Source organism: Sinohyriopsis cumingii, chromosome 7 (genome assembly GCF_028554795.1).
Source record: "Sinohyriopsis cumingii isolate HCF-2022 chromosome 7, ASM2855479v2, whole genome shotgun sequence".
Classification (NCBI taxonomy): Eukaryota; Metazoa; Mollusca; class Bivalvia; order Unionida; family Unionidae; genus Sinohyriopsis; species Sinohyriopsis cumingii.
The window spans coordinates 117619742-117751803 of record NC_142967.1 but is presented as its reverse complement, the minus strand read 5'-3'; the positions used below and the strand labels follow the sequence as shown (position 1 = coordinate 117751803).

The 132062-nt window shown below is 36.8% G+C and overlaps 3 protein-coding genes across 4 annotated transcripts in view; 1 reads left to right on the top strand and 2 right to left on the bottom strand.

Annotated features, from left to right (window-relative positions):
- Positions 1-31936, bottom strand: part of LOC149796005 (ATP-binding cassette sub-family C member 1-like) — a 155144-nt gene extending 123208 nt beyond the window's left edge. Inside the window, exons 1-4 of one of the 2 annotated variants that reach the window (XM_089965927.1) lie at positions 31764-31936; positions 29851-30134; positions 6086-6433; positions 1141-1320 (exon numbers count right to left, since the gene is read on the bottom strand). In XM_089965927.1, the coding sequence (XP_089822053.1) occupies positions 1141-1320; positions 6086-6115 (210 nt within the window). In that variant the 5' untranslated portion in view covers positions 6116-6433; positions 29851-30134; positions 31764-31936. The remainder of the gene's footprint in view (positions 1-1140; positions 1321-6085; positions 6434-29850; positions 30135-31763) is intronic. The other variant, XM_089965926.1, reaches the window with a different exon arrangement.
- Positions 31937-70516: 38580 nt separating this feature from the next.
- On the top strand, positions 70517-78576 carry LOC149796004 (uncharacterized). Its single transcript, XM_089965925.1, has 2 exons — positions 70517-70632; positions 76666-78576. The coding sequence occupies exon 2, from the start codon at positions 76683-76685 to the stop codon at positions 77775-77777; it is 1095 nt and encodes a 364-aa protein (XP_089822051.1). The 5' UTR covers positions 70517-70632; positions 76666-76682; the 3' UTR covers positions 77778-78576.
- Positions 78577-84456: 5880 nt separating this feature from the next.
- LOC149796003 (28S rRNA (uridine-N(3))-methyltransferase-like) lies at positions 84457-131697 on the bottom strand. The gene is made up of 11 exons (XM_089965924.1): positions 131549-131697; positions 126084-126114; positions 122762-122893; positions 113507-113595; positions 109550-109620; positions 106836-106975; positions 103069-103199; positions 100121-100190; positions 94784-94985; positions 93254-93401; positions 84457-87963 (listed from the first exon to the last, which is right to left on the bottom strand). The coding sequence occupies exons 1-11, from the start codon at positions 131588-131590 to the stop codon at positions 87883-87885; spliced, it is 1137 nt and encodes a 378-aa protein (XP_089822050.1). The 5' UTR covers positions 131591-131697; the 3' UTR covers positions 84457-87882.
- Between the last annotated feature and the right edge of the window lie 365 nt (positions 131698-132062).

Sequence of the window (132062 nt, the reverse complement as noted above, 5' to 3'; positions counted from 1 at the left end):
AAACTTCTTTGAATGGTTATTGCTTACATTCAAAATCATCCTACGTCCATCATTTCCACCTCAAATACAATATTTGACCGTACTTATTAAAACTGGGTTGTCAGCTGTCTTTGGCACATGCATGTTTTTGCAAAAAGTATTTGTATATAAAAGTTCTGGCATAATACACATGCTATGACATTATATTTCCATAACGGTTATTGTATCCTGAAGATCATTGTCTGGAATGACTCTTTCAAGGTGACAAGCATAGGGATATCACACAAAATACTTTTTTTTAAAAGACAATATTGTCTGTTTGCATAAAAAATAACTGTATTTCTATTTGATAGCAATATGCACAATTAGTTTAACTTCACTCTTCTGTCTTTCAATATAAGCCAGGTATCTTATTTTTATTTTTATTTTTGTGCTATAGGGGCACATAATTTCATATATAATCTATGTATCGTTTTGATTCAGTAAATATCCTAACTGACAATTAAATCTGATTATTATCTTGAATATACGTGATGACTTGTGTTGATAAAGCTTTGTTAGGGACTCAAAATGGCGGTGCAAGGTATGCGCTCGTTGCATTGTAGGTATTTGCATACACAATTGTGACGTCTGTGAAAACAACCATTACTACTCTTGTTCTTACAGTGCATGCAGTAACGGCAGTACTTGTAGTTGTGATTATTATCATTCTTGTTTTCCAGAATATATGAGAAGGAAAATTTTCATGAATGAAAACTGCATCTTACCAATAAGTTGCCATAATTACATAATGTACTCTGAGCAAGGAAAAACACAAATTTGATCAGCAAATCTTAACTTTAGCGGGTGATGCTCTATACATTTCTCTTTTCTTTCAATCCAAGTAAGAAAAGGGGCAATTTTTATCTTTCAGGTTGTTGTTTAAAATCAGAGCCAAATGAGCCTTTACATTAAATCATGTTTAAACTTAGCGAAATAAGGAATACTATGTAAATATATATGTTGTCTTATATTTCCGTAATATTAATTTTGAAAAAATATGATGCTACCATGATCTTGTCTTGACATTATCAAAATGATCACTGGTAGTACAAGGAGATGAAGGTAATCTGTGGTAGAGTCAATTAACACGGAATGGAAATATGGCATGCATATACTTACTGTCTTGGCAAGATTAAGAAGAGTGAGGGGTCCCCGACTGCCCTCAGCCTTGACCTTGAGGTAGTATAGATAGACTGGTAATGTGATCCATAACCAGCCACATGGCAGATAGACTAAAACTGTATTCTGGAAACAGTCTGTAAACTGAGGCCATGAGTTGTTAAACAGAAGTTGATTGTCCTGAAAAAAATATCTTCAGTTAACAAGTAAAATACATGCAGATTTTCTTTACATCAAATAATACTGACTTATAAATAGTCAAAATTATTGGAGAAAAAAATGTATGACAAATATCCTGAACCTAAATTATTTCTAAATATGAATGTTATGGAAGGATTAAACACTGAATAATATATTGGAACCACTCATTTCAGTGGAACATGTCTGAGTGATTCTGTCCCTTATTCCCCAGTAAAATATCCAAAAAGTGGGAGGGGTAGAAGCAAAGATGCTGGTGTGGATTTACAGTGAACAGCGTTTAACACAAATATTTCTAGAGCATTCCTGTAGTTTACATCATACAAATGAAAGAGAACTTACTTCTTAAAATACTGTACAATTTGATTTATTTTATAGTATATGCTTCTACAGATCTCAGAATTTCTGTATTTTTGTAAAGTCTCAAATACTACACAAGTCATATGACTTATATAATAGTCATATTTTATCATTAAATAAATTAATTTTATAACATGGCATCAAGAGTAATAGATCTACAAAACTGTATTCTGCCACTTGCTATTTCCTTGAACTACAGGCTAATTCCGAGTAATAATAATAATAACAATAATGAGGACTTTGTATAGTGCCTAATCTTTAGAAGCTCTAAGCGCTTTACAACATTAGACAACACCTATAAGATAAAAAACATATATAATGATATGATTACAAACACAAACACCATGAAATCAGAAAACATTAAAAAACATGCTGAGAATATTTAAGGTAGGAAACATTATTAGGTCTTTAAGTTTGTTCTTTCAGTCAAAACAAGTGAGTTTTGAGAGCACTCTTGAATGTGATCACTGTGTCTTTGTGCCTAAGTTCAGTGGGCACTTCATTCCACGTTGCTGGGCCCTGGTATGCAAAAGAACGCTGTCCATATGACTTTGTTTTCATAGTGGTAATATTGAGTGTACGATTGTCAGAAGAGGAGCATAAGTATCTTGCTGGTGTGTACACATGGGTGAGGTCGGATAGGTATGTTGGACTAGAGTCCATCAGTGAAACGCAGCACAGAGAACAAATTTTGTGTTTGATTCTGGATCGAATGGATAGCCAGTGTAGAGTAGAGAGCAGCGGGGAGGTGTGCTCTGATCGTGGTACTCTAAGAACGATCCGAGCAGCTGTGTTTTGAAGTTTTTGGAGTAGATACTGAGATGAACCAGACAGATTTGAGTTACAATAGTCCAGTCTTGAAAGTACTAATGAACACACAAGTGATTTAGTGGCATCAACTAAAAGATATTTGCAAATGGAGCTGATGCGTCTCAGCTCAAGATATGCAGCCTTGCATATGTTCATGACATGTTGGTGCAATGTGAGAGTACTGTCCAGAATAACACCTAGGTTTCGTACTGATTGTGTGAATTTAACATTGGTGTTGCTGATATTTATTGTTTGAGGTAAAGGATGTGAATGAGAAAGTCTTTGTGTTGTAATCAGAATGGCCTTAGTTTTATCATCATTCATCTGCAGCTTGTTGCATGTCATTCATGATTTCACATCAGAAATGCACCTCTCTATACATGGATGGTAGCATCAACTTCAGTTGGGTGGCTAGATTTGTATATTTGGATGTCATCAGCGGACAATTGGTGAGACACTGGATGATGATCTATGACACTTGAGAGGGGCTGAGTGTATAGAATGAAGAGAACAGACCCCTGTGGAACATCACAACATAGATCAACTGGGCTGGAGTGTATTCCATTTGCAGACACAATTTGTGTCCTGTTGACCAAGTAGGACTTGAACCACAGTAAGGCTGTATCATGAATGCCAACTACATGCTGGAGATGGTGAAGTAATATATCATGGTCTATTGTGTCAAATGCTGCAGACAAATCAAGGAGGGTGAGGACTGTAATCTTTCCACTGTAATCTTTCCGCTATCCAAAGCAGAGAAAATGTCATTAACTACTTTTAGAAGAGTAGTTTCAGTACTGTGGCAAGGGCTATATGCAGACTGTACATTGCTAAAAAGACTGTTTGAATTCAGATGAGATACAAGCTGGGATAGAACAACCTTTTCTAAGATTTTTGATGTGAATGGGAGATTAGAAACTCTGTAGTTCTTTAAATTGTTATGGTCTAGTGTTGGTTTCTTCAGCAGAGGCTTCACAATGGCAGTTTTGAAAAATGATGGGAATTTCCCGGATGAGAGAGAGGTATTAATAACATCAGTTAGTGAAGGCAATACTGGATCTAAGTACTACTTTACGGCGGTCTCTTTTAGCAGTGCGAAGCTGGTGTCTAACACAGCTATACCATGGAGAACACTTTTGAATTGATACTCTGCACTTGGTAGCTGGGTCATGTTTATCGAGCAATGAACGCAGGCAGTTATCGAGTTGTTCTGCTGTAGGAGGTAAGCAAGTTGTTAGGTTTGCTTGGATGTCATGCAATAGTTTGGTTCTATTTATCATACAGAGGTTTCTCTTAGTAGCAGATAAAGGTGGAGGGTTTGGGGCTGATACGTCAAGATGGCATATAATTCAGAGGTGATCTGATGCAAATTCATGGGATACCAGGGAGGACCGTAGAGTAATATCAGACTGGAGCAACTGCTGTAATTCACAAAGAAAAATCCTCATGTTTTTCACATACAGTATTCCTTTGTTATAATGCTGTATATGGCAGCCATTGAGTATAACATCTTATAGTGTGAAAACCTTATAATGAAGTACATGATACTGTACTCTATCACCATAGCAATATCCATGGAAGCCATACAGTTTACTGCCAGATGGTGATACTACCTTTTAATGAAGTACATAATACAGTACTCCCTCACTATAACACTGTCAATGTGAGTCATAATACAGTACTCCCTCACTATAACACTGTATATGGGAGTCTTAATACAGCATTCCCTCACTATAACACTGTCCATGGGAGTCACTGAGTTTGCAGAATTATAGTGATACCACCTTAGAATGAAGTACATTATACAGGGTACATATAATTATACTACCAATTAATGAAATTGGATCCATGACATTATAGCAGAAGACACGTTATAATAAAGGGCCATATAGTGAGTGAGGGCTGTACTGAATTTTAAGGCCCTGTAAAATAAAAAACCCACATACAGAATCAAGATTCAGGGATCATACCAGCCAACTAGATCTGAGTTTGTATAACATGCATGCCCTTCTTGAAGATAAAACATGTATAAATCAAACAAAATTCACAAATGATCACAAAACATGCCAGGATGGAATTAAATTTTAATTTGGTTATCTACGTATCCATACAAACAGGACTAGCAAATTTAATTTGTCTACCTCAGACTGATTTGTCTTAATCATGTCAACATTGTTCCACCCAAGAAGTCAAAGTACACAAAATTCTGGACTGTATATAACATTGAAAAATTGGTGAACTGGCCTGAAAATCTAATCAGGTCATCTGCTGATGACCATTATAAAGTGAATGTAAGTCATGGCTCACAGTGGGGATTACTAAATCTTGCATACAGTTTGTGTCTTCCTTCTTTGACTGTCAATATAAAATTAGCAAGAAAATATCTGCAAATGTCACCACATGTAATTCAAATTTAGTGCAGTCAACCTTTTGACCTGTCCCTGGAGAGGAAACCAAACCAATACACCAACATTACTTTTTGTAAATGGCTATCCTACATGTATGACCTAGACATTAAATTTTTTAACCCACAAATTTTTCTGCCTTTAACTAAAATTCCCAAATCAAATAAGGAATTATTTTTAAATAGTTTCCAATACTCTGGAACTTTGCTTTTGAATAGTATTCCAGTTGAGATTAGAAATGCCCACTCTATTTCCTTCTTCCAAACCCAATATATCCAGTGGCTTCAGAGATACAGCTAAAATAAATAAATTCCCTTGTATGAGGGCCTCAAGGTAGATTATTTCTTAGCAAATTGGGTTACCCTCTTTAAATAAAGTCATTATTAACTAAGACCAGTTCCACTAGCATTGTTTAATGCTCAGTAGCCTTGACTTTAAATTTATTTTTATCCACCAATCATTATTGTCTTCCTTTTGAATAAGACCAGTCTATAATGTTTAATGTAAAATGGCTTCTGGAAACTTTACTTAATGTACACAAACCAAAATCAGTTTTAGTTCAAGGTACATAGACCTTAGAGCTTTATTACATTATATCAACAGAAAGCTTCAGCTTCCATTTGTAGTTCAACTCTAAACTTTAATGAGAAATAACTGCAGCAATTAACTTGATTTTTCATGTGAAAACTAAAACTATTTTGGGTTCCTGTGACCTTAAACCCTAAATCAATATGTACTATTTCTAAGTCCATTGCATATGGGAAGTTTCATAAGAGATCAGTACTAGGTCCACAAATCAGCCCCCAACTTATGATGATACTGAATGGTAGTTTAGAGGCAGTTGAGGGCCAATTTATTGGCCTAGATCAGTACAAGAAATATGATTTATCACGCAGAAACAAAAATTAGAATTTGGGCTCAAGTGTCCTTGACATTCGGACCTCCATACTAATAAACACCTAATTCCCAAAAGGACAGATGGATGGACTGATGGACAAATGACCATAACTTTAGCCCAAAACCAATCAATCATCACTATGGCCTGCAAACCAGTCAGTCAAGGTAACTAAAACGGTGAAAAGAATAAGTTTGGAGTTTAAATCAAACTTAAAATCGTAAGTATGCATGTATGCAATTTGGTAAATCTATCTGAATTTTGAATTTATACTCACAAGCAATGGAGAAGCACAAAAGTCAACCATTTTCAGGATGATATTTTCTGCTGCCTCTTAAAGTTCTGTATATCTCAGGAACAAAGTCATGTTTGAACGTCCAGCTGATGATGACTCTGATGTCAAACCTACTACAGTTGTCTCTCAGTCAACACCTGTTCCTAGAACACTTTTGTAGTTGTCACATCATGTAACAAACACTGCCACAATTTCTTATCACAGGTAATATACAGAACACAACATGTAATTCTTGGATAATGTATTAAAACCCTGGCTAAACTTGGTCAGGAATGTTTGGTTTAGATCTGTGAAGTTACAGCCATGCATCAAAGAATAGGAGACAAGTGCCTGAAATACAAAGAGTAAAACTATTCAGTAGAAATTTTCAGCATATTAAGGTTGTTCAGAAGACACTAGCCATGACCCTGCATGGTTACGATGACTCTTACTAGCCATGACCCTGCATGGTTACCATGACTCTTACTAGCCATGACCCTGCATGGTTACCTGGTTACCATGATTCTTACTTTATTGTTCAGAAACCTGTAATTATAGAATTATAGAAGAGACCTGGCAAAGGAATAAAATAATTGGGATTGAGTTGCAAATTTGGTTTTCAATGACCAAACTGAAGTGGAATGTTCTTGACTTCTGATTTATAAAATATCTCAAACTCAAATGTCTGAAAGTAAATAGGCCAGATTAAGTAGAATGTTACCTGCAAATGTCTGAAGGCAAATGAGTCAAATAAACTAGAATTCTACCTGCAGATAAACTAGAATTCTACCTGCAAAAGTTTGAAAGTAAATTGGCCAGATAAACTAGAATTCTACCTGCAGATAAACTAGAATTCTACCTGCAAAAGTTTGAAGGTAAATAAGTCAGATTAAGTAGAAATCTACCTGCAAAGGTTTGAAGGATCACTGCCATCTCACCTCTGCGTGGGTTTGAGTGTTGGATTCGGCCAATGTGGGTACGTGAGAAAGCTTGCCAGTAGTTTCTCGTGGGTCGGTGGTTCTTCCCGGGGTTTTCCCGGGTTCTTCATCCACCATTAATACTGTTCGCCATGTATAGCTTATTGTGTGCTGAAAAATGGCATTAAAACCCTACAACAACAACAACTTTAACCACTTTAAATTTTAATGCAAGGGGAAGAACTCTGTGCAACCCCAAACTTGTGCCTCTTATTACAAGTCACTTTACTCAAACAAGAAATCAGGACCTGTATGACAATTTCTTTGAGAAAAAAAATTAATGCTGCTGAAAGTTTATGTTATGAAAAACGTTTCTTTCAAGGTTTCTCTAGCTTTGGTATCTACAACCATATGTGATGGCACATCTGCATCAAGCGTCCAAAACTGAAAGGCCCCGTTAACAAGATGGTTTGCGTCAAACTTGGTCAATTCTGTTTAGCAGTTTATTTTGGGTAAAGTGTTTAAAATGCTTTTCACCTTTTACTAAATGGACTGACATATCTGATTGGCAAACAGCATCATCTACATAAATCATGCTGTCAAAAGCTATGCAAATTCTATTAACTGGTGTTTAAGAACAGTTGTCAAAGTCTTTTTGGTTTTTTTACTTTCATAAATAATCAGTTGTTGACTTAATCACTTTCAACATGTTTCATTCATAAAAGTTTGAGGAGTTATGTTTGTATGAGAAAAGTCATGCATAAGACATTTGAATGGGCTGAATAGAATAAAGGAGAAATACAGCAAAAGACATTTGAATGGTTTGAATATAAGAAAGGAGAAATACAGCTGTTTGCGTGCACTGATGATCGATCCAACATTTGTCTGGTCATTTAGAATAAATTGTTAGTTAAGTTTTTATTTCACTAAAATACATATCAAGTGATACGTATCTACGACCACTGACTCCATGCTGCTCAACGTTGTACGTTTCCAATGAAATATATTTCTTAAAATAGCATAGCATATCACTAATAAAAAATATGTAGGCGGAAACAACAAAAGTCGAATTTTCATGACCAAAAGAAGCGTTTAGGCCAAGCGACATGGGCCAATAGGTTTTGGGCCAATGACTGTAAGCCGCATACACTGGGGTGAATGATGTACACTAACCCCAAATTAAATTCAACTTGCATTTCAAAATGCAACATCTTTCTCAAGATATGTATATAAAATAACAGTGTGAAATTATCAGTTGGCAATAATCAAGCATTTAATCAGCAGCAGGGAGGGCCAACTGACTCTAATTGGTTCACCTGTATTTCGTCAAATTAAGCCTTCCCACAAAAACACAAAAAATCTTTAAAAAAAATGTGCGTATTCAGCGTAAAACAACTTCGTTTACCTTTATCGCCAATGAGTTTTTTTTTCTCTTTGTCACAAAAAGGAAAGTATGCGCGATTGTCGGTGACAATTTGGAGGCATGCCCTCCCGCTGCTATTATCCAAAAATTGTATCTAACCCAACTCGATACCGTGTTCGAGGATCATGTAAATTTATTGTTATAAATCCGTGCGGGGTTGACTGAGCCTGACTAAATAAATTTCTAAACTTATTTATATCCATATTGCCACTGCACCAAGTCTGATGAATATTTCGTAATGTGTGTGTATCAACACCGTTAAACACAGCAAGAATATTACAATTATCTCTGATCACTTTTGGTATTTGGGTGTATCTTTGGGTTACATAAATCACATCTGTGTTTTTGTGCCTGCCTCTGGAAAATATCCTGGCAGGATTTGATTGTTTATCCAACACGACATCATCATACATGACTAAATTATTAATAAATCCATCAATATCATCAATACTTGGTGCTTCATTAATGTCAGTTATAAATTCAACAACATCATCGCCGTTTTCATTTAACGATTTTGCACTTTCATTAAAATCTTTTAACACTTTGTAGCATCGTTGATCGTCTACACTTGGTGCTACCAAATACAACTTATCCCACTTCATCCACTTCATTATTAAATTAAGTAACAACTGTGTCTTACCACTCCCAGATGGTCCAGTTATAATCATACAAACAGAATTTGGTAGCGCTGAGTGATGCTTAACTGGTTCTCATTTCCTTGTTGCAGAAAAGTCAGCGATTTCCATTAAAGTAATATATAAATAAATATCGATTTATATTGTGTGAAATGCAGGGCGTGCACGCCAACAAGTCATCTAACAACCATTACAACAAAAAATAATAGATCTGCGGTTACGGGCAAGTGTGAACGATGCGGTACAAAGAAATTTAAATTTATTTCCCTGACGCCGTCAGGTGGCAAGTCAACACAGTCAGCGCCAAAACCAAAACCAGCACCAAAACCAAAGCCAGCGCCAAAACCAAAGTCAGCACCAAAGTCAGCGCCAAGTAAAAAAAAAACAAAGGAGGTGATATAGCAGCCAAGTTAGGAAAACTTCCAGGAGCTCTGTGGGTGAAATATCCAGGAGAAAAACATCTTCCAGGATATAATTATTGTGGTCCTGGGACCCGACTTGATATCAGACTTGATGACCAAGATCGACCAAAACCCAGAGAAGAACCAATAAATGCTATCAATAAAGCATGTCATGATCATGATGTAGCCTACCGAAGTAAGGACCTGCAGCAGCAACATCTCGAGGATGTGAAATTAATTCACGCGCTAAATTCCATCACTGATAAATCTTTCAAGGAGAGGTTAGCTAGTTGGTTAATAAAATCTGCGATGAAATCTAAGCTTGTATTAGGTGCTGGTAATTAATTATAATGGAGTCGATTTATTATTCCCCAAGAGGATACTGGAGGGGTAGCGCAGCAATTAGTAAACTTGCCAGTGCAGCAAAAGTCACACGTGATACTGCTAAGAATTGGTTATCCAAACAGGCAATATGGCAAATTTATCTACCGCGTCCTAAGAAAATTAATTTTGCACATTTTGATGTTAGTGTTCCTAATGAAGTTCACCAAGCTGATATATTATTTCTACCACATGATACCGTTCGTCGTCAAACATATAAATACGCGTTAACTGTCGTTGATGTTGCAAGTCGATATAAAGAAGCAGAACCATTAACGACTAAAACAGCGTCTGAGGTTTCTTCTGCTTTTGAACGAATTTATCAATGAGGTGGTCTGCGATGGCCACATCTCTTACAAGTTGATCCTGGCAAAGAATGTCAGGGTGTAGTATCATCGCTGATGAAGCAACATAATGTCACCATCAGACAAGGGCATACTGAGATTCATCGTGATCAGGCAATTGCTTAACGATTTAATCAAACACTTGCTGAGCAGTTATTTGGACATCAGTATGTGAAGGAATTCATTCAGGACAAGAGATCACGTGAATGGGTTGCAAGATTACCAAGTGTGATAACTGCATTAAATAATGAAATAACTCGAACAACCAACATGAAACCTATCAATGCAATTGCCCAAAAAAATATACCCGTACGACGTGATTTTTCATCACAACCAATACTGGGCAATGTCACTGTGAGATATTTATATGAACCAGGTGAACTTGAAGGTGGTAAAAAAAAGAGCGACAGATCCTATCTGGAGCATCACCACACACATGATATCTAACATAACTAGATCCACTGGTAGCCCAGCAATCTACAGGCTGGATTCAACTGCTCCTCAACGTGGATTCACACGTGAACAATTACATGTAATTCCCGAAGACACACAATTACTGCCCAGATCACTTAACTAGCACCAAGGGTGCCAGCACCATGACGTCGATTACACTCAAGACATGTCAGCATCACATTTTGTCATGTATGACCGCAACTATTATCTTTTCTATCTGCGGTGAATTGTCTTGGATATATACCCGAATACTGCCACAACATTATACAATTACAGCTCGCACAGTGATTATTCTGCTGTTGCTTCAGTGTCACGATAAATTCAACATCGAGGTCAAATTCTCGATTATTTTTTTTGTCACTCTGTTTGTAACCAGCTAATTTTTTTCTTATTATATCACTGTTGTTTTCATTATTAATTTCATCAGCCATTGACTCTTCCAAGACAATTCTCCGCAGTTGAGATATTCTTCTGACTCTGGACACTGCTAAGTAAACTAAGTTTGACCACTCGATGCAATCATCAACTATCCAAACAACTGTATCAGAGATGGTCAATCCTTGAGATGAATGTATCATCATTGCATATTCTAGCATCCACGGGGATTTATCAGCGCGTAGTGCATCTTCAACAACATTGACATCAACTTTGACAATATCATTTAATACTAAATTCTGTTTTCTTGACTCTGTCAAGGGTCCTAGTATATCAACGTCGATATTCTGTAACTGCGTATCAGCTGGTCTATAACACAATGGCACTGGCAACATTGGAAACTTCTGCCGTTGTAACTGAAACAGCCATTGTTGAAGTGGTCTCTGACTATCTTTCTACTTGCCACTATCAAATCGTTTGGTTTCTACGTTTGCAGAAAGTCGCTCATTGAAGTCTCTGAAATTATTTTACGCATAATTTCACACTGAATTTTATTCGGTTGTAGTCTGATTAATTTCTTGAACTCGTTTAATTCTGCATCAAGAGATCTTTAATCATCAGACACTTCTTCATAATAATCAACAAAATCTTTTAACCACAAATGTGGAGATGGACCAACAAAAGGTGGTTGATGACCGTGATTGCCGCACATAACAACTTAAGTATTTTTTGTTAGCAGCCAATTAAGAACTATTTTTAATATATCTAACGATACAGTGCCTATTTCATCCCAAATAATATTCCGCGGAATATATTTCTCTCCCATTCAATCTGGAGTCCACACACCACTGCTATATTTGAAAAAGCTGTGATAAGTACAAGATTTAACTCCTCGTTGTTTCATCTCCCTGGCGAGTCTGTGTGTTGGTGTTAGCACAATCATATCTAAATTCCAAAATAATTTGATTGCTCACGTTGTCTTACCAGAACCTCCCGGTCCGTTCAAATAAATGGTTTTGTGTCTGGTGATTGGATCATTCACAGATGGCCCCAACGACATTTCTGATAATTCTGATTTGCAATAACTGTCTTTGATAGCAACATCAGCGGATTCACAATAACAATGTAACATTTCCTTTTTTATTCTCCATGAACTCCATGATTCATCATTGCTTGTAAAACGAGCCAGTAATTCTGAATATCTTTTATCGATATAAAATGAATCCATTGCAACTGTAACTGCAGTGTCAGGAAATCGATTTATCACTGATAGCAAATTTATAGAAGCATAAGCCAGCATCGAAGATCTTAGATGTGTGTACTGAGGTGATTCTCCATTAATGTAACTGACAATTTTACCCAACCATGTTCCATCGGACAAGAAAGCATCTTCAGGATTGCAAAGTATATTTTTAGCAGCGGCATCAGCAATTATAAAATCTAATTCAGCATCATCCATAATCAATCGTGAGTGATGCCGTTTATGACGATATGCACCACCTTGAGTAAATTTACCGATTATTCTTCTACCGAGATCTTTTGCTGTTTTTTCACTGTTGCTGAGTTTAATCTAAAGAATATTAGGAGCGTTATTAATAATGACATCAGCAGAAGTATTTGGACATTCTCGTGCATATTCTTCAATAACTTCATCGAGACTGCTATGCTCAGGTGCTGGTAACCAAACCGAAGTCTGCGGCCGATATGTTATGATCACTTCACTGTCTGTCAACAATATCAGTATTCGGCTGTCAAGTATATATCGTAATAACACTATTGGTACCCAACGTTTCTCTGAGAAGTGTCTACCAAACCAAATATAACAGCACGGATGAAGATTTTCAGCGAATTCAAACAATGTCACACGAGCAAATCTGGTCAGCTCAAAATCGGGTAATGGACCATTAATAGCAACTCTGGCCATCTCATGACAAGGATGACCAAATCTTTTAAAATATTCAGCACACTCGCCCATCCCAAGAAAACTTCCCGGATAGCACGCAACCATGTCAACGGAAATAATATCCTTGTGGTCATATTTGGTATTCCACAAACTGCCGTGTCCATATTCGATACAACTTAACTGAACATCTTCAAGGAACTCCGCGCGTGTTGGTCTACACGAATTTCTCTTTCTGGCGGCATGGGCAGCAACTGATGGAACTGTAAAACAATTGGTTAATAACTGCTCAGTGTTTTCTGAGTATTTCTCTGCGAGTTTTTTCATTTCCTCGTGAAGAGATTCTTTATGATATAATTCACCGATAGGTCTTACAAATTGATGATACTCACCTTCTTTGGAACTTTTAAATAACCACACTGACACTGGGTCGTTTTTACTTATCTGACTGATAACATCAAACATTCAACTGCTGGAAAATTCAGAGAACGAGTAATATTTCACAACACGATTTCGTGGAAATATTGTTACTGCGTTAGTCCAAGCATGAGCTCCCATTGACTTATTCGCTGATTCATATAATACCTCTCCGGTTAATGTTTTTATGGTTATTGGAAACTTCAATTTACTTGATAACTCAGCGACATCGTTTACTGACGCTCCTGTATCCTTAACCAAATCAGCCCATTTGTTTATTTTTTCATGTCGCAGATCGGTTAAACCGTTTCCACGTTTTGCATTTTTGAAATGTTCCATTACTCGCTCAGCTACACAATTTAGTCTTGACTTTGTCAAGGATGAAAATCTCATTGGGGCAAGTTTATCGATGTTGGTTTTTTTTATCAGATAAATTCCATAAATGATGCGGTGGCACCTTAGGAGTTTACAGATGTAAATAGTGTTATGTATATATCTGTCCTTATATGTATTCCTCTGAACCCGCTAGCATATCATTTGGTAAGCTAGAGGTTCAACATGGGGAATGTTTCGTCTTTCGCAAACACACCCTCTGGGCCTATAGACTGTTGTTTGACAGGTTAGGGGTCACATGGGGGTTGTGTTTCCGCTCCTGAGTTTGGTAGCCTATCATTTGATAAGCTAGAGACTCAAAGGAGATGTGTCATCGCTGGTGTACAATTTTTTTTTCTTTTAAATATATAATATTTTTATATATATATGAATTACGAAAATATCAATGATGTGATTGTTGCTATTAAAAAATTAGAAGAGCGCGGATTTAATATATCTGATGAACTAAATCCTGAAAAAATCATGTCTGATTTTGAATCACTACATGAAGCTAAATGCGCAGGGCGTTATATTTTGCCTGCTCAGTACAGATTTATAAAGAGTATCCAGATGAATTTATATAAATCGCTGGTTACAGTAGAAGAAGCACAAATAAATTAATTTGTTTCGTTGTCTCATGCAATTGAAAAGATTAGGTTGGAATTAGCCCAAGAATATGAAACAAGGAAGGTGATAAATACTCGTGTAAGACAACTAAAAAATTGTATGTCCCTTGACAAAGTCAAGGAAGTAAATACCTAGAAATGAAATCGAAAGTAAAAAAAAAAGTGATACAGATAATTATTTTTTTTTACTTCCTTGATTTTATCAAGGTGATAAAAATCAAGGTGACTTTGTCAATCTGATAATCTTTCCCTTAGTCGATCGGATTTAATGCAAGAGTGCGCATAATTGAGAATTTGATCTCGGTCACATACAACTGAAATAATATCCTTGCGTCTGAGACTATCTAACTGTTCTGTGTTAGTAAGAAATCTTCGTCTCCGTATTCGTCAATAATAAATTTAACGTTAATTTCTTCTTGGGTAAATGCAGCCTTAACTGCTTGCTCGAGCGCTTGTTTGTCATACACGAAAACCTTTATGTGGTGGTACATATTTAAGATCTAAAGATCTAAGATCTAAATATACGTACATATTCTAAAATTTGACGCATACTGCAATGCGCGATCACAATATGGTCTTTTTTTAGTCTTTTTAGTTGCGTATCAGTTAATATAAAATCGTCAGTGCCGTATTCATCAACAATTATTTTTTCCGGGGTAACTTTTCCGGTTTTGACAGCTTCATCAAGAAGTTCTTTGTTATGTATGAAACATTTTACGCGGTGGTACATTATATATTAATTGGGAAGTCTTTGACTTCTTGGATTTAAATCGTTGTTTGTGAAAAAATATAATTTTTTTACTAGTAAAGTACCCGCTAAAAAAGTCAGTGTGAAAATTAGTTATATAATTTTAAGACTGAAAATCTTTGATTTGAAAGTGGAAATCTACCATTTCTACGAGTTCTACGATTGAAAGTCTTTGAAAATCCTTAGGATTTCACAAGTAAATTAATATGTAGTGTTTCATTCCAAAAATCAAGAAGGTGACCAGACTGCTCTGTTAGTTTGAAATTTATTCTGGTCAGCCACGGATTATGACATCGTAGATAGACTGGAATGTTCGGCTCTTGCACAATCAGAAATCCAGGTGGTACATCTTTCGGGGTGAATGAATAAAGAACAAATCCTTGCTGTACTTGATTTGATACTGTTGTGTCCGTGCTGTAGCTGCCATCGATTACATCACACACAAGATTGACTGCGACCACTTCGGTTATATTTACGATGCCCGGAGATACATATCTGCCATGCCCTTCGGGGTCATTGTTATGTCTGAGGATAGTTGCCGGTGGAAGTGATCGTCTGTGCTGTGCGAGTATGTCATCAAAGAACTCATTGATGAGATCGCTGACTGATTTTTTTAGCTCGGGAACATTATACCCGGGAAGTTTAAAATTCGGCAAATCCGCCTCTGTTATTTTATATTTATCTAAGAAACTTTGTTTATAGCGATCTGAGTCGTCAACATGATCGATTATCGCCTGAATTACTCGCTGGTTGATATATTCCATGTCGGATACAAGCTGATTTAATATTTCTATTCACGTGATGATTTCGCTGCGTGAACTTGTTATATCAAAAAGATGTTCTTGGAAACTTTGCCGTAGTCGCTCTAGTTGTGTTTTATGTTCTTGATTAATGATTTTAAAATATTCAATAACTCGAGGTAGGTCAAGAATCCAGGATTTATCTCCTCCGGTGGGAATTAGTTCATAAATAAAAATCCACAAAATATAGTCCCTACTGAAGCTAAACTTACTACCCAACGTTGCTTTTTTATGTTATCCAGATGTTGTTTGTATGACGGTGTAATTTCATGATATGATTTATTGGCAGTGACATAGTCGGACTTCTTCGGCGTTGGTGGTATTGGTGGTGCCGGTGGCGGAGTTTCAGGCCATCCTAACACTGTTCTGATCGAACTTTGATATATGTCCACGGCGTAGTCTGGGGTGCTTATTTCGATGGCAGAAGACAGCGTTGGCTCATGAACAGTTATTGTTATCTTAGATTCTTTTCCTGTGATATTTTTTATTCGACGTTGTAATTCTTCATTGATTTCTTCCATTTTATAAGACCCGGTTGGTAACCCAATGACATTCTAGTCGTTTGTACCATCTTCTTTATTTTTATGTGCAAACACAAACGAATAAATGTTTCTTCGGTTCCCTTGTTTAATATGATAGTCACAATCCCGGAAAACTTGTCAGTGGAATGTTGCCAGGGATATGTTGTGAAAATTTCAAATTTTTCAGCACTGAACACAGACAGCCTGTACACTCCAGTGACTGTTGCTGTATATTTGATAGTATTATTTTGTTTAGACCATGTTGCAAATCGAGATGATACCGTGTATACTATGTTGGTAATATGCCCGGGAGTAACTCTAGATGGGATTTGAATCAAACTGGTTTTGTTAACGATCTCAGGAATCCCACTTACGATATCTTGCTGTGTTTGTTTGATGGTGTCAATGTTAGTTTTGATATCAGAAAGTTTTGCGTCAACGGAGAGTGGATCACCAAAGAATTCCTCTGCGGTTTCATTAATTTTCTAAAGTTTCTACGGAGATTTGCAAACGCGTTTACATTAACGTCATACTCGGCCCACAACGTGGATAATTTACTTTCAACGGTGTCAACATACTTTTTCGTCGTGGCATCTTCGTCGGATGTTGGATCTATTAACACGGTTATTTTATTTCCGTTCATGCTGAGTTCACCTGTTATTGTGTCGCCGGTCTTTTTTACGCGTTCCCCTGCAGCTTTCTGCATTTCATTTCGCAATTCCGCAATTGATATAAACGAATCTTTGATTTTTCCGCTATCAGTAAGCACAGGGATGTTACCCGGAGTAGCTCCAATAACCCTACGAATTATTTCATGCCATTTGATATCGCTGGTTTTTAGTTTTCCGTGTCGGTCCTAAAAAATAGCAACCTCATCTGGGTCTATCCCGGTCAGACTTAAAAGATTGTCGATTTCATCTTTGGTCGCATATTTTGATAAATCTATATCGGTGCGCTTCACTTTTCTGTTGAGAAGAGATCTTCCGTAAATATCAACCATTATTTGATAGGAAACTGTTTAAATTGACCCGCGGTATACTCGTGCACGGCTTTGTGAGGTGGTTTGATTGATTTTGATATCACGGTGAGAACATTTAACACTTCACGACCACATATCGGAGGATCGGTTAGTGTCTGTGTTGGTAGCGTTGAGTACCAAACTTTTGATGGAATGTCTTTTGTATATTTGAGGAATTCAACTGGCGGCGATAACCCATACGAATCGAAATAGATAATTCCACGTGGATGTATCGCGTAAGCAACCCAATGAGTTCCTGGACTGTTACTGTTATCGAGATTAATAATTCCAGTTTCTGGATTGTTTGGTTGTTGCGGTAACTGATCTCTCATAAAAACGCCTCTGAAATTCTTTATTCGCAATTGTTTAACATCATCGAGTAAATCAAAATCTGACATTGGTGTGAAAACACTTGCGTTTTGTTTCAGAACCGTTTTGGGTACCATGATGGTGGAGTTCCTGGAAGTCTTAGACCCCGTCCTTTCTTTGTATCCTTTTCCAGTTGCTTTCTTTAATGCCATTCCAGCAGCGGTTCCAATAGCTCCTAACGCGGCGGCCTTAGCGACAGCTGGGGTAGCAGCAGCTATCAGTGATGGTATCGCGGCGAGAAGAGGAAATATACTGCCGGTTTTAACCATATCTTTGATGGCTTTTGGAACGAAATCAAGTTGAGTTCCAGTTTTCGCTTGCTTTGCTTTATTGAAATGTTTTAGTTGAGTTTTAGTCAGCGATAACTTGTTTGGGCCGCCATTAGCGATTTGATCATTTTTTAGTGTTATCGTTGCCTCACATGTGCTCGCGTTTTTCCATTGTAATTGTTTCGCCTGACCAGGAGTCAGAGTGACATTAACGTGACTGTATGACATTTTATTTAATACGAGATTGATCTAATTGTCTACACATTATTAAAATAATGTCTACATGTTTTCTACTGGTGCATCAATGACTCTCATTCGACCACTAGTGCCTTCGAGTAACATCGCTTTGTCACTGAGAATGACCGCGACTGCTCTATAGGGACCATCAACAATTGGCGGACCATCCGCGAGTTTTGGTGGGGCACCTACGCGAGCTCGAAAGTGTATATCAACGACAGATTGTTTGGATAAATCAAGATGCTCCAGCGAAAAGTAATAAATCGGGTACAAATTTGTAAAATCAAACTGTGATATTTGCGTCCCAGTATCTATATTTATATTACGCGACAGAAACGTCAGCCAGCGATTATATGCACGCGCCACATGATTATTTGTAAAACTTAACGATATATCCTCAGACGGTTCTTGTTGTCCATTTATCCTCAACGAAACCTCGGTAACATCGAGTTTGTCAAATATCATATGCGAACGTTCCTGATTATTCAGTCGACGATTATCCTGCAGCGCAATAAAAATATGTCGTGGCGCAGAAACCCCTTTTTGAGATGCTATATGCCAAGTAAATATATCTCTGACGAAACTTTTTTTGGATAGCGTCTGTGGTTACTGTAAGCCATGATAACAGTAATTTACCGCCTTGATTCATGAAAGAGAGCAATCGCGGTTCTTCTGTGACCGATGGAGTTAATATTGGCATCCACAGTGAAAGTTTTGTTATTCTTACCATACCAGCATCGACACCAGCTCCTCGCCAGATTGCATCACTGTCATCATTTTTTCTTACGAGCACAACTGTGTGTTTAGCTCCAAAGATAACCTTTCTAACATCTCTGCAAAATCCGAAGATGTGAGACAGTGGAATCGCGCACAAAAAAATTTCTTCGTTCTCCTGACAACATTGTTTGGCGTGTTGCAAATCCTAATTTGTAAGTCGCACTATTACCTTTTATAATATCAAAAACATCAGCTGGTCTAGCTTCGTATACAGGGTCAGCAGGTGGCTGTGGATCAGATGCAGTATTTCGTGGTGTTCGTAACTTAATATACTGAATATGATCGGCGCTGTCGGTAATATCTTTGGGAAACATCACTGATGGACCAGATGATCTTGTAAAGTCGTCAGAATATCTGGCTAGACCAATTATTGTTGTGGCAACATCGACATCATTTTGAATCGATTCGATATTTTTTCCATCAATCACATATATGGCGCTACTAAATAGTTCCATAATTCCATTATTGACAAAACCAACTCGTATATTGGGATAGTATGCAGTATTATCCGCCTTTACAAGTTCACCTTGTACTTCAATAAACGCCTCAGATGGCAAGAAATATCTACTTGTATCATGAACTTTAAGTTCGATACGCCCTCGTTGATTTCGCTCTCGTACGTCATAGGAATAAAATTGATAATCACGCACTGAGTTATCTTTTTGAACCGGCTCATCTATGTTAAATGCTGGGTCGGATATGTATTTGAACATTTGATACTATTGCGTATTTTTTCAAATAGTGATTATCTTCGTCGCACACGAAGTCCACTTCCTGCTATCAAATTTGCTGTGATATTTCTTTGTGCGTCAGATTCCTGATCTATCAACGCCGCTAGTTTCTGATTTGCAGCCTGATTTATCACCTTACTAACATCCACGGGCATAATCTCGGTGCTTAGTAATTTCACCGGTGGTGGTGAACCTCTTTGAGGTTTACGCATTAGTCGCGCTAGTCTTTCTTTGATTGCCGAAAGTGCCTTACCAGCAGCACTAACAATTGCACCAGGAGCCTTTTCACCAACAACATTAATGGCTTTCATCGATAACTGTTTTGCAAGAGGACCCACTTTTGGTGCTAACCCCGCAAATAAACCCTGAACCACATCGCCAAGTCCGTCTCCATAAGTTGCTCTATAAACTGGTAACCGTGAGTTTACTGCTCTGACCTGCACGGGTGTATAATGTCTGTTGTATATGACCATGTTATGTTATTTGCTACTGTTTAATCGCTGTAATCGTCAACGAGTTCATCAATGAGTTCTTGGTAAATACTAGCATCCATGACACCACCTTGAAATAATCGCCGACAAATATTAGCGGCTTCATTAATTATTTCTGGTGAGTTATTCCCAGCTCGTTTTCCTCCTATGAGAACTTCTAACCGCGAAACGTCATTGAAAATATTATCAGGGCAGGGAATAAAACCTCCCCAAACCTTTGCCGGATGTTTTTTTTATGCTAGTCGGCTGTGTTGTTATTATGGGTGTTTTTAATGGTGTTGACGGATCTGCAGTCACAAGAGGACCTACAACCATCTTTGGTTTAGCATCTTTCTTAAATTGTTCAAAATCATTTTCGTATTTTGCCGTGATTCGAGTAATACCTTTATATGTTCTAAACAACAAACCTTCCCATTGGTCACGGGTCAACGACCGTGAACCCGGTTCCATATATTTTTCATAGTCATCATATTTATTTACAAGATCAACCGCATTATAGTAATTTTTCAACTTAATATTTTCTGCTATATCATCTCTGACTTTTGCTTTACCAGGTTTGTATTCCGGCGGAGCTTCGGCTCCAGGTAGCGTTTCTGACGCATCTACAAAAACTTCTTCGGGTGGCCTTGTTGCAACTCTCATGATAGCACAGTGACCTCCCTAGTAGCTGCTTCAGCGGATCGTTCAGCTGCGGATGCTAACCGTCTTGTTGCAACATTTTGTTGTTGAGCAGTACGCGATAATGATGTGGTAACAGGCTTAAACAATAGTTCAGTTGATTCTGTAAAACCTTCCTTAGCTTCTTGTTGTAATTGTAAATTTTTTGGGAACTCATCTTTTACAGGGATATATTTCTTAAGTGCTTCTTCTCGCTCTCTAGCTAGTCTAGCTGTGTAAGATTCCGAATGTACCATTATTTAGTATAACAATTAATTTATGACAACAGACGTGCAAATATTTTTTTTCGTAATCATTTTTTGTCTGAACACAACAAACATTTAGACAAAACCATATACATATATGAACGACAAAATTGTAGCATCAATCAAAACACACCTTGAAAATTTACACAGTAAATACTGTCTCAATTTGATGGACCCGGAAAAACTAGCATGTACAAACGCGTAAAAGAGTTGCGTGACAATCTCGCAAAAGGAATGCGCGACTACTACGAGAAAGAGACTGAACATTATGTCTGGAGAGAGAGAGAAGAATTTGTTGTGACGAACTTGCAGATTTTCATAAACTCGAAAATGAACTTTATGAATTAGAAATGATTGATAAACGTATATGCCATACCAACTAAGAAATAGAAATCTCAGAGTGGGAAATCCTTAAAATGCTTACAACACAGTGTGAAATTATAATTGTTAGATATAATCAAATTCACGATATTGAACCGTTATACAAGATACTCGATAAAATCAAACTTAAATTAAGAGATCGTATACGTGAATTTCATAAACGTTTTAAGATTTTTATCGAGGAGGTCAATCCTCCTGAACATTATGGAAAAATTTAGTGGAATGTGATTCTCCAACAATTTTTAATTTATGGCAGCAGACGCGCAAATATTTTTTTTCGTACCTTGATAAAGGCCTTGGGTTTCGAAAAGGGACGCAGGAAGCAGCAGGGAGGGCACGCCTCCAAATTGTCACCGACAATCGCGCATACTTTCCGTTTTGCGACAAAGAGGAAAAAAAACCATCGGCGATAAAGGTAAACGAAGTTGTTTTACGCTGAATACGCACTTTTTTTACGATTTTTTTGTGTTTTTGTAGGAAGGCTTAATTTGACGAAATACAGGTGAACCAATCAGAGCCGGTTGGCCCTCCCTGCTGCTTAATCACTCGCAGGAGCCTGACGTTTTATCAATATGTACGATGAAATCTCTGACAACACGAAATTTCCTACTCGGTACCATAAATTAATTTGAATCAATCAAACCTGCCCATGGTTCGTACAGTCGGTAAGTCAGTTCATAAAATGCACATGACATAGTTTTCTGGGTCATTTTTCGGACAATTATATTAATTTTGCAACAATTTTTTCTGCTACTTTCGCATTCTCTTCTGTTGATTATATTTACGATCTCGCGGTTTATTGTCATCGTCCAATTCCCTTTTCCTTCGTCACCTTACGGTATTCTCTGGTGCTTATGAACAACGATCTAAAAATAGCGTTATTCGGTATAGATCTGCATTATACGTTGATTCGGCCTACTAGACCCTACCAATGTATTGGCAAAGTTTTCGTTCTGATAGTATTTTTTTTTTTTTGGGGGGGGGTGTTGTTTGCTTGGGCGGGGGGGGGGGGGTCGGTGTGTTGCGGGTCCACTTTAAGTGGCGAAATTATCATGTCCGTCAGCAATACCATACTATATAACTATTTCAGGAAGTCGAATCTGGGTTGTTCCACTCCAATATTTAACGCATGCGCAATCAACGTAGGACAACTTTTAAGTAATTGTCATGAACGTAGTATATGTTCGTGAAGAATGTTTCAAACAACTTATTAAAAGGTTTGATATCTGTACACCCTTCACAGAAATAGTGTGTTTAAAAATCACGAGTACATAGTTCAGTTACCTGCCTAAAACAGAAAAGTAGACATGAGCACAAAAAGCATCAGAGAGGACTAGGGCAGCGGACAGGATTTGAAAGCCCCATGAAAAATTATCCAATAAGCCCCAGTGAATCACAAATTGAAACAACGGTGGTCCCAAGTAATTTGTCCTACACTGTCCGCGGTCCTGGATAGGACTTACAAAGTTGCATGATCCATTTCTGAAAGGAATGTGGTGGGTGGTTTGTGACCAGAATTACCATTTGTACAAATCTACGTTTATTTAGATGACTCTTCAAGACTATATACAAGTCACATGGGTCATGTATGCGCATTTTCTCATTTTAAATTAAGTATATATTGTTCTTTTAAAATTTAACGCTAATTTTCATTAACCAAAGTCTATTCAATCACGATCATTGAATGTTCTACGCCTTAACTGTCACCAAGAAACTTCCAGAAGAAAATTACCGCTGTGGACTTTCACAATGGTAGTCATGTGCTAAACTTGGGTCAAATAAGTGCGCGTCGAGTGGAATCTTCACAATCGAGAGTAGTACGAATTTGTTTATCAATGTGCATTGCTTTCACTGTGACATAACAGCGCGAAACATATAATCCAGATTGTACTGGATCACACCTTTAGGTTCATTTAGTCAAAAAATGTCTACGTACTTTAACATTGATTTTGCCGCATGCACCTATCGGGGTGTTTAATTAACGACCTTCCAAGGTAATATGGATGTAGACGAATCCAAATGAAGTGAATAATTGCCACTTAAAGATATGTAGAATCAAATTCTAAAAAATGACACCTATTACTGAAATAGTCGGTGTTGAATGCCTACGTGACCGGTGTGACTCGCACTATAGTTGCTGTACACGACGAATCTTCCGGTTATCGGCAGTGTTATATATGGGTATGGACCACGTGCCCATTTGGGCTGCGAGATTTCATTGTATCTTGTTAAGTACCGTGTTTTGGCAGGTATTTTTTTTAAATTAACTCCGGACCTGTTATCCAATCAATAGGCACAGTATGAACAGTGGATGGGGCCTACGAAGACTTAAGAGCCTGTTGGGAGGGGGGATGACATATATACGTACGTGTGTGTGTGTGTGTGTGTGTGTGTGTGTGTTATGACTATGTTACTGAAAAGTGTATACACAAAGAGGCAGAGGCATGTCAAGAATGCATCCGCCAAATGGCCTACAAAACAAAGTGACTAGTAAAGACAAGGACCTTAATCCGACCCCGAATTAACTATTAATTAACCATGACTACCATCCCATGTGGTATTAAATACATTGGACAGAGGAGACTAGTTAACGTATGAACGTTTCCTACCAAGTGCAGATCGTCTACAGTGGCCAATGACAGAACTCTAAAATAACGGAAACGTAAAATTACCATACTGAGCAGACCAGCTGACAACTGGACTGTCCGTTATAAAACCCGACTGAATGGCCACCCCAAGTTCGTCTCAAGTTAGTTCCACACCCTTTATTTTTCACACTTCTTTCCCCTATATTTATGTATTTTTTTCCCCAAAATCGTGTTCGTTCCGTTCTTCATTTGTAAGACAGAGATCCGGCCGATGTGCTAGTTAGTAGCCACCGCTGAGGACATTTCACCTTGTCTAGCTTGATACACATTGACCAACATTATTACATTTCGCTTTCAGGCGCTGCTTTTCATCGCGAGTCTTTGCAGCTCTGGTTGTACATCGACGAAAGAAACAACAAATTTAACCATTTTAATGAATATCTGATCAAAATGCCATTCCTTTTTATTTAAAACCAGACATGTTATATGTGCACCAACTATACTAAAAGTGCAAGCAAACCGATACATCGGTCAATTATTCATTCTTTTTATTTTCAAGACATGCGGTGTTTTAAGGTTAAATAAGAACTGTCAAATGTAAATATATTATAATTGCAACAACATCATCATCATCATCAGTGCTTCTATGAAATGGTTTGATACCAAAATAAATAACATCATGTTAGGTATATTTGATTTAATTATATCTGATTTAATATATATTTATTTCAGTTTAATTGTTTGTCGGTTTTAAAAAAATTATTTTTCAATACATGATGTTGTAATGTAAATTTATTAACTAAAGATGATACTTTTTTCAGAAAATAGTTTGACCTTGACTGTTAGTTTATAAACACCAGGTGTTGATCTAAATTCTGACCTTGTTTCAAAATTTGTAGTAACCATCGTAAACAAGTTCTATTTTATTTTAAAATGATTGGTTGTTTTCGAGGTCATGATGGGACTTTGTCTTTAAGATGTAAAAAAATGTTATTTCTTTTTTATTTCTTAGAATAAAATGATTGGTTTTCGTCAGGGTTTCACTGGGTAAACGTGATCTCTAACAAGCACTTGCCTTCTATAACCTTCGAGAAGATGATCACGCGATCCCCTAATCTCAGGAGAAGCTGGACTGTTAAACAGTTGTATGTTGTGCTGTTTGGAGTTATTTCAAATTACTTGTTTTGGAATTATTTAAAATTACTTGGATTCATAAGAATTAATTCTGTTATTTTTCTGGAAAATACGTGTGCTCATGAAATATTGTGGAACAAGAACAGTTTTTTTATAAAAATGTATTCAGCTATCAGAAACCGGAGGGATAATTCTTGTTTTCACAAGGAACTGCAGACTTCAACACTACAGATTGCAGCATGCGTCATCGTCTTCCATCTTGGATTTTTCGTCGGGATTCGAACGTGAAATCTATAGAACATTTTGTTATTAGGACTACTAAAATTTTATTCTTGGATTATTCTTGGATTATTTTTGGATTTGATTCTATAAAACCGTAAGTTCTTATTTTTTAATTTTTACATAATTTTTCCAGGGAAATAAATTATTGTACTTTTTTTCTTCAAAGATTGTTGTTTTCACTCTTTCTTGTGTTGCTGTTTATTCGAGCCTAAACACGTGACATAAGAATCCGTATAAAATGAATACGTTTTCTGTCGTTAAAAAATAAAGATGATGATGATGCCGATGATGGGAACCGCGTTACAGCTCTAATAAATGGCATGAGCAGATTTGTACACATTACTGACTGAAACAAGTTATAAATGTCAACTGAATCAAGCAAATTCAAGCTACAACTACTATCGTAATTAAACGTAGTTCAGCAATACCGTATATTGAGATAAATGTTGGGAGCTAAAACATTAAGTGATTTACGTCCACGTGTCTCTGAGGAAACATTGGTACTCAAATGTTTTATATTGCTTTGTAAATTTTGTTACTTTAAATAATATTACAAAATGTAAACGTGACTAGAATTATAATGTTGTTAGTCTTTTATTTTCCATTACACTCGATATAGTTACCGATAGCGGAACATTTATCTGGAGTGGATGCCGATACCTCACTCTGCCCCATCACCACTAAGTCTACGCCTCTGCAATCTGGCGATCTACTATCCAATTTCGGATAGTACTATCCAATTTTGGATAGTACCCCTACCCCTAACAGCTTGGCAGAGACGTACATACGGTATGAGTCGAACAAAATGGTTCGTAACACTTGACCATTTTAGGACTCACTGTACTAATTCAGCTCCGATTGTAACCGTGATATTAAAAATTTAATGAGCATAATTTTTTGAATGAATATATTTATCGGTATAGACACATCCTTGATGGAAGCTTCTATGTAGAGAAAACCATGAGCCGCAGCATTTTCTGAATGTACACGTGTCTGAAACGTGTTTTCAGTTCGCACAAAAAGTCAGGTGCTAATTTTTGTAATGAATTTGTCAAATATTCACAACTGCAGCTTTATTATCATCGGGATAGGCACCGGATTCAGTGTGCATGCGCAAACACTGCCTGCTCACTGTGACGACTGGGCAAAAGAAAGCAAGCGCAGTATCGCTCCATACACATGGTCTTGTACTTATCCCACTGATCCATATATTATACATCCAATATTGTTCGCACCTTGCATATGACACGGTCTATATGAGCTAAAAGTCGTACATTAAGCGATCAATACTTTCCTTTTTTAATTTCTCCAAACGATCTATATCTGTAATGAGCAACATAACATTCAGGGGAATGATAAATTTACTTAAATGGAGCTCCAGTCGAAATGGTGCGAACAGTACATTCCTGAGTAATAATACCGGGAGCGCAGGAGGGCACCTGGCATCCCATTCATCACTTCCTCTCATAGTATAGTTGCAAACACGATCACTATCATAGGTACATCGCCCAAAAGCCGTGGGAACGACTGCCTGTTGCCTGCTGGTGTTGTGATAATGACTCCGTCAATAGCCGGTCGTTGTATTGGTACTTCAGTGGTTTTTAATCAGGCGAGGAAACACAAACAAAATTGACCCAATTCCACCCTGAGATAACGACAGCGACCAGGGTATTTCGGTCACTCGAATCCAGTTCCCAAGTATTTCTTCTGCTATCAGCTTCAACATTAGTATCTTTTGGATAGTACTTCTTCTATCAACCTTGTTCTTCGCTCAAGTGTTCTTCGATCGTTCCTCATGTCCGTATCACGCTAAACTTGACCTTGCACGTGTGAGGGATGAGGGCTACTGACCTGTAATTTGCACAGTTCTTCAAGTTTCCTTTCTTCGGAAGCATTATGAGGATGAATGTACACCAATCTTTAGAAAGATTAGACCATATACCATCTCATATTTGGTAGATCTCCTGCAGTACTCTTCGGCCGCCTGCTTTTATCGGCTTCTCAGCTATATTATACAGCCCATAGCTTTTGTTGTTCTTAAGCTTCTTGGCAACCTTTTCCACATCTAGCATTATCCCATCAACTTTCACGTACCTACACTCCTCGAGTTGGCTCTTTTCCTCAGGTTATTCAGGACGCATCGTGTTCTTGTCTGTGAAGATGCTCTTACGCATCTGCCCATCATTCTTTCATCGTCTTGTTGTCTGTTAATGTTTTGCTTTTTTATCGTTTATCGTTTTTGCTATTAGCTTTAAGTTTCAATACAGTTGCCGGATGATGCTGTACCTTATACTCGTGCAATTTAATTTCAATTATTTCAGTATAATTTCAATAGCTACAATGTCAGTATAATTTCAGTTACTACCTTGTCAATCTAATTTCAATAGCTACAATGTCAGTATAATTTCAATAGCTACAATGTCAGTATAATTTCAATAGCTACAATGTCAGTATAATTTCAATACCTACAATGTCAGTATAATTTCAATTACTACCATGTCAATCTAATTTCAATAACTACACTGTATGTATAATTTCGATTGCTACATTATTAGTTTAATTTCAATAGTTACAATGTCAGTACAATTTCAATTATTACAATCTCAGTATAATTTCAATAATTACAATGTCTGTAACATTTTCTGTGCTGCCAGCTTCTGATGCAGTTTGAGATACTCCTTTGTACCAATGTATTCTGTGCTGATCAGACTTCTGAGAGACGTCTGATAGATTTCAGGACAATCTAATGTAACAATATCCTTTGTTTCCCAGACTTATGATGACGTTCGAGTATCGTTTTTATGGTCCCTAGTATTATGTTAGAGACTATGTCCCATGTTGTGCAGGGTTATGTCCCCTGTTATATTAAAGAGATTAAGACCCTATAACCTGACCTGTGTGCTTTCCATTGTACAAAAGAAATCCAAATATATGAAGTGACTTTAACAATGGGCAGTGAATTTACCAACAGAGTTGAATCGATTGGGTGTTTGATATATGTACATTTCTCGCCACAGTTCACAGATTTTGAAATTTAAATAACTCTTTGCGATATCGTACCAATTAGTGCCTTTCACAGTTCAAAGTACAATAATCAACATCGTCTTGTCAACGCGTTTATGTAAATAAGCAATCTGAATAAAATCGAGACCTTCGACATTAAGGCTCTCAGCTCCCATTTCTCCGGCCCGATATAGCCAAATATGTGCTGAAAGTGCCATTAAAACCAAGAAAAACAAAACTGAAAACAAAAACCAGCAGCAGAAATGAATAATATTATAAGCAGATACTGAGGTTTTGGTTTTAACCGTAACTACAATAACTCGACTTGTTTACACAAGTTTGCTGTTTTGTTTGGGGGCGGGGATGCGGAGTGGCCGAGTAGTCTTTGGCGCTGGCCTATTCAGAAAACTGACATCACGCCTCTGTCCGCGAGGGCTCGATTCACGGGTTCAGCCAGCGTTGGTATGTGATAAAGCTTGCCAGCATCTTCCTGTGGGTCAATGGTTATTCCCAAGACTTTTGCGGGTTCTTCCTCCACCAGATATACTGGCTGCAGTGTATAACCCATAATGAGCTGAAAATGGTGTAAAACCCACAACAACAAATTAGGGACAGACCATTTATTTTTCGGGGGGGGGGGGGGCATATTCGAACCCGGATAGTTTTGTTTTCATTAACCACAAGAGATATAATAATATATATATATAATACATTTTTGCTTTCCAAGAAATCTGAAGGAAAAAAATATATATTTCAAGTTATTTGTGAGCAAGAAATGTTTCGCAAAGATACTCCTACCCCACCCCACCATCAACTCCACATTTAAATGTTGGGTCTTTTATGGCGGAAGGCGGTGGTGCCGGTCGGGGAAATCTAATTTTGAACATTTTTTAAAAACTGTATTCTTGAAAAAAAAAAAAATGGTAGTACGCTAGTACATACATCTTTGGTCCTGCCGGTACTAAGCTAAATCGAAGGATGTGTACGCTAGTACATACATCTTTGGTCCTACCGGAACTAAACTAACTCGAATGATGTGTACGCTAGTACATACATCTTTGGTCCTTCCGCAACGAAACTAAATAGAAGGATGTGTACGCTAGTACATATATCTTTGGTCCTGCCGGTACTAAACTAAATAGAAGGATGTGTACGCTAGTACATATATCTTTGGTCCTGCCGGTACTAAACTAAATCGAAGGATGCATATTATTCACAATTAATGTTGTGCACACGTACGAATCACACTTACTGCATTATTCAAGGAACCACTCCAGTGATCTGCTTACAGCGTCCGTCTCTGATGCGAAAGGTCGCTGGTTCGAACACCGGCCGAGTCGTACGAAAGACTTATAAAAAATGGTACCAGCAGCTGCCTCGCATGGCCCACAACATTTAAATGTTAGTTTTAGGACTGGTCGGCCTGGTATCAGGATAACGTGACTGGGTGGGACATAATGCTACATGTCTGCAACATGATGCCCAGTGCTAGACATCACAAGAAACTGCCACACTGCACATATCGTAGCGATATGACTGAAAAATTGTTAAAGCTGCGTTCAGATTAAAAGTCACACATACAACACACACACGCGCAAACACACACACACACACACACATTATTCAAATGCAAATCTAAACAGGCACGCGTAGTAGGAGGATTTGCAGTAGAAACAATGGTAGCAATAAGTATAAAAAAGGAAACAAAACACCTAATATCGATGAATCGGTGTAATTGGACAAATAATTTGGTTTTGATACCGAGTTTTCAGAGCGAGTGAATTCAGTACGTTTATTGTGTATTCGACACTTAAAGTACATGCGTCTAATTCATGACCTAAGAATTTTTTTAAAAATAATTTTAGTCTTGATCACGTAAAAGCAAAGTCGTGACCTTAAGCAAATATATTTTGCACAGCTCAGAAATATCTCTAAACATTTATTTATTGCTCGACAGAACGCATTCAGCGGATATGACCAAAAAGTGGATATAACCAAACAGCGAAAATTAGCTATAATCCATAGTCAGCGTTCGTCTTGACATAAATCACACTAAGTTACGCACCAGCGTATTATCTTCAGTTTTACGCGGTCATTAGTGATGTTTTCACCTTGAAGTAGAAGTCTCCAAATCCTGCATGACAACTGTTGTTCACATATTTAATCGGTGCTCGCGACGACGATGATAGCCGAAAGGGGTTTTGGCGCCCCAGGACCTCTAGCTGCCGCACTTTAGGCGCGCCAAGTCCTTTGGCGCCCGGAATGGCGGACCCATCAGCCCCCGCCCCCCCCCCCCCCCCCCGTTAGTACGCTACTGACCGTTATCACCATCCGTTCACTCTTAGGGTTTGACTTGATAATGCCAGTGACCTTTCGCTACTTTTCCTTTCGCTACTTTTATTTTGAGAACACATATACTGGGCCGGATTAATGGGGGGGGGGGGTAATGTGAGGCACAAGCCTCACCCCACCCCCATAGTTATGAGGGCCCTCTGGTTGCCGTGATAAACACGTGTTTAAATAAACCGTATATATGGTCATGAACTATCTAATACTTTACCGTAACCATAAAAAGCATACTCATAACAATGACAAGTTATGGCCAGCTTTCAGCATGTATTTAACGTGTAGGTCTATTAAGGGACCCTATCTTACGTGTCCAGGACCCCACAAAGCCTTAATTCGGCCCTGCATGTATACCATTGAAATAAGAAAATATGGTATATGTGCATTACATGTAATATGAAATCTCTTACAATCCTCACACATAATACTCCTCTCTCTCTCTCTCTCTCTCTCTCTCTCCCAGAAACAAGTGTATTTTATCGTCAGTATGACTGTAGACACTTGTTGAAAAGAGGTTATACATAATGGTGTGTGTTACATACAAGAATAAAACAGGTAAATTACAAGTATATTAGCATATTTAGTGACGTATATACATGTAAGTTAAAAATACTGACTAGGATATGTTTATACAGTTCAGCAAAGTGTTGTTAGTAAACTTTCTGTTACAGAGACTCGTGATAGTAACTGACCCATTTCTAATGACCTGAAGATCGAATTTTCACACTACTCTTGATAAAGACAACTCCACAAATCAACGTTAAAAAGACAGTAATGTAGTACAAACACTAATTAAAAATATGACCAAGAATGGCTTACCTTTCTGAAGAAGATCTTCTACTTTCGATCAAGCAGGACGGAACTGCGCTAAAATGTACATCTACCGTCAACACGGCTGCGAAAGGCGTATTTATAATCAATAGCTGGCGCCCGACAACGTAGAAAATGCGTGGAGGGAAGGGGGGTCAAGAAACAGAACACTTTAATAGCAAAACGCTGAATAAATAGCTATACCTCGGGGTAACCTCAATTATCAGCATATTTGTATCACTAGTTACGCTCGATAAAGTGGCTAAACTGCCAGGAGGTAACGGGGTTCAAGAAACAACACTTTCATAGTAGAACACTGAACCTCAATTGCGTAAACTTCGGTGCTGGGTTGCCATATAGGCTGAGTAGGCACCGGCCTAGAGGCCCAGCGACAACGGACCAAAATATTATTGATAAAACATATTAGGAGATAATTTGTGAGGGGGAAGGGAGGTCCAAGATTTCGACTGCTTAAGGGCCTAAGGGCCTCCACTGGGTTTAATCAGACACTGGTAAGCCTCAATTATTTAACTGTGTTCATTATAAAGGGGAAGTTAATCAGTATGAAAGTGTGGGAGAACGAACCGTCGTAACGTGGAAGTTGGATATTTTTCCGCATCACCCACAACAAGCAACACATCTGATTAAGTTAGCCCCCATACCTGTACTAATTTAATCCAAGTGTCTTCTGACCCTAACCCCCCCCCCCCCATTTTAGATATTTTGACATTTTGTTGGGGTGCAGGGTCAGAGCCAACTGCCTATCGAAAAGTTTTAATTATGGAGCCATACATAGCGAATATTGAACTCGCAATTTCTGAGAAAATAAATCATCGATTTCAGGGCCGAATCGAGGGCGGGGGGGGGGGAGCAGAGTTTCCCGAACCCCTCTTACGGGCTTAAACAAAAACAACAACACACACACACACACAAACGTGCAGGCACTTGTGAATTTAAATGTGACCATCGCTTTATTCTTGCGCACGTTAATTGGGTATTATGCACACTTTTGCTCTGGTGCCCTTTCGAGGAAATTCAAGAAACTTTTGAAATATTGGAACCACCCCCACCCCACCCACCCCACCCCCAGCACTTGACCTGGTCTGGCAATGTGGTTTTGTTTTCTTTTTTCTGTAGGTGTGGATCTATGTAAATCTTAAGTTTCTCCTCTATGAGTTAAAACCTACATCTAAAATGTATATTTCTGAGTTATTTAACATTTATAGTTTGAGGAAGAGGTTGAAAGTGAGCGAATTGCAGATAATTGCACCTCGAGGCCATACTTTCATTTCTTTATTCACGAGAGAGAGAGAGTACATTACAGAGATGACGATTATGTTTATTTTCTCAACCCTATGTAATTAAATTTTACTGTTCATCTGCAGTTTACAGTGGCAGTTTCATTATATATATATATATATATATATATATATATATATATATATATATATATATATATATATATATATATATATATATATATATATATATATATATATATCAGAACAACGCAGTAACTGCCTGCGTACATTGTTCGACAAACATGCTCCAGCCACCAAGTGCAGAGTATCAATTCAAAAGTGTTCTCCATGGTATAGCAGAGTTAGGGACCAGCTTCGCACTGCCAAAAGAGACCGCCGTAAATCTGAGAGGCTTTGGCTTTCCACCAGACTCACTATTCATAAGCAAATCTATGAAGCCGCTAAAAACAACGTTACAAACATAGTCCAGTGCTAAGATCATGGAAAGTTCCAGCTGCAAAGAGCTCTTCGAGATTGCTAACAAGCTAACGTCAAGGTACACCACTTCCAACTACCTTCTATCTAGTCGGCCTTCCTGACCTGTTTGCAAGTTTCTTACGTGACAAAGTACAAACCATTAGAGATAAACTTGACAACACAATTTCAACTGACTCGTCGTCACCATACAGTTGGGATACAGAATTTGAGCGGCAACCATTAGCAGCATTTGAACCTGTCTCTATGGATTTAGTCGTGTTGAATTGTGTTGAAGGTGCACCAAAGTAATGTGAACGTGATCCAATTCTAACATCACTGCTGCTTGAGTGCTTAGATCCAGTATTGCCTTCACTAACTGATGTTATTAATACCTCTCTCTCGTCTGGGGAATTCCCATCATTTTTCAAAACTGCCATTGTGAAGCCTCTGCTGAAGAAACCAACACTCAACCATAACGATTTAAAGAACTACCACCCAGTTTCTAATCTCCCATTCATTTCAAAAATCTTAGAAAAGGTTGTTCTATCACAGCTTGTATCTCGTCTGAATTCAAACAGTCTTTTTAGCCACGTACAATCTGCATATCGCCCTTGCCACAGTAATGAAACTACTCTTCAAAAAGTAGTTAATGACATTCTCTCTGCTTTGGATAGCGGAAAGATTACGGTCCTCACCCTCCTCGATTTGTCTGCAGGATTTGAAATAATAGACAATGATATATTACTTCACCGTTTCCAGCATGCATTTGTCATTCATGATACAGCCTTACTGTGGTTCAAGTCCTACTTGGTCAACAGGACACAAATTGTATCTGCGAATGGAATACACTCCAGCCCAGTTAATCTATGTTGTCGTGTTCCACAGAGGTCTGTTCTTGGACCTTTTCCCTTCATTCTATACACTCAGCCTCTCTCAAGTGTCATAGAACATCATCCAGTGTCTCACCAATTGACGACATCCAAATATACAAATCTAGCCACCCAACTGAAGTTAATGCTACCATCCAAGGTGTAGAGTGATGTGATGTCATGTGATTTGGATTTTTAACGTAGCTTTAACAATTTTTCAGTCATATCGCTCGCTACGATGTCTGCAATGTGGCAGTTTATAGTGATGTCTAGCACTGAGGCATCATGCCGTAGACATGTGGCATGATGTCCCACCCAGTCACATTATCCTGACACCAGGCCGACCAGTCCTAACACTAACCTCTTAACGCTGAGCGCCAAGCGAGGCAGCTGTTAGTACCATTTTTGTAAGTCTTTGGTATGACTCGGCCGGGGATCGAGCCCACGACCTCCCGCTTCCGAAGCGGACGCTCTAACCACTAGGCCACCGGAGCGGTCCAAGGTGTAGAGAGGTTCATTTCTGATGTGAAATCATGGATGACCTGTAACAAGCTGAAGATGAAGGATGATAAAACTGAGGCCATTCTGATCACAACACAAAGACTTTCTTAGCCACATCCTTTACCTCAAACAATAAATATCAGTAACACCAACATTAAATTCACACAGTCAGTACAAAACCTAGGTGTCACTCTAGACAGTACTCTCACGTTGCACCAACAAGTCATAAACATATGCAAGGCTGCATATCTTGAGCTGGGACACATCAGCTCCATTCGCAAATGTATTTCAGTTGATGCCACTAAACACTTGTATGTACATTAGTACTATCAAGACTGGACTATTGTAACTCAATTATGTCTGGTTCATCTCATTATATACTTCAGAAACTTCAAAAAGGTCAAAAGACAGCTGCTCTGATCATACTTAGAGTACCACGATCAGAGAACACCTCCCCGCTGCTCTGTACCCTATACTGGCTATCCATTCGATCCAGAATCCAACACGGGGCTCCGAGTGGCCGAGTGGTCTAAAGCGCTCTCCGTTACGGATCACTGCCAACTCACCTCTGTCTGCGTAGGTTCGAGTCTCAGATTCAGCCAATGTGGGTATGTTAGGAAAGCTTGCCAGTAGCTTCTCGTGGGTCGGTGGTTCTTTCCGGGGTTTTCCCGGGTTCTTCCTCCACCAATAATACTGGCCGCCATGTATAGTCTAACGTGTGCTGAAAAATGGCGTTAAACCCTACAACAACAACAACAACAACCAGAATCAAACACAAAATTTGTTCTACGTTTTACTGACGGACTCCAGTGCAACATACCTATCCGACCTCACCCATGTGTACGCACCAGCAAGATACTTACGCTCCTCTTGTTTCAATCATATACTCATTATTCCCACTACGAAAACGAAGTCATATGGGCAACGTTCTTTTGCATACCATGGCCCAGCAACGTGGAATGAATTGTCCACTGAACTTAGACACAAAGACACACTGATCCCATTCAAGAGTGCTCTTAAAACTCACTTATTTCGACTGCAAGGACAATCTTAAACACCTAATAATGTTCCCTACCTTAAATATGTTCAGTATGTGGTTTATGTTTTTTAATTTCATGGTGTTCGTTTTTTTTGTAACAATATCATTAAATACGTTTTGTTTGTTTATGTTATAGGTGTTGTCTAATGTTGTAAAGTGCTTAGAGCTTCTAAAGATTAGGCGATATATATATATATATATATATATATATATATATATATATATATATATATATATATATATATATATATATAACAAGAAGTAAGGTAAATAGTAAAATTATACAGAATTCTTATATATGTATGGCATGGATGATTATGCAATAGGCTGCAAGTATTGTCACTAGTCACTAGTTGTCCATGAGAAGTATGTCATATCTCTAATTTCATTTTAAATCTCTAATTCCAATACAATAGCAAGAGGCAAATCACTTGAAACAAGGACATCACATACAAAGCATAAATGCTACAAAAATATGAACTTTTTTCACTATATAAGATCTTATGTCACTTGTTTAGGCTCGAGAAGGAGTGAAAACAACAAGCTTTGAGAAATACAATAATTTATTTCCCTGAAAAAATTCTGTAAAATTGAAGAAAGAAAATGAATCAAATCCAAAAATAATCCCAGAATAAAATTGTTGTAGTCCTAATAACAAAATATTCTACTGATTTCACGTTCGAATCCCGACGAAGAATCCAAGATGGAAGACGCTGACGTATGCTACAATCTGTAGTTTTGATGTCTACAGTTCCTTGTAGAGATAAGAATTATCACTCCTGTTTCTGATAGCTGAATAAATGTTTATAAAAAAAACTGTCCTTGTTCCACAATATTACATGAGTACACGTATTTTCCAGGTTAATAACAGAATTTACCCTTTTGAGTCCAAGTAATTTGAAATAACTCCAGACCAAGTAATTTGAAATAACTCCAAACAGCACAACATAAAACAGTTTAACAGCCCAACTTCTACTGAGATTAATTCTCTAAAACATGGCTTATATGGGCTTTCTAAAACATAAACAAGAGTCACGTGATCATCTTCTAGAAGTTTATAGAAGCAAATACTTGTTACAGATCACGTTTACCCAGTGTGACCCTGACGAAAACCAATCTTTTTTACATTAAGAAATAAAAAATAAAAAAATTGTTTATATCTTGAAGACAAGGTCCCATCATGACCCTGGAAACAACCAATCATTTTAAAATAAAATAGAACTTGTTTACGAAGGTTACTATAAATTCTGAAATAATGTCAGGATTTAGATCAGCACCTGGTGTTTATAAACTAACAGTCAAGGTCAAACTATTTTCTAAAAAAAAGTATCATCTCTAGAGAATAAATTTACATTACAATGTCATGTAATAAAAAATATTTTTTTTAAACTGACAAACATTTAAATTGAAATAAATATATATTAAATCAGATATAATTATATCAAATATGCATAACACTTCCCCATATAGAAAAAGAAAGATTTATACATAAAGTTTTCCTTTTACCACATATTAATTATACATGAGGTTTAAAAGAACTTATATAAATTACACAGTCTACATGAAATAATATATTGTTATACACGGGAAAGTGCGTCTGCTATTAAATTATATTTTCAGAGAATTTCCGAATAGTTGCTAAAGTCCTTTCCAGGTGTTGTTGTAGATGATGACATCATCGATGTAAGCATCACACTTGTCTAGACCAGAGGTAATCATATTCATGGGACGTTGAAATGTACTTGGCGACCGTTTCATCCCAAAAGGCATTTCTTTATATTTGGTAAAGTCCATCTGGAGTCACGAATGCCGAAATTTCCTTTGCTCTTTCCGTTTGTGGAATCTGCCAAAATCCTTTCAGAAGGTCAAATTTGGTGACATACTTAGCATTCCCGATCTTATCAATACAGTCATCGATTCTTGGTAATGGGAATGAATCTGTTCTTGTCACACTATTCACCTTCCTATAATCAGTACACATACGGAAAGTTTAATCTGGTTTTGGAATAAGTATGCATGGTGAACTGCAGTCACTTTTACTGGGTTCTATAAAATCGTTCTCCAGCAAATATTGAATTTCCCTTTTCAAGTATTCCTGTTTGAGAGGGTTCATCCTGTACGGGTGTTGTTTGATAGGTTTGGAATTTACAATATCAACGTCATGGAAAATTTGTTTGTTCTTGTAGGAACATCTGGAAATAAGTGCTCATATTCAAATGATAACTGTTAAAGTTAATTTCTTTCTTGCTCTTGCAAATGTGAACGTTTCTGGTCCAAATCTTTCATAATTTCTGAATTCCGAAGATTTGTCACTCCAATGTCAGTAGAATCTATGATATTCCTTCACTTAACTCTTCACTAAGCGGGACAGGTACAACTAAATGAATTGCATGTTTAACCTGGCTATCCCTTTCAATATACTCTTTTAGCATGTTAATGTGACAGAGTTGTTTTTGTTTAAGCCTCCCAGGAGAATTTATGATGTAATTTAAATAATTTGTTTTCCTGTCAACTGTGTAGGGATCATACTACTTGGCCTGAAGAGGATTTTGTGGTATTGGCGAGTGAGCCAGGACTCTAACACCAGGCTGAAAGCTCCTTTCCTTCGAATTCTTATCATATCTTGACTCCATTTTGGATAGAGTAGAGTGCAGATTTGCCCTTGCGACCTCACAAGTCTTTGGCAACTTGTATTTAAAATTAGAAACATAATCAGTAAGATTAATTTCAGAATCTTCATTAGAAAGAAGTTTCTCTTTCAATAGCTTCAATGGTCCACGCAGAGTGTGTCCAAAAACCAGTTCAAAGGGACTGAAACCTAGATTTTCTTGAACTGATTCCCTAACAGCAAACAATAGTAAATGAATGCCTTCATCCCAATCTTTACCCGTATCAAAACAATATGATCGAATCATATTTTTCAAAGTCTGATGGATTCTTTCTAATGCCCATTGGCGCTCAGGGTGATAGGCAGAAGACTTCAATTGTTGAATGCTTAATTCGTACATAGCTTGCTGGAAAATTCCAGACATGAAATTTGAGCCTTGATCACACTGTACGGACATGGGAAGACCAAATTGAGTAACAAAACTTTATCAAAGCTTTTACTATTGTTTTAGATTTTATATTCCTCAAGGGAATTGCCTCTGGAAACCTTGATGATGCACACACATAATCCTCAACATGTATTGGTTACCTGACTTGGTCTTAGGTAAGGGACCAACACAATCTACCATAATTCTACTGAATGGTTCGTCAAAGGCAGGAATAGGTTGTAGATGAGCTTTGGGAATTTTCTGATTTGGTTTTCCTACCATTTGACAGGTATGCCAAGATCTACAGTAATTACCAACATCACTTTTGAGTTTTGGCCAATATAAGTGAGTTAAGATCTTGTGCTGAGTTTTATAGATCCCTATATGACCAGTCAATTGAGTTTCATGGGCCAGACTAAGTATTTCCTGTCTGTAAGGTTTTGGAACTACAATATGATAGTTCACTGACCATTCATCATCAGCAGGTACCTCGGGAGGTCTCCATTTTCTCAAAAGAATTCCATTTGTACTGAAATAGCAGACAGTAACTTCAGTAGCTTCAGTTTCACTAATGGTCTTTTGAAACAAACGAGATCTCACGATCTTTTTCCTGTTCAACGACAAGTGATTGTCGTTTATCACCCTGGTTAGAATGAAGAGAATGAGTCGTTAAAAGATGATCACTGTGATTAATACCTTCTGATTGATCCAAACAAGGAGTGAAAGTGACCTCACCAAAAGCCTGACCAATATATGTGTCAGTTAAAGAATACTTTCCTTATCTACATCATTCTCAAGAACTTTCTTTGCCATAGATCTGGTAACTGCACAAGCTGTAAATACATCAGGGAATTCTTTTTCAATTGGATCGACTTTCTTATCCAGGCAAGGCTTGTCAGTTACAAGTGGATTAACCACAACCTTGTCTCCAGCTAGGTCGTTGCCTAGTAATAAATGAATGCCATCAATGGTAAAACGGAGATCGTTCCGACTGTCACGGGTCCTGAAACTAAGTCTGATGACAAATTTACACAATGGAGATGAACATTACAAAGCCGCACTCTACTCCCTGAATAAGAACACTCTCATCAGAAGAAGACTTCTCAGAAAAAGACAAAGTACCCGACAATAAAACCCTCTGAGAAGCTCTTGTGTCCCTTAAAATATTCATAGGGATATGATTGGCCTTTATCACCCAGGAATGATAATAGAACCCTTCGATATGAATGGTTCATAATTCTCCATAATCAAATCAGTCTGGGGTTTATTAGACCCAACAAATGTATTGCTTTCAATACATGACCGTGATATTGACCTCTTAGAAATAAGAGCATTTGGAATAGGTCTGTCTTGATTATGATGCCTATTTTTCAGTTTGTAGCAATCAGAAATAACGTGTCCTTTTTGCAATAGGTACACGTATGAAGAGACAAGGATCTTGAATCAAGCTTCTCCGAAGTTTGATTTTTAGAAGTTGTGCCATTTTGAGGTTTAGAAGGGCTTATATTAGACTGAAATACTTTTCTGCCAGAAGACTATTGAGTAGAAGACTTATTTACAAAATGAACTTTATGAGTCAAAGAACAAAGAATACTCATCAGCAGCTCGAGCGGCATTTTCCAAGGTTTCAGTCTGATGCTTGTCAAGATAGACTCTAATGTCACGATGAACACAGTTCTTGAACTCTCCAACCAATATGAATTGTCTGAGACTTTAGTAATCTTTATTAACCTTTCTAGAAGAGCACCATCTATCAAACTGCCGAGCTTTTTCCCACGCAAGTTAGACATGGGTCTGGTCAGCTGATTTTTTCTTTATAGTTCATGAATTTTTGCCGATAAGTCTCAGGGACTAAATCATAACCCATCAAGATATAGTCCTTAACTAAATCATAGTCAACGCTCTGCTCTAGTGACAGTGAAATGAAAATATTTTACTAGCTCAACCAGTGAGTACACATTGCAATAATAGAGTCCAGTACTCTCTTGGCCACTTAAAACTCTCAGCAATTCTTCCAAAACGAAAAATATATCTGTCTACTTCTTCTTCCAGAAAAGGAGGTACTAACTTGATATTTTTTAAAACATCAAAAGTAGGAGAGTGTTTTCCTTTTGTTAGCTTTCTTTTAACCGAATTTATAATTCTTTCCATCCTTTTCTTTTTGCATTTGCATTACTTCAATCTCTTTTTGTAACTGTATTTGTTCTTTATGTAATTGCATTTGTCTTTCGTTCTCTCTTTCTTCCAATTGTATTTGTTTTTTCTTTCTCTCTTTCCTTTCTCTCTCTCTCTCTCTCTCTCTGTCTCTCTCTCTCTCCTCTTTCTCTAATTGTAACTGCATTTGTCTTTCTCTCTCCTCACTCTCTTTTTTGAACTCCATTCGTTTTACTTCCATCTCTTTCTGAAACTGCATTCGTTTGACTTCCATCTCTCTTTCCATTTGTATCTTTTCTATCTGAAACTGAACCTGTCTTATCTCTAATTCCAACTTTTTAGCTGTATTTCCATTTTCAAAATTTCCAACCACTCCCGAGTACAATTCAAAGGACTTCTCTACTTTGATGATATTTTACAAAAAGCTTGCCGATTTCACTAAGAACACTTCCATACAATTATGAGATGCTTTATTTCGACAGATATCAAACTGTATTCATCCATATATAAAGCAATATTTATAGTACAGATAAGATGACTGATTGTATGGTACCTCACTGATAAAACATTAGACTCCTTTGATAGCAATTATAAAAATATAATATATTGAATATAAATAACATTGCTACCGCTACCAGTAACCAGCTCAATTTGTTTGTATTATTACTGCTACAATACAGTACTAAAGGTGCTTGATATATTTGGATATGAAATTAATGTAGTAGTTAAAAAGAATAAAACAAATTTTTACATGTATCTTCTACAGATGTGATTGTTTTCTGTTAGAAGCATAAGACACCCCCACATAATTTTCTAAAATATCTTGTAAAGTTTTTAAGGCTAGTCACAGCTCATGCTGTTGTAGCATCCACCCACCCCACCACCACCACCCCACATGAACATCTTCATTTGTCTGTGATTTTATCATTATTTTATCCTGTTTGAAATATAAGTTAATATTGTCATGACACAAAAAATATCAGCACAATACAACTTTGCAATAAAGCAAAATAGATGAATAAAAACAATAAATAGTCATATGTTTAACTCGTCATAGGAAATGTAAGAGAGAAAAAAGTTTAATTTAAACCGGTATTCATAAAAACAATACTGTTAAATGAATTAGTCTGAAACAAAAATTATCATACAGGTAGCCAATTATAAGGAACCTGGATTGCATTGTTACATTGTCCTTATAGATTTATTTGCCAATCCCTTTTGTTTTTCACTTTCTGGCTTTTAGATTGGACATACACTCATCATTGCAAATTCTGAGGAATTAAAACTGTAAATTCTGGATTGGCCAAGACACATTACCTTTTGCATATCACATACCTTTGTAAATTATGACTCACGAAAAGTCAGTTTATATTCCCTAGTGTCTGTTTCAAGAATTAATCACCATAAAAGTAGTGCAGTGGGGCGATATGGGGCAAATGAGAACAAAGAAGGAAAACAGCCTGGGCCTGTATAGGACAAAACTTTATAGGGCATGTGAGAACAAAGAAGGAAAAACACCCTGGGCCTGTACAGGGCACAAATGGGAATGGAACATGGGGAATAGTGGGTCTGTATAGCGACATGGGAAAGATAGCGTCTGACGTCACGGTACGGGAGATTGGTAACAATGTGGCAACTAGGGAAGGTGACGTCACAGGATTGAGTAAAGAGCGTGAGTGTACAGAGAGAACACAGACAAGAAACAAACACTGAAACAACATTTTTTTTAAGATGAGGCAAGAAAATCAATTTCTTTTCGAGGCAAATGATTTGGCCCTGAAAAGGGCCTTTGGGTTCTTCTTCTTCTTCATCTTCTTTTATTTCCTCCACTTCTTTAGACATTGCCTGACTTTTTCAATGATTCCTTTCTTCTTCTTCTTTTCCGTTTCCGGCATCCAGTCTGGATGACCCATCGCTCTAAACTTGTATTGTATCTTCATCCAGTTCTGATTTAGTTGTTCAAAGTCCAATTTCTTCTTTATATTCTCTTCTTCATTTCTTTCTTTCGACCATTTTTCTTTTATCTTCTTCACCTCTACCTCCATCACTTTTCTCATTAATTCCTTTATTCAGCCTGTCCAGACCCCTCTTCACATAAGACCACTCTGTCCCATACAACATATCTTCCAGAAAGCACCTGACTTTGCTTTCATTGTCAAGTGCATGCTTTAAGCTTCCCACTCTGACATAGGGGGGATTAATCAAACCTCTCAACCTCTTTTCCTCCTTTTCTATCATTCCTTCTACCATGTCTTTCGCTACCTTTAGGCTATTAGCATAGTCCAGGCACTCTGGTAACTTCCATTCTTTTTCTAACCTTTCCACTACATAGGTAATATCCATTATCCAATAATATATATTTACCAAATTATTAAACAACTCCGTCACTGCCACCATTTTCTTTCCCTTATTCCGTAGAATGGCGCGAATGACGAACACTGTGAGTTTTATATGTAAAGCACGGACGTGAAGGAAAACATCCCCATTTTTTTCTCCTCTCATATTATCTACTATCCACACAGAGGTGAGGAGATAAAGAACATAACCATAATTTACTATCCACGCACGGGAAGGAGCTAAACTAACCCAAACTATACTATCCACATACGCGAAGAAGCAAAAAAAAAAAAAAAAAAAATAACCATAATATACTATCCACACACGGGAAGGAGCAAAAACTAACCACAAATATATTATCCACACACCGGGAGAAGCCAAAAAAGCATAACCAAAATATACAATCCACATACGCCAAGAAGCAAGATCATAACCATAATCTACTATCCGCACACGCCAAGAGGCATAAACATAACCAAACTATACTATCCACACACGCCGAGAAGCATACCAAGCCCAAAATATACCATCCACACACGCGAAAAAGCAAAATCAACCATAATATACTATCAAAACATGCGAAGAAGCAAAAACAAAACCCACCCAAAATCCACACAGAAGAGAAGGTTAAAAAACCTCACACGCTCTACTATCCACACAAACGTACGTGAGCGCTTACAAACACAAACACTCACATAAACACACACAATCTCACCAGGAAATGAGTGAGTGTTTATATTCACACCACTTCACATTCACACATTGGCAAATTAAATAGTGTTTCTTTTCTAGAGCTTTGGTTAGCCCTGTACAGGGCTGTTTTTTCTGGAACTTCAGATGCACCTGGCTAATGATGATATCTCCCAGGTCTAGCACCGCAGACACATCGACGACTCCAATCGTGATCCCAATTGATACGTGTGGCTGGGATCGCAGAGGAGGGATGATTGGCTTCAGAATCCCAATTTTCCGTTTATGGGATTCTGAAGTTTTCCTGCCGTCTGTGCCACACCCGTGGATGGCGAATGTGTGGTACTGCTACAGGTTGTGGTACTAGTAGTTGTTGTCGTTCTTGTGGCTGCAGCTGTCGTGCTGGTGCTACCTGTGGATGTGTCCTTACCATTGGTTTTCCTTCACTTTTTTGCCTCATCATTACGTGAAGCAAAATGGTTCTCTTCTTTTCCTCCTCTTCTTTCTTTCTTCTCTCTTCCTCCTCCTTTCTCTTCAATGGCCTCCGCCGCCAGCTCATCCAGGAGTCGCCTGGTGTATTCCAGGTGCATCTGGAGTTCCAACAGTTTTGCGATTCTACTAGTCATCTTCAGTGTTGTCTCGTTGACAATGGGTAGCCAGACTGACGACCTTTTTTCTATAAATACTTTAAGCACGGACGTGAAGGAAAACATCCCCTGATACGAAAACTTACATTCTCCATATTATCACCAATAACGCGCGGACGTAAAAGAAACACTCACTTCTTTTACTGACAATCAGTATTTTAAATTTTTTGACAAGCGACGGAAACGGAGGGCTTAGAGTCACACTTTCTAACCACGATAAAGAAATCATGTACTTATAGACGCACTTATGTTTTTTCTAACTGACTAACATACCATTGGCAATTGAATGTCTATTTCTTTTCTAGAGAATTGGGTAGCCCTGAAAAGGGCTGTCTTTTGTGTGAACGAGGAGCTATGGCAATCTTTTATGGTCTAAGATTGCGACCTCCTCTGGTGGCAGACTTTCTCACAGGATAAGGTCTGCTTCTTCGGAAAGAGAAGGAGAACTCTGTGGTGTCGACAGGACAGTCTACAGGTCTTCAGTGACTTTTAACATTCTGACATTCTCTATCTCTTCAGGCTTAGGTATCAGGCTTTGCCTGACACGATGCAAATTCACGTAGGCTTCGTTCAGCTTGGCTAATCTTGAGCACATCTTCGTAGGAGGATGAGTCGACAAATGGATGGTCAGACTTACTTACTTACTTAATTGAATTATAGTGATTTTCGTTCATTAAGAACATGTATCACTGGTTTATTCACGCACTGCATGATTTTTAATTATTCCTGGGGGAAGGAAAGAGAGCCTCATCTCCCAGGCTTTTATGTACTCACATAGTACTTATTAATTGAGCCTTCAGATTGTAGGACTAATTAGTCCTTAACAACCTGACTGATTGGCTATTGCATGAGAGGGAATAGAACCACACAGCTCATGTTATCAATAGATTCAGTTACGATTGAACGCCCCAAGTGTCAACCCAAGCAGTATGTGACGCCCGCTACGATTGGTCGGCAGCGATGACGTCACATTAGGACACCTGGTCTGTGGCAGGTGGAAATCGTTCCACATACTGCCACGTGTACGATGTCCGAGTGTGGTAAAGGAGGAAAAGGCACTCTGCTAGCCAGTCATGGACATTGTGTACTTCCCGAAACGCTAGCCTGTACTTAATTCTAGTCCAGTTGTAAATATGGACAAACTAAAACCAATAATGTGTAAGCCACCTCTGCAATTAATAAATAATTCAAGTCAACAATTTTGAATTTGATTCCGAACAAGTTTGAATTTAGTGTACATAGTGTACATTTTGTATACTAATAAAAAACCAGTCAATTAAGTCGAAATGACTTAGAAAAGTTGAAATCACGCATAAGTAAATATGAGTATAAAAATTTTGACGGCGGTACCAAAATAAGTCAAATTAGGATTAAAATAGAGATATTATCAAATACGGCTTTCTGCCAAATGAAAGCCGCGTACATTAAGGCAATGGTAGCAATCTTGTATCCCTCAATCTTTTCATAGACTGCTATTGGTGTGCTGCAGGCTTCAACCGGAATTAGGTTAGCTGTTATGGTGTAGAAGGTAGTCACATAAGTTTATCTGGTATCCACTGGGCTTGCGTCTTCCTTTTTTAGAAGACTGCCAATTAGACTTCCCATTAAACTCCTGTAAGTCCACTCATTCTTCGTTCAGCTAATTGTTGTCTTCACCGTTAAGCAGACATGGTTCAGGTGGTGCGCTTCTCACAGCTTACCCTCCATTTTGGTAGGCTGCCACGTGTAAAGCAGCACCCTTCCTTCGCTCTCTGTCGGTTTCGGTGAAATTCAAATCAGCAACGTTTTTAGTGAAGGTCTGAGGTAGAGCAGTTTAGAGTATTTTACTCTGCTAATTTCTAGTGCTATGGCCACATTCTTTGTTCCGTGATCCTACTGCACGTGTTTCTTGCTCTTCCCGCCCATTCACCGCTACTGGTTCACCGGTCCTGCTTCGAGCGTGTCCACTGCCTGAATGGAATGCTGGTCAGACTGGAGACTACTCCGCTTTTATGGAAAAACGCGGACTCTAAGGAAAACATCCCTACACGGTTTCGAGTCGGAACGCTAAATTAGTGTATTGTCAGGGATAGAGAGAAGTGAAAGAGCATGGTTCATGATACCCATGGCAAAACAAATGACAAACGCATTTTTCAAAAATACAACAATTTTATTCAAATAACTTACAACTAACACTTAACAAAAAAAAGAATTAAAAATTAACCATTCAATTTAAAAATAAAATTTTTTTCAATAACTATCTATTTTGGACATGGTTGACAACGTTGTGAATGAAATTGAGATTTCCACTGTTGGAAGTCATTTGGCCATTGATGTACACTACGTTTCCTAGCTGGAGACAAAAGATAACCATAATGGTCAAAAAACCATCGATCTACTTTCTCATCGTTTCTAGAAGAATGACGATCAAAATAAGTCACTAAATGTTCTAAAGAATATCCCAGACTGCGTTGATGTAGAAAATACACACAATATTGTCCACACAACAAGGAATCTGTGCCTTTAATTTCACATTATTGAATCGTGTTGTCTCAGCATTTCTTCTCATAAAGTCAATGATATCGTCTTCCAAAGGGGGCAATCTATACGAATCAAAATACTCCACACATCCTTCTTGAGGAAAGTAGACGGCTACCCAGTGGGTTCCTGGGAGATGACTGTCGTCCGTGTTGTTCACATAAGCTTAACGTCTTGAGGTTTGCGATGCGGCAGTTCATCTTTTGCGCACACGACAGGATTCCAAGAAGCTGTGTACGAACTGTGGTTTAAAAGGTAATAAAGTTCCCAGGTATCCATGTTTGTGTAGTTTTTCTTTTTCTTGTTTTTCTTTATAGGTGATAATAAGTGATCAATTCAATCCTGACTTTTTGCTTGAAAATGTCTGACAAGTAACAGTTTCTTCGCCTTGTCTCCCAACTCTGAGCCAAGAGAGCTTCAATGGGTTAGATCTCTAGAGTTGTTAATGGAGGACAAGAATGTTCACGTAAGCCTTTATACCACTGTTGCAACACGTCTTCTTCCCAGATGAGACTCCAAGCTTCCTCCAGATATTCATCCAATTTTTCTTCTTGACTCAACATCAAGCATTTATCGTGTTGAATTTGACTGGGATGATCGTTTTGACATCTATAGCAATCTTTCTTGATCAATTCCTTAATTTTTTCTGACAGGTATGTAGCAAAACAGGAGACTAAATGCTGTTCTTGTTCTGGCCATCGGGACTTCATCATTATGACTTCTTCGTCTTTGTCTTAGGGTTCTACTTTCATGGTCCCCTCACTTTTCATGTCCAAAGATTCTGCACTATGTAAAGAGGGATAACAGTCTTCCATGGCTTCTAATAGCCTAGAATGACATCTCTCAGACTGTTGATTTCTAGGGTATTATCGAATTCGGCATACAGGATGACGTTCACTGTGTTATCTGGGGGTAGTGGATTCGCAAACTGAAGTTCCACACGAATCTGGCCGGATTTTATACAGTGAAAATGTCCCTCGTCGCTGCCTTGGTCTGGAGTGAAATCAAAAGCCCACAAAGCATAGCCTCCTGCATAATCGTCGTACGAAATACCGTGACTGGTGTTGGTCCCTAACTGTCCGGTGGCTTCGTACAGGGACAAGTACGATCTCAAATAATTCCTGTCACCAAACTTAGGCTCGAAAGGTCTGGTACACAGTGTCTTGCCATCGCGACTGACTTCGATTTTGGCTACGTTGTAATGTTGAAACTGGAAAGGGTTTTCGTTGTGAAGTCCATTGAAGGCTGAATTCTTGACCATGCCAATGATCAAACGTTTGGGTAATTGTCCTTGGAATAGATGATCTTCGATCATGGATCACTGTCCAGCAGGAATAGTGAACGTTTTCACTTCCACTCTTCGTATCGGATACTTGGCGGTCGTTCTGCTCAAAGTGTGAATGATGTCATTTCCCACTTTAGGTAACACTTCCACACGACGCACGTAAAGCCTGGCTTCTTGGATGATAGTTTTGTATTCGTTGGCATTGGCCATCAGATGGAAAGTGGAACTGCTACGATTCAGTCTCAGGCGGATATCCACTCCGTTCAGCAAATACTTTTCTTGTAACCACATGTCCAAAGCAAACGATCCAACAGTTCTAAACTACGTCCTCGCATAATTTTCTTACGACGGTTATTAAACCCTACATTGTGGTGATCGTCATCTGACGTCAGGACTGTGTATTTAAACGTGTTCTCACCCGCTGTGTCAGGTTTCCATAATACGCAAGCATCCAGATGAGTATTCTTGGCTTCTTTTCCGTACGTCAAGAGATTTTCCAGGTACGCTAGATAAGAGTAAGTATCCATGCTGCTACTGACCAGTTTGTTATTCAAGTACTAGTCCACTTCGCTGAACAAGAAATGCATTAAATTTTTGACAGGAGCTACTCTAGCATGGGTTCCTGGGTTAGTGTTGTCCGTTTTGATCACTTTGACTTTCAAGTACAGGTAACTGCTATTCAGATCAATGTAATCTTCGGGCTGACCTTTGATATCAAACTCAATCGGAGGTGAATCCGTCAAAGAGGAGACGGGATGAAATTCGACCCACTGGGGTTCTTGCATTGTCATCATGGTGGGTGGCATGGCAAACAGATCCAGTTCCGACTTAGAACAGACGCAAGACTCTCGGCGCATCATTTTTCTGTTTCTCAATAATTTAATAATCAAAAACGTCTAAGTCTCGAGCAGTTCTTCTTTTCTTAGTCTTTCTAGCTTTAGGTGTATGAAGTCTTCTGATGGGGTGTTTCCTTCGTCGTCTTTTTCTGCTGTGTCCTTGCTGTGGAGTCAGAGAAGCGGTAATGCCTGACTAAGTATCGTTTAGGGCATTTTTAGGAGTTTCTCGTCGGCCCAAAATGTCGTTGCCTATTTGCAACAAGACACTTTTGCCTGCTCTCAAGAAAGCTTCTTTAGGGTTTTGTTTGTCGATGATGACATTTTGGAGAAATTCTTTGTTTTGCGTCAGTGCGGCATCTTTCAAGGCGTTGAATCCTCATCTCACCATCGGTTTCAACATTGGAGCCACAGAACGAATGGCCGATATTAATATATCTCCTAAACCATGTCCTCGCTGTCGGGCGACACCCCGGTACACTGGATACATGACTTACAACTCGTTAGAGAATCGTTTTCGAAAATGGAGTTTCACCGTGACTTTTCCTTTGGTGACTGGAATATTTTGATATTAAGATCTCCATTTATAGCAATGTTGACAGTGTCAAAATACGACTTACTGACGGGCAAATAATGAGAATGTACAAATTCGAGGTGAACGTAATAGGTGCTTCCACCTTCCTCGTCAGTGGCCGTGGCAGAATCCACTTTGAAAGGAATGACACTCAGTAACAGTATGGAGGTGTGTCCCACCACATTCTACTCCACCACATCGGAATACACAAAGATCAAATTCAGTCCTTGGTTCATTTCTACTGTGGAACGAAATAACTTGGTAAAAGAATCGTTGTCGGAAATGACTGCTAATTCGCCTTTTTCCTCTACTTTCTTTCTTATTTCCATGTCCCCGTTCGATGTCAAACAATTCAGGACAAAATAAAATAGACATCACTTAACCCCCTCAAATTTCATCAGGAAACGACGAGCTACTTTGTGGTACTCAAGGGTTTAAGAAAAACGACATTAAGCCGTGATGCAATGGTGGTCACTAAATGTTGACCACTAAAATAATTGGGGGAATGATCAAGTGATAGGTCCACTTTTGAGTTTGTTCATTATATGTTTTATTGTCATATTTTAAATTATTCAAGTACTTTTGCATTCGCTTGTAATGAACTTCGACCGTAAAAAAAAATCTGATTTGGAAGGACATTGAGGACTTGGGTCGGGTGAATGATTTCCACCAAAGCCACTTCCCAATAGGCTTCGTGATCTAATTGAATGGCCTGAGGGAATTTGACTGTGCAACAGCACAACGTGTTATTGGGAAACACCTCTATGGAACTGTCACTGGGTAAGGTTAAGTAAAATTGGTTATGGTGACTCATAATTCCAGAGTTCTGTGGCTGTCCGAGGGGTTACTGGAAGTAAGAGGCGTGTCTCCGCCCAAAATGGGGTTGTTGTTGTTGGAGTGGTGACTGGCACTGGACACAAGATTCCCGTTGTTCCCGTTCGAAGTGAATGTCAGGGATGGATTGGGAAGAAGGTAACCGATGCAACTGCTCAATACAATGGTCCACAATTGTTTGTCTCCTTGTTGCAAACTCAGATTGGCAATGGCTGCACCGATGACACAATATACCACAAAGATTTGGCAGAAAAAGACGATTTCCGTTTTAGGCACACGTTCTCCACACCGCACCCACAAAGGTTGTTTTTGTAGATCTTGCAGAGAAGAACTGGGTGAAGGAGTAGTCACTGCATTGGTAGCAGTAGCTGAGGCTGTGTGAAAGGGCATGATGATCACTTCTTTTTATACTCGATGACTTGCGAAGCGTCGATCCCAGAATCAAAACTGGGTGGATATCCTTTCCAACGTACTTTGACTTCTTTGACACGTCGTTTGCCCACTTTACGGGTTCTGCGTTCGAGAATGCTTTCGATGTCGTACACGTAGTCTTCTTTTTTTGGTGACACGTTGTAACTCAGGCAAGTAAAACGTTCCCATTAACACTTCTCCGTTCATGTCTTCCAATTTATAGACGGCAGGATGACGGACATGCACTCGTCCAGTGACACGAAACAATTCGGTGGTCCAGTTAGGTAAGTAACCTTGGTCGAAAGTGCGTTTAGTTTTGCCAATGCGCACCCAATCTCCTACCGCCAACATTCCACTTTTCTTGGGGACAGCTACCGTCGTGGACGTACCAAACAGGCGACCAGAAACCAGCACTTTGTTGTCGGGAGTCACATTTTGCGGGGCACGTCCAATGCTTCGATGGTAAGATTGGTTGTATGCTTGAACTAGGTACGGTACGTTGCCGATGTACTTGAGAGTGTGGTGATGCGTAAAATATTTCCACATGCGTTCTTTCAAAGTGCGTTGAAAACGTTCCACGATACTGGCCTTGGTTTCAGGATTCTCGTTGGTAAAAAAAATGAATGTCACGTTTCTTTAATTCTTTTTGGAAAGCTTGGTTCAGAAATTCGGTACATTTGTCAGTTTGCCATCGAAGAGGGTGACGACCGCTTTGTTTCAACACCAGTTGCAGGGCTCGCACTAATTCGCCGCTCGATTTGGAAGTCAATGCCACGACCCAAGCAAATTTGGAAAAAATGTCGATGACACAAAACAAATATTTGTAGCCGCGATTGCAGGTGGCCAAATGAGAGACATCGGCTAAATCGGCTTGCCATTGATGATCGATGCCTTCAATTTGGTTGCGACTTCTGGAAAACTTGCGTCGAATGGGTTTGTGTAAAGTGTAGGAGGCTTCTTCTTGTAACCATCGTTGCACTTGAGGTAAACGGAGACTTTTCAGTCGAGTTTTGGCAGAACGATACAATTTTGGAACTCCTCCGTAACCTGCAGGATGGGATGGATCGTAGTAAATGCAGGCTAACACCTCCATTTTTTTTTTGTTAATGAGTCACCCACTCTTCGCTGATGCTACTCATTTTCTTGGTTTGTAATGCTTTGCGTGTCAGGCCAGCGATAGGTGTCGAGGAGGAGGATGTCTAAACAGGGGTAATCAGTTCTTGTTTCACTTATATCTTCACCTTCTTTTTCTCTTCTGATAAAGAAGGGGTGGTTATCATCTTTTAATTCCATCCAATTATGGATGTAGGTGGTGTTGTTAACTTGCGTACTTTTTCTGGCGGAGTTTGAAACCCTTTTTCTTCTTCTTCTTCTTCTTCTTCTTCTTCTTCTTCTTCTTCTTCTTCTTCTGTTTTGGTCACTGGCAGTAGTAGTGAAGGTGGTGGTGGTGATGGACTTTTATCAAGGTCTTAAAATCTTTCAGAGTGAGTAGAGCTGTTTCGTCTAAAGCTTTCTGGTGAAAGAGTTGAGTCGTTGCAAGAGTTGACCGCACTTTTGTAATTTTTCTGTTTCGGACAAATCGTGGTGATCCATCAAGGACTGCAATTCGTGTTGTAACTGGGACATCTCGCTCAAATTGGGATTGGGAGGCAAATGCGGGGTTCATTGTTCTTGCCAACGATGGTATTCCATCCATCGTTTGTAAGGCACTAAAGCTAGTTTTATTCCTTCCATTCGATGTCAAGGGTCACGTCTGAGATCTTGGGACTCCAGAGGTCCTTTTTATCTTTCTCCCACGAGTCCTCCCAGCATGGTTCCCAAGACTCCTTTCAGCAAAGGTCATAACAATAGAGGCAAAATTCCTCCGCGTCGGACCAACATCTTCTTCTTTTGACGAATGGGGATTTTCTTTTGAACCATTTGGCGAAGAACGTGACGATGTTTGCCTAAGCAATGTTTCTGGTGTTTCGACAAAGGTATCGTGTCTTTCAAGACGTTCAAACAACATTCGCACACGATATCGGTGACATCTTTGGAGGCCGTTTGAATGAGTGTTTCTCGCGTCGAGAAGCTGTGGACAGGACAGACAACATATCCCCATGTTTGACTAAACGAGGAGGCAGTCCTTTCATTTTCTTTCTTTTGGATTTAGAAGAGGGATGTTTTCTGGGGGTGACATCTTTGCGTCTTCAGGAGCACAAAAACACTGATACCCATACTTTGTCTCAGACCTTTTTTATACTGGAACGCGTCGCCACTGATTGTCTTTACGTCGTATGAACTTGATTACAGGCAATAAACGTAGAAAGGTGGCTCGCAATGGACTAATTCGAGCCAGTTCTTGCTTGGACAAATCCAGTAAACTCTGTAACATACCCGATCACTCTTGGACTTTGATTTTGGGAGCAGGTACTTTGTGAGCAGCTGCCACTGCAGCTAAAGAGGAGGAGGGTGTCACCACTGGAGGAGAAGTTCTTGGAGACACGGGCTTCCATGGTGTCATTAACGGAGAAGTGAATGAACCTGATGTTACCGGAGACGCGGTTACCGTCGTTGCAGGTCGTGGTTTGCGAATGTAAAGTTTGGTCCTGGCTGAAGTGCCTCTCTTGCGAGTAGAAGCTGTTTTCTGTGGGCTTTTCTTTTTCTGGGGTTGTGACTTGGTCTTGACACCGTTGCTCATTTTCTTCTTGGGGCTTCGTTTGGCTTTTTTGGGAGTTGCTTTTTTCTTGGGGAGAACTTTGGGAGCATTAGGATCCCATTTTAAGAGGGAGCGAATGATGACACCTCCTGTAGTACCGTTCCCTCCAGGTTTCAAAATGATTTGCTTTTCAGTTTGAGTGTCATTGCGGAGATCGGCCAGTTGGGTCAAGGATACTTTGTTTCTATCAAAAAAGCGTTTGGTTTGATGAGGAATCTGAATGATGCCTTGCAGTAATTGACGTGCTGTCACCGTAAACCATCGTAAGACTTCTTTGAGACTGGCTTCTAAGACACGAGCAGTTATTTGTGGATTTTTCTCGCGACTGATGCCATACAAGGCACGAATCAATTTGACGGGAAGATGAGACTGAAGGGACGTCATGTTGACGCTGTGTGAGACAGACGAAAAGTGTCCGATGTCTTTATAGATTTTGTTAGGTTAAGTCGAGGACGCAGACATGTACAGGACAGGCCCGCCGTCTTGACACCAGTGGTAAAACAAATGGGTACGAAATCGCAAATAATCGGGGGTAGTGGGTTTCAAATCGACGAGTATATAGGCGTGTGGAGTTTGAGTGGCATCGTCGTACGCCTGTGTTAGCCAATGCGTTCCTAACTGTTTGGCTAAGACTTGCACTTGCGATTTATCTCGAGGGCTTTTAAACAAGACCACGTAATGAGCATTGAGACTGATGGTGCGATGGGCTTTACTTTGTTGAAAAACAAATTTCGAGTGATATAAATGACACTGGCATTACAATGATACCCTTTGCGCGTAAACCACAGTTTAATTTCTTCTTCGTCTTCTCCTAACATGTCGTCAAAAATTACCAGATGGGTTTGACGGGGGTCAGACACGATTCCGTCGTCTTCGTTAGGAATGCCTTCCACAAACACGATGGAATCGCCTTGACTTTCTCTCAAGAGGCTGTACGCCGATTGCCACTCTTTGTAACACCACACGATGCGTTGAGGTGGACGATCGATCAAATGATGTTTATGTTCGATCAAACGTTTGACAAATTCGGTTTTGCCTGAACCAGGAAACAAGTCACTAAGACACACACCACAACGGATACAGTTCTCGTACTAAGTGTTGGTAATCTTCTACGGGTTGCATAGTGTCATTGAGTTTCTTCCACGGAATCTGTTGAATCACTTTTGATAAAAGCCGTGGCATGGCAGCCTGTTTTTATACCCTCTTTATTTCGGAAGCAATAAATGTACTTTCTGCCCAGAGATATTCGTCCTCCAGTTGGGAATCTAAATGCTCCAAACACTAACCTACAGTTCAGAGTTCGTTCAGAAGTTTCCACTTCCACTAAGCAGATGTTGCGTAAAAGATTTTTGAAATCCTTCAACGCTTCTTCCTCAATTCGTTGCAGTAGGTGTATCCCAAAGTAAAGAAAATAATGAACATGTTGATCCTTCTCGTCCTCGAAGTGTTGACAAGGTCTGACCACTGGAACACTTTCTCATGAATCAGTCCTCCTATAGCATTCAGGTACCAGTGGTTAAAACACCAGTGACGTAACGGATTCAATTGTTCTTTACGTTTGACCAGTTTGACCAGTTTTCGGTAAATGAGTTCACTCAACTCCACAGGCGAGCCACGAATGTTCTCTTGTAAAGTATCCATGATGAGGTCATACTAAAACCCTCTTTTGTCGGAGGTAATAAGTGTACTGTCTGCACAGACGTGATTTTACTTCAGTCGCGAATCTAAATAGTCTAGTCACTAACTTGCACATCACAGTTCGTTCAGAAGTTTCCTCTTCCACTAAGGTGACGATGTGTAAAAGATTTTGGTAACTTTCTAACTCTTCCTCTGGAATTCGAAGCAGTAAATCTACCTTGCAGCAAATAGAAACATCAATAACAAACAATCCTTTGAACCAAGGGGTAGTTGATGAATGTCTGACCACTGAAACGCTTTCAAATGAATCAGTCCTTTTATAGCATTCAGGTACCAGTGGTTTTTAAACACCGGTGACGTAACGGATGCAATTGTTCTTTACGTTTCACTTGAATTATGACCAGTTCTCGGTAAATGCGTTCTCTCAACTCCACGGGCAAGCCACGAATGTTCTTTTGTAAAGTATCCATGATGAGATTACTGATATCGTCCCACTAAAGGTAAATAGTGACAATTCGGGGACCATCGAGCATGTTCCAGGTAGGCCGAATCGTGTTGCTCCCAGTGGTGAAGTGACACACAGCAACTGAAGCACTTCACTTTATCCCCTTCGCCCAAGTAGAAACGTCCGGCGCTGGCTAATTCTTCGGGGGTCGGTCCTCCCAGATATTTAGGCCATTTTCCTTTGAACGATTGAAAATGATTTTCAAAGTTGCAGTATTCAGGCAAACGCACAGGGAACGAATATTCGTCTTTCGCAGGTTCGTTTCGATGAGGGTAGGGTGACATCGACAGGAGTTTGCTCAGGGCTGGATGACATCCGTAGGGTGGTAGACGTGAAGGTTGACATCCACAATGAAAACCAGTAAAGTGTCCACGATAAGGAGTGGCATCACTTTCGCATCCGTCAGGTTTGACACGCACATAATCTCTTTCCATGATAGGTGTAGTGGTAGTAGTAGTGAGAACAAAGTTCCCATGATGCTTTACTGCATTGCTCACATCGCAAGGCTCAGCATCGCACTCCACTTCAGAGGCCCCAAACTTGAATTGTGCCTGCCTGAACTTGTTTTGTGTTTCTCTGAAAGTATTCATCTTGTTCGCTTGGTCTTGGTAGTCACAATGAACTATCGATCTTGCACTTTGTCCCTTTTTATACTAATCGCAATGAAGTCTCAAGCTTGTACATCGTTCCTTTTTTATGTCTAGTTTTGGAAGTCTTCGTTTTTTCATCCTTGAAAACGGTACTACCTTCTCTAAGGTACCGTCATAATTGTACCGTAGTGTAATGGGTGGAAAGGCCATAGAAAGGTAAGGACAATGCGGAGACCATCGAGTATGTTCCAGAATAGCTGAATCTTTATAGATAGATAGATCCATTCGTAACTTCAGGCCTCAACTGAAACACTGTACTTCGTATCCCAATCCAGTCTCAGGTCCCAAGTAGACAAATCCTGTTCTAGCTGAAACATTCGAAGTATGTAATCCTTCCCTATCCGTGGGCCATTTTTGAAACGTTTCCAATCTACGGGCACAATCACAATAGTCAGGCAAGAAGACCGGAAAATGGTATGGTTTGAACTTGGAGTTCTTATTGGGTTTCTCACTCGATTCTTGCTGTGGCGAAGTCATCCTTCTTGTTGATGGCTATCCTCTTACAACCAATTTTTTATACCGACATGTCCATACGGCAAAGTGAAGTGGTTGGGAAGACGTACTCGCTTCTGCTACACGATTTGATAGACTTTTTCCAAGGGTCGACTGACGATTTGGTGAGTGGGTAAACGTACAATTTTGTGAGGTTGGTAGGTGGTCACTTTAAAGTTCCCATCCTCTCCAGATTGCAAGGCTTCTTTACCACTCGACTGGTGCGATAATTGAGAGTCAATCCTTTCACTTTACACTCGATGTGCACTTCTCCTTGTTTGTGATAATATAGAACAACAAATATTTTTGTTACCTTTTGTTTTATGGGGTGGGTTGGGGTATAAATAACGAGGCCTCAGCACAGGAGCCCACATTAATTTAGTTTTTTTCCCGTGAATTTAATATTCATATGTGGGTTTCAGACGGGTTTGCAACATGGTTTCACTTTATAAAGTATATTGTTGTTATGATGAGGTTTGTATCATAACCTTCTTCTCATCTCTTGCTATGAGAAGGGATTACTCATAAGTTAATAAATGACTTTGCCCATGGTTAGACAGAGAGAGAGAGGAGTTCAGGCTCTCTAACAAGGTGTCACCCATAACCGTGTAGATACGGCTACATCCTGGGGAATGAGATACGGAATCGCTGTAAGGAAAAGACAGAGCTGTTCTGACTCGAGGAACGAACTTTATACATTCTAGAGATACATTTATAAAGCCTTTATATTTAAAATACACGAAATACATATAAGATTACACTTTTCCTTCGAGCTTTCCAACTTCATACATTTGTATAATTTCTGCCTTTTAGAACGTAATACAGATAGTTAAATCTCGATTACTTCCTGATATCCAATGAGTATAAAATTCAATAGTTTCTATTAATGCAACAATCGTTTTGAAGAAATGTATTTTACTAAATTTACAATAGAATACTAATGTGGAATAGGTTACTAAACAATACTCATTATTAATTAATCTTTTATTTCGAAATTAAATCTAAACATGAAGTTGGCAGCGAATTCATCTTGAACAATACTACATACCACAAATATAATTAAAGTGTTAAGGACAAAATCATTGAACTTGAAACATAGTTTGATGACAAGCTACAAGGACTGAAAAATTCACTCTAAAATATTTTATACTTTGTAAATAGTGTAGTGTTATTAGAGTCAAATGAACATTATTCAGTGACTACATTATTCTAATGCCCAGATGTAGGATGTTTAGTGTTAATTAGAATGACAGCAATGATAATACTCTTGACTTCATCTTTTATTTTTTAAATTGCAAGAAATGTTCCTCGTATGAAATAATAGTAGGCCTTGGTAGTAACGTGTGTTTACATGCAGTTTACTTTATAAATCCTTAAAAAAATAATGTAATAATGCACCTTGAAAAACATGATTTTGAATATGAGAAACCTTGAAGAAAAAAAAACATGGAAAATTTTAAAAGAAATATGCTATTAATCCTGTGTTATCATACTACTATACACGTCTCTAAGACTGTAGAATAAACTCCATCGGCGTGACAAAGACAAATACAAATACATACTCGTCCACAAGCATGTCCACCATATATACGTACACATCGATTTAAGGCACACTGTACTCGAGTTTGTAGATGGTTGCTGATTATTCAGATTTCTAGCCTGTTTTTGTATACGTCCGTCATACAGTATTTCAGATTCCCATAAATGAAGAGCTTACTTACAAGGTACTGTATTATTACCCAATTAGATAAACTTTTCGCATATTTTTGTTTATAGGACGAATCACTACAAATGTGTATGCCTTGGAAAATATTAACGCAGAACATGCCATTATGAATATTGTAAATTGTGCTTGCGTTACAAGTTGGTTTAGATGTTCGGCCATGTCTTAATGTGATATTGGAGTTAAGTCGCGTCATCAGCTATGCCGTCCATGTGGAACCTAGAATTGTTGAAACACTCGACGATTTAACTCTGTGAAGAAAACACTACAGAAGTCAAGCAACTCTAGTGAGTGCGCATGATATACTTATAATGTTAGACTTTCTCCAGAGGTGCCACGGTTGACCAAGAAGCAACCTCTTCAAATGGCAGCGCAATTTTTTATCAAGAGTCCTACCACAGGTGGATGGTGATGAATAAGAGTGTCGCCGCCGTATAGTACACATTATCGCCTCTGAGCCTACCGCAAAAGCACGACAATTGCAAGTCCCCAAGTCTGAGTTACATAAAGGTAGAGGTGATTTACAAGAATATCGAACAATTATCTTGATCGAATACGAGCTAATCAAAGATGTAGTAAATCTTCTTTCGCGAGTGCGTCCCGGAGTGATTTCTAAGTTACAATGCATGAACACCTCCTTTAAGATGGAGATTTCTTTCTGCGTGCGTTTGATTTGGCCGCCTAACCGTGACAAAGGTGACTCGTTAAAAATTACAAGCTCATAGCTTCTTAGCATTGCTCGTGTGATATTAAATCGCAAGACGCTGAGACCAATAACGAGGAAGTCGACAAAGTTTTTGCAAAGATCATTTTGAGACTTGGGAAAAATTAACCAACGCATGATCAAGATTGAATGTGAATAGCCGCGTGAATGTTCAAATGCATATTTTCCGTTAAAGCCTTTCCGATGGTCAAATTATATCCAAACGCCAGCGTGTATTCAGCAACGAGCATTAATCATTGTGAAAAATGATGACTACTGATGTATGAGTGGGCACTTTTAACCGCGTTGCATCCCGCGAGCAATAATAAAGACCAACCTGGAAAATACAAACAATACCTGGGCGAACTTAACTTTCATGACAAAGAATTTCCTGTACAAGTTACCGACATCGGTAAGTTTGAACGATTTAACCATGAAAAAGCTGTTAATGTGCTTATTTGAAATATAGGCTTGCTGCTGATTTCATTATCCACGATTCGTTATTGTTGGGCGGTTCAGAGACGCTGTATCATTACGCGAGAATAAAATATTTTCAACGAGTGGTGTACCGTAAGTAAAAGGGTAGGAAATTTCCATGCAGACGTTACATGCATGAATGTGGTACGCAACAGCTGCTTTAGCTTAACGTTTACTGTGACGGAAAAAGAATACTATTTTTCCAGAGCCTGGCAAAAACATTCCATTACTCGTATAACAGAAACAACGAAATACACGGGATTTAATTTACGGTTACATAAATTTACATTAAAAGAACATATAGCTCCTCCCTTTGTAGGTCAATACCAACTAGTTTATCATCTCATCAGTCAAGTCGAAGCCAACAATACATATGTCATTCCAACTTATTTTGTGTTTTTTGTTGGGTTCTTTTTTTGCTTTTCTTTTTTTTCAATAGCGAGGCAGCTGTTAATACCACTGTTATAAGTCTTTGGTATGACTTGGCCGAGGTTCGAGCCCGAGACCTCCCAGATCTGAGGCGGACGCTCCAACCACATAGGCCAGAGTGGTCCACAGGCTAATTAAAAACTGGTTTTGTATTATTCGTTGCCGGGTTGTTGCATATATATATATATATATATATATATATATATATATATATATATATATATATATATATATATATATATATATATATATATATATATATATATATATAATTTTTATTATGTGTTGGTTTTATCTCCATGATATTTTGTTATGCATAATATTATTTCGTATTTGACCATAACACAAAATTAGGTTCATGGTTTTCCTGACTTGGGACATTGATTTTGTGAACAACATAATACATAGCAAATATTTATCTGTGAGCATAGATAAAATATTAGGATCATTATCAATAGATGTAAACATGTTTATCTTAATCTGAGTCTAGGACATTGGTATTCCCATTGCAAAAACTGGTACAACTGATGTTTGCCATGTTCTTTATTATAATTTTTGTAATAGATCTTATTTTTGTTGACAACTTATAATGTTCTAGAAATTAACTTTGACCCTCATCCTGGTTATATTATTGTCTTAGTTTTTATACAGTGTTGTTTATTCTGATATATTGTAAGAATGTTAGTATATCATCACACTCCAGTCCATTGGCACAATACCACGTTCGAGACTACGTGAATATCAACACATTTAGTATTTTAAGTTACTGCATTTGTATGGGAAAATATGAACGACTTTTTGGGATGGATATAATGCACGACCTTGGATAAAAGTGCATTGGGTTTGATAAGTAAGTTTCTACCTGTCTCTTCTATGAAAGTAATAGAATTGAAATTAAACACGAGATGGAAATAGGGTTGAGAAAGATCCAGCTTCAAAAAAGCAAAGAAGATAGACAAAAATAATTGGAGAAAGAGGAAAGAGTGAGACAAATGCAACTGAAAAATAAGAGAATTACAGTTGTAGAAAGAGGAAAGAGACAGACAATGGCAATTGCAGAAAGATGAAAGAGAGGGAGAAGATAGGCTTATACAAGTGCAGAGAGAAAAAGATGAGAGGAAAATACAGATAAAAGAAGAAAACGGAAAAGGAAGAAAGAGAATTTCAATTTAGATTGAAATAATTAGAGCGTGCAAGTTGACACCCCCCCCCCCCATTACAAACAAGTTCGGTTTTTAAATATTAGGTTAGTACTTTTAAAAAAAAACAAGTAGATAAAACATGTTCTCATTTTGAAAAATTGATGAAAATTTTAAATTGCCAAGGAAGCATTGGACTATTATTACAAAGTGTACCTACTGGCAAAGCTCGTGAAGTTTATACTTCACTGTCAGTATAACAAAGGGCTGATTATGACGTGGTTAAGGAATGTTCCTTAAAGAGTAATGAGTTAGTACCTGAGGCATATCGACAAAGTTTTAGGAACTCTTAAAAAGAAAACGGACAGACCCATGTCGAATTAGCAAGAGAAAAAGAACAATTATTTGATAAGTGGTGCTCAGACTAGAAGGTTGGTCAAGACTACGATAATCTTAGAACGTATATTAATTGAAGAGTTCAAAAACTGCGTCCACATTGATTTTTAAGACCTATCTTTATAAGTAAACGGTCGAAACTGTAGAAAATAATCCTCGTACGATTATTCCTTGATTCACAAAGTATCTTTTATGTAAGTAAGTCTTCCATTAAGCAGTTTATTGGTAAAAAGCCATTTCAGTCTAAGATGAGCACGTCCGAACCTCAATCTGGCACAACTTTTAGGAGTCAAGTTTCTGTTGAGACTGATCAAAATCCTGATCTCATACTACGTGACCAGTTGCAAAAAGAAAGGACACGTTATTTGTGATTGTTACAGACTGAAACATAAGCAACATAATCAAGAAAGAGCTATTCCAATGATTTTATTTATAAGCGGTCAAGAGCACGGTCATATAAAGAAAGCAATGCATTTGTTGGATCAAACAAACCCCAGTCTCATTTTATTATTGATAATTATGAATCACTGATGTCGATATGCTCTGTATCACTTCTTAGTGACTCTGCCGTCTTATCCCTTTTAAAGTTTTATGGAGGACATCAGTTTCTCAACATCTTTTATTATCAGTCATTTTGACTTTTTCTAATAAGTCTTCTTCTAATGAGAGTGTTCTTATATAGATAATAGAGTGCGGCATTGTTAATGTTCCTCTCCATTGTGTAAATGTATCATCAGGCTTAGTCTTAGAACCCGTGACAATCAGGATAGTGAAGTTGTTACCCATCTAGGGTATTCATTTATTACTAGGTAATGACAACGCTAGAGATAAGGTTGTGGTTAATTCCACTTGTAACTGACAAGCATTTTTGGATCAGAAAGTTCATCCTATTGAAAACGAAATCCCTGATTTATACCCATCTTGTGTTGCTACTACAACTATGGCGTGGAAAGCTCTTGAAAATGATATTGATCACAAAGTTATTACTTTGGCTAACACATTTATTGGTTAGACTTTTGATCAAGTCACTTTTGTTCCTGAAATGCATCAGTCAAAAGGTATTGATCACAGTGATCCTCTTTTAACTACTCGTTCTATTTATGTTCATCAGGTGACAAACGACAATCACTCATTGTCAAACAGGACCAACATCCTGATATCCCCTGTTTGTTTCAGAGGGCTATTAGCGAAACTGATGCCACACAATAACCTGTTTGCTATTTTGTTACAAATGAGGTCCTTATCAGGAAATGGAGAGCAGCTGAAGTACCCGCTGATGACGAGTGGTCCGTGAGCTATCAAATTTTTTTCCTTAGTCGTATAGACATGAAATTCTTAGTGTAGCCCATGAAACTCATTTGGCTGGTAATTTAGGGATCAATAAGACTGATCACAAGATCTTAAATCATTTTCATTTTGGCGGAAATTAAAAATGATGTTTGTAAATACTGTAGATCTTGTCACGATTGTCAAATAGCATGAAAACCCAATCAAAAGATACCTAAGGCTCATCTATTAATGCATTTAACGAACCATTTAGCAGAATAATGGTAGACTGGGTCAGTTCCTTACATAAGATCAAGTCAGACAACCAATAATTGTGCTTCCGCAAGATTCCTAGAGGCAATTCCTTTTTAGAAATATTAAAACTAAAACCATATTTAAAGCTTTAATAAAGCTGTTTTTTCAACACAATTTGGTCTTTCCAAATCTATCCAATCTAATCAGGTCTGAAATGTTATGTCTGGAATTTTTCAGCAAGTTATGCATGAATTAGACATTCAGCAATTTAGGTCTTCTGTCTATCACCCCGAAAGCCAAGGGACTTTAGAAAGTTTTAACCAAACTTTGAAAAAATATGATTTCGGTCATATTGTTTTGATACCGGAAAAGATTGAGACGAAGTTGTTCATTTATTTTTGTTTGATGTTAGAGAATCAGTTCAACGATCTTAAGGATTCAGTCCCTTCGAACTTGTATTTGGATATACTGCCTGTGGATCATTGAAGTTTTTAAAAGAGACTGTGAGGATTTAAGCGATGGAATACAATCGAAATCTGGTGACATTTGTGTAACCAATCTTCGGAATTCAGAAATATATAATAATCTGAACCAGAAACTTGCACATTTCTGCCACAACAAAGAGTGAACTAAAACAGCTATTATTCGAACATGGGCACTTGTTTCCACTTTTCCTTCACGAACAAATAAAATCTACCATGAGATTAAAATTTTAGACTCCACGCCTGTGACACAGAGTCCTTACAGGATGAATCATCTTAAAAAAGGAATGTTTGAAAAAAGAAATTCGATTTTTGCTGGAGAATGATTTCATCGAAGCAAGTAAATGTGATTGAGGTTCAGAATGCATTCTTGTGCTGAAACCAGACAATATTTTCCGCATGTGCACCGACTATATAAAAGTGAACAGTGTGACCAAGGCAGATCAATTTCCATTGCCAATAAATGATGACTTCATTAACAAAATTGAAGATGCAAAATATGTCACCAATTGTAATCTTTTGAAAGGATTCTGGCAAATTCTACTGACGGAAAGGGCAAAGGAAATCTCTGAACTCACTATGAAGTGATGCCGTTTGGGATGAAAGGTTCGCCTTGTACTTCTTAACGTTTCATGAACATGATTACCTCTGGTCAAGATAACTGTGACGCTTTCGTCTAAAACGACAGCTGCGAAAATCAGTTGGAGACGCTTCGGAAATTCTTTGATAGTCTCAGTGATGCAAATTTGATAAATAATTTTAGTGAAAGTGTATTACATTTTAAGGACACATTCTGGGACACGGAGATGTTAAACCTACAAAAGGTAAGGTCAGTGCTATCTCTGAATTCCCTGTGCCTATTAGTAAAAAGCAGCTGATACAACTTTTGGGCATGGCTGTATATTATCGGAAATTTTGCTTAAATTTTTCAGTAATTGCTGAACCCCTGACCTATTTCTTATGTACGAAAAACCAAATTTCATTGGTCTGAAAAATGTCAGGATGCTTTCGATAAGTTAAAGGCTATACTTAAGAGTGCACAAGTTCTTACAGCTCCAAATTTCAGTCAATCTTCAAAATGTATGTTGATGCAAGTGATTTGGGAGTTGATTGACTATTAATTCAGGAAGACAAAAATGGTGTAGGTCATCCAGTGTGCTTTTTTTTTCTAAAATAAATAAAAGAATAATCAGCAGAGAAATTATTCCACAATCGAGAAGAAATGTTTGCTTTAATTTTGGCTTTGCAATACTTTGATGTGAATATTAGTTTACTTCCTTCTTCGATTATTATATTCAGTGCATCCTCTTTAATTTTCATTGGCAAGATGAAAACTAAAAATAAGAGATTATTAAAGTGGAGTTTGATGTTGCTGCAATAACATATTAACATCAGACATATCAAGGTAAAAGATAATCTAATTGCATATGCGTTTTCACGTGTACATAAGTATTAAATTGCTTCGTATATATTTTGTTTCATTCAAAAGACTTCGTCGTATGTAATTTGTTATCAAATGTTTAATGCTGTCGGGCATTTCTGCGTACCTAAGGTTTCCGTATCCAATACTGAAGCAAAACGCACATCGAATTCGAACGATTGACGAAAATAAAATACTGCTATGCTTACAATTTGAAAAGAGGCAATTGTCACAAGAATATTCTGTTCAGAATAATATTAATTTTGGACACACGGAATACCACCCTCGTGTTTTCATGACTCGCGGTATGTCGGCCTATTCTGCGCACAGCTTTGAAAATATGTAATGTTTATCCATCGAGCTATAGAAATGAAATATATTATTTTGGACTGTTTCTGTCAGCAGTTCAGTCGAGTAATTAGGTCAGGTTTATAGCTAGTTTTACAAAATTCAACGTAACAATGCCAATAAATGGCAAGATATATTAAGCAAACTAAACCGATCTTGTTAAAAGATGTTAGTAAAGTTGAATATTTTATATATAAAAAATAAGCTATTATGTGGAAGAGAAACAACAGTGAATAGGATGTAATGTGTTTGCAAGGTCATGTTTATGGGGAAAAATTACTAAAGAATTTAGAAACAGACTATACGCCCGGGAATTTCTTGATAATCTCGTTCTAGCGGCAAGTTGACACGCTGGGTATCAAACGATTTTGTACGTGTAGGACAACTTCGTGCAAAATTGGAACTTGGATTAAGATGCAGAATTGTTTTAATGTATACATTTCGATCTTTAATGTAAAGTATTTATATGATTCTAAAAAATACATTGTAAATAGGATTTTCTGGGTTACAGGTTCAAAAAGGCCATGGAGTGGGTCTTCATGTTGACATTCTGAAATCACATTTTCATATGAATTTCGAGTCGAAATGTGTGATATTTTTGTACACATTATGAATATCACTTTCCTTAATTAAAGTACGATCGATAAAAAATGGAATTTTGACCACAAAAAAAACCCCACAACAACACGTGATCCAATGTTTACAGAAATGACGTATCGTTGCCCAGAATTACTCCACGCGTAGAATTGGCCGATATGGTTGTATAGTCGACTAGTATTTAAGAGAAAGCTTTAGTGTATAAATATTCTTCTGTATGCGAGGAGGTACACACACACACACACACACACACACACACACACACACACACACACATATATATATATATATATATATATATATATATATATATATATATATATATATATATATATATATATATATATATATATATATATATATATATATATATATATATATATATTATAGCAGAATAATCAAATCAATCAAATCAATGTTCTTCAACGTGTATCCGGTTGTGTTTTGCCGGTCCTACTATACACCGCGAAGTCAGGCAAAGGCAGACAAAGGCAAACAAATTTTTGTTTTATTTCTACATATTTGTATACATTATACTATATTAACTTTGCTTTGATATTTAAATTTTCAAAAAGCGTGATTTAATGTTGTTTGAAAGTAAAATTTGTACATACGTACATTTAGTAGAACAAAGGCGGAGAGAGTATGACGAAGTCTTATAACACAGATAGCGCATGACAAAGGCAATCCAACTATGACAAAACCGGATTTAAAAATTATATATAATAATTATCATATTGAGAGACACGTAATGATGTTATGAAAGTGATATTAAATATTCTATTAACATTCATAATCATAAATTCATGATGTACTTTCATCGAAAAAGATCGATCATGACAAGATTGATAGTACAAATACAGTACATCATTTAACATGATAATATCATAATTTGTTTCAGCATAAACATTACAGTGTCTTAAGCGGTAGTACAAATCTTTTCTGTTGTTATTAATGTTGGCGGTATACAATGAGAAGAAGTGATTATACTGCAAACAGTAACAAATTACTCTGCCGCTGTTGGCAAAATCAAACGCGATTCCTGGCTATTTTACTATACAAATATGTTCATGCAGTATTGTTCAAATAGTAATTAAATAAACAAAACTTAAAATCGTCATCAAAATCATTTTGTCATTATTCAATTACGGTATTAAGCTTCAAATGATTAATGCTACGTGTAGGATACAATAAGTTGTCTAGAGGTACATTTAAAATATTGTGTTGTATTGTTTAAACATAGGTGTTGTAGTGTAATAGTGTTTCAACTGTTAAAGTGTTAAACATTCTCTACACATAATATTCTTTATTGAGTAAAGAAGTGTATATTTGTTAGAATGCATTCTGCCCGTGCCCGTAAGCGTGTTAAACTCCATCAGTACCCGTGCGCTGTTTGCAAACAGAATTGTGCCAATGATTAGGTCCATTGTGGTTATTGCAAAAGTTGGGTACATGCCTTGTGTGAAAGCATCACACTTAGTGAATTAAATGTTCTTTCCGGGAAGTATAAATTTATGTGCCGAGGTTGCATTAAGAACAATGATGGTGACGAATATAGCTACATGAACGCTCTCTTCCGGCTGAACGAGGTAAGTGATAATTATATAGTTTGTGGTATATCTGCTTTATGTACAGGTATATGAAGAAAAATCATGTTTTCCAGATGAGACTAATGAACAACGGAAGAAGTTCTAAAAAAAAACATTTTTTAATGAGACTTTATGTTGTAGAGTTGTATGTATCGTTGTTAGAGTATTTATTTCTCCGTATGGTAATACATGTACTTTGTGAACCTAATAGCAATTGTCATTATTCATATACAATACTATCTTGTTTATTGTAATGCTGTTCTTCCCACGACTGCTTCATCTGAGATAAATAATTTCCCGATAGGTTTTCTGTCTTAATTTTGTATGTTAAATGTTAAACAGACGTTCAATGACATTTCTAAAATATGACCATAACTATGGGCAATCAGTCGCCGCCAAAATTACAATAATCAAATAATGTAGTAAGATTCAAAATTTGAACTAAAGTAGGACATTATCATCCTTATGTATTCCGAAATAGTTGCTACTTAAATCGATGGACACAAGGTCATGTAAATTATCCACGCGATATCCGACAGTGTCAGAATGCTAAGGCTTGCGTGTAGGCTGAAAAAAGGTGCAGTAGGTTCGAAGAACGTTGCTGATGAACGTTTGAATGTTATACGTATGTTAAGCGATAAGCATCCGTATGTAGCTGAGATTATTCATTCTAGAGACAATCCCTTACCTTCAGTAATATGCTACACTAATGAACAAATACTGGACTTGAAGTCGTTTTTATCATCAAAAGAAGGTGTTGTGGGCATCGATAGAACATTTTCACTGGGAAAGTGTTTTGTCACAACCACGGTATATAAATCGAACAAGGTACTGCGCAAGGGAACTGGAGACGCGCCAATACTTCTGGGCCACGCATGCTTCATTGGGATGGCCGCCAACAGAATTACTTCAGATTTTTTTCGCATTTGAGAGGGGTGCTTGGCATGGAAATTTTAAACACTGAAATAGTCCTGGGAACTGACGACGAACGGGCAATGATCAATGCCATAGAAATGGCATTTCCGTGCTGCTCAAGAAAATTGTGTTAAAAACACCTAAAAGACAATATACTTCGACAAATGACTGACAAGATCCCAAAGAGTACCATTGATAGAAAGGAAATCGTTGACATGATTTTCGAAGCAAACGGCGTTGCAACTGCAAACGACTCTGCGACCTTTGAGGAGCGAAACATCAAACTTAAAAACAACCTTGAAGAACAACGTCATAGTGACTTCCTGCAGTATTACGTTCGGCATGTTGAGGACAAATTGGCGAACTACGTTATTTCCAGTGAGGAATACTAACTTTGGACAAACAACAACACCGAAAGCATGAACCACAGATTAAAAGTGAAACTTAACTGGGAGCCCAGAAAAAACGACGAACTGGTTGAAAAGCTATTCGAATTAGTTAAAGTGGAGATGGTGGACCTAAGAAGGGCATTATACGGGACGGGTAACTTTTGTCTAAACACGCGATTTTCGAAATTTAAGATTACCAAACTTTCATGGACATCGAAGACAGAAGAAGAGAAACAACAACTCCTCAGCAAATTCCTAAGTGCAAGTACTAAACGTGTTTCAGGACTGACATCTTCGGATGGGAAATGTACTGTCCATAATGACTTAAAGATAGCCAAGAAGCCAAATCAAAGGACACGATGCAGGTCTACCAAGACACGAAGCAAGTAAACAGTTATATAATGTGAGGTGTGGTAAATTTCGAAAAGCGCGTGTTCAGACAAAAGTTGATTATGAATGTTAATAAAATATTTAATTGTCAAATAATATAAAAGAATACATATGCAAAAGTAAAATAAATACCTATGTTTGAAATTGTCGACTCCGGTATACAGTTAAAGTATGATTAAATGATTACTGTTTGAACAGTACTGCATCAATAGATTTGTGTACCTGCTCGAGACATTGTAAAATAGCCACGAACTGCTACAGGTGCGGAATATCACTAATTACCATCGTCTAATTTTGCCGACAGCGGCAGAATAATTTGTTACTGTTTGTAGCATAATCGATTCTTAATAAAAGTATTAGTACATCTTATTTTGTCACAATGAATCTTTGTCATACAATATCTTAAGTTTATTACATCTCGTTGGCATACTATATTCGATTAAATACTTATATTAAACTTATGTATTTTATATTACTTTCATAATATTATTACGTGTCTCTCAATAAGATAATTATTACATAAAATTATTAAATCTGGCATTGTCACATTGAGATTTCGTTTGTCACACGCTATCTGTGTTATATGACTTTGTCATACTCTACCTACACAAATAAGGGTGCGTATGTACCATTTTTATAAATTTAAATATCAAAACAATGTTAATATATCATAATGTATATGAATATGTATAACATAAACAAAACTAAACAGACTTCGCCTGCCTGTGTCTGACTTGGCGGTGTTTATTAGGACCCGTGTTTTGCTGAATTCCTTCTAAACTCCGGAATGTATCTCTCGCGTTGCTACCTATGTTGGTAGTAGTCTCGAAGTGGGCTTGTTAGCTTCTGGGACTCTATAAAAACATTATTTCCATCATTTCCGGGCTCTCTACACGAACCTTTTTAGCGATATCAGTACAGTTTTATAGCTATGTAAGTTAAAAGTTGACATTCAGAATTAAATGAAACCAGAAACGTAATAATTAACGTGTATGAACCATATATGGTGCAGTTTTGAAACTTGAACAACACGCATATATTAGCCTAGGTACTCCCAATTTACGTCAATGGCATGGGTGCCGGACAAATGCTGGATACTAAAATGATTCAGAATCACGATTCTGTGGCTTTTAACTTTTTGCAGCTGCTTGAGTAAGAGAATTTCTCCGTATTAAATTACTCTATTATAAACTCGACCTAAGTGCTTACTATAGTACAATGGACTCCTCGGTTTTGACGCACTTGAGCTTTATTTTCACCTTTTCGGAAATAATACCATTTCATTATGATACATCTCATTACGGTATAAATATAAGTAATTTTAGCACAGAATGGATAACAGAGACAATGATGTAGTCCTTAATATTCTTAACAGTCGAAACAGTTTTACTGGTGCAGTTAGCAGTAGTGAGTCTGGCAATGGTTGCCCATTATGGGCGGAAGCTGGGGAGATAATGAATCATCTGCCTTTTTTTTATTCATACACTGATGAAGAACTCAGTTTTAGATAATAATAAAAACTAGTTTTTCATGAAATCCATTTAAGATATAAAAATGTGAAGATTGTTGGAGAGATCCATCATTTACGATGAGGACGATTTTACCAATAGAACTTTTGGGCTCGAGAGTGGCTGTTTAATTCTCATTCCCAGCTTTTCATTTTTGACTGCTCCTGTGGCCTAGTAGTTAGAGCATCTGCCTCAGATGCGGGAGGTTGTGGGTTCAATCTCCGGCCGAGTCATACCAAAGACTTACAAAAATGGTACTAACAGCTGCCTCGCTTGACGCTCAGCATTAAGAGGTTAGTGTTAGGACTGGTTGGCCTGGTGTCAGGATAATGTGACTGGGTGGGACATCACACTATATGTCTGCGACATGATGCCCCAGTGCTAGACATTACTATAAACTGCCACACTGCAGACATCGTAGTGATATGACTGAAACATTGTTAAAGCTACGTAAAAATCCAAATCACAAACACACACACTCATTTTTATCACATTTTAAAAGATGTATATATAGGTGCTTGTAATGTGTGATAAAACATAAATTAACTTATTATAGCTATGGCGACTGTTACAGTGGCCTAGTGGTTAAAGCGTCCGCCTCAGATGCGGGAAGTAGTGGGATCGATCCCCAGCCAAGTCATACAAAAGATATAAAAATGGTGCTAACAGCTGCCTCGCTTGGCGCTCAGCATTAAAAGGTTAGTGATAGGACTGGTCAGCCTGGTGTCAGGATAATGTGACTGGGTGGGACATCATGCTACATGTCTGCGGCATGATGCCCCAGTACTAGACATCACTATAAAATGCCACACTGGAGACATTTTAGTGAAAAATTGTTAAAACTACGTTCAAAATCCAAATCACACACACACTCTTCTTCACAAACATTAGCATTTTATAAGTGTATCAATTTTTACAGGTAGAAGTCTAGTTAATCTAACCCATTTACCTTCAGACTTTTTGCAGGTAGCACTCTAGATAATCTGGCCAATTTACCTTCAAACCTTTGCAGGTAGATTTCTAGTTAATCTGACTTATTTACCTTTAAACTTTTGCAGGTAGAATTCTAGTTTATCTGGCCAGTTTACTTTCAAACATTTGCAGGTAGAATTCTATTTTGTCTAACTCATTTACCTTCAGACTTTTGCTGGTAGAATTCTAGTTTATTTGACTCATTTACCTTCAGACTTTTGCAGGTAGCATTCTACTTAATCTGGCCCATTTACTTTCAGACATTTGAGTTTGAGATATTTTATAAATCAGTAGTCAAGAACATTCCACTTCAGTCTGGTCATTGAAAACCAAATTTGCACATACCTTAAACCCTCGAATGTTTAAAGTGTAAAAGTCCAAAAATCAAATTATTATGACATAATCTCGTATTTCATTTTAGCAAAAATAATTATTTTTTATCTATTTTCAACCATTATTGGCACATGTTCTATGACAAAATCTCTAGTAATTCATTTTAGCAAAAATAATTATTTTCATCCATTGATGAATACCAGTTAATTAAATATTTGCAGGCATATAGAACTTTATTCAAAATATATGTAGGCCTTTGGTTCATACATTCAGTGTATGAAACTAATTTACAAAAGTCTCTGTGATTATCACCTGAGGCAGATATGTCAAATAGGAACCAGTAAGAAAAATCTATAGATACATAATATTTTAAAGAATAAATTACTGGGCTATTGGTGATATACTACCAGAAGAGCATCAAAGTTTTTTAGAAGTTTGTCAAGATAAAATTACATGAATTCCTTCAACGTTCTTTCAAAAGGCAAGATAAATATAAGCTGTAGTGGTTCTATATATTACTGAATCAATGATTTCCAATGATTTCTGAAATTTGTATACATTAGGTATTAAAGAATGAAAATTTGACAATAAATTTTGATACAATGGACATTTGACGATGAAGTGAAATTCATTTTTTTACCTCATACATACCATCCAGAAGATCAACAATATATTTAATATTTCTTCTTTGCATTGGTAAGTGTCGCATCTTGGTCTGCAGAATGCAGCTTTAAATTTAAATGGCATATTTAATACCATTTAGTTTACTAAGTTAAGTCTGTTTTCACAATTTTGTATAATTGTACTTAATAATCTCACTTATCTCAGATTTGCCAGTTCTGTCTTTGTTAATTATTATTAATATTATTAATTATGTCTTTCATATTATGAAGAAATAGTATTTCATCTCCCACCCAGTGCTGTAATCAGACATTACTCAATCCTAATCATAATGCACTATTTAACATGGGTTTTGAACTCTTTCCATATTAAATGTGAATTTTTGCCAAAATAAAATATCTCTTATCATATAAAATATATCAATGGCAGATTACCTAACTGTACACCAGTATTAAGGTATTTTGTTCACCTTAGGAATATACTTAAAAAAGTAAATTCAGACACTTTCAAGAGACTGAATATATTCATATCCCAATACATATATTTATGATCAGTAGAATCAAGTTGCTACAGCTGTTAGATGAATCACTGATAAATAGAGCATTATTATGACATCAGAATGTTTTGCTTGAAAAGTAATTACATAATTGAAAAAATACTGTTGTCTTTGCTTTGGTGTGTCAGAATATATCCATAAATCTGCAGTCTTCAAAATATAGATGATCCGTGGTCAGAGGAAGTCTGGGCTACCGTATTAGCTAGTTAGTCTCATACTGATTTGCTAACTTTGAACTGACGAAAGATGACAGAATGTTGACGTTCTCTGGCTAATACCTTTTCACATGGCTAGTTCATAAAGCTATGTGAAAAAATATTTGCAGAATTTTTAAATTTTAAAAGACACCTTTCAGACTAGTGGAATACACCTTTCGCGCTAGTGTCAATGTAAATATGAAAATCATTAACAAAATAAGGGCTTGAGGTGAAACTGCAGTTTTTCAAGTTAACTTTATATATATATATATATATATATATATATATATATATATATATATAATGACCATGTACAGTATAACGAGGGTTTTAGACTTGCTGTCCTCACTCTGAACCTAATATTTTCTTGATTTGTACCCATTTTAAAACAAAGCTTGTGTCCAGTACTTGTGCTTTTGAGCAATGTACCCAAGACTGTTCTATCACCATTTTATAAAGTAGCTCCATCATGGTATTCTACTCCTGATAGAAATTTCTTTTTCCAAAGCTAATCAGAAAGTTTGTATTAGATGTGCATCCATTAAAATTGTGATTTCTTGCTATCAAGGATGATGTCACCTAGCAACAGTTGTATGAAGGGAGCAAATGGATAGAATCAATGTAAAAAAACATCACGATAAAAACTTTTCATTTTATTAGGAAATACCTGTTTAGTTCATATAATAAACAGAGCATCATAACTTGATCTTTGTGTTTGTATTGTTATGTATATTGTATTTGCATTGTTTGTTAGTTTTTTAAATAGTTTTTTTTTATATATAATTTTAGTGGATGCTATTTTAATGTAGGTTTGACTTGACATTGTCCAAACTTAAGTTCATTTTCTGCTTGACCTGAATTGACTTTTTTTAAATTGTATTCTGTAAACAACTAATACATAGCCCGAGTGGTCTAAAGCGCCGTCCGTTACGGATCACTGCCATCTCACCTCTGTCTGCATGGGTTCGAGTCTCGTTTTCGGCTAATGTGGGTATGTGAGAAAGCTTGCCAGTAGCTTCTCGAGGGTCGGTGGTTCTTTCCGGGGTTTTCCCGGGTTCATCCTCCACCATTAATACTGGCCGCCATATAGCCTATCGTGTGCTGAAAAATGGCGTTAAACCCTACAACAATAACAACAACTAATACATAGCTAAATTATTCTCCATGTGTATGGGTTTAAAATTAGTGTTACTATAAATAGAAGTAAATATGTTTATTTGGGTTTAGGTCCGGGTTTGGAATTAGTGTATTTGATATAGTCCAGGTTCTGGTTTCTAATAATAACTAATATTTTTATTTTGCAAACATCAGTTTCATTCTAGAAGGTTATTTTCCTTTAGGCAATATTTTCTTTTAGAAAATGCTAATTGTGACCTGAGGTCAAGTAGAAGACTATATAATCTTGTTACTGAAGGCAAAATTCATTTGTGCTTCAAGTTCTAGAACAAAATTGAGTTGTATTATATGTTGTGTCCAGTATTATTTCAGGCTGGAATCTATTTTCTTAAATTTTTTTAATTGATGTGATTATACTCTCTGGAAATAAAAACATGCTCTGATAAAATTCTTGGATAGAGACATTCATTGGAATTTATAGTGAATTCCAACCTGGAATTATATTACTGGGATTCGACAAAAGACTGTTGGCACATGAACACTCTACGAGCTATTACAGGCACATCATCACCTTTAGTTTTGGATTTATTTTGGACTTCTACTGAATTTTATTCTGGACTTGAAATTATTAGGACTTTTGTCTGTAATTCTAAGATTATTTTGGGATTTAATTTGCTTTACCATAAGTTATTTTTTCTCATTTTTCAACTTACATTCAAGGGAAATAAATTATTTGTTGAATTTTACAATGCTTGTTGCTTATCACTCTTTTCTGTTACTTATTTGAAGAGCATAAACTCGTAACAGTGTCACATCATGGAAGGAAGCTAGTTTTTCATTTTCTTGCCTAAGCAGTTTCGGGCATGAAATGACCAGTGTTCAGCATAGTGAAATTGCTCATAAGGGTTAGGAGTGAAAAGGTAAGTAACATATAGCATATTTTTAAAGTAGTTGTTACTTGCTTACATGGTCCAGTATCTTATAGTATGGCCCTCAGTCATCTGTCAACAATTCCTATTTTCAACTTCTCAAAAACTGCTGGACCTGTTTCAACCAAATTTTGTCGAAGAACATCTTATCATTGAGGCCTTTCATATTTATGCAAACAATGCCAGTCCACTCTCAAATATGGCCACCATTACTAAATATAGAAAACCTTGAAATAAGTGCTTTAAAAAAATGTTTTGCTTAACACCATTTTTCAGCACAAGATAGACTATACATGGCAGCCAGTATAACTAGTGGAGGAAGAATCCTGGAAAACCCTGGAAAGAACCACCGACCAATGAGAAGCTACTGGCAAGCTTTCTCATATACCCATGTTTGCCGAGCCTGAGTTTCGAACCAATGCAGAGAGAGGTGAGATCGCAGTGATCTGGGTTGGTGAATGCTTTAGACCACTTGGCCACTCGGGACCCCCTTTAAAAAATGCAGAATAGGCTTAACAGTTATTGGCAGAAAGCACTGCATTTTTCACAGAATGATGCTAATGAACCTTCAGATATGAATGTCATCAGTAAAAACAGAAAGAAGCCAATGGTGACCAGATATCTGACCTGGCTTACAATAATTAACATTTTACCATTTAACTAAGGGTCTTATATAACAGTTTAGCAACACTGTTATTTCCAGTCATTTCAGTTACTCTAGTTTCTTCTTTCAGGCAAAAAGGTGAATGAAATGGATGAAGAAAGAAAATGGACAGTGCAGATTAAAAGGAAGAGAAAAAAACATCCTAGCAAGGAAAAGAACACACAGGAAAAGTATGACACAAACACTTGCAGGAATAAGCCAAGTGGAATGAAAAGAGATAAACAAAAAGATAACCAAGCACAGCTGAAAAAAAGTTTCCTAAATGTGGTTAAATTGAAGGAGGCGAAGCAGAGTGCTGTTATGAAAGTAAAATGTATCAAGTGTGAATATTGTGAAGAATCATTTAAGAAAAAGAAAGACTACATAGTGCATTCTAAGGTACACAATGAAGCAAAACCATACAAGTGTAAAGAATGTGACAGATGTTTCCGACATAGTGCAGGACTGTCTAACCATCGCCGTGTACACACTGGAGAAAAACCATTTGCGTGTGAACTTTGTGACATGACATTTTCATTTGGGAGCAGTCTCTTTAGCCACAAGCGTGTACATTCAGGAGAGAAGCCCTATGCATGTAAAACATGTCCAAAACGGTTTTCACATATCTCCAGCTTGAAAAACCACACCCGTATTCATTCAGGGGAACGGCCCTATTCATGTGAAGTCTGTGGCAGTACATTCAATCACATATCCAATTTTCAAACACACAAACGGAATCATATGAATGATCGACCGTTTGTCTGCGATGTTTGTGGAAAGGGATTTCTTCACAAGAGTCGATTAGTAATTCATGAAAGAACACACACAGGGACTAGACCTTTCACATGTGAGCTCTGTGGGAAGGGTTTCTTTAGAAGCTCACATTTACAGAGGCATATCAGGGCACACTCGGGGATAAAACCATACACATGTAAATTTTGCGGCAAATCTTTCCATCAAAACAGTGTTTTAATGCGCCATATGGATGTTCACTCTAAGTCACTAGTTACAGAGAAAACAGAGGCACCTCAGAATGAATTTATTATCAAGGATACTGAGGCTTTGGAAAATGACATTATTATAAAAATCGAAAAGGAATTTTTTTCTGTAAAAGCTCAGCAAAGTAATGGAAGACAAATTAATTCCATTACAGTGAAAGAAGAGGAAGAAACTCTAATGAAGAGTACTGAATTAAATTTATGACAGCTGCAAGAAACCACAGACTGAAAGTGTTTTGGGGGGAAAATCAAAGAGTGCCAATCTAATTTTATATTTATCAAATATTTAATATAGTTCACGCTTATTCACATATTAAAACTTACCGTGAACAAAACTCAAGAATATGGCATACTGCTTGATAGTGATGATACCTTAGATGATATACATTATCAGCCTTCCTTGTTATCGTTCAGCAGAGTTAAAGCCCCTGATTGGCAGATTCACCCACTTTCTTCCATCACAATAAATCTCTTTATTATTTAATTTTGACTCCTTGTGCTGCTTTATATTGATGAGACTTTGAGTTCAGTCATCAGCATTCTGCCTCATCATTCAGGACAGTTACAGCTCACGATTTTCAGATCCACCCACTTTCATTTCTGTATAACATCTCCTTTCATTATAATTTATTTTTCAAGTTTCAGCAAAATTTTGGTGTGGAGCTAGGTTTTGATGAGACTTTGACTTAGTTTGATTGTCAGTTTTATTGCATTATTTGAAATAGTTGTAGATTTCAATGGCAGCTCAATATTAAGGATGGAGAGAACATCTGGGACATCCAGGGATGGTCCTGGCTTTTAAAAAGTTGTCACCCCAAAAATCGCCAACCTCAATATTTTGCTGCCAATTTTCAAAAAATGTCACCAGAACAAGTAGTAAATATTTTTCATGTCTATTAATGGTAATATGCAATGTAAATTGAAAAAGATGGGATAGTTATTACTTTATTGATAACAAACAATACGGCCATAATATTACAAAATAAATCATTACATGACTGTTTTGCACTACTTCAATGGTCTTTGCATCCTGCATCACCATTAGTACATATGTATGACTATTGTCACCTGAAATAAATGCATTATCAAATGTAAATTATCTATTTTCCTGACATCTACAGTCTCTCTCTCTCTCTCTCTCTCTCTTGTTTTTTTTTAAAATAGAAACATCAGCTATTAAGCAAATCTATATGCGTATTATTTTCCAAATAATAGTTTTGTAAGGAACTTTAGATAATGACATTTTAATACTAAAACCCTATGATTGTACATTACAATGTAAGATAAGTGATGTATAATGCGACCGTTAATTTGAAGCTTTCAGGAATTAAATGCCTGCCCCCCCCCCGATGGCTAGCTTCACAAAGTACATCTCTGTCAACATGGAGTTCAGAAATTTATTCATGTTTTGCTTGCTTCCTAAATCCCAAGAATGATCACTGAATGCTGTAGACTTTTTCTTAATCAAACTAGGATCTCCATTCCCACCAATGAAACTTACATGAGTCAACATCTGGCATTAATGTACTATATATAAAAGCATTAGTTACCATCATTAAATTAAAAGAAGGAATGAAGAAACATATTACACAGCATATGTGTCCCCCTCCCCCAACTCATTCAGAATAAATGATATTTAGCAAGCAGTGTTATATGCATATATGAGTTAACAATAAGGAAATAAGTTGGGATATAAAATGTGGGAAATAGTATGGTAGCTTGAGACCACATTTGAACTGTTAACATAAATTCACACCCATTTTAGGCATTCTTAGTTATAACAAAAAATAGCATTGTTTATTTGTCAATCAATTGCTAGTGCTTTCACTCACTGTAGAACAGGCGGTTTCTTTGAAGTATGTGAAAGAGGCTTGAGTCTAACCTTTAGCTATTGTGCAGTTTGGGCACATATGACCAGAATATGAAATGGGGGCATGTTGGGAGAGGGGAATAGTGTACTCCACAGCCATAAACAGCATGTCCTTTGAGAATTTCATGTGTACTGGACCTGAAAAATCGGTGAATATTTAGTGAAAACGATGCCTAAATATGCCGCAAAAAAACTTCCATATGGTAGGTCCCAACCTGCGTGTTTTTGGATTCAATCTCCCAAAATAGTTTTTGAAAAAGATTTATTTTTGCATGACACATTAGAATAACTGTATGGTATGAACTAAATTTATTCAGTGACTATTCAGATTCTTTGGAAATCTGTACATTTGAAACTTCAACACAGAATGGGGCATTTTTTATTGGAACTTATTTGGATTTCTTGGAACTATTGGAATATAAAGGACTTTTAGGAAATAGGAATTCATTCACCATGCTGTTAGTTAATTTAATTCTTTCACTCCTGTATTTTGAGAAATGAATTATTTTCATTTATGATTTGCTATTTCTTGTTGCGTAGTTTAAGTCCCTGGAGTTGTAACACAGGAGTGATGGCAACAGTAAATGATCAATGAGTAAAATTAATATATATTACTTACCCCACCTGGATTTATGTTTGGTGACATACTCCTTCGAAATATCACAGCCAGTTATAAATCAGTTGATGACTTGAGCCTTGATACATATATCACAGAACATCTGTTTTAAGTTTGTATCATGTCAGGCACGGACACCCAAGTTTCCAGCTATTGAGCTATTTTTTGGAACTTTTGACGTGATTATTATGATGTGGTGTTGCACTTGAAGTATTACTACCATCAACATATGTAGTTGATGTTGGACTGTCAGGTATAACATCAGGTTCAGCGACTGTTGTCTGATGAATTTGCACTAAATCCAAATGCTGTTAATTTTGTTAACTTACTCTTAGGATGAGATGATGAACACGTAATGGTAAACTTTTATTTACCCATGATATAGTTGCACTGTTGACAGTATATAATTCTGATTGCAATAATAATAATAATAAATAATAATGCTTTATTTATAGAGGGTGACTCATTAGTCAAGGACTATTCTCCCTTGAGGCCCTCTAAAGAAGAGTATAACAATACATGTTTGAAGATAGCAATAATTAATGTGTATTTTAACATGTTTAGTATTAAATACAAAAGTAGATTTAAGACTGGGCAGCCCCCAAGGAGGGCCTAATAAAAGATGGAAAAAAAATAAATTTCAAATTACAAAGGGCAATAACTCTTGCATATTACCTCCCCTTCACACTGCCGGATATTGCTACATTTTTGCTTCACTGCTATATTGGATAACATCCAGTTTATCCTGAGAATCCAAACTATTTTTGTGTTTGAATTGACTCGTCCAACATTCCTTTTGGATTTATCGCGTTGCTTTAATCATTCTGGAGCAGGTTGTATATATTATTTTTACAATTTCTGCTAAATTTAAGTGATTTTGTCACCTTTAGGGGACTTCATCCTTTGAAAACCACATCACACCATGCTATCATTGACCTCTGCAAGGTAATTACAAGTTTGAGTGACTCACCTTTCTTTAACAGTTGGTTTTTAACATGCTGCATTGCTAATTTTTCTTTCTTTTTGCCCTTTCATGTTGTTGTTTAAGTAGAATGGTCAGCTAAATACCTGAAATGCATAGGTTCAAAGCATAGTCTGTAAGGTTAGAAATTGACATTCCTTTTTTTATTCCTTCGTTAATAACAGGGAATATGTTTATATTTGCGAGTTAGTAACTTGAATTACTAATTTATGCATTGGTTTGTCTTGTATCATTTCAGCAGTATTTCGTTTAAATGCATGGAAGTCTACCATGACTCTTATTTTATTTGTATTAAGTATACACCATGTATGATGTGCAGCATCTATAAAATGTGGTCAGAAGAAGTCTGGGCTACTGTATTAGCTAGTTAGTCTCATACTGATTTGCTAGTCTATGCTTTTAGATGGTTTATCACATACTGATTTACATATTTGATCAATTGGATCCACCTCCTTATACCAATGCACAGTTACTGGCTGTCCAGTCATCATTGACCATACAGACATCAATGACTATCCAGCATGGGAGACCTTTTTAGCAGACAGCCCAGCCAACTCCGACTCATTAGGGAAGTGTTCCCAATTCTAGGCAGACAGTGGGCGTAAGTCACTCCCCCCCACATCCAAGCAGGGTCCTTAGGCCTATAAGTCCAGATGTATATGGTTTGTACCAGATCCATTGGATCTAATGCATAATAAAACTGCACTGTCACTGGCTTTCCAGCCGTTCCAACATGGGGACCTTTTCATTGAATTGTTCCACCTAACAATGATTTACAGAGATCTTAATGACAGATCAGCAACATGCCCTTTCTATGATGGAGATTTAAGTGAGAAATCTGTTAGCCAGGCCCTTGGAGTGGCCAGATCCAGTGATAGCCAGACCGTCTTTTATACTGCCAGCTTCCAGGTCGAGTACTTGCTAGGCAAACCAGCCAGCAGTCCCAGCAGTGCAGGACTTCCATATGTTCACTGCTTGTCCACAAGGGAGAGCTAGTGATGTTTTCATAGGGATGGAATTGAATTTTCTTACCACCTGGTATGTCTTCACCTCAACTGCAAATAGACCCAGTTGGGCTTCAATTACGATGGAACTCCTACAAATCCACCATCCTTCACTTCTTACTCAGATGTGACCATGGAACTTAATTTAGTTTAGCCTTCAAGGACATTTATAGGATGCTGGCTACTTCAGAATGCTATCCACCCCCTACCGCTACTCTAAAGAATCAGTAGATCTCGATGAGAAGGAAAAGATGGATTTAAGGCAACAGACGCCTTCAATAATGATCCCTCAGCACTTGACCGAATATAGTACCTGTTCATATGTCCACTCATTTGTTTTTTAAAGCAGAAAAATGGGCTCCATGCCTGTTAGAGCTGGTTTGAAGCATCATTGCACCTTCTTTATTGTTGGATTGGCCTCATTGGCACATTTCAGACTCAATGGCAATAGCCATTGCTTGGGAGGCAGTGGCCAGAATTGCTGGGGTCACTGACCAGGGCTGCTCACCATAACATGGCCAATACTTTGATTGGTTCGGCCACTTTTCTCCTGATATGTCTATGACCCATGTCTCCCAAACCCTGTCATACCCTCCTTTTCTGGATGACCCTGCTTGGGTCACCATTGCGGAAGAATAAAGTTCAGAGAAAGCCAGCAAAGGTGCTGCCCCTCCAACTTGCTGCTCAACACACACAGGCATTTGGAACCATTCAGCCTCCGCCAGTATGAAAGGATGTTAAGCAGCCTCAGGACAGAGAATCTTCTTAGTCACGTGCACCAATACCTCTAAGAAGCAATTGTTCAGATTTTGTGTGTGTGTGTGTGTGTGTGTGTGTGTGAGATTTGGATTTTTAATTTAGCTTTAAAAAAAATTCAGTCATATCGCTACAGTGTCTGCAGTGTGACAGTTTATAGTGATGTCTAGCACCGAGACATCATGCCACAGACATGTAGCATGATGTCCCACCCAGTCACATTATCCTGACACCAGGCCAACCAGTCCTAACACTAACCTCTTAATAATGAGCGCCAAGCAAGGCAGCTTAAGTACCATTTTGTATACGATAAATGTGACCAAATTCGACTATATAACCAAAACTAGAAATAATAAGAAAGCTCAGTAATAGCAGGTTAATAGCCCAATTGATTCTATACGTTTTTTTAAATAAAAAAATGAATGGTACAACAGCAATTTACTTATTCTGAATAAAGTAGAGAAATATTAAATTGTTTTAAGTAAATTTTGTCAGACAAATTTAAAAATGCATTTTCTCTAATGATCAATGTGTTCTGATAAAAACTACATGTCAGTTGAAAGTTATAGTGCATCATCATCTCTCTCATTTTCGCAATATATTTTACTACAAAGAAAATGGCTTATTAAAAAAGAAAGCTATAGCTTTCCTCAAATATCTCAGATATGTGCTGCTGTGGTAGATTTATATTCCACAAACTGCTTCAAAGGATTAAAGGCAGATAATACAGTTCTTATACGGTTTGCTTTATTTTGTCGCTACAAACAATTTTACACAAATATCGTAACTAAAACTCATTGCATTTTTCAGTCCATATTACAAGTCCAAAATTAATTTTTCACAAACAAATATATTATTAGTTTAATACTGTTAAGTGTTCTAACAAGAAACATTGTCAATCCAAAGTTAATGTTTCTTTTGAAACCCTGATAACATCAAAGCTCAACACCTTCCTCACTGACCATTGTTAAGGAGTGTAGCAGGTCACTTCAAAGCAAAAATGTTGTTCATCAGACACTTCAAGATAGATTTACAAAAAGCGACAAAGTAATCTTTTTCATGAAATTCTCTTCATTAATTATGACATGAACAGCCACTGATAGTAACATTGAATACAGACTAGACTAATTCTGCACATTTAAAAACTGTCATACAAATAATCAATGTAATTTTCAGCCTGTGGAGGAATGTACTCATAACATACAATTTGTATTATTATGTCCATAGCTGATGTTGGGTCATTCTTACCAGTGAACTTGAGAAGGAATTATGATATCATTGTATCCCTTCCATATCACCATGCATATATGTTATAAATAACAGAATGTTCGTTTGCAAGCGCTATTGTTTGAAATTCTTTAATTCAAATTTATATTCATTTTCAAAAATTGCCTCACTCATCTCTGGCAATTTTTCATTTTGTTAAATTTAATGAAGCTATTTACTTAATATAAACTCGGTTCAAATTTGATCTAAAGGATAATGCATTAAATTGTAATTATCTAATATCATGTGTGTTTGTGATAAGATATAAATCACAATTATGTTACTTTAACACCATGTATTTGGCACTTTCAGGTTTTATATGCATACTGCTTTCAGCAATTTGTTTAAAGTTTGTTTGGAAATAATATGACAAATAACTAGTACAACAAGTATTTTTATGAAATATCATTTATTGAGAAAGAACACCGACGTTGCAGCTTGATACAAAACAGCAAGTTAATTGCTGCATTTGTTTATGCTAATAGGTATATGTATGTAAATGTAATTGATCAACATGGATGTACATCATAGTTAGGCTATTTTTCTGATGTATGTTTTGTCATGCATAAGGATGGAAGAACATGTAAGAAATTAAAAACTTTGTATTTTTTCTCTGTTATGCACATTAATCTGAATGTATCCCTAGCTAGGACACTGATAAGTACCACAAGAAATGTAGTAGACATAAAGGTATGAAATTATCACATGCCATTAGATGTTTGCAATAGTATTGACATAACCTGTATTTTAGGGGTGGTACATGCCATGGTATTTTTTCATTATACCGATAATTAGATAGTTTCCATTAGAAAGGAATGGACGGAATTTCCTGAGTAATCTTCTTATGAATTTAATGTTATTAAAAGCATGCTTCATTTTTTACGACACAATAATTCAAAATATTATTGTCATCATTGTTATTATTATTATTGGATGTTGTGAAAGATATTTGTATCAAATCCAACTTTCTGAAAATCTGGATTATAAAGAATGTCATTTAGTTATTTGCTAGCGCATGTTAATGTGTCAAGTACACATTCCTTTTAAGAACTGTGAATCATTCTATGATTTTCAGCATAGAAGTTGGCTTTTATTCAAACTTTATGTAATTTTTCAATCCAAATAAATAGTTTCTTGTTTGCTGAGCAATGTATTTATGTTTACTGGCCCTCCCTGATAAACATCTTGCCTGAGTATTGGCATCCCACAAAGTTTTCCTGCCTGGGTGTTGACATCCCACAAAGTTTTCCTGCCTGGGTGTTGACATCCCACAAAGTTTTCCTGCCTAGGTGTTGACATCCCACAAAGTTTTCCTGCCTGGGTGTTGACATCCCACAAAGTTTTCCTGCCTGGGTGTTGACATCCCACAAAGTTTTCCTGCCTAGGTGTTGACATCCAACAAAGTTTTCCTGCCAGGGTGTTGACATCCCAAAAAGTTTTCCTGCCTGGGTGTTGACATCCCACAAAGTTTTCCTGCCTGGGTGTTGACATCCTACACAAAGTTTTCCTTATGATTATGTTAATAAGTGTAGCTAGTAAATTGTAGGCTTCAGTGACAACTTTTTATTTATATCCACAAGCTTTCTAAAGTGTAACTGGTGTTGGCTATAATGTAAGATTAACAATCCCACTTTAAAGTTTTTAGATTACAACTTGTACAACAGTTCCCATATGCAAATCAAATTCATCTGCTATAAGGTACTAACCATATAATTTTTGGGAGTGGGGATAGGCTGTGATTGTTTGTGTAGAGTCTTTTTAACTTCTTTAATGTCAAGAGAATTAATTTATTTCAAATAATAATATCATGCTATTTTGCTATAAATCAGAGCATGACGTGTTCCAGCCATTAACAGGCAGTAATTTTTAAAAAAGGCAGGCCCCTGTCCCAGAACGTTAAATTGTTGGTTCCTAATATAATTGTGGTATATTGCAGTACATATAACAGTATGTTCAGAAATACAGTAGTATATCATGGTACAAAATTGTGGTACCCAGCTCTGCCTGCCTTGGTCAGGTTTATGCAGTAAAGGTTTCCCCCATCTGTCTAGTGTGATTCATGCAGCAAATACAGTAAGATAGCAAGAGGTAAAACCACTATGGATTTAATAAAATCTATGTTCTATTATATTCAATGGATTTCCACTAGACTTTGGGCAAATCCACCAGAAGGAGTGGACATCCACTAATCATAGTGAACACTTATCCCTTGCCCTGTGTCCTTGTCCACCTGCATTTACTGTACATGTGCCTATTGTTTGCAAAGTTAGATTTTATGATACTGGATACCAATTATGGTTTCTAAAATATTTTTTTGGTTTAAAATTTAAGTTTATTAAAAACTTTTTTTACAGGAGTTATCACTCCAATTGAAAATAAGGCTTTGACCTTTTGAATGTATAAACAACAGGCAAAAACAATCTATTGACACCTTATTTAGGATGGATACATGGTCTAGGAAGATCTATGAAGAATCATTAATGAGGAGTGAAAGAAGTTACAGTACAGAAACCAAAATGAAAATTGACTTATCTGCTTAGCATCATATATTAGACTATTGCAAAATAGAAATTTAAATGATCCAATGACCAAACTATGTCAGCCAGGTGTGAATACAGGTCTAATGAGGCTACTTGTAAAACTGTGGTTATAAAATCATGTAAAAAATGCAAAAAAAGTAAGTAGCTTCAAATTTATAATTCTGGAATGCTGTCTTGCCTGTGGCATAATCCAAAAACCTTGTAAAGTCATGAGAGCATGAAAAATAGGTTACTGTAATATTGACAGTACTGATGTGATTAATATCACTAAGGTAATATACACCCATCAAGTTTCATGACTGTATATTCAACAGTGTCAGAAAAACCAAAATAAATGCAAAAACATTCTGACCTACTTTTGCCACCTGCATAGTACCCTCCAAGATGAATACACCCATCAAGATCATGGCTATCAGAGAAAATGAGCTAAATGTGAAAACTATCATTATTGGTGCACGAAACATGGCACTGTGATCTACTTTTGCCTGTGGTGCAAAGTACCCTCCGAGAAACAGATAAATGCGAAAGCTTGAGGTTGACACCTACAAAAATGATACAAACAAAAATGTAATAAAAGTGATGCCTACATCTCACTTATGTTTTGTAGGTGAAACCAAAATCAGTTTATGGTGTAAGTATATCCACATGAAAATGAAATCATGTTGTATCAGAATAACCTTCATTACAAAGCGATTTCAACTGAAATTACTAAGAAAAAAAATCTGATCAAATTTCATGTTACTGTAAAATTTAGTAATCAATTAAACATGCTTCCAATTATTCCAGACCCACTCCATAATTAAAAATCATGAGTTTTTGTAAAAGCAAAATAAATGCCAGACACACTTGTAATTCGAGATGAATCGAGAGTGTGAGCCACTGCATAATGCATTGGCATATCATATTAATAGTTCTACTGATTAGTCCTAACAAACTGCACAGACTAAAATCTACTGGTGTATTATGCAACAGCAAATCTGGGTCCATGGAGTTTGCAACTGGACTCAGCCTAAGAGTATATATGGTAGTGGGTGAAGAATTTCTCCAACTTTCTGGCAGGTAAACTATATTTGCAATAACCTTGGTCTTTCATGTTTTTGACTGATAAACCAACACAGATCTTATCATCTCTAATAGCAGCCTGCCCTTTTTAAAAGAGCTAAACCTGAAGGATAGAAAGTCAACAAAGGACATACACTGGGATATGATTTCTTGTTGGTTTAGATAAACTGAAATGCAAAAGTTATGAAAAATTACAATTTCATTAAAAAGGTTGTCATCTAGCTGGATCTAATGTTCCACCTCTGTCTGGATGTAGTTTTGGTCTCAAAGCTGACATTGTGATTAATATGGCTTCCTGAAATACAAAAAAAAACAACAACAACACATTAAGGTGTATTCCTTAATATAAAATACTTTATACATAATGTAAAATTCAGTAAGATACCAGGAAAAAAGTTACAATACTTTATATGGCATGAGTACATATAAATAAAGATAATGTCAAGTCTCATGAATTAAATCAAGTCTCATAAAATAAAATAAAACTATCAAAATCCATCAACTGATAATTTATATATTAATTTTTGGATGAACATACATTGCAAGATACCAATAATAATTATGAAAATAGGAACAAGTTTTTCTGAGTAATTACTGCATGACCTTAGATACTCATTTTGTTTTCCTACCTAGGGCTTAATATTAAAGGAATACACTACAAGAAACAAAGTAACTGAATTTATGCTGTAGTTCAAAATAAATACACAACCATAGATTCATCAATAACAGTAACAATATGAATGCCCACACAGCACCGCCTAGCAACCTTTGAACTTCGTCACATGTTCTACATCTATTAAATTTGTTTTATCATTTTCGTCTACTTAAAACTGAAATTGAGTCATATTTTGAATGAATGTGCATTAATGAAACTTTTCCAGTTGGTCCGGAATGGATGGATTTTATTTTTCTGTTGATCCAAATCAATTCTACTTTTCTGCTTATCAGGGTTCGCACAGTACCTTTAAAAGCATTTTAATTTGATTCATCATTGAAAAGTATTTGAAAATCATTTTTACCTTGAAAAGTCCTTAAAAATAAGCCTCAGTCCTTGAAAAATATAAAGTTAATCAAGAAACGAATGTATGAAAGTTTCTTTTCACACCATTATGTCATGTAATCAAAATAAAACTCTTTGCTATTGGGTGGTTTACAACACTTGACCAATCAGATATTTATAATTGTACATGGACCTGGTTATTGAGAGCATTAAAAAGTGCATGGATCTTTTCCAATGATCAATCTTCGTCGTCGATTTATTTTCTGTGGCAGCAGTATATCTTTGCACTTTAAATCATGGTAAATCAGCTGTTCAAACTCTCAAAACAAAAGATAGTGAAAAATATACACAAAAATGGTCACAATTTGTTCTAACTGTATGTCAAAGCTTCTGATTTTTGGCATATGATCTAAACTTAAGAAGTCTGCTGGAAGTCTATTATTGGCTTTTTCGGTGTCATGACCAAACTTTGGGTGTAATTTATGGCCATATGCCTGTTAACATAAATGCTGCTTTCTACACAATGTACTTACATCTGCATGTAAATGTACCTGTAAAATTTCAATGAGCGATCACGCGACAGCAGATATGAAAAGTTAGATGCGGCAACACATGGCATACTTTGCAGTCGATGATTTTAAGATGTCACGTGAATGCATCATATCATGCATCAAAGTTATTCCAGAAATCGATTTTGTCTGCTATGGACAACTTCAGGTACGCAGAAAAGATCGTGACTATTCTACTTTGTCTACTTTATATCCTTCCATTGTATTTTGTTCTTTATATGATGATTTGTGACGGTCATACAAGCAGACTCTGATCTCCAGTACTTGTAGTGTAGTTGGAGTTAAGAATTTAAAGAACTGTTGAACCTAGTGTACATTATTTACTATGTAATTTATAGGTTTTTGTTTTTGCTCTTCATATGAAGATCTGAATTCATTTGTTTTTTCCTAGAAACAAAGTGTTATTATTCTCATAAGATTTGTTTTTTAATTCTCTATTATAAAGTCTCAAAACGCATTGCACAAATATCAGACCATTCTATTTGTGACAAGTTGTAGATATTTCTCCTAAATAACTGTTTAAATGATCAGAATGGTATTTTCAATTACTGCATCTCTAACATTTGTTTGCTGACACTGCGAATATCACATTAATTTGTTTTCTCTTGTTTGAAAGTTTTGTTTGGGACTCAGTGAACTCGTCCACATCGTTAACTATATCATCTCTACTTTCAAATGAACAAAACAACTTGTAAAGTTCATTCACAAACAAATATAATCAACCAAAAGCTAAAGCCTCTACAACATAAGTGTGCATGGTTTGTTTACAGTGTAGTTCCTACTTCACTATACTATATTCAGAAACACATGTTGTGCAGTATGAAGCTGTGCAATATGGGAATCTGACAATTTAAAGGCAATGGAGAAAACAATGTGTGTATTAATGTTCCTTTTTAATTTTCAGCTGCCAAATATCTAAATCCATTTAATCAGAAATCAATGTTTCAAGTCATTAACTTTTTTCTCTTTATCTCTTAACAGAGAACTGATTAAAACTTTCATCAAATATTTGAGAGAAATCAATTAATTTTACAAGCATTGGCTATAGAAATGATATATTGATGGAAGTACATTACAGTATTATTAAACTATATCTTGAGAAATAAACACTCAGTATAATAACTTCCTGTTCCTTCCATAACCTGACTGACCTTTTCAAGCCAAAAATACAAACAGAACTAAATACAGAAAAGTACCAATTATCAAAAACAAACTACCCTTTGTAACAAACTAGACAGCATACCAAAGGCTTTGGTGAAATTTCAAACCCAAAGCAAAAAAGAAACAAGAGTCCCTCAAAGTGATTAATGCTTTACTGGGTGAACAGAATTTCCAGGAATTTTCATAATAAGACCATTTCTTCCTTTTACATGATAAGCATGGAATCTATCTCTGACATTTTTCAGCGCCTGCAAAATTTTCAAATTTCCTGCGGCATATACTGGATGTCAGCTTGGCAGCACATTCATTCAGGGCAAAGTAGACATCATAAGAAGTGTTTTGGTGAAAACCCCATGTCATAATGATCATTCATTCAGGGGAAGTAGTGTCAACAAGATTTTCAAGTCAGTCATCATGGCAACCATATTGGATGTACGACTGGCACCATTTTTATTTAAGACCACATGGACATCATAAGAAATCTTCTGGTGAAATATAATTTTTGTTCAGGTATAGTTGTGATAACAAGATTTAAATGTTGGCTGCCATGGTGGCCATATTGGATGCCAGATCAGCAGCATTTTTATACAGTACCAGCTAAACATAATAAATTTTTAGTGAAAACCCCACACTGATACAGAAGGAATAGAAAAATAAAAAGATTCTCAAGATGGCTGCCATGGTAGCCATACTGGATTCAGACTGGCAGCATTTATTTTATTTAGGATCAAGCAGACATCATAAAAAGTTTTTCCCTGAAAACCCCATGACAATCCATTCAGACTGAATAGTAATAAGATTTTCAAAATGTCTGTCATAACGATCATAATGGACATTAGATCAGCACCTATTTTTATTTATGACCAACTAGATGTCTTAAGAAGTCTATTAGTGAAAACCCCATGTGATATGACCATCCATTCTGGAGTAGCAACAAAATTTTCAAGATAATTGATGTGGTAGCCATGTTAGACCTCACACCAACACCATTTTCACTTAAGACCAAACTAGACATCATAAGATATGACCATCTCAGGAGAAAGCAAATTTTTAAGTACATAATGTTTCTCCAAGAATACTTACCCAATCACATTACACCAGGAATATTAGCCTACTACCTTGCTACATACTAAATGACGAAAATCGTCTTTCCCTGTCTTTATCAATAGACAAAGGCTGTTAACTCTTCCCCATTACCTCCCTTTGGCACTCCAGGGTGTCGCTCGTTTTTAGCTGAGTGAGATACTAATGAGGAGACTTGCACGGTGGGGTGGTTGGTAAGGTTTTAAGTAATTAGATGGGGCAAATATTCTCAGAGAAACATAATTTACTTAAAAATTTGCTTTTTCCTTTGAATACGTTCCCCAATCACATTACTTTAGGAGAATAAGTAACAGGAGAAAGGAATGCTGAGCATTCAAAGGATATGCTAATTCCTCCATGTGAATGATAACCTGTTTTCTTATCAATGCAACAATCATATCGAGTTTGCTTAACAGAGACTGAACTTTACTAAGAAGCTGCATTTAGCAATACAACAGCTATATATCTCGCTTAACGAGAGAAAATAGCTTATTCCAGCATTTTTGTAGTGGAAACATTTTAGAAATATAGTAGTCTGGTCAAAACTAAAATTTTAAATTTATTATCTTATGTACATAAAATAATCTCCCTTGCCCTTGGATTACTTATATAAAACCCCCAAAATTGAAACCCCTAGTTTCTGAGGAAAATGATTAAAGTCTTTTGTCCGTGAAATAATCCCACTACACAGTATATGGAGTTTTAATTAACAACACAGGTATTTCTGATAGAACATTTAACTTGGCCTTTAATGGTTGTGAATAAAATTACCCAAATTAAGACCTACAATTCATTTTTATTCAAAGCAGACCGACATATCCTGATGTATTTCATTTTATATTAATTATTCTATTTCTCATATAGCTGGGTGAATACTACATTGTTTTCAGTATATAACCTATTGGATGAAATTTATGTTACTTTCAAAAACATTCTTGTAACTGAATTTATTTGTACATTTGTATGTATATTAAATATTTTAAGTATGTATTTTACAAAGTGCTTTAAAAGCTGATGCTTAAAACATTTTATGATGAAATAAAAGAATTTTAAATTTAGTGTACTGAATCTTACATCACTGTGCAGCAGATATAATGTTATTACACCCTCTATCCAAGTGACTTTAAGTCATTTTACACCTGTCTTCTCTCTATCCAAGTGACTTAAGGTCATTTTACACCTGTCTTCTCTCTATCCAAGTGACTTTAGGTCATTTTACACCTGTCTTCTCTCTATCCAAGTGACTTTAGGTCATTTTACACCTGTTTTCTATTGTTTACATTGGTTACTCTACAAAGACTGTATCTACCATAAAAGTATATGAAACATTTATCTAACTGAATTAAACAGTACTTTTCCTAATACCCTGATTGCGGCATGTATTGAGGTATTAACTCAACTGAACACAGGCTTGGTTGTATTTTTACAGACTGTTACCTCAGTCCTGATGGTCATAATGCTCTGGTTGTATTTGTACAGATTATTACCTCAGTCCTGATGGTCCTAATGCCCTGGTTGGGGCAGGTATTGAGGTAATAATAGAATATAACACAGACCTGGTTGTATTTGTACAGATTATTACCTCAGTCCTGATGGTCCTAATGCCCTGGTTGGGGCAGGTATTTAGGTAATAATAGAATTTAACACAGACCTGGTTGTATTTGTACAGATTATTACCTCAGTCCTGATGGTCCTAATGCCCTGGTGGGGGCAGGTATTTAGGCAATAATTGAATTTAACACAGATCTGGTTGTATTTGTACAGATTATTACCTCAGTCCTGATGGTCCTAATGCCCTGGTTGGGGCAGGTATTGAGGTAATAATGGAACAGGCAGCGTGGATCATCTATCTGAAGTTTCTCATCAGCTTCCAGACTAGCTTCCAGACCCTTCACGCCACCAAACACAATCACTGCATGCCTAACATGGACAAATATCACAGAATGTTACCATATACCATATTATTGTCATGTAAAACTGTAGGGGTTGAAAACTTGTGAAAATCCATGGTTATCCCTAAGCAACCAACTTACAGAAAACCTGGTTGACCAGTAAATTGCTGCAGTTACCTGGCCAATTTATGTAATAAAAATTATTTGAAAATATATATTTATATATGTATATATAAAGTGTGTGTGTGTGAGCGAGAGAGAGAGAGAGAGAAATGGAAGGCGTGTGATGTAAGATACAATTGTAACAGAAGACTAGGTACATGTTATTTTCTCTAAAATAAAATTAACACAAAATCTACAAGTTTGAATAATGCAATGGTCAGCCACATCTATTCACTTGTCTGAGGCAGGTCTGACAGTCAGTCCATCATCCTTGGACCGTAAATGAATAGAAGACAGTCAGTCATTCATCCTTGGACCGTAAATGAATAGAAGACAGTCAGTCCATCATCCTTGGACCATAAATGAAAGGAAAACAGTCAGTCATTCATCCCTGGATCATAAATAAACAGAAGACACTCAGTCCTTCATCCTTGGATCATAAATAAATAGAGGACAGTCAGTCCATCATCCCTGGATCATAAATAAATAGAGGACAGTCAGTCCTTCATCTTTGGATTGTAAATAAATAGAAGACAGTCAGTCCTTCATCCTTAGATCATAAATAAATAGAAGACAGTCAGTCCTTCATCCTTGGATCGTAAATGAATAGAAGACAGTCAGTCCTTCATCCTTGGATCGTAAATAAATAGAAGACAGTCAGTCCTTCATCCTTGGATCATAAATAAATAGAAGATACTCAGTCCTTCATCCTTAGATCATAAATGAATAGAGGACAGTTAGTCCTTCATCCTTGGATCATAAATGAATAGAGGACAGTTAGTCCTTCATCCTTTGATCGGAAATGAATAGAGGACAGTTAGTCCTTCATCCTTGGATCGTAAATGAACAGAGGGCAGTCAGTCCATCATTCTTGGATCGTAAATGAATAGAGGACAGTCAGTCCATCATCCTTGGATCATAAATGAATAGAGGACAGTCAGTCCATCATCCTTGGATCGTAAATGAATATAGAGGACAGTTAGTCCTTCATCCTTGGATCGTAAATGAATAGAGGACAGTCAGTCCATCATCCTTGGATCGTAAATGAATAGAGGACAGTCAGTCCATCATCCTTGGATCGTAAATGAATAGAGGACAGTCAGTCCATCTATCTTGGATCATAAATGAATAAAGGAAATTTTCTATCTGCATGCCCTAGAAATTCTGACCATGAACTAAAAAACACCATTTCCTTTTCATTCCAAAATAAAACCAGTTAGTGAAATATTTTTTTTTACGCATACTTACTTGAATGATGGAACAATAAAGCTGTCCACACTGTCTCCCCTCTCAGATGTCCCTATTATCAAGTCATAACCTCCTTTATAGGGGCATTCTGTAAATACACTCCCTATACTATTGGCCAGTCTCACTGTATACCCCCAGTAGATACCATTATCTGTCTTGGGGGTTGAAGGGGCTACAACTGTACCTTTTATATTCTTTTTCTCTGTAAAAAAGATAATGAGGTCATAGCAATTAGAAAAAAATAACAATCACTATGTTTATGTTCTTTTTACCCCCAAAATCTTTTATTTAAGAAAATACATATAGAGAAAATTTCGTTTTTAAAAAAAATTACCCAATCACATTAACATTAAGAAATTACTCTATGCTACCTCTAAATCTAGCCTCTTTTTTCAACTATTTATCACACACATGAAGGGAGGTACCTATTAACAGATTAACTCTCCTTGTTCTCACAAGCTGGCAACCTATATCCAGCGCATGTAGAGCTTAAACTTGAGCAAACCCTTGCTTTATGGGGAAAGAGTGGGAATCACTGATAGCAATTTGATCATGTAAGGATTTTTGGAGAAACATAATTTATGACAAAAATTCCTTTCTTCATCAATACAGTAGCTGATTACTTTAGGAGGACAGGTATGAGAAGCAGAAAATGCTTCAGCATCCAACATCCATCTAAATCACCATGTAGGAATACAATGACTGCTCTACTGAAAGAATAAAGTTAGGTCAGCATAGGTCCTACACCTTACTAATGCCTTGCAAACGAATGATTTCTGGGTGAACCCAGCAAAAGTTGCAAGGTCATGCCCAAGCTGAGGTTGTACTGACATGAACAGGGGGTGGTAACTGTCTGAAGTTGTACTGACATGAACAGGGAGTGGTAACTGTCTGAGGTTGTACTGACAAAAACAGGGAATGGTAACTGTCTGAGGTTGTACTGACATGAACAGGGAGTGGTAACTGTCTGAGGTTGTACTGACAAAAACAGGGAATGGTAACTGAGGTTGTACTGACATGAACAGGGAGTGGTAACTGTCTGAGGTTGTACTGACAAAAACAGGGAACAGGTACTGTCTGAAGTTGTACTGACATGAACAGGGAGTGGTAACTGTCTGAGGTTGTACTGACAAAAACAGGGAATGGTAACTGTCTGAGGTTGTACTGACAAAAACAGGGAGTGGTAACTGTCTGAGGTTGTACTGACAAAAACAGGGAAATGGTAACTCTCTGAGCAGCTATCAGTGGCCTGACAAGATTCAGTCCTCTCTTTTACAAGGCCATGTCACATAAATATACAATGGAAAAAGCAGACTGAGCATGCCAGCCAGCTGACTGAACTTTGTCTTGAATGAATACAATACATTCAAAGACCAGTCTCATGGAAAACACAATATTCATGATTCATATCTAGACCTGTGCAAGTTTAGAGTGCACCAATCCCAAAAAAAACCAAATCTTTAGCCAAGTGACCTGAGCTTGTATGGTTGTCTTGCTTTCCTGCCTGAACAGGTAGGAAGAGCCTTTGACAGCTGCACATTCTCTAAGATAGCATCCAAGGATGTGTACCTTGGTCCTGCAGCTTTGCCTCTCTTAACGGACTGATTCCTTTGATAGAGAGAGTGGATAGTTATTTGTTGGTTTCCTATTGACGGTAACCTGTTTTTAGAAAACCAGGTTGTGTTATTAGTATAACTGAGCTGTCAGAACGGAACTGCACATAGTTCAAATCCATGGACAGTGCATCTCAAACACACAGCAAGATGAAGATAGTACAAGCAAGTCTAGTATGATTACTGCTTTAGCAAGGTGGAAGATGGGTTTGAACTGAGATAAGTTGAGCCATGTAAAAACCCAAAACAGGTTTCATTTTAGGAACATGGTAAGAGAACATAGCTGGATATGTTTAAGTTGGAAGACATGTCAGGTAAGTTCTCTTTGCAGACAAAATTGTTTCTTGCATGATCTCGGAACTAATCTGAGACCAAGGAACAGTGTTCTTGACTTTGATTGGAATAGCTTATTGCCTTCAAAGAGGAAAGGTAAGACATTTATCATTAAGGATGGAAGTTGAGAGTGGTGTGATATCATTAATGGGACAGGAGTCACTGAAAACATGCTACTTCAATTGCATGCCTTCATAGTGGGCAGCCATCTAGTGATCTTCTTCACGAAGTGACAAACTTGTTTACATAAAGGGCATCCATGACAAATAACAGGTGTGAAAGAGTTTCTCAAGACATGGATGGAATAATGGTGACCATGGCTGCATGATTTGCCATGATTTTCCTGGGTACTTCTGTTGCCAGTCCAAGCAGATCACATGATCTGTGCAATCTGATAGGCATAGGACCCTGTCTCCGTATGACCTATCAATGTGTTGGTTGCCAATCCAAGCAGATCACATGATCTGTGCAATCTGCTGGGCATAGGACCCTATCTCTGTATGACCTGTCAATGTGTTGGTTGCCAGTCCAAGCAGATCACATGATCTGTGCAATCTGCTGGGCATAGGACCCTATCTCTGTATGACCTGTCAATGTGCTGGTTGCCAGTCCAAGAAGATCACATAATCTGTGCAATCTGCTGGGCATAGGACCCGATCTCTGTATATCCTGTCAATGTGCTGGCTGCCAGTCCAAGCAGAGCACATGATCTGTGCAATCTGCTGGGCATAGGACCCGATCTCTGTGTGACCTGTCAATGTGCTGGTTGCCAGTCCAAGATAATATATTCATGACAAAGGCTGTCCAGCAAATGATATACAACTAATGGACCAATAATATGCTAGCCAGTCTGGCTGGCAAAGTCAAAAAGTACTCATGCACAACCAACTTCAATGTTCCTAAGTCCATGATTGGGGCATGGATAGTGACTTACGCTCAGGGAGCAGCCAAGTTGGGTTAAAAATGGTCCTTGTTTCATCCAGCTTGTTCGTAAACATTCTAGATGGTTTGCTGCAGTGACATGTGATTCCAATACAGCTTGAGTGGATTTGCCTGTCATGGCTTCAACCAAATAGGAAGTGATTGTTGCTGTATGGGCCATTTCGATACCAAAACAAGTTGGTGGAGTAGCTTATCGATCACCCCCTAAAACTGATATATGATTCCAAGTTCAGACAAGTGCTTAAAATGTCGAGCTTTGAGCATGCTTTCTTCCATGGCCTGTCAACTGCCTTCATAAGACACTGAAACATCTTCTGCCCATACTACACACATGTTGTTAGGAAAAACATTTTGTGCATGCCAGGCATTTTTTGTGGTTCTCCTCTATAGTTTTAAAACATCAGCACTTCTTGCATTTGATTCTCTGTAATGAAAGGGGCAGAAGAAAAAAATATCCATACAACAAATATACAGATTGTTTAAATAGGCAACCTCACATTTCCAAGATGACCTAATAAAACAAAAGTGCAATACAATTACACCAGTGAAAACCTGAGCGTTGTTGTCATATTATTAATAAGGACAAGAAAAAATATGCAAAAATACAAATAAATTCACTTTGAAAAGTACAAATGTTGCATACACCAAGTATATCAACCCTTCTGACTTTCTTTATCAATGAAAATAAATGTTAGATAGACAAAATAAAAAATAAATTGCAATAGATTCTTCAGAGGTACATCCTGGATATGCATGGCCACCTAGTGGGATCAAAAGGAGTATATCTAAAAAAAGTTCTTTCCTTCATCCACATGATGAAAACATTTCTATAATCTTTCAGGAAGGGCATGATTTGGAGCAGAGATTAACTTCCTAATGTTAATGTGACTGGGTAATACATTAGAGATTAAGTTCCTAATGTTAATATGACTGGATAATACATTAGAGATTAACTTTCTAATGTTAATGAGACTGGGTAATACATCTGAGATTAACTTCCTAATGTTAATGAGACTGGGTAATACATCTGAGATTAACTTCCTAATGTTAATGAGACTGGGTAATATATTTGATGAAGATATATAGAATCAGACAGTGTGAAATTTTAATGCCTCTTTCCAGGCATTTTTCCATGAAATTTTAATGGCTCTTTCCAGACATTTTTCATGAAATTTCACCATGGGCATATATTTGTGAAATTTAATATAAAAACTTTCAAAGAAGATATCAAAAGTTGTGACAAAAGAGAGATAAAGCATGGATGTACCTAATTATTAAATGTACCAGAAAATGTGTGATTTTCAGTTCTGAATTTGCTGCTGCTTTAGTGTTAGCATTATCATTCCAGGAATGACTGGATTCCTCTCAAACTATTTATTTATAAAACTTACGTTTTCTTTGAAAAAAATATAAAACAGAATCTCAACCAACAACAGTATTTTATTTCATTCTACTGTTTAAAAAAATTAATTACTAATTTATGACAAGCTCATTTTCCAGCTCCATGATATATAAACCTAAATAAACCTTAAATAACACCATATAAGCAGCATAAATAGTTGTGATACAGACAGACATACATACAAAAAGTGATCTGCTAAGGATGACCCATAAAAGTTTGCAAACTTATTTCCAAATTGGGTCATGAGGGATCAAGACTATGGGGCAGGTTATAATTTTCAAATAAAATTATGTATTTGACAAAACTAAGAAATTACAAACATTACAAATTTAAAAACTGATTACAGGATTAAAAACTATCACTAAAAACTTGTAATTTTAGTAAAGAAAATCACTGAATTCCGTGGTCTTGATTTGCTTTGTTTCAAAAGTTATGACTTAACAGCCATTTTCAAACAATCTATAATTGAAATGTTTTTGATACAACTCACTGAAGTTATAAAACATACATACATACATACATACATACATATATCAGGGATCGCGCTGGGCTTCGCCAATGTCACAAAATGCGTTTTTTCCCCCTTACTGGCAACAAAATATACCATCTGGTGATATTTTTTGCAACATTTTTGGCTGTTAAAATGTTAAAAACTGTATTATGATAATGGCAATATTATTTGAAAATTGGTGACAAAACATTGAGGTTGGTTATTTTTTTGGCAACGACTTTTATAAAGCCAGTGCCATCCCTATATATACACATACACATACACACAAACACAGTGAATCATATGATCTCTGACAGCATCTTTAAATCTTTATGAATTTAGTAAATATTCATGTAATGTCATGCCTATGTGCATTTAAAAATACTGAGAGAAAAAAATTTGTGGCAAATTTTCTCATTTGTAACATGCATACTGCATGATCATCTAGTTCTCAATGGGAATGATAATTCTGGTAACTTTAGTAGTCTTTCTAATTTCTTGACAAAACGCTACATTTGTAAAAGAAAAACTCATTTACAGTAACAAGACCTGGATACCTGTATGGTAGTTGTCTATTTTGACCGTTACCCTCAGCCCTTGTGTTAAATGCCTGTCTATCAGGACCTCCTACAAAATGAAGGAGAAACGCAGAGTAAGAATTAAGAAATGGAGCGTCTCTAAAATCAATGTTAAATGTGAAATGATGTGACTATTACATTACAGCGTCTTCACTCTGATGCCACTTTTATCAAGGTGTACCACAGCACTATGAACTTGGGGATGAGACTGGATGTACAGTGACATCATAGCACTATGAACTTGGGGATGAGACTGGATGTACAGTGACATCATATCCCTATGAACTTGGGGATGAGACTGGATGTACAGTGACATCATATCACTATGAACTTGGGGATGAGACTGGATGTACAGTGACATCATATCACTATGAACTTGGGGATGAGACTGGATGTAGTGACATCATGTCACTATGAACTTGGGGATGAGACTGGATGTACAGTGACATCATATCCCTATGAACTTGGGGATGAGACTGGATGTAGTGACATCATATCACTATTAACTTGGGGATGAGACTGGATGTACAGTGACATCATAGCACTATGAAATTGGGGATGAGACTGGATGTACAGTGACATCATAGCACTATGAACTTCTGTCTCTTATTTATACAACATTAATGACTGCAATAACTCAGATGTAGCGACTTACTTTTGGATAGATATTTAACTCTGAGTAGTGACTCCTACTTTGGAACATATTTAACCACAAGTAGTGACTCTTACTTTGGGATAGACATTTGACTGGATAGTTACTCCAACTTAAATATAGATATTTAACTCTGAGTAGTGACACTTACTTTGGGACATATATATCATCTCTTAACAGTGACTCTTATTCTGGGACAACAAAAATTACTTTTCAACACAGAGCCTGGATATGTTAACCACTGTGCAAATTCTTGTCAAGGATTACTCACAGAACTTTGTCATGAGCTATAATTTGGAGATCTGTATCATTTGATACAAGTAAAGTATTACTGACCAGGTTTGCTCTCCTCCGTCTAGCAGTTATCATTAAAATCTTTTCTCAGTATTTATCTTTATGCCAGTTTCCTTACATAAGGACTCTAATTTAACCAGGGCCAGTTGTAAAGATACCTTAAGGTGCAATCTGGATTGTTTAAAATCAGACAGGATTGTGTTGTCTATGGTACTGATTACACTACAGCATGTTGCCATTTACTATGATGCATTGTGATTTACTTAGGAGACAAACGATTTTGACACTGCATCACATTTCTAGATCTTCAGTTTACTAATAATTAACTTTGTGATCTATTGGCAATCAGCAATGTTTAATGGCAGATCATTACTGAGTTGAAGAAAAAGGAGTGGACCAAGTATGGACCCCTATGGTACTCCACATTACTGACTCCTCTTCAGAAAGGTTGTCATTTACTGTGACACATTGTGATCTATTTGCATTAGGAGGCAAACAATTTAGATGCTGCATCACATTTCTGTATTTTCAATTTGCTATTAAGAATATTGTGAAATACAAGATCTAAAGCCTTCCTAAGATCAACAAGCATTGCTTCCACTTACCTCCCCTGGACAAGGGCTGCAATCTATCTGACCATGGAGACCAGAGCTGCATAACATGTGTGATTCTCCCTGAACCCAGATAACATTCAGTGAAGCAAGTTGTAGTTTGATAAGTACATCATACAATTATCATAATGTCTTTTTTGAAAAGTTTAGATTGAATGGGTAAGATAGGCCTAGGTCAGTACTTATTCACCTATTTGATATTAGCCAATTTATGAATGGCAGTAACTTTAGCGATATTCTGTGTTTTGGGGAAATCTTCGGAAAATATACTCAAATTACATATGTAAGTTAGACTGTCAGAGATTGATGCAGTGGCCGTTCTCAAAAGGCATGGTCCAACACTATCTAGATCTGCAGTAGCATCTCTCAAGAGGCATGGTCCAATATTGTCTCAGTCCAATATTGACTGGACCGGTTCCTTTGTTTGAAATAATAGCTTGTAAGAATTTCAAAACTTCATCAGTTTATATAGCTGGAACTGAAAATCTGCTATCTATTCCCCAAAGTGATAACAAACATGTGATACATTATTTATCATACTTTGAAAGAATATTTTTTAGTGTATGAAAAAAATACATAAAATTTTGGGAGCCATGCCTCGATCATGTTATATCCGAATTCATGTTATAACGGAGCATGCTATAGCAGGGTCACAATGTATTTGCTGTGGCAGTTATGTTACTTCAGTAATGCATAAACTTTTATGTTTTAATATTGGGTTTACCTGTTAAAACCTGCACTAATGAATTTTCCTTTACAAAGTCTGCTCATATTTGACTTTAGCCTTTATCCATTAACTACCAGTGTTTTATATATTCTGTTCTACTATTTTTCAAGCTAACAATCCTTTGATTAAATGCTAAATTATGCATTTATGCACATTTATTCCTTTAGAACGTTTAGTTTTGTCCTTAAGTCAACCTTGAAATTATTCAACCCTGTCAGCCTTAAATGACTTTACACTGAAAGTCAGCAGAAACTGAAAGCTGTCATTTCTACTTCAATGCAACTGTTGATAGGTTTATTATAAAAAAACATGACATATGGCTTTGTTATTTCATCCACTAAACAAACTTTGCAAATACTGCAGCATTAATTGTTTGACTGTGTGCTGACATGTTGCCTCTGTACAGACTGACTTTCAATGTAAAGTAATTGGGTGCTTTGATTTTTAATTCGAAGAATCACAGATGTTGAGAGTCACAGGCAATCACTGTCCCATCCAGAGCTTTTTCTATATAAAACATAGGAATTCTGCATGAGCCAGTTTGAATAATCACCATTATTGGAGTCAAAAAAATTTGAGACAATGAGGTAATATAATATATATATATAAGAAAAAGCAGAAGATAAAACAGCTGATGGATTACCTTCTTGAGACCAACATCTACATAGGATCCTTTACCAGGCTTGACCGGTTTGTTTAGTACCACCCCCTCTCTGTAGAGACTCTCTTCTTCCAACCTCATGTGGTGTGGACTGTCAAGTGCGTTCAGTAGACCTGATAGGGAAAGTATGGAATAATCACATTGGAATATTACACCCTAATTTTGTGCACATGGTCAAGTTCCCCCAGTAGACTTCATAGAGAAACAGGGGCATAATCACACAGACTGCACTGAAATATTACACCCACATGTGGAGTGGACAATCAAGTGCATTCAGAAGACCTGCAGGAAAAACTGGAACATGATCACACAAATTGCACTAGAATTACACCTTCATGTCGTGTGGACAGTCAAGTATATTCGGTAGACCTGATGGAAAAACTGGGGCACAATCACACAGATAGCACTGGAATATTAATTACACTCTTCAAAAAAGTTATAAATTTAAGTTCAGTGTATAGGTCTAAAATAAATATGGTGTCAAACATATATATATATATACATGAAATATAGACTCCTTTGAAAACTGATATGTATAGAACAGAAACACAATGTCTCAGATATATAGACTCAAGAATTGACAAAGAACATGAAGTGTCAGTAGTAGGTGATGAAGATGGTGCATCCCCCAGGGGTGTAAAATTGAGGATAAAAAAAACCCCTAGGTGTCAGAACTGGGGTCAAATAAAAAATGTGGGGGTCAAAAATGTACTGACAGATTGTCATCTGACTCGTACTTTTTCATCCTGAAATAGGATATTGCAACTTGCACAACATACTATCTCTTTCTCTCTCTCTAAACATACAAATAAACCAGATGCACACATAACAAACAAATGCATCGTCCATTCAAAGAATAATTTTATTAGTTCATTTTTCTTTTAAAGTCGTACTTTTAACAGTCTCCTTATAATCTTTTTGAAGCAATATTATAAACCTACATAATACATATAAGCCAATACAAAAAAGCCTAATAAATCTTTTTAAACAAATGGCAGTTAATTTACTGCCCATCATAAAATGTGTACTATCATTGGTTTCATTGTACTTTGTCCTAGAACACATTTATCCTAAAATCAAGGAGGCTAATGATTCATCTTCTTTCTAATAAGTTATACTTGAACTTTAAGATCTTTCTTTTATTGCAGCAAAGTTAAAAACCAACAAAATCTGCAATGACCTGCTGACTTTGTAATCCAAGTAACGCATTTGTCTCGGCAAGTTTACTGATTTCTTTGTTGTGAAAGAATGTTTTGGGTTATAATGTGTTCTCCAGATATCTTGTGGCGAACAAGGGCAGATGTTTTAAAAATTCTTAAACCCTGTCAGGAAAGGATTATTCACTTTTGCAGTCTTTGCAATCACACGATCAGAAGTCACACCGGTAATCCTAATGGATGTGCCGTATTCCAGTCAAGGAAATTATTTTCTCCATTTTTCATTAAAGTTAGATCCACAGTTACTCTTTTGTGTTCTGCTTCTTTCTCTTTCTTCCCTAATGCTTTTTAGTGCATGACGTTTTAATCTGGAGATCACTTTCTAGTGCAACAAGCATTGAGGTTAAACATCTAGATGACATCTTGCTGAGCTCGATGGAAATCGCGTGAGAGCTCATGAGATTAGGGGAAGCTACTCTGTCAGAAAACTGCCTCTGCCACTTTGGTTCCTTCATTTAGTATGGTCTCTGCATTGTTCTCTGCTATACGAATAGACAAGCGCAATGCAGGGAGCAAACAAAGCGGGGAAACAGTCAATGCCTATGCTTGAAGTATACATGATGCCATCCCTCGTCCAATGCATTGGATATTAAATAAATCCTGATTGCAATATGCAAATCCTTTGTGTAAAAAAAAACCCACGGCAACAAAATGTGTGCGTCAATTTTCTCCAGTGTGCATCCCTGACGCACAAATGTCCATAAAGGGAAACACTGTGAGGAGATCATTTTATTTACCATTCTGAGAATGGAAAGAGTAATATCACTGTAGAACCAAATTTATGAGCAGTACACGAAAAACACAATATTGAATAAAAAGCTAAAATTACAACATAAAGGTCATTATATGATACAAAATTCACTCCCAAGTATGTGTTCAATAAGCTAAAAATAGATCATTGTTTAAATACACATGCATTAAAGTAAATCAAGAAAACTGATATTAGTCATAAATCATTACACTGTTTCCTCATGTCCAGTCATCTCCATTGCTTTCATGTTATTGGCTGTTAATGAGAAGTTGTCAATGAAGCAAAGTTACAGTCCAAGTTACCAAGAAGTTTGTCTCTCATCTTGCAAAACACAAGCATCTATATGACACAGGATTTTTCTGATTGTCACACTCATCCAATCAGGTACCATATTCAAAATTGTAGCCTATTCTTTACAATATCATGCTTTGAGAAAGTTTAAGTATCTTGTTAACAACTTTCATTTTGATTTAGGTGGAAGAAACTAAGGAGACTTTGTTATTAATATGTATAATAATATGCATGTGTGCATGCATGCATGCATGTATGTATGCATGCATGCATGCATGCATGCATGTATGTATGTATGTATGTATGTATGTATGTATGTATGTATGTATGTATGTAGGTAGGTATGTAGGTATGTATTGCTTTGAACATGAGAAAAAGTGTTAATAAAAATACCCAGGTGTGAATCACATCTTGCTAATCAATAGATAGATAAAGAATCACATCAGTACCCTGCTGAAGAGGGACGTAGGGATACTAATATTAGTACTAGACTTGGAATTGCAATTCAAATGTTTTTTTTTTTAGTGTTTGATTAAAAAGTGTCACCTCTGTGTTGTGACACTTGATGAAGGCTAAATATGTATCTATGCATATAGCACTTAACATACTGAAAGAAAAAATTTGCAAATACCATCTCTGCATATCTAAGCACAATTAATACAAGAACAAACAATCTTATCATTATTAGTTATATGATATGTTTGTGCCCAAATATGGATTGACAGAGTAATTTGGGCAATTACTGGGCAAGGATCTTGTGCTGAGAGTAATTAGGGCACTTACTGGGTGGCAACCTTGTGCTGAAGGTAATTAGGGCACTTACTGGGTGAGGCCCTTGTGCTGAAGGTAACTAGGGCACTTACTGGGTGAGGCCCTTGTGCTGAAGGTAATTAGGGCACTTACTGGGTGAGGCCCTTGTGCTGAAGGTAATTAGGGCACTTCCTGGGTGGGGACCTTGTGCTGAAAGTAATTAGGACACATACCGGGTGAGGTTCTTGTGCCAAGAATAATTAGGGCACATACTGGGTAAGGACCTTGTGCTGGGAGTAATTAAGGCATTTACTGCACGAGGACCTTGTGCTGAGAGTAATTAGGGCACTTATTGAGTGGGGACCTTGTGCTGAAGGTAATTAGGACACATACCAGGTGAGGATCTTTTGCCGGGAAAAATTAGGGCACATACTGGGTAAGGACCTTGTGCTGGGAGTAATTAAGGTACATACTGGGCGAGGAGCTTGTGTTGAGCCCAGGTTCTTTTCTTCTTAAATACCAGGGTACTTGTACATCATTTTGTACATTATAAACTTAATTCTGACTATTACATGGAGGCAAGGCCATGCAAAGCTAATTAACTTAATAATAAATTATCTTGGCATCATATCACATGTAACACATTTTGGCTACTCATCTTTACATAACACAATTTGACCAATGATAACTGAAGAACTTGTCAGAGGATGGGTAAACATATTTACATGGCAATTACTTACCAGCATACTTAAGGTCCGGGTGGGTTGGGAAGAAATATTTGCGCAGATAGTGCGGACACTCCAAGTACTGGAGAACTCGGGCAAGTTGAACATTGGATTCACCCTTTTTCCACATTCCTACAAAGTATCCCTCAGTTGTCCTGAAACATTAAGAACATCACCTAGACAATAAGATGGAGTATTTCCTTGCCCCACAAAGCAACAGATCTTGTACTGACAATATGTCAGTATACTTTGCCTCATTGCAAAGACCTATTAAGTTAGAAAGGCAAATGTAAATGATACCTACACAATTAACCTTGACTAAGATAGGGCTCTCAAAGTGCTACATGACACATCTTTTTGCAATGAAAGAGTCTCAAAGTGCTACATGACACCTTTTTGTAATGAAAGAGTCCCAAAGTGCTACATGTCAACTTTTTTGCAATGAAAGAGTTTCAAAGTGCTACATGACACACCTTTTTGCAATGAAAGAGTCTCAAAGTGCTACACGACACACCTTTTTGCAATGAAAGAGTCTCAAGGTGCTACATGATGCACCTTTTTGCAATGAAAGAGTCTCAAAGTGCTACATGACACACCTTTTTGCAATGAAAGAGTCTCAAAGTGCTACATGACACCTTTTTGCAATGAAAGAGTCTCAAAGTGCTACATGACACACCTTTTTGCAATGAAAGAGTCTCAAAGTGCTACATGACACACCTTTTTCCAATGAAAGAGTCTCAGAGTGCTACATGGCACACCTTTTTGCAATGAAATAGTCTCAAAGTGCTACATGACACTTTTTTGCAATGAAAGAGTCTCAAAGTGCTACATGACACAACTTTTCATGATGAAAGACCATCAAAGTGCTACATGACACAATTTTTCATGATGAAAGACCATCAAAGTGCTACATGACACATTATTGTAATAATAATCTCGTACAGTAATTCTGATGAAATGATTCAATGTGTAATGAAGCCAATTCATGTTTGCACATGCATAACATGTATCACTAAATTAGTACTTAACCATGTCCTACACAGCTTAGTTGTTACATTTTAAGCTTTCTTTTTTTGTCACTGAGAGTCACAGAACTCTCTGGGGTTTTGTACAACCCATCTGTTATTGTTACAGTGAGAGACCAAAACTTAACTGTGTCCTATACAGCTCAGCCGTTATGTTTTGTTTTAGCTATTCTTTATAACTAGGAGTCTAGAACTTTCTAGGGTTTTAAGCAATCCTTCTGCTGTTGCCAAAATGAGAGACCAAAACTTGAGGACCAACAGGTCTGTAGTGAGTAAGGAGGCTCTTGTATAATCCTTTGACAGACTGGATGGCCATGCATGGTGGCTCCTTGACCATTGGACTAGAGCTGTGGAACCGGAAATACATTGTCAATTGGATGCCATGAGATACATATGTACTATTGTTAAATCCAAATCATTTAATATCTTTATATGAAATGAAATTAATAATTCACTATTGCTATAAATCCATGGTGATAGATACATACATGAATCATGTTTGTGTATAAATTCCTGATCCTTGTTTGAGGTGTGGACAGATGGGGGTACAGATATAGATGTACAGACATGCATTCAGATTCCGAAGTGATTGCTTTGCTGAGTTTTTCATCAAGGTAAGCTTGATAAAAATAAAAGCTTCATCAAAGAATGTTGTCAAATTTGGTTAAATTATGCATCCTTTTAAAAAGAAACTCAAAGCTTTTACTTTTTTTGATGATGGATCTGCCTACTTCAAGCAAAATTATTTAAATTAGTTTATGACCTCTAAAATTTAGTCAACTTCCGCTAATGTATTTTTGAGACTTCAAAGTACTATTTTTTTTAAAGGTTTTTCTTATATTTTTAGTAAAGTCACCCACATTTGATGGGGTATTTGCACCACTGGTACAAACTTGAAAGCCTTTCATGCCAAGATTCTTATGGTTACATTTGGTCAAGTCTGTTTAGCAGTTTTAGAGAAGAGGGCATTGAAGATTTCCTACTTTTAGTAAGATGGCCAAATTTTACTGCCAAGTTTGGGATTCTTTCAACTTTCCCATAACCATCAGTGTTCTAACATTCCATGTACCAACAATGATATTGTCTGTACCATATATCTTGGTGGTGGGGGCCCAGTAGCATACCTGTCACCTCCGTCCTGGTGTGCAGCGGAAGGCATGGTCATTGGGGGAAATTCCCCATTGATAATGGGGCAAGATACAGCCTGGCAGAGCCCATCCCACCTGATAATGGGACACACCATACTTTCACTTGCCTTATGGCCTGGTAAGCAAAATCAAGTTTTGAAAATAATAAAATACCAAACTCAACCATCCAGTGGCCATTGTTGTCAAGTGCAATCAACTTTAATTAATCTATTAATAATTTAATTGTAAAGAAAACAACCCCACCAAAACTTTGGGACAAATTGTTAACAATACTTTATGAGGAAAAAAGTATATAAAGATTGAGGACATTCCTTATTCACCATTCAACTGAATATGCCACACATTGTACCAAGATTGATTTTGGGAAGCCCATTCTGTTTGATCTAATCTTAATGCAAAAAAGGCAACCTGAGTGATATGAACAAAACAGTGTCAAACTGTTTAAGACCAAGAAGTTTGCCTTTATTCTTGAAGGGGCATTCATTTTATATTTTAGATTCAAAGTTTGTCCCGATTCATTAGTTATACAGCTTTTGTATTTTCACATCATACTCACTTAGACATCTGCCCCATCTCATCAAAGATGACAATGTCATCTATATTGAACATTGCAGCTGCTCTGGCAATCTGACAAAGAAACAAAGTAAATCATATTAATCACATAAAAATGAATTTTGGAACAAATTCTGTAAATTCAGCATAATCATGACAGACTTCTTCAATCTGGTCATTAAAAGGATGGTTAGAGGATAAAGGCTGTGCTCTTAGCTTGGCCCTATGGTGGTCCTTCAGGAAGTGCAGGCAGAGAGCACCCAGACACATTCCGCCAATTGTAAATATGTAGCTGTGGATACAGCATTGGCCAAAATGTTTTCAGTGGCTCTATTCAGTACTTGGGCCATTCTTGAGACTGATTCCCGTGCATGCCCTGATTTATTCGTTGAGAAGCTATGTTCTGCATGTTGGAAGATAGCCATACAGATGAAGTCCAAGATTGAAGCCATGACAACAATATAATGCACTAACTGCAGAGTGTCATCAGAAGCCATCTGTTCCATATGAACGATGTGTGGCTTTGTCATTCCCACAGCGGCAATATTGCTGCTGACTGCTGGGGTTTCCAAACGAAGTACTGGTGTATGGCCAATGTAGAACTGCCGACAAACTGATGATGAAAGCGAGTCAGAATGTCCGTAACTCTCCCAGACTGCAGAAGTAAATGAAGTTGAACTCTTCCGTTTCATCATAACATCAAGAGATGCTGGAGCTATGGTCCAGGTTGCTGACGAAGTAGGAGGAGGAGGCCAGAACTTCAGGGGTCAAAGGCAGAAAACATCCTCAATGGAGGTTCGGAAGGCTGAATCTTCCTGTGAAATCAGATAGTCTAAAAGTCAAGATATCACTTACGAACAAACAACATCTTCTGGTTGAATGAGGTGAGGCTAAGGTCTCCGGTAATGTACAAGACTTAGCTTGTGATGAGTGATGAGGTCTACCGCTCACCAAACTTGTAGAACAACTTGAATTAAAAGCTGTGACATCAAGAGAGTAACTGTGTAAAGAGTCTCTTCTCATGGCAGTGTAGAGAAATTGTGAATCAACATCTGTTGAAGTGTTTGGAACTATTCTTGGCATCGTGCTGAATTAGTGTCTCAAGGTGGTATGTGGATTAGACTGGTCCCTGCACATGTCTGCAAAACTTGTGTTCGAGGTACTGGAGGATGGACTGTTGATTGATTGAGCCTGTAATACTGAAGTTTTGGCCCTGCATGATCCCCAGCATATGTCATAAGCTGGCCGCAATGGAAATAGACCATCTGTGTGGGCAGGATTTTTTTAGGATCATTAGTTTGGGACGGGCTATGGGATGTTTGATTCATGTAACCTGTCCATATGTCTGATGAGTGAGAGGGAACTTGGCTGTTTGTTAGCTCCATCCCTTGCTGTTATGCAATAGGAATCAAGTCGAACCCCGAGGAGGCAAGGTAGTGGGAGTTGCCAACAATGCTAAGTCCTCTGGTGGTGACTTGGGTGCCAGAGCTGTTTCAGAGCATGTCAATGTTTGGCACTTCATGACTGAAGGGTACAAGTTGATTTATCTCCCTTGTCTGCCAGAAACTCTCACAATGAGGAAAGGTCAGCAAGCAGAATGGTGACCATCTAGAGGTGTGCATTTCTGCACTTTGCCCATAGTTCTAATTTGTAAGACAAATAGAGTAAAATGTATAAAACTGTAGCTCTGCACCTGTCTTTTAGAATGCAATGTCTGTGTAAAGCTAAATCTTAAAAAGGTGACCCAGAAATTGACAGCAGACAGCCTAATAAAGCAATGAAGTGTACAGGTAAAATATAATGACAATACCACCTGTAAGGAGGAGAAGTAAAACATGTAGGCCTGCACATGTGATGTATAAGCTATACCAAACAACTGTTTCCTGGTAAAAAGTGAGAGCAAACAATCTCATTTACAATGCTACCTATAGGGAAGGTCAAGGATGGCCTGTACAGGTAGAATCATTGAAGCTTGGCGTTTCAAGGCTAAGAATTTAATGGTAAAGGAAACTCACCAGTATGTATGAGAAATGATGTAAATATACATATAATAGCAGTTTCTTAAGGGTATAAGAACATGCACACATATAAATAATGTAGCCCAAACCTATCTTGTGAAGTCGAATACCCGTGCGAGTGACAAAGTTTTTTTTAAATATGATGGAATGCTTATGCAGACAAATATGACTCAGGTGACACCTATAGAAACATGTACAGAAAGCTGACCTGCACTTATCCAACCTGGATGGTAGAAATATAGAAATGTACACAAATGTGCGACAATATCCATTATGAGGCAATTACCCGTAGAAATAAAGGCCCATAAATTGTTGTTGTTGTTGTTGTTGTGGGGTTTAACGCCATTTTTCAGCACTTGATTGGCTATACATGGCGGCCAGTATTAATGGTGGAGGAAGAACCTGGGAAAACCCAGGAAAGAACCACCGACCCACGAGAAGCTACTGGCAAGCTTTCTCACATACCCACATTGGCTGAATCTTAGACTCGAACCGACGCAGACAGAGGTGAGATGGCAGTGATCCGTAACGAAGAGCGCTTTAGACCACTCGGCCACTCAGGGCCCCCCCCATAAATTGTTATCAAATTGTAAAGGCAGTACTTCATCTGCATAGGGAGAGAAAAAGTTGGAAATATTGATGGAGTATACTTTCCTTAGAAGTGAAAAACTCCTCCAACTTGTAATGGTATATCTTCCAAGTAGATTCTGGCTTTTGTGAGGCCTCTCTTGTGACAAGGGCATGCTTTTTGGTATAAGTGGAAGTAGTAACTGGCAGGTTCTTAGACTCTGCCGCTAAGTCTTATACCCAAGAGGAGATCACTGCCTGACCACCACACATAGGTTGGCAGACAATTTTTGGCTTCCTTCAGCTAAAAGTACTATCTGAGAGGGCTGGATTTGTGAGGTAGTTGTAGCTCTCCTAAGGTATTATGAATAGGTAACATATTTAAAGATGAAACAGAATGGACAAAGATAGTAACAACCAAATGTTTTGTATTCTGATTATATTATTAAGGTGGACTGGCACCATGATTGATGAATATTCATAATTATTATATACTTACATATGAAATATAAAGACTTATTGGCAAAAAATAATTTTGATATTGTTTCATTACTATAGTCTCATATGTGAAAAATACATCCATATATTTTCACTTGTGAACATATAAGATTTCCCATCATGCAATGCAACACCTGAATGAGTGCATCTACAAAAGCTGTATTTGCAACAACAACAGAAAAAAAGAGTTACCTTGTGATTTAGAACACATAAATAGAAAATGCCCTACATTTCAGACATGGAAATTAATATTCGATAAAGAAATCAGACCAGATGCAGCTTGATTCAGTCTAAAGTTATTTCACCTTATTTCCTTGACAATAATGACAAAAACCCACTGTAATGCATTGCTCAGTCAGACTTGCATTGGTTGTAGATAGGACCAGAAAATGTAATTTACTGTCACAGGTTAGGTCAACCCAGTCCTAATGCATTCTTAAGTCATGTATATTTACATGATCAGGCCATGAAAGGGAGGTGAATTTGTGAAAAGGGGGTGGGGTGAGCATGTTGTGTAAAAGAGTGAGTTTAATTTTCTAAACTTTGATTCTGTAAGTGAAAACAATATATTTGTACAAGTTGATGGCAATGGACTTTCTCTTGGGTGACTGGAAATGGTGGCATTGTACCTTCATATTTCTTGGGTGCCTGGAAATGCTGGCATGGCACCCTCATATCTCTTGGGTGACTGGAAATAGTGGTATGGAACCCTCATATCTGAAAAATTTGAGCCCATTGGGAATAATATTTTCAAGATTAAATTGATGCCGTTATGAATTCTGCCTGATTTTGTGTTGGGATTGGGACAAGTTTAAAATTGGAACTGATGCCTATTTTTCCTCGCCTGAAGACTGTTAAAAATTCATGTGATCACTCACCTGTCCAGCTAGATATGTCCTCAAGTGGGGACTCTGTGCATTGTCTAGAATTGAACCAGGTAGAGCAATGGACACTGTGTAATTCCTACCTGTAATCAAAGTAAAGGTTAAGAGTGGATTCATTAAGCATACTGAAATCATGAACATCCTTGATACAATTAATTTAAGAAATAATCACTGCAAACAAAGAAAGTTGGGGACTAAAACTAAAACCAGAGGAATGATGACCAATTTACTCATGTAAATACAGCCTCATCTCCACTGCATGCATCCCCTACCCCAGATGATAATAGGTAAAGAAAAGCATGTAATCTTTCTGAAAATAGTGTAGGTACAATGTTGTACAAATATTCATTTATTCTGATGGTGACTATAATGTGTACTAAGTACAATGATGTGTAAATATGCATTTATTCTGATGGTGACTATAATGTGTACTAAGTACAATGATGTGTAAATATGCATTTATTCTGATGGTGACTATAATGTGTACTAAATTTCAATGGTGACTATAATGTGTACTAAGTACAATGATTTGTAAATATGCATATCTTCTGATGGTGACTATAACATGTACTAAGTACAATGACGTGTAAATATGCATTTATTCTGATGGTGACTATAATGTGTACTAAGTACAATGATGTGTAAATATGCATTTATTCTGATGGTGACTATAATGTGTACTAAGTACAATGATGTGTAAATATGCACATATTCTGATGGTGACTATAAATGTGTACTAAGTACAATGATGTGTAAATATGCATTTATTCTGATGGTGACTATAATGTGTACTAAGTACAATGATGTGTAAATATGCATATATTCTGATGGTGACTATAACATGTACTAAGTACAATGATGTGTAAATATGCATTTATTCTGATGGTGACTATAATGTGTACTAAATTTCAATGGTGACTATAATGTGTACTAAGTACAATGATGTGTAAATATGCATATATTCTGATGGTGACTATAACGTGTACTAAGTACAATGATGTGTAAATATGCATTTATTCTGATGGTGACTATAATGTGTACTAAGTACAATGATGTGTAAATATGCATATATTCTAATGTTCACTATAACGTGTACTAAGTACAATGATGTGTAAATATGCATATATTCTAATGTTCACTATAATGTGTACTAAATTTCAAAACAATCCACCACCAAAAAAAATAATGAGAGTAATTACATTCACAAAATTGTCATACACTGCATCCAGCTGTACAGTCAAAAAGGGCAATAACTCTTTAAAAATATGTCAACATGCACATCTTTAGATGATGACCATCTTATGTATCAAGTTACACAGCAATGAACATAAGTATTACTATATGCTCTTGCCTCTCTCTAGGCAACAGTATAAAAATGTACAAAAACTTGAACTGCCATAATGACTTGAAAATCTAATAAAGCCATCCATATATGCATACCCATGTTCAATGGACTACCTTAAATGGTAGGGCCCCGAGTGGCTGAGTGGTCTAAAGCACTCTCCATTACGGATCACTGCCATCTCACCTCTGCCTGCATGGGTTTGAGTCTCGGATTCAGCCAATGTGGGTATGTGAGAAAGCTTGCCAGTAGCTTCTCATGGGTCAGTGGTTCTTCCTCCAGCATTAATACTGGCCGCCATGTATAGCCTATTGTGTGCTGAAAAATGGCATTAAACCCTACAACAACAACAACCTTAAATGGTTTTGTAAAAAAAAAAAAATCTAAAAAGTTCAAAATGTGTGATTTGAACATTTCTGTAAAGGCCTGAAAATCTAACAGGTCACCTACATATCTATATACTAACATCATTTCTACTAAGGTTGCACTACTACTGGTACTTGGTACTGGATGGAAAAAATCAGTACAAGACCAAATTTTACAAATGCTAATCAACCAATCTCATCAATACATGCTTTATTCAATTGAACAGAATGGAGAAAGTTATGTTGTAAACACTTTTTTTAGAGTGGGATTATTAAATGAATGAGTTTGTAACCTTTACAGGAGCAGTGTTCATAATGGACAGCCTCACACCATGACACTATAGTTCATTTTATCCTATCTGCAACTAAATAAATTATCAGGTCAGCATGACTAAATGCAGCTAAAAGTAACTAATTCATTTTACATATAGTATTGAAAACAAATTAAGTACTTTTAGCTACATTTAATGATGCTGACCCAAAAATTTACTGAGTTATAGATAGAATAAAATTAGTGATGCTGTATGGAACAAATTGTCACTGTCAGTCACCAACTTATTCCACACACAATTAACAACATTGGTTCAGAGTTCACTTATAAAGTAAACTGTAAGTGTTTCCATGCATGTCATACAATGCTTAGTTTTAGTGGCCTAGTGTGAGTGAAAGCCTTCAGCTAGATCACAAGACTGTAAATAGAAAATACCAAAATGCAGATCAAGTCAGTCCTCCAGCAAAGCACCAATGATATACAAAAAAAACATTAAACTTCATAACAAAGAAATATCTCAATATTCAGGGATTTATTTCACAACTCAAGGAATACAGACATGATTTTGGCCTTCCATAAAAAAGCTGAATTTTTTAAAGGGGTTTGGGGGTTCTCCTCCAATGGGGTCTCAAGGAGCAGTGCCCCTGATCTGGGGGTCCATGAGACCAAAGGCCCCCATCCAAAAATGCATTTTGCAATCATAAAAAACTGTTCCTGGTGCAACTTATGATGATAATATACAACAAAACAATCATTTGAAAAACTAATATACTTACCAAAAATGTTCAACTTGACTTGAACAATTTTACAATATTTATTGCCACATGAATTTGTTCTCCAATACTGTTGATGCTGAAGTCATTTCATGTGCATGTCAGTGTTCACATCGTAATTAAGTCACAATAATTTGTCAATTTTTGCAGCAAATATATTATACTTCTCTCTTTTCATAACAAATCTGTAAAATAAACATCCAAGCAAATCAACTATATACAAATAATCCCATACATTCACTTGTCTTTTTCTCCACTGGACACAACCTGTTGATATGCCAGTCAAGCTCTTTTTGTGGCTTTGGCAAAGATTTCTTCAGCCTTCCCTTTTGTCACCACTGACATTTTTGGCTCAATGTGCAATCATTTCTTTTCCTTCTCAATAAGAGCCTTTCTCCTTTCAAGTTGGTGTTTGTATTGGCAACATGCAGTATGCATATTGTGACAGAGGGCTACAGCTATTCTCTCATGCAAGAAATCTTTCTTCTTGTAGTGATTAACTGCACGTTTCCAGATGCCTTCTGAGCTTCAATTTTTCCGTATGCAGCTTCGTTTGTCGATGCTGTTCCAAACTCTTCCAACTACAATTACTGTAATTCAGATCTTTCTTGCAGAGGTCAAAAAATGCCAGTTCTCTAGCGTTCAGTTTTCTTATGTTTCTGATGTTGATAGTGTGATCAATGTATGATGCTGATAGTGTGATCAATGTATGATGTTGATAAAGTGTGATCAATGTATGATGTTGATAAAGTGTGATCAATGTATGATGTTGATAAAGTGTGATCAATGTATGATGTTGATAAAGTGTGTGATCAATGTATGATGTTAACAAAGTGTGTGATCAATGTATGATGCTGATAAAGTGTAAGATCAATGTATGATGTTGATAGTGTGATCAATGTATGATGTTGATAGTGTGATCAATGTATGATGTTGATAGTGTGATCAATGTATGATGTTGATAAAATGTAAGATCAATGTATGATGTTGACAAAGTGTGATCAATGTATGATGTTGATAAAGTGTGTGATCAATGTACGATGTTGACAAAGTGTGTGATCAATGTATGATGTTGATAGTGTGATCAATGTATGATGTTGATAGTGTGATCAATGTATGATGTTGATAAAGTGTAAGATCAATGTATGATGCTGATAAAGTGTGTGATCAATGTATAATGCTGACAAAGTGTGATCAATGTATGATGCTGATAAAGTGTAAGATCAATGTATGATGTTGATAGTGTGATCAATGTATGATGTTGATAAAAAGTAAGATCAATGTATGATGTTGACAAAATGTGATCAATGTATGATGTTGATAAAGTGTGTGATCAATGTATGATGTTGACAAAGTGTGTGATCAATGTATGATGTTGATAGTGTAATCAATGTATGATGTTGATAGTGTGATCAACGTATGATGCTGATAAAGTGTAAGATCAATGTATGATGTTGATAAAGTGTAAGATCAATGTATGATGTTGATAGTGTGATCAATGTATGATGTTGATAGTGTGATCAATGTATGATGTTGATAAAGTGTAAGATCAATGTATGATGTTGATAAAGTGTGTGATCAATGTATGATGTTGATAGTGTGATCAGTGTATGATGTTGATAAAGTGTGTGATCAATGTATGATGTTGATAAAGTGTGATCAGTGTATGATGTTGATAAAGTGTGTGATCAATGTATGATGTTGACAAAGTGTGTGATCAATGTATGATGCTGATAAAGTGTAAGATCAATGTATGATGTTGATAGTGTGATCAATGTATGATGTTGACAGTGTGATCAATGTATGATGTTGATAGTGTGATCAATGTATGATGTTGATAAAGTGTAAGATTAATGTATGATGTTGATAAAGTGTGATCAATGTATGATGTTTATAAAGTGTGTGATCAATGTATGGTGTTGATAGTGTGATCAATGTATGATGTTGATAAAGTGTAAGATCAATGTATGATGTTGATAAAGTGTGTGATCAATGTATGATGTTGATAAAGGGTGTGATCAGTGTATGATGTTGACAAAGTGTGTGATCAATGTATGATGCTGATAAAGTGTAAGATCAATGTATGATGTTGATAAAGTGTAAGATCAATGTATGATGTTGATAAAGTGTGTGATCAATGTATGATGTTGATAAAGTGTAAGATCAATGTATGATGTTGATAAAGTGTGTGATCAATGTATGATGTTGATAAAGGGTGTGATCAATGTATGATGTTGACAAAGTGTGATCAATGTATGATGCTGATAAAGTGTAAGATCAATGTATGATGTTGATAAAGTGTGTGATCAATGTATGATGTTGACAAAGTGTGTGATCAATGTATGATGTTGATAGCGTGATCAATGTATGATGTTGATAGTGTGATCAATGTATGATGTTGATAAAGTGTGTGATCAATGTATGATGTTTATAAAGTGTGTGATCAATGTATGATGTTTATAAAGTGTGTGATCAATGTATGGTGTTGATAGTGTGATCAATGTATGGTGTTGATAGTGTGATCAATGTATGATGTTGATAGTGTGATCAATGTATGATGTTGATAAAGTGTAAGATCACTGTATGATGTTGATAAAGTGTGATCAATGTATGATGTTGATAGTGTAATCAATGTATGATGTTGATAAAGTGTGTGATCCATGTATGATGTTGATAAAGTCTGTGATCCATGTATGATGATAAAGTGTAAGATCAATGTATGGTGTTGATAGTGTGATCAATGTATGATGTTGATAAAGTGTGTGATCAATGTATGATGTTGATAGTGTGATCAATGTATGATGTTGATAGTGTGATCAATGTATGATGTTGACATAGTGTAAGATCAATGTATGATGTTGATAAAGTGTAAGATCAATGTATGATGCTGATAAAGTGTAAGATCAATATATGATGTTGATAGTGTGATCAATGTATGATGTTGATAGTGTGATCAATGTATGATGTTAATTGTTTGATCAATGTATGATGTTGATAAAGTGTAAGATCAATGTATGATGTTGACATAGTGTAAGATCAATGTATGATGTTGACAAAGTGTGTGATCAATGTATGATGCTGATAAAGTGGAAGATCAATATATGATGTTGATAGTGTGATCAATGTATGATGTTGATAGTGTGATCAATGTATGATGTTAATAGTTTGATCAATGTATGATGTTGATAGTGTGATCAATGTATGATGTTGATAAAGTGTAAAATCAATGTATGATGTTGATAAAGTATAAGATCAATGTATGATGTTGATAGTGTGATCAATGTATGATGTTGATAGTGTGATCAATGTATGATGTTGATAAAGTGTGTGATCCATGTATGATGTTGATAAAGTCTGTGATCCATGTATGATGATAAAGTGTGCGATCAATGTATGATGCTGATAAAGTGTGAGAAATTTACTGGTTCTAAGTCCAATAACATGTGTCCTTTCATGTCAAAACAATATGCTCCCTTTGCAATCTCAGTGGGGGCCTAAAACTTTAAAATAAAATGTTAAGAAATACAAGTTTCTACATTGTCAATCCATGCTGGTGTCATTAATTTTCTTTCCTATACCATATATACAGGATTACTTTCTGTACACAAAAAGGCAAGTAGTTACACCAGCATAATGTGCTCCTGTAGCTCTAATTGCTCCTTGGGTCAGGGTGCTCACTCAAAACTTAGAAACTGTCCATAAAGTATATACACTTACTTTGCATTACAAGGGGTTAATCTCTGAAGTCAACATGAATTCGTAGATCAGTCCTTACCTCCTACAGGGCCCAATCATTGGATCCATAACTTGGACTCGTAGATCAGTCCTTACCTCCTACAGGGCCCCATCATTGGATTCATAACTTGGAAATCATTAAGATCCCTACCAATGAGAGAGCTCTGCAGTATGCAGGTCAATGGTTAAGGCACTGGATTCATGACCAGAAGGTTGCAGGTTAAATTCCCAACAACTGATCACCCTTCATCCTTGTTAATATGCATGGATCTTACTTGTAATCAAATTCATTTGACATCTTGATGACACTAGCTTACATACCACAGGGACAAGTTCAAATTCAGTTCAGGCAAGGTCAAGTTTCCAAGGTACTTGCCCCTGGGAAAATTCAACAAATTTAGAATGACAGACAGAAAGGAGTAATCTTCTATTCAGAATGCATTAAGTTTTATAAGTTTAATACCTGCGATCTTGCCATCATTAGACCCTTTATTTAGTGTTTACATGTAACACATTCTTCTTGTACATAAGTGGCGACAGTTTCTTTCATCTATCATGTGTCAGTTCCATCTTGTAGTCAATGGTGAGGTCAGTCTTGCATTTTCTCTCACAAATGTGATATTGTGAATATTAACTATTTAGAACAAGTTTTGATAAATGAGGAATAAATACCTATATTTTAACACAGTAATTCTATTTTAATCATAATATATGTAAATTATTCAGGATTCGCCAACATTCAGATCCTAACCTAGCCTTGGGCAGTTTGAGAGCTGGCCAACTGTAAACAATTTGGCTTCTCTAAGATGGTTTTGATGCACGTTACCAGTTTTAAGGTGAGTTGGTATTAACTGTTAATAATATCGCTCACGAGATTTCTTTGACAGGTGTGTTTGGACAGGCACTCATCTCTAAGGATTCACCACCAGTAGGATTTCATTAAAAGTGTGATTAATGTACCAAAAAATGTAGCACCCACAAATGGTTTTGATTTTTAAATTTTTTTCTACCTATCCATTTACCTGCATATGTACATGTTTGTTTCTGTCTGCATTCTAACCCGATATAATCTACATGTATTATACACACACACACACATGGATAATTTTACTTATAGGCACATGGTTTTAAGGTTCCAACAAAAACAAAAAAGAAAACATAAGTTAAATACAATGCAATTTCCTTAAAATATCCATAGTTTATCTTATTTTTTATTCATGCTGGGATATAATGTTTGAGGCAAACTCAAATTTCCCGTGGGCAAGTTCAATTTTCCAGTCAAATTGCTCAGCACAAACTGACTTTGATAAAATTTGTAAATCACTATCAGATTTGATAAAAACCCGATAAAATATATGGCCTCTAGTAAGTTATAAGCACAGCCAATTGGATATAAGATCCCCTTGTTCATATATGTCAATATCGCATGATGTAAGCTTACATATCAAATCTGACTGGAACATTGACTTCAAGGATGTTAATAAGTTCAGCCAATCATATGCTACAGACCACCTTGTCAGTATGGATGTCACCATGATTAATCTCCTCTTTAATCTAAATAATAAAAGCTTCGATACCAAATCTGATCAGAAATATGGCCTCTAGAGTGTTCACAAGCTCAGTCAAAAAAATGAAATACCACCTTAATAATATATGTCAGAGATGCTGCCAGGATTTATCCCAAAGGGGGAAGCTCCCCCTTTGTCATCAAATTAAGAGGAGAGTAGGGAAAAAGGAGGGAGAAGGAAATGGCCAGTGTTCAATATTTAAATAACACTTAAATATCTATCACTCTCTGAGTGCTTTCATTATTGGGGTTCAAAATCGCTCAATCTTTCCCCATCTCCAATAATCTCATATATTTCAAATCGTTGTCATCAGCACTACTAGCAGCCAGAAATCATGATCTTAAGATGAACCATGTTGGAAGTCAGTTATTTTGTGTTTTCTAGGTATTTTAAACAAAAATGAGTAAATCTTCCTTGATGAATGCAGGATTCAAACTATGACAGAATGCTTGTTCCAGGGCCCAATGCTTATTCTAGGCCCAATACGCCAATCAAATTTAGTTTAACAACCATTAATATCAAGCCAAAGTACCCAGATGTGCAAGCCTATCTGATCAAAGACATGTCCTGGTGGCATCTCTGTGCAAGGATGCTGCCCACACTCAAGCTGGCTGAAATCTTGAGGATATTAGTTTACATATTGTATCGGATCAAATATGGTCTCTAAAACGTTAACAAGCTCAGCTGATTAGATGCAAGATCACATCACTAAAATATGGCAGTCGCTTATAATCAAACTCATTTGAAACCTTGATGATATAAGCTTATTTCAAACCCGACCAATAATATGGCCCCAAGAGTGTTCACAAGCCCAGTCAATCAGATGCAAGATCACATTATTAACATAATCAAAGTTATCTGGGATCTTGATAAATACTTACATACAAATCTGATCAGAAATATGGCCTCTACAGCATTCACATGTTCAGCCGAGCAGAAGCAAAAACATCATTATGTCATTATCCAACTCGTCTGTGTTCTTGATGATAAAATCTTGAATACCAAATCTAATAAGAAATATGGTCTTGGGTAAAGCACAATGGACACAGGACTATACTATAAGCTCACCTGGTATTTGGACAGGTGAGATAAAAATGATGTCAATACTACCAAGTAATTCTGGAATTATGCATTATACACACATCTCACTATCTATTATGGTAATTGATGCCAAAAAAACCCAGTCCTTAATGACCTAGTCTTAACTTCTCCTGTTCTTCCTGTTCGAGTTTTGCCTTCTTTTGTTCCTCTTCTTTAACTCTGGCTTGCTCTTTTTCAACCTTCTGTATCAACTTTTCTTCTCTCAATTTTCTCTTTTGAGCCTTCCCTTAAAAACAAATGAAACCCCTTTAAATAAAAAGACACTTTTTATTGTACAATATCACAGATATAGAATATTCACATTAAAATAATGGAAAGTACATGCATTTATATGAATTATCTGCAACAGTATCATGTTTCAAATGCCTATAGTCCTGGCCAGCCTTCCTGATATTGTGACAGTACAAACACCTATGGCCAGCCCTCCTGGTATTATGACAATTATGACAGTACAAACACCTATGGCCAGCCCTCCTGGTATTATGACAATTATGACAGTACAAACACCTATGGCCAGCCCCCCCCCCCCCCCCCCCCGTATTGTGACAGTACAAACACCTATGGCCAGCACTCCTGGTATTATGACAGTACAAACACCTATGGCCAGCCACCCACCCCCACCCACCCGTATTGTGACAGTACAAACACCTATAGCCAGCCCACCCATCCCGTATTGTGACAGTACAAACACCTATGACCAGCACTCCTGGTATTATGACAGTACAAACACCTATGGCCAGCCGACCCCCATACTCTGATGAGAGAATAGCAGAATCCTGTTATGATTAAGGTCTAATAGTACATCATTTGAAATCTGACTTGTTGGAGGACTAATGGTGGCTTGAATCATTGCTAGTTGGAGGTATAATGGTGACATCATCAAAAGATAACTGCTAACCATTCACATGCAAGTATAGACAAAATAAAACAGATTTTTGCTCAGAGTAATGTTCATTGTATGTCTCAGAAGTTAGTACACAGGACACAAATATCTGTTTCTCATTTCCTATTTTGCCTCACTGCATTATCCAAACTTTCATAAATGTGGGAAAATAGAAAAAAATGAACATAACATAATGTTCTATTTTCCCTTATGTGTTTTTGGAGAATTCCATTTTAAAAAAACGTTGCAATTAAAGAGAAGGAAACATTTAGGACTTTATAACTAATGGTTATTTGTTGTTCCCAACATCACTCAAATGAACACTGAAATATAATTGATTTAATCAAATAGCAACATGGTCGTTTTTGTCTAACAACTAGCAATTGTTTCAGGACTTAAAATCTGAACTGCCAGTTGCAAACTTCTCTTTTCTCATCTAATCTAGATCTAATGAATCATGTGAGGACGCAGTATGGTGTCTGATGAAAAATCATTTTTTTTACAAAAGGATGGTCTATAGAAGTGGTTCCCAAAGTGGGAGGTACCGACTCCCATGGGGGCAGTCAGACTACAGAGGGGAGGTGCTAATGCTGAATAATGCTTTTTATGGAGTAGGGGGGGGGGGCTGAGGATAACCAAGTGGGCGGGGGCCTGAAAAAGTTTGGGAACCACTGGTCTATAGCATAGGTTTTACTGTATACAAGTTTGGAGTCTCTGTGTATGTACTTAAGTGAAATGTTAAAAGCAAAATCACCAAAACATTTACATGTATGTCCACATTTCAATTGTAAACTTCTATAATTGAAAATGATTTCTTAATATATTACAGTCTACTTTCTCCTCGGATGCGGGAGGTTGTGGATTCGATCCTCGACTAAGTCATATCAAAGACTTACAAGATTAGTACTAACAACTGCCTCGCTTGGCGCTCAGCATTAAGAGGTTAGTGTTAGGACTGGTCCGCCCAGTGTCAGGATAATGTGACTGGGTGAGACATCATGCCCCAGTGCTAGACATCACTATAAACTGCCACAATGCAGACATCATAGCGATATGACTGAAATTTTTTTAAAGCTACATTAAAAATCCAAACCACACACACACAGAGTCTACTTTCTGGGTGGATGACTCCACTCAATTCTGGAAAGACTCTCCAAATTTGAAATTGTGAAGAACTGCAGCAGTGCCCAAGTCCTCTGAACTAGATAACATAACACTGTTTGGAGAGATGTTTTGTCTACTGGAGTGTACAAACTTTCTGTGTACATACTTTCTGCAAGATAACTTTACTGATTTCCTGAAATATATATATATATATATATATATATATATATATATATATATATATATATATATATACACACACGCATGCTGTATGCACTGATTTTCTGAAAGATAAATAGGTTCAGATTTTCTAACAGATAAAAAATTCTCATAAAATCTGAACATGCACAAAACCAGAATTTCACAATTTGTAGGAATATCAGAGGATGTATTTAGTAACATAAGACTTTGTCAGTTTATGATGTAGGACTCTGTATTGTTTTTCCTTCATCTTACAACCATTTAAAATGTCCTACACAACCTAACACACCATATCAGAGTTAATGTCATACACAACCAAATACACCAAATCTGAGTTAATGTAATACACAACCAAATACACCAAATCTGAGTTAATATAATACACAACCTAAAACACCAAATCGGAGTTAATGTCCTACACAACCTAATACACTAAATCTGAGTAAATGTAATACACAACCTAATACACCAAACTGGAGTTAATGTAATACACAACCAAATACACCAAATCTAAGTTACCAGTAATGTAATACACAACCAAATACATCAAATCTGAGCTAATGTCCTAGACAACATAATACACCAAATCTGAGCTAATGTCCTAGACAACATAATACACCAAATCTGAGTTAATGTACTACACAACCAAATCTGAGTTAATGTACTACACAACCAAATACACCAAATCTGAGTTAATCTCCTACACAACCAAATACACCAAATCTGAGTTAATGTCTTACACAACCAAATACATCAAATCTGAATTAATGTCCTACACAACCTAATACACCAAATCTGAGTTAATGTCCTATACAACCTAATACACACAATCTGAGTTGTGTGAGCGTGTGTGATTTGGATTTTTAATGTAGCTTTTAATAATTTTTCAGTCATATCACTACGGTGTCTGCAGTGTGGCAGTTTATAGTGATGTCTAGCACTGGGGCATGATGTCCCACCCAGTCACATTATCCTGACACCGGGCCAACCAGTCCTAACACTAACCTCTTAATGATGAGCACCAAGCGAGGCAGCTGTTAGTACCAGTTTTGTAAGTCTTTGGTATGACTTGGCCAGAGATCAAACCCACAACCTCCCGCATCCGAGGCGGACACTCTAACCACTAGGCCACCGGAGCGGTTCCAAATCTGAGTTAATGTCCTACACAACCTAATACACAATATCTGTGTTCATTATATGTCAAGGTCATAGAAAACTGATTACTTACTCTCTTGTCGCAGCTTTTTCCATTCTTGAGTCTGTAAAGAGAGCAAAATAAAATAACATAAATAATCCATTAATTCATCAGATACATTTTGGAACTGACCTATTTGGAAAACTACAGTTCCAATATAAGTTAGTAGGTGGCTGAGCAGCCAGGCATTTCTACTATGCATTAGTGATTAGTCATCTAGTATGCATTAGTAATTAGTCATATCTTGATGACAGAAAAGTTGAACTCATGCAACAGACCCACATGCTAGCCTTCCAACCTTTGCTTGGGTAGGCTGACACTGAGGACAAAAGCATAGCTAACCATACACAAAAATGCAGATATGTAACATATAAAAACCAATATTATATTTAAAATTTCTAGAAGAGAAACTATAAACATCACCGAGGCCACCAAAAGTGTGTACATCAGAATATTGTCTATAAACTACTTCCTGTGGGAGGAGCTATAGTTTTCAGTTCCCTTAGATGATCCTCAAGACATAAAACCATATATGGTACTACATGTAACTTGACGTATATAATGTGTTGGAATCTAAGATATGGTACATGTAACTTGATGTATATAATGTGCTGGAATCTAATATATGGTACATGTAACTTGATATATATAATGGATTGGAATCTAATATATGGTACATGTAACTTGATGTACATAATTTGTTGAAATCTAATATATGGTACATGTAACTTGATGTACATAATGTGTTGGAATCTAATATATGGTACATGTAACTTGATGTACATAGTGGGTTGGAATCTAATATATGGTACATGTAACTTGATGTACATAATGGTTGGAATCTAATATATGGTACACGTAACTTTATGTACATAATGGGTTAGAATCTAGCTTTTTTCAGAAGCTGCGTTTTTATGCAATTTGGAGAAAATAAAACTCATCCTATTTCTACTGGCCACATTTTTGTCTTCATCTGTTATGTTGATTACCCTATACTGTAAGCCAGGACTTTGGGATTAAGAAGGAACTAGGATACTTTTCTATGAGTGACTTTTGTTATAATTTTGAACACAGAAAAACTGTATGTACCACTGAACTGTTTTCTCTCCTTCTTAACTGAATTTTTTTAATATTTTTAATTGGCACAAAACAAGAGGTATATGAGTCTATCCCAAAATGTAAAATGAGGCAAATAACAAGAAGAGGAATAATGTGGCCCGATATTGCTCACCATGTGTACATGGGGTGTACATACCTTAACAGTTGACCATTTCACTCAGCAGGTTAAGATAGTATTCTAAGAAGACAGCCTATCTAACGGATCTCCCAAACTTTATATCATGTTGATTTAGCCTATCTTGATCAAATTCTTCCTAATGATGGCACAATTAATATGCACCGTAACTTCCTCATAATTGAAGTCATCCAAGATCATGATGATAATAAACCCAAGTTATTAAACATACAATTTTAAGAGTGGTGAGAGGCCCAGTTGATTAGATACAAGAATTCCTCATTAATATGCATCAATCTTGCTCCGTATTGAAACTGTCCATAATCCTGATAACAAAAGCAGATTACAAATATGGCTTTCAGAGTGGTAATAAATACAGCCAATCAAATGCAAGAGTACATCATCAGTGCTCATTATCAAACCGATAAAAAAAAATCTTGATATATGCCCTTATTTCAAGTTTGATCTAAATCCGATCAAAAATATAGCTTCCAGAGTTGAAATAAACTCAGCTCCAAACAGATGCAAGATCAACATATTAATATGTGTGAATCTCACTTTGTACTTAACTTGTACAAGAACTTTATGCTGTAAGCATATATTCCAACTGTGATCAAAACTGGATCAGAAACATGGCCTACAGAGGGAAAATTAACTCAGCCAATCAGATGCAAAATCACCTCATTAATGTGTGAATCTCACTTTTTACTAAACTCATCTGAGTTCTTGATGATATAACCATATATTCCAAGTTTAAACAAAACCAGATTAGAAATCTATCTTCCAGAGTGGTAATAAGATCTGCAGATATGATGCAAAAATGTCATTATTATGCACAGATCTTGCTCTTTACTGAACCCATCAAAGATCCGTATGTTATCAGACTATATTTCAAGCCTGATCAAAATTTGAATGAGAAATATGTCTTACAGCAGGTGAACAAGTTCAGGCAATCAGATGCAAGATAATCTCATCAAATGTGTAGATCTCACTCAGTTACTAAACTCAATCAAGATCTTAACAATGTAAGCATATACTTGAAGTTTGATTAAAATTAGTTCAGAAATATGACTCATCCGACTGGATGCAAGATTTTCTCATTAATATGCTTGGATCCTGCCCGTTATCAAACCAATCCAAGATATAAACACATAGTGCAAGTTTCATCAAAACTGGTCTGGATCAAAAATACAGCTTCCAGAGTGGTAACATGCTCAGCCAGTCAGATGCAAGATCAGTGTTCCTTTTGCTCATTACCAAAATGACATATTCCAAATCTGATGTTCCTCAAATCCAAAATACGGCCTCCATAGTGATCACAAGGTTAGCTAATCAGGCACAAGTTCATGTCATTAATGTACACAGTTCTTGCTCATTACCAAACTCATACAAGATTTTGATGCTATTCCAAGTCTGATACCAATACTGATACAATGATACTAACCCTATACAAAATACTTTAACTTCAGCTGTAATAACTATTAGATGCTTGCCTTTATATTATTTACATTGAGAATTGATGGCAGACAGCTGTCATAGACACATACATTCATTTCTGTCAGTTTAGAAACAAAAAACTATTGACAACACCTATTCATCTTTTGTAAATGACCACAAGGTGACAAGGTCACATGATTTGAAATCTGAACATAAACCTGGCATTTCCATTGCAAATATTGTAGCCCATCAGCATCTGATAACATATATCAACGTAAAGGAGACATTCCAGACATGTTCCTCGTGCATAATTTAAATCGTTTAGATTTAATAACTACTATTATGCAGAGCTTTTCTTGTCTACGTTGATTGAATTTGAAGGCTATGCTTCTGGTGTGTCATGCAGTGAAATATTGTTACATCAAATTCTAATTGGCAGCATGTGACAAACCTGAAGCATTGTATTAAACCTTGATCCAAACAGATACAAAATAAAAGATAAGCATTGTATTAAAACTTGATCCAAAGATACAAAACAACAGATAAAGTGTTGTGCCAAATGATGCGTAGAGTACTTATATCGTACAAATCTGGAATATCTCCTTTTACACATGTAATCAGTGACTGAACGTTACAATGGATAAAACAAGCATTAGCACTGAATCAGCAAAGGAATCTGACTCCAGTCTGCACTAGTTATAATTGCCTTGTCTTAATTTGCAAAAGGGGAGTAGGTGTTGTCAAAAATTTTCTTTTTCACTGACAGAAATGAGTGCATGTGGTTGTTGTTTTGCATCTGTAGTAAGTACAATGTAATGGATTTGGTTGTTAGTCATCTCTGCTCCCATATTTGGACTTGTTTTTAGAGAGGATGCTCCTTGCGTGAGGAAATTGTACTATTTCTTCTTTTTTGAAGATAATAACAAAATACATTCAAATTTATGTGACAACATTAAATAAGATGTTTTTAAAGCAGTGAAAAACATACAAAATGAAAGGTGTTGTGATCAAAATGAGACCTGCATCCAATCAAGCAGTGTGAAATGTCATAAAAGGTTGAATTGAAATAGCTGACAACTAACAGTCTGTTTGGAAATATATTTTATCAAGGATGAGAATGAAGCTATGATAATATGACTGTTTTTGATCTGCATACCAGAAATACAACTAAGATGTTAACACATAAAAGGGTACCACCCTACCACTGACAGACCTTCTAAAGATGAGAAGACCATCAAATTGATATATGTATCTATAATGTAGCGTATTGCAAGCTGTGTATCATGAATCATATCAATATGTGGCACAGGTGTATCATTTCAACCCTATTAAAATGTTACATTCCTTGGAAGAAACATCTTTAAAAAATCTCAGCCAAAATAAAATATTTAGCGATCACAATTGGTAGTGACCTGAAATTGAATCTCCATATTTAAGAAATATGCTCCAAGACAAATCAAAGTTTTAGCCAATTAGGGCCTAACTTATCATACTGCCCACAAAATGTGGAAGAATTAGTTTTCAAAGGTTAAGTAAAACCTATTTTAGAATATGTCTGTGCAATCTAGAACCTCCACTCCTAATTAGTATTAGTGGTTGAACTTGAACAAAAATTCAAATGTAAACAGACAGATTTGCTACATCCAATTGTGACTACAAACCAGGAAGTATGACTTCAATATTCATTGTTTCCCTTTATCCTCATTTGTGCTTCAGACCCCCTAATTTTTTACCCACAGTTTTGATATCAAAATTTGTTTTTTACTTAGCCTAACCCCAAGTTCTGACAATGAGGAGATTTTTTACTCTCAATCTTGCACCCTTGGGGATACACTGATATTGAAATAGGTTTTGATGGAAGCCCTAAAACCAATGCAGATTAGAAAACTGATTACTGACTTTGTACAAGGGTTAAATAAAAAACAAATAAAAACACCACATAAATTCCCTGCTACAATCTGACCAAGTAAAAACGAATCGATGATTGGATTTTGTAGACAATATATTAATCACAACTGCTAAGTCTCCATAAAACCAAAATGATGCATTTGCAAAGTAATAATGGGCAAAATATTTTCTTTAGATGCTGTGCAGTATGACATAGAACCAAACTAATCAACATCACATGCGTTTGTATATCTGACCAACAAGACATGTGAGATGCTCAAAAACAACCACGCAGACTGAATAAAAACATATTAGGGTCAAACATTTCATTTTAGGGCAAAGTCATAAAAATATGCACCACAAACATCTGCAATTGGCTGTTCTACAAAACAAAATAATAAAACAAGTCAATCAAACAACCGGATGCAAATGAGATATCATGGCCACAGTATTTGGCTGAATGCTGAACAGCTTATTTGGTAATGTAATCAATGACAAAGCATGTTTCATTTTAGATTTTGGAATTATGCATGTGTGTTTTGCTTAATTTATATACATATGCTTGTGTATTTTGTTTAATTTGCAAACTTAAAAGAATTTTAGTAACTATCTTCTGTATATCACTTAACAAAATTTGCCAAATATGTCAGAACCTTAAAAAATCTCAATTTGAATTTTCCACAATTAACTCCAATTTCACTAGCATACGCACGTTAAATGCGAGGTCTGATTTGTTTCATACAATTAACTCCCGTTCTGCTAGTATACGCGCGTTAAGTTCGATATATTTTCCAGTAATCACATATTAAATATGGTTAGAAAAAGTCCGTTCAAGAAATGGAGGGGGGGGGGTAGACAGGCCTGTATATTGTTAAACTTATAAGAGTGACGGAAGGACATTCGATCGAGAGACAGAGAAAGAAAGGCTATAATGAATTACTGTTTTCAACGATTCAATATTTTTTCTGTCTTTTTCAGCCATGAACAAATCAAACTTGTTGCACGCGACTACATGGAAACACGTTACAATATTATTCTGGTACTACATGTGTGTATAGCTTCAATCGGAATATCTGCGGCTGTTCCCTCGTGTGCTAGACTTGGATGTCAAAATTTGAACTGACCTCAAGCCCGTGGTTTGATCGGAATATCATTCGGCCATTTCCGTCAGGTCGTGTAAGAAACCTCAGATAGAAGTTGCAAAACTTATTGTACAGGATCTCAGTTGAAAATGTTCTGACTCAAGCGTATGTGTGTGCCGACTTTGAAAACTATATTCTAAACTACTTTCATTCACACGGAAGTGGACTTGGGTCACAATTAATTTTGTCTATATATTCTCTACATTTGTTTCTAAGTACTGAACTTTCCACTGTGTCCAAATCGTTATAAATTATATCTAATTCTACAATTCCTCTAAAGATGAATTCATGAAGTACTCGAGAAGAGTTATC

What these genes read in the sequence shown, in the direction of transcription:
- LOC149796004 (XM_089965925.1), top strand. Translation starts at nt 76,683, where the DNA reads ATGGATGAAGAAAGAAAATGGACAGTGCAGATTAAAAGGAAGAGAAAA.
- LOC149796003 (XM_089965924.1), bottom strand. Translation starts at nt 131,590, where the DNA reads ATGGCTGAAAAAGACAGAAAAAATATTGAATCGTTGAAAACA. An exon ending in ATATTGAATCGTTGAAAACA is followed by an intron (nt 126,115 to 131,548) that starts GTAATTCATTAT and finishes CTCTCTTTACAG; the next exon opens with ACTCAAGAATGGAAAAAGCT. An exon ending in ACAGGAGAAGTTAAGACTAG is followed by an intron (nt 113,596 to 122,761) that starts GTCATTAAGGAC and finishes CTTTGATTACAG; the next exon opens with GTAGGAATTACACAGTGTCC.